Source organism: Amblyomma mixtum, chromosome 1 (assembly GCF_055824585.1).
Source record: "Amblyomma mixtum isolate Tamu chromosome 1, ASM5582458v1, whole genome shotgun sequence".
In the NCBI taxonomy this organism is placed as follows: Eukaryota; Metazoa; Arthropoda; class Arachnida; order Ixodida; family Ixodidae; genus Amblyomma; species Amblyomma mixtum.
In genome coordinates, this window is record NC_143012.1 from 303,370,261 (window position 1) to 303,514,439 (window position 144,179).

The following is a 144,179-nucleotide window of genomic DNA, read 5'->3' on the forward strand; positions in this document are numbered from 1 at the left end:
TTAATAGGAGTAAAAATGAAAAAAAAAAATAAGCAGACAATGATGTACAATTTTTTCACGCGTGTTTCTCGGCTATTGCGTTTTTCCGGCTGGCACTTTTTTTTTTTTCTTGCTGTCCCATGAAAAACGTAACCGCACGGTCCTACTGCATAAAGAATAAGAAGGAGATTAAAAATCTGAAATATTTAGGCATTCTGACCTCTAGTGAAATCGCCCGGCTTTCAGATGAGAAAATTTGAACTGTGTATGGCTGACAGTTAAAAAAAGTCCTTGCTGCAGAACACCTCCCTGAAGAACTCTTTGGTAGTCCATACAGTTAATTTTACACATTTTATTAGATGCCTTTGCAAAGAAGCATAGCTTTCAGCACTCGTTCAGAAGGCTCCCCGTTTCCCATTGGGAGTTCTTGTTTATGTGTAAGTGTTGAGAAGCTGAGTGATTTGACTTAATGATGACAACAACTGCAACACAAGTACATGACGAAGAAACTGTATTTATTTCCAAACAAGGTAAACATGTTAAAAATACATTTCTTTCTCTGTGATTCACAACACCGGCAACAGTGCTAATTACAGAAGGCCTCAGCACTCTTGTGTAAACAACAAATATGGACGGAATGTGTAGCTTCAGGTAAACACTTCAAAATTGCAAAGCTGTGCATGGAGGAATCAATATTGAAAGCTTGGTGATATCATCATGAAAGATATTTGTTTTTCATCAAACGTTTGAAGTAAAACATAGCCACATATATTTAAAACACAGATATTGCACCAAAATGTTCACCGAAAGATGCTGGTGCAATAGCTAATAAGTAACCTGAGATCGCTGTTTATCTCATAGTTCGCTTAAAAAGAACTAATATCATATCATGTTCAGAAAAGTCTCATGACAGGTTTGAGAAAAACAACATAAAAATTTGGTTCAACACGTGACAAACAAATACAAACAACTACTATACCTGCTTCTGTGTCTGACGTTAAAAGCAACGATTTGTACAAAAAATGTGATTACTTACTGGCTGCTCCTAAAGATGAAATGCTGAAGGTAATGCATGATACATAATGCAAGATATGTAAATAGTAAAATGTAGTATAGTCATGCCTCGTTAATACTACCACCATTGATATGGACGACTTGAATTATGGAAGTTCTTCCAGGGATAAAACTTTTTCAATGTACTATTTATGCCTCGTTAATATAGAAACTCACTGTTTGGACAATGGACAAGGTGAAAATGCACATAGCTCTTTCGGCCCACGTATTTATGACAAGTTAACAATGAGAACAAAACCTCAACTGCCCAAGCAGATTTTGCTTTCCTGCATTCTGAGTACAGGACACGAGTGGAACTTAGTGGGAAAACACCAATGCTTGAGTGATGGCTTTTTTTTTTCTCTTGGTGTGAGGCTTTACAGTTTCAAGATGACCGCTTACATGCCTTGCCATTTGCTGTATTGCATGAATAGTTGTGATGAAAACACTGAACCTTGCACTACATTGGAAGCTGCATTCAACAGCTGTCTGCCAACTGAGGACGTAAATGTACTACCGGCTCGTGGGATGTGAACAGTCGAAGACATGTCATCATGCGTCTCAAAGAACACTAGAGATTCGAAACTGCACCTCACTGTTTTAAAGATAATGGTGACCAGGATAATGCACTTGAAGATCCTAAGATTTTGCCTAATTGTCACTCCAGTGCCCACCATCATGAACACAGGCACACCAAGCTGGACCATAATTTTTTTTTTTTCCTGAGAATTTTTTTTCTCTTCATGATTTGCTATCATGGGCGAAAGTCTTTATGGACAGCTTTATGTGAAACCAAAGTGTCTATATCAACGAGGCATGACTGTAATGCAATATGGAACATAATGAAGTTTAAAACAAAGGCAAATCAAAAGAAAAATGCACATCAGAATCTGTTCTTGAAAATAATCAAGAAGTGAAAAAGAGCACCATTGCTATAGTGTCACCGAAACAGCTAGCAATTATATGTCCAGCTGCTCCTAAGAAAGCATGTACAAAAATAGATTTGTTTTACGTTCAGATAATAGTTCCCCAAAGCAGCTCAGACAGCACAAGTTCTTGCGACACTGTCTCCACACAACCCAACAAATGTAGAAAGCTCATACACTTTACAACACTTATTTAACAAGTTTACGGCGTTGTCGGTTATCAGTGGGTCAAATCACGTATGCGAGCTGTGCGGCCACCAATACTGAACCATGCGATGAAGCTGTGGGAGAGCTCAGTAAGTTTCAAACCGCCCAAGAAAAGCACACATACAAGGTTGCTATTGCCATCGGTTGGTGGCGCAAAGAAGCTGGTTTCTTCATCAGCAGGTCACATCGCACTCAAGGAAATTCAAGGGCGGCCCACCAGTGGGCCATGATGCACAGGGATTATGACACTGAAAATCGCTGCTGCAGTGAACATGTTAAAGGGACAGCCTACTGACTTCTACCAACTATATTCTTTTTGCATCAATCAAAGGCTCCTTGCCCGGACCAACAAATACCCTGCTCTGGTGCTGAGAAACACAGCAGAACAATTTAACTCCTGATAATTCCATCTGGCAGTTTCGTTTTCTCAATAACAGATGATGACTGCAAACCCTTACATGGAGAAAACCGATATTAAGTTAAATCAATATAACTGAGGCAACTCAATGTAATTATATGAATGTGGCAAGTGCCATACCTCCCAGGTAATGTGCACTGGCAGTAATGAGCAAAACATTAATCAAGATGGATAGATTTTGTTAAATCTACAGTTGAGAGCCCTCAAGTGGTTATAAAAATAGTATAAAAAAAAATAAAACAGACGACGTCTATCACAGGTACCAGCAACTGCTTTTGCCAGCAGCACAGCAACAACCTGCCTTTCTGAAAACATTAGTAGCGATGATGAGAAAGTACGGCTAAACCATGCAAGAAATGGTAAAAAGTTTCGTGAGAAAAAATTCCAGTGTCTGAAGTTTCCTCCAGCACAAATAACAAAAATAATGCAATGGAGCAAAAATAAAAATAATGCTGTGTATTGAGTTTGGTATAGTATACCAACACCAGGAGACATAGCCAGATTTACTCGGAGACTAGCTAAGTCTTAACACAGTGCTGTGCAGCCATCAGCTCTGGCCAGACTTTATTTGCCAATTTTACATTTCTCCTAAGACCTCCAGCTCTGCCAACACAATTGTCATTGCAGAGAAAAATTTACAAGAATATAGTAGGCTCCCTTTAAGACGAACTCCAAGGGACTATGAAGACTGTTCATCTTAACAGAAGTTAATCTAATTAGGAGTGCTTCTTAAAATGATGTTCGAGCATGCAGTGTGTGTCCAAATACTTCGTATATGTGAACAAAGCCATGAAATAGTCTTTTAGGAAAAAAATAATTGCAACATAAGCATTTATGCACTACTAGTGCAGTGCATCAGGCACTGTTGAGTGTTGCCCAGTCTGTTATCTTTTTTGTGTCTGTCGAGAAAATCGTCTGCTTGCTACAAGCGTAGGCATATCACTTAACCTTCCAAGATATCCTTCAGTGCCCTAGGGGAGGAGCAGCGACAGTTCTGCTTTCACAGAATCGCCCTTTCAACGGAGACGTAGTTAGGTCTCTGTGCCTCCCCGCGTCGCATGGATCGTCGGCGGTGCAAAAAAGCTTTCAATTTTTTAGCTTTTTTTTCTTCCCTTCCGCTGAAATACTGCTCGAATGGTCGAGTAAAGCTGCATGACTTGGGCACGGCTGGTCGTGAAAGTTCATCTTAACCAATTACCACGTGTGCAGTGTACATCTTAACCAGATTTTTTTTTGCATTGACTCTATGGGAAACCAAACAAATGACCACCACTGTTCATCTTAACCAAGGGTTCATCCTAAGCGAGTTCGTCTTAACAGGAGTCTACTTATTTCTATACTCGTCTCTGCCAGTAGACTGTCTCTTTGAGGGCACCAAGGTTGTGAAGCCTGCCAAAAAGAGGCACTTTAACTTGCAATGAGGACAGAAGAGGCATACCTTAACCTACAAGTTGATATCGTACACGTTGCTTTCCAGCAGTGGAACCAAATAGTACATGTACCACATTGCAGATCTACAAGCTTGTAGAGCAAGAAAATCAATCTGCATGCATTAATTGTGTGCTCTAGTGCAAAAGTAAAATTTCCCTGTCTGCAGCAAAAACATATTGACATAAACTACATAATAAATCTGCTCCAAATGACAGTATATAATGCACAAAAGATTAAATCATGGGACGCACAAGTTTTTTTCTTTCAATGTTAGAAAATACACTCGACCTTGGTTTCTGGAGCTCAACGTTCAATGAGTTCCATTAGCCTCCTCAGGCCTCTCCAAAAACTCAAAAGGATGTGGTGAGACGTAGACACACAACTCGTGCCAAAAAAGCACAAAAATGGCCTTGGAATGTTCAGAATAAAAAGCAAAGTATGAGAGATTGCTGCTCCACAGTTCACCATTGCTATTTTACCACTGCACTTTATGTACAAACAATGCGAGACATAAAAATAAACGCAAGCTGCTAAAAATCAGAAGAACACACCTGTGCAGCTGCAGGTCACCAGATGTTGCACGTGAGCATAACATATGCCTAAGCCCACACAGACAACAAAAATGAGATAGTGCCTCATACAATTATTTAAAAGAAATGCTCAAAACTTAGTGTTCCTACACTGCCTGAGAGCCTTTTGTGCCCTAAGATTATACAGAGACAGCATTCCACTATTTTGTTTAACAGCGTTTCGGTTATGTCTACCTCATTAGCAGCAAAAGATACAAAAACTTTCTACAACAAACGTACAGGAGGGTTGTGGCCCCTTTGGTATAACCAGTGGGGTACTTTATTCCTACACTATAGCTATAACAGCCGAATAACCTTGAAACAGGGACGGAACGCATTTGCTACACAACACACCTGTGATGTTTGACTGCAATTATTCCACAACAGCTGTAATTAGAAGGGCGGCACACAAGAAGAGTAACACAAGTCCAGTCTGCGCTACATCAAGCATGTCACGCCATACATTAGGGGTCTTCAAATAAGCGTTGTTCTTATGTCGGGGGAGGACTCAGTTTTAGTTAGAAGCATGCCAAAATAAAAAATGCAGAACACATGCAGCTGCAGTGGTGCATGCATGGCCACGTTGGCTTACAGTGGCCCTGAAAAACCCTGTGAGATTAGCAGGTCACTCCATTCATTGGGTAGACTGTGCCACCATGGGCCTCTCAGCCAAGTTACATAGTTAAGGTATACCATAGCCAAGTTATATACAGAGGACAAAGCTGCAGGGCCAGGACGACTGCTTCTTTACCTGCTAAGGTTTGAAATATTAGCCTTAATGGCCACACAGCTGTGCACAGTCAAATCACAACTTGCAGACTAAGGACCAAGCAACAATATACATGATAAAACCAGATGCTAGCTGCAAGCGCACACTGTCCAATGTATTCTGTCCAATGTATGTAATCTTGCATGCAATCTAGCCTTATGCTAGTATGTAATATATATAACACCAATAAGTGCTTCATTGCAAGTAATTTTGCTCACAAACACTTGCTGCAAGCCACACAAGTGTGCTCCAAGAACCCATGATTTAAAATAGCACTCCTTAACATGATTTGCCAATGATGCTATGCACTAAATGTACAGCTACACTATAATAAATGCACAGGCACACTTAGGACCACTTATGTAAAATGTTTGAGCATCCGGGACAAAGTAGTCTGTCTGTGCTGTGCTCAGTCCTATCTAGAATGCCTCAGGCTCACTGAAAATAAGGACATCCAAGAAGTTTCGAAAACATGTACTAATTCGCGGGAAATCCCGTCATTGTAGAAAGATTTCAAGCCATTAGTTACAAGGGCTGCCTTATGTCTTAGTCCGTACTAAGTTATAATGAGCGCCAGCCACAAAAACATGCAAACGGAAAGGTGTGTGTGCTCCAGAACTATTGCTTCCGTGGAACACAAGTTACCAAAAGAGGGTAATAATACTAATACAATATCAATGAAGATTTGAAACAGAGAATGCCATCTCTGCACAAATTTCGGCACAGCAGACCTGAGAGCCTCTGAAAATTAAAATTATCTAGGGTTTCCTAAACGGCTATCCAAGGCTCAGAGCATTAAAAAAATCATGAAACCCGCGTAATGCACGTATTCTAACGCAACATGGTCGTGATTAGGAGAAGGTAACAGTACAAAATGTTGAGCCTTCACAGAGGAGTTCTATCGTATGTAAAGTCACTGTCTACACCTCAAGTGCTAGTCAGGACAGCATATTTTTTTGTTTCTCTGTTGCAGTAACAAAAGCAAGCAGCCTGTGTTCAAATGAAAGCATAGTGTTTCTACATCTACTCATTCATTCCAGGCTGCACCATTACCAAAGCATAAGATGACACTTGTGTATCCACAGGTTCACAACGTGCTGGTGAAAAAACATGAACGCACCTAGTGCAACCCAGGATGAAATGAAAAAGGCGGGGGAACTGCTCTCAGGCTGAGGCAGTTGACAGTGAGCCCTTGGCACTTGTAGTCGACTGGAAACTGATGTTGTGAGGTGTCATGCTATGGGAGTTCTTCATGGAGTCGATGGAGTGATGAGAGACAGATCGTGATGCGTTCAGGCTGCTCAGAGTTCCGAGCTAAAAAGAAAGCAGAGAGTCCCCATTGAATATGGAAACAAAATTTCCAGTGACAAAGAAAACTGACGCTGAAAAGCTGGAGATTAATAATGACAGGAAAGCAGCAAGTACTTTTGTCTAACACAAGGTAGGCCCGCTCAGTGCCAGCGATAAACCACATCAGTGTGTTTCAGACACAAGCCATCAAGTCTCGCACACCTAACATTCAAACAGGCTAGGCCATGTTGCCCTCTTAGTAAATGCAAACTGTCCACTAGGCAAAGGCAACATTTCTGCTGCAATACAAACTTTTGTCTGTAAGTTAGCACCGGTTGTCTACTTCCAAGTACACTTCCGGTAACATCTGATGATGATGATGGTTTTTTTTTAACGATGCAAGGGCAACTTTGCCCAAAGAGCGGCCCATGAAACGAGGTATTTTCCGTTGCACAAGGTGGGGTCAGAGCGCTGTTTCCCATGCAAGTTTCAATTTCGCCTTCCGAGCTTCGCACCATCCCGCAGCGAAGACAGCTTGACCAGCCAACAACTACCAGCCAACCTAACCCAGCTAAGCACCGTTTCAGAAGCTGATTGGCGTATCGCTGGTGTCTTCCCTTCCCATTTCTCCTTCTCGCCGCTGAGCCATTGCCTTCACTTCCATCCGCATGGTTCCGTTCTTCCAGAGTGCTGAAACTCTGTGCTCATCACATGCTGTTTGTTGTTTGTGTGGAGAAGACTCTACACACGCATCAGTGCCAATTATGATTGGTGTAAAGCGGTAGCGGTACAGCTCCAGCACATCACACCATGAAGGATGCGGAATGCTCTGATGATTTTGGAGCAGTTCCGCAACGATGCTCCCGACAGTATGTACGCTATAAAGCACTAATGAAAACATGAAAGCTAGTCATTGCTGCACTGTATTCACCTCAAGTCAGGCAACCACTGCCTAGTTTTTCAACAAAAAAAATTTACCCCAATGCACGCAGTTCTTGTTTTTTTTAGACATTTAGTTAGACATTTAGGCTCATGAATGCAAAAGCAAGGATGACCTGAAATGACTTTTAAGTGTAGCTGCCAGGACTCCGTAGTAATAATAGCTGATCATCTGTGTGCTGATTGTGATGGCATGTCATTATGACAACAATGAAGTTATAGTGGATGCCAATGCGGGCAATAAATGCTAGCAAAGGACTTGAGAAAAGGAATTTCAAGTACCGTATATACTTGCATAATGATTGCACTTTTTTTTTTAAATTGATGCAAATTTAGGGGTGCAATCATTACGCGGGGAAATTTAAAAAAAAATTTTTGAGCACCGAAAACGCAAACAAGTCGCAGGCCCACTTCAAGAACATAGTTTCTTCGCACTAAATCACGTTCCAAGAGCAATGCATCAAAACAGGCAGTGTGTATAGTGCTGCGCGACGGCGCTTTTGTGCGGCCTTCGATCTCGTCCGATAGCGCGGCAACAGCGTACAACAGCAACGTCCCGCGGCGCTCAAGCTACGCATTTTACCGCCGTTACGCCGAAAAATGTTCGGTCCCTGCCGCATCGTTGATGTACTTAGGTGACACGCAACGCTCGGAGCACTGGATTCCGCGCGCTTACCGCAATGGTGCCGCCCGCGAGCGCAGCGGACGACGGCGCTCTGTACTCCCAAGTCATCGCTAGGCCTAACTTGTTTCGTATCAAAGCCACAGTGGACGGCGCTTTTGAATTGACCAACGCTATAATGAATGTTCTACTTACGGCGCTGCCTTACTGACAACCTCGTTGTTTCATATTAAAAGAAATATATACGATCGATTTCAGCGACGCCTTAGCAGCGGAACTGGCATGCATGTAGATCGGGTCACTCGCGCTGCAACGGCGGCAGCTGCTACGCAGCTGCAAACGTAAAACTAGCTTGTATCGCAGTTATTACTCCTACCAGCAACTCGGTACAGGCCCGCGATGCTCAAGGAGGATTCATTTTTGACGTTCCCGTATCCCAGGGCTTATTATTTACGAGAACAATAAAGTTTAGCCGGATCACCGCGTCACTTCGTTGCACCGCAACCCAGACGGTGGCGAGACTTGCGACAACGGCGAACCGTGATTCGAGATAACCGCAGTAAAGTTTGATATCCGCGGTTAAGCATAACCGCATTTAGACTGCCCGTGTGACCGCACGTGAACCAATAGGCGGCTGCCGCTGCAATACTGACAGAGCAAGATGGTAATCTGCACGCTCCATCTGTCAGACAGATAAGCAAGTACGATCATTGTTGGCTCGACTCGACATCGTCGACAAATTGCCGCGGCAAGTTCGGGGTGAGATCATTACCCGGGGAATAAAAAAGCCAACAAAATTCGGGGGTGCGATCATTACGCGAGTGCGATCATTATGCGAGTAAATACGGTATGTGTCTTCGCAAATAATTTACTCTCCTACTCATAACAGTCTCACACTATTCTGCAAGGATTGAGAGAGTACAACTAGATTTGACATTGTCAATAGGCTGCACACACAAAATGAAGCAAGATGTATTGAACTACTGGCCAAACTGTTACTATGTTCAGACATGCACCAGATGCACTTTCAATGTCATAAAATTTCACTGCTGGCTGGAAACGAACATGTGGAAATTGTATTGCGGGCGTGATTGGTTAAGTGGAGTGCGTGTCAAAGCGTGCATTGGCGAGCTTACGTAAAATGGGGGCTGCCTGGCTTTTACATACAGAGCGCATAAGCAAGCGCAAATACAACAACGATCATAGTGGCGAGCGCACCGCCAGTTGCGCCATCTGGCATAGTACGGGCGAGGCTGGCACGAGCGTCTGTGCTGCTTGGCAGCCTTCCAGGCCAGCCCACAGCTCTTGCTATCTCGCCGAAAATCAGCACCAAATACGAAGCGCTGCTTGTGCTCAAAGGCAGAGTGTCGCGTTTACAGATACCCAAAGCTTGGTAAGAGGCTGGAAGGGTCAGTGCCGCTGGCACACCGGTGAGCTGTGAAGCCCATGGCGCACTTCACAACTGACCTCGTTTCTCGCACCTCATTTCTCATCAAGACGATGTGCTTGTGTGCAAAAAGACACACATTTGCACTTAGGGTGGAAAACACGAGCAGTGGGGTGGGCCTGATTTCATTTCATTGGTTGGTGATTGAAGGACACTTCTTGCTCTCCCGGAACGGAGAAAAAAAGGAAAGTAAGAGGAACGGGAGCGAACAGACGCGGCATGGCCCACCGGGAGGCCATCATCGACAACCACGAGGTTGCAGCAGTGGCAGCAGCGGAGCGCATCGCCGTGTCAGCGGTGTGCTCAGGACATTTACAAGAGGATGATGATGACAGTAAAATTAAACCTCAAGACAAGCGCATCGTTCCCATTAACCATGAGGTGATTGGCACGACAGACATGCTGAGGTGGCTCGCGAGCTAGCAACATATGCAAGACGTATGTAACAACGCTGCTGTTGGCAAAGAAAGGGTAGAAGTAAAGGCACACATCCATCCAGTGAGTTATCTGCAGCGCATTTTTAGCGGATTCTTAGCATGCTAAGAGATGAATTTCGATACTGTGGAATTTCAGTACAGTCGAACCTCGTTATAACGAACACGGATACAACGAATTATCGGATATAACGAAGTGAAAGAAAAGTTTGGTTGGACATGCTTTATTTCTAAGGGAGTTCTATCTGTATAACGAAACGAAAAAATTCAAAATTTGACACTGTATCGGTTATAACGAAGCAGTTTTTGTATTCACGGGGCTCAAAATGCGCAAACAAGAAGGAAAAAATCTCAAAACACGCTAAATTTTGATCTTTTGAAGCGCGCACACCTAAAATGTGTTTGAATCACCCGCGCTTCCGCACGCGGCGCCATCTAGGGAGAGCGAATGAATCTAGCATCAACGGCTGCCTAGCACGTGACTGGCACGTGATCGAACCGACGCCCGCTCCGCTCCCCCGCTCCCCGGCCACCCCCGCCGTCGCAATTTCCGACCCGCGCCCCGCGCGCGCTATCTCTGCAGTTCAATCTGTAGACGCCGTAGCGGAACGCATCTTAACAAACAGCAGTTTCGCTTGAAACGAAGATAAAGATATTCAGGGCAGTTGACAGCGGGCGCAAGGAAAAGTCATTGCCGCGGACTTCGGTGTTGCGCCTAGCACTCTTATCTATCTAGATAAGATGGTTGTCCTGAGCGCAAGGCAGATTTCAAACGCCCACTCTGCAGGCGCTGTGAAGAATGACAGCAAGACAGGATGTTGAAGATGCCTTGTTTGCATGGTTCAAGGACGTTATAGCACGTAACCTGCCTGTGTCTGGTGCCGTCCTTCAAATGAAGGTGAGAAGTCTCACTTCCCTCTGAGGCCACAATGACTCTCATGCAAGCAGTGGCTGGCTGCAGCGATTTAATGACCGCCATCGGATTGTTTGCCACGTCTTGTCTGGCGAAGAAGCAGCCGTTGGCGCAGAGAACTGCGAGAAGTAGGCAGAAAGCTTCCGCATGCAACTGGGAGGCAAGCGGACAATTTCGGCGAGACGACATGGCGTCAGCTGGCGGTTCCGAACGTTACGTTCGAGGAATTCATCTGTGCAGACAACTTGGCTGTGGCGCCCGAACTGACCGACCAAGAAATTGCTGATCAGGTGGTTTCCGCAAATGATGCTAGAAACAGCGATGCATGTGAAGATGGCGAAGTGCGAGCTCTCAGCAGCACCGAGGCCGCTGACATGGCCAGGAAGTTCAGGGGGTACTTCGGGAACCTACCTGTGGCCAAATAAGCTGACATCGGGAAAGCGCTGCTCTGTGTTGATTTCGTCGAGAAATATAACCTGTCAAACAGTGTGAAGTGCCGCCAAACGAAGATTACGTCGTTTTTTAAATAAATTAGTTTTTGCACCTGGCCAGCAGCCCGATTTGTGAGTTTTCCTCTTGCTTTCCAGTACGAAATGCAAGGCGAGGTTTCATATGCTTATACCACGCGTTAAATTCAAAAATAGTGCATTTTTTCAACCCTGTGCTGTCCATCTTAAAGTACTCTTTACCTGGGTTTATTAGCGACCTTTTCTGTGGGAATATGAGTGCATACTTTTATAACAAATATTGGATATAACGAACGAATTTCCGCGCAAAATGCGACTTCGTTATAACGAGGTTGGACTGTATTACAAAGTAAACTGCTGATTTTAACGGGTTTGTTAAATCGAGGTTCAACTGTATACACACATTTCCAACTTAATCATGATTAAAATAACTTTAAAATGCTCTATCAGCCTGTCGGATTCTGGACAGTTCCCACCGGTCAATAATACGAGGCAGGGCGTACACAATCTTAGAACATATTACCGACACTTTTGATGAAACACCTCCCTGAAAGTTTCAATGAGCTTGCGCCAATTCATCATAAAATCCGGGTTATCGCATAAGTGGAGGTTGCATAATCGAGGTTCCATTGCATTGGGTTTTTCCAGCCTAGACAGAATTAATGCTGTCCCGAAAGGTACTCAATATAAATAGGCGACTGAAGCCGATGACATGAACATTGGACAGCAGGAAAAAACAATATTTGTAGCATCATGGCACTTTGTGGGCATGCTGTAGCCACTTTGAAGGGCAGCCTGTGAGGTTCTTCAAAGAGAGCACATCAAAATAATGCGTAGTGTAGGATATGTTTTGCACACCAAATCAAGCTCAGCCAATCTAACAAAAGTGGCACTTCTTCTTCTGTGCGCTCCCTTACCTTGAGTTTTGCCATGTCCTCAAGCCTGGTGATGTCTGTCAACTCCTGATAGTTAGAGTACACGATGAGCCATGCAAATACCTGAATGGAAGAGAAATTGAAGGAAGAAACATTCAGGTAGTGAATAAGGCCGCAGAAAATGACGGATGTACTCCGTGTAATAGGAGGAATTTACTTCTGGCCCAACACCAATTTCTCTATGTTCATGGAAAATGTAGAAACTCTCCTCAGGCACTACAGTGTTCCTTGAATGAAATCTGTTGCATGTCAACCTTTTTGATGAACCCCTTTATGCTCTGTAAGCACTGCAATCAGGCTCCCAAACCATTTCTGGTTTGAAGTCGGGCGCAACAAGTGGGCATAGTGGCATCTTCCAGGTGAAGTGCTTGCTGTACAAAATGCAGTTGAATCTAGACTATTGCAGTGATGGCAAATATGGAATTAAGGGTGATACGAATTTGTAAAATGTTCTGGCCGGAGTGCATTGAATACAACACGCAGAATTTCGGAAGTTCCGAACCCTCTCCCGGGCCACCACAAATAACGCATGCTGCCCCCGCATTGCTGATGTCACAGTCTAGAGTCTTGCGGTACCCACTGCTACTAACGAGAGGCAGCGCACGGCTGTACATTTTTCCCATCGGTCGTTAACATATCTGCATGAATGCATTTTCCATGCTTCTACATATGGATTTTGTTCGTCATGATACGAATATTTTTCGTGACCCCATGAAATTCGAGTCATCGAGATTTTACTGTACAGAGGTCTCTGGTGCACCATTCCGTTCAATGGCTAGTTTTTGGCAAGACGACGGTACAAATGTTCCACAGACTGGATTAAAAATACATGCTGCATTTGCTTCTCTGTCTAGCGATAAAACCACGCTGTATGAATGCAGGATGTGTTTTGCATAAGAAAAACATACCTACTGATGTAATGCTACTGATTTTTGTTATTGTATCTTATATGCACATCTAGGCGTTGCAGTTTCAGTTGATTATGGCGGAGGGCTAATCATTGGCGAATCCAACATGTAGTGCTCGCAAAGGGCAGAAGTGTGGGCTAGTGTGTTGTTCATGTTGCAAAACAACTGAAATGGCATGCATGAAGACGCAAGGTCCACAGCCCAGACTCAGCTAAGCCCACTGAAAAGACAAAGTTAGACTTGCACCTGCTGATTGCCGCTTGCAGAATAAATGCGGCCTGTGAGGCTACAGCTGTGCCTTCTGCGCGATTGGCAGCAATGCTCGCACTCTCAGCAAAAGCCAGAACTGGTTCCTCACTACTATGTCTTGCCTGTAGTGATTTGCACAGTGGAAGATTCCAGGCCCGTTTGCAGTCCAGCTGCCACACCTGGACTTTGCTGTCTGTCTCTTTGAATATTCACCTGATGTTTCAAGCAGGTAATGAACGCCGAAACAAAAAGATGCCACCAATGCTTTTGCATCTGCACCGGCATCAAATCAAACACCGAGCCGACTACTGCAGAAGTTCTTCCACCGGAAATGTTTTGGGAGGCCCCTATTTTCATCATCCGCCTGGTTTGTCTTAAAAGAAAAGGCTATGCTCTACCAGCTGACAAAAGCACGGCAAAATATGCCCTCAATTCCTTGTAAGGCATTCCATGTTTTACCTCTTAGAAAATCATGCAACAGGTGAAATATACCAACTCTGCCATGGGAAAATCAAATTATGCTGTGTCAACCAGCAGTGCCCATAACTATGGCTCAATTTGTGCCCTACTAATCAATAGCAGTTGATTTGCTTTTCAACGTTCTTTGTCCCTCGCAACCATCACGTGGACTTATATCCCTTTGCTTACCACCTGGGATAGAACCAGACTTCATTGAAGAGACTGTGATCGCAACGCTCTCTGTGATGTTTGAGACTTTTTGGTGCTTTTCGTACTTTATTTTGAACGTCCTTTGTCCCCTTTAAAATGAGCGTGCACAAGAGCGGTGCTTATTCTGATCCTCATTGAGTGCGGAGCACATTTGCTGCTATCAAAGCCACTGAGCTCAATTTCTTTTGATGGCAAAAGTTCGGCCAAATAAACAAGTTCAACTTTAAGTACATCAGAGCAGTCACCAACGCATCTGCCATTTATTTCACTGCATGCTGCATCCACTGCAGATTTCCCACAAGCCTCTCATAAACAAGACAAGAAGGCAAATTTAAGCTTACACTACAAGAGAGTGCCACTTGAGCAGTTGGCAACAAACCTGACTGCCCTGTAAATTCATATGTGTATACATATGCATACAGCACCACATTCACAAATCAGTTGTCAAACAGCCTATGAACGGATTGTGTATCGGATGAACACTCAGCTTATGTTGAAGCAATCCTAGTTAGTATGAACAGGGGGGAAAAAAAAATTAGCAAGCTTGACATTTATGTTCCCATGTCAAGTCAGCACATTTGTTTGAAGTGAATTTTTGTTAAACTTTAAAGACTAAGACCAAATATTCCATTCTGTAATCTTCCACAATAAAAGAAAGCTTGCATCAGTGAAACAGTCATTCAGTTACACCTGCATCAAAACACAGTATAGGATCTCGAAGCAAATCTCACACGGTTGCAAAAAGTATTTGTACCCCTAAAAATTCACATCTAAAAAAATCTGCATGCAGAAGTAATAGAAATGCATTCACGTGCATCTCCTTATGGCTGATAGGATTTATTTACAGCTATGCACCATTGCTAAGTGCTCGTGGTGCCTGCCATACGACTGCCGATCATGGTGTCAGCAATGTGAGGGCAGCGCTTAGTGCTCGCAGATGCGGTCGGGGCTCCCGCATTTGCATCATCAGTAGTGGTGCAGGAGGGTGTTCGGAACATCCGAAGTTCTGTCCACAGCACACAATGCACTTTGGCCAGGGAACTTTATGAATTCGCATTATTCCAAAATTCGTTCGGCCGTGATCGTGTCATAGAGGCTGTACTGTATAAAAGGGGTATAGACGCAAAGTTTCGAACGCAATCAAACAATATGATTAGTTTCACGGGCATAAGGAAATTACTTCTAGCAGGCATTGTGTGGAACATAATTGGATACGGTTTTGAATGTTATCTGAGGAGCCACCTGGCATCTCCACCCACATCGAGTGACGCCAAAATATGCTTTCCAAAATTTTTACGACGTCAATGAATGACGGCTCTTCACAGGAACAACCAGTGCCTGCCGGCGACGTCGACATTATGAAGAATGTGGTGGTCTAGGCTGGCTGGTCGTCCATGACAACATGGTGCACTTCAGTGCAGGCGCTGACCGAGACCAAAACCACCAGTACAACATCATTTGTAATCAATTATTAATGCTGCTCATCTCATCTTTACAGTTACTAGGCCCCACAGATCACTTTTAAGGTGAAGAAATGGACACCGAAAAGCTTTGTATCTGTGCCCCTTTAAGCATTTTGCACAGAAAGCATGCGCAAATGCATCCTGCTATGTTACTCCAAAGAAGAAAAGGATTCAGTGACGATCTATATTAAAATATGCGAACGGCTATTAGCAAATCGTTACCAAGTCCATCGGTGTGATCCGACACATTCAAATTCTTTTAGCGAACAGAATTAATGATTAAGATATAAAGATGTGGAAAGCATAAGTTAGAAACTTACATTGGCTGCAATAAGGAGAATCCAGATAATCAGGACAGCCTGATGGTACGAGTAGTAGAGGTCCTGTGAAAAGAAAAGCTAGATCAGAGGCATACGGAACAGTCTGTAATATACCGCAGAGTTGATGAGCCCTTCACTACAGCCTGAGTCGCTTTGGGACGTTAAACCTCCATAAACCAACCAACTGCAGAGTTGAACCTCGATGAGCCCACTTCAAAGGCATGCTGCCAGGATCAGACCAGCAAGTTTTACTCGTGCCCAAACTGGACATAATCGCCATTTACTAGTACCGTATTTACTCGCATAATGATCGCACTTTTTTTCTAAACAAAACTGATGCAAATTTAGGGGTGTCATCATTAACCCCTTCACCGTTTTGTTATGTCAACGAATTTCTTAACAAAACTGCTTATTTTTTTTATTCCTGATTTCGATTAATATTGCAATAAAAACCATGCATTCGATCTTTAAAAAAATATTTGAAGCAAACATGAAGTCAAATTAGCATATTGAAGTTTATTATTCCTCGCAATACAGAAAACCAACTTCCTGCAGGTAATAAGCGATAAATATATTCAAGCAAGTCATCAGGTGAGCTTATAGTGGTCTAACCGGGAGCTGCGAAAAAAGGAAACCGAGGGGGTCGCGTAGGGATATTGCTGACGTTGATCTACATCTACTGTCGTGCGCTCGCGATGTTGCATCAGAGCTGTCCTCTTCTTCATCTGAAGAGCTGATCAGCACAGCGTCATCACTATCGTCCTCGCTCCCTGAAACAATGTACACTTCGGTGTCTGAATCATCATCGTTTGAAGAAGGTGACGAGGAAGAAAAGCGTCTTTTCCGAGAAGACGGCTCAACAAAACACGCATCGCCTCCGCCGGACGCCATTTTTAAAACCCAGGTTGCCATACGAAAAAAATGTTTATGCGGTAGAAGAAAACGAAATTATCAGGTCAGTGCTGCCATCTGTCAACTAAAATGCCCTCTAAGCCCCACACGAGCGCTGCTCGTCCGAAATGCTGAAAGGAAGAACCTATTCGGCGAGGACGAGCTACAGTCGTCCAAAACGGTTTGGGGACGGCTTGGCAAGGACGAGCGCAGCTCGTCCAAAACGGTTAAGGGGTTAAGCGGGGTAAATTTTCTACACAAAATTCTTGAGCCCCGAAAACGCAAACAAGTAGCAGGTCAGACTACCCTTGTCACACGGGCGCGCTACCCGCATTTACGCATTACGCCGCTAAACGCTGTTATCACGAACCGAGCTTGGCGACCTCTGTTTCCGTCGTTAACTGAGAAGGTAGAGTGCGAAAAGTGCACGAGCTGGCCCGCTTCAAGAATACACTTTTTTTGCACTAAATCATGTTCCAAGAGCAATGCATCAGAATGGGCAGTGTGTACAGTGCCGCGCGACGGCGCTTTTATGGAGCCTTCGATCTCGTCCGAAGGCGCAGCAACCGCGTACTGCAGCAACGTCCCAACACGCTCAAGCTATGCATTTTATCCCCGTTACACCGAAAAATGTCCAGTGCCTGCCGCAGTGTTAAATTAAGTGACACGGTCGCAACGTTCGCAGCACCAGATTCCGCGCGCTTAACGCAATGGTGCCGCCCGCGAGCGTGGCGGACGACGGCGCTCTGGTGTGCGACTCCCTAGTCGTTGCTAGGCCTTACTAGTTTCGTATCGAAGCCACTGTGGACGGCGCTTTTGAATTGACCAACGCTATACTAAATGGTCTACTTATGGCGCTGCCTTACTGACAACCTAGTTGTTTCATATCAAAAGAAATATATACGACCGATTTCAGCGACGCCTTAGCAGCGCAGCTGGCGGGTCAGTCGCACTGCAACAGCAACAGCTGCTATGTGGCTGTGAACATAAAACTAGCTTGTATCGCAGTTATTACTCCTACCAGCAACTCAGTACAGGTCAGTGATCCTCAAGGAGGATTCATATTGACATTCCCGTATCCCAGGGCTTAGTATTAAGCGATGTATTCGGCTGTGGAGGCAGTGCGGCAACCGAACTGCGCCGTCGGATGCCACTCTCAACACTGCGCCAACTGCGATGCAAGATATTCGCAAATGTCACTTCGCTCCGGATCACTGCGTCACTTCATTCGTTGCACCGCAACCCAGAACGGTGGCGAGCCTAGTGACAACCGTGATTCGAGATAACCACAATTAAGTTTGGTATCAGCGGTTAAGCATAACTGCGTTTAGACTGCCCGTGTGACTGCAGCTCAGCCAACCGACAGTTGCCGCTGCAATGCTGACAGAGCAAGATGGTCATCTGCACTCTGCACGTGCCATCTGTCAAGAAAGATAGCAAGCACAATCATCGTCGGCTAGATCTGGCACACGACAAATTGCAGCAGCAAGTTCGGGGTGCGATCATTACGCGGGGAATAAAAAACTTGAATTTTACCAGCAAAATTCAGGGGTGCCATCAATACGCGAGTGTGATCATTATGTGAGTAAATACGGTATTAACGCATTACCGTTACCAAGAAGACAGGAACTGAAACAAGACTATCTGAGAGACCACTGCATGTCACAATAAAAGATGGTATGTTGCCAAAGCATACAGATAACCAAACGCTTGTGCATCCAGATCCCAACTCGGTGCTGCTGTCCACCTATACCAAGTTCAAGAACTTGAGATATTGAAATCAAGCCTTAGAGGAAGTCTGTGTTTTGCAATTATACCATTCTAACTGACGTATCACATATGAGACATTTGTGTATGCATTGCTCAAAAGAAAACAGTGGATACCTTTACTCCCTTAGAGAGTGGTTCTCAAGAGCAAATTGGCACAGGCATTCTCAGGGTCCAAAAGCCCTTGCTTCCTGTGTTTTGACACCACAACACTGGAATGTGGGCTAGGTGCCAAGCTACACTTCACCTAGGCGAAAGAACTGCTCTCCCATGTGCTATGTCCTGGTGCAGCCAACTCAGTCACTTACTGCTACGATGCAGTCTCCACGTTCATGATTACTGAGTAAGAAGCAAAGGAGGTTGAAATTCGATGAATGATTATTCTATTTTTATACGAGCACTAGCGTATAAGGCACAGTGGCCCTGGATTGATTTAGCCCGTGTAGGGTCTTTTACTACACATCAGTATCACAGTGCGCAGAATCACAGTGCGCGGAATCAAAGCACATGGAACCTCAGCTGTTGCACAATGATATTAAAATCAAATAAAGTCCCGCCTTCCCGTTTCACTGTAAAAAAAAATACAAAAATCTCTTTAGCTGTTAAAAAGAAAAAAATCTGCTTTTTTTGTTTTTAAATAGGCAAATTCATTTCATTGCACACAGTCAACCATCCCATTCTTGGACTAAAAACATCCTGCAACCCTACCCTGCACACCTTTCCAAAGCATGGGGTCCCTATATCCTTAGCGGGCCCACAATCGATTTTCGGGATGCACTCAGTTCCAAACTACTGCATTAGAACATACAGCAGTACCGTTCTGATACAGTAGCTGCACTCACTACAACCCCATTACTGAACAATACACACTGCAAAGCTGTCAACTGCCACTGCTTGCCTAGCCAAATTGCGAAGTGAGAAAAAAAAAAAAGACTGCACCCAAACAATTACAAAAATTCAACTAGTATTCCTCCACTGCAGTCAACACCATTGCCGCCAGCTATACTACATCTACTGCAAGAATAAAGTCTCTCCGATGATCTTCCATCAACCTTATCCTCTACCACTCACGACCATCCCATTCAGGTATTTCCAAAACTAATCTCCCCATGTGACTTTCGGCTGCTTCAAGCTGTTTTCATTCCCTTGGTATCACAACCAGACTCCGTCATTCTTTCTTGACGAGCACAAATACTACTATGAGCATTCGGGTAAGTATTAGTTACAATTAAGAATACTTACATTGCAAATAGAGCGGAAAATAATTGCAAAGAATCTCCATGCAGTGAATGTGAACATTATGAACAGCCAGGGACGGAACTTGGCCTCTTTCTCCTGAAAAAAATTCAATCATTTATTTACTTCAATGAACTCTTCAGCACACAGCACTTCACATGCTTGGACATAAAAAAGAATGTGCTCTTCACACGGCGAAGGCATTTTAAGACAAGATTAAAGGGGAACACTAATAGCGTCTTTGGTTGACAGCACTTGTGGAGTTTACTACACACTCGTGCAGTGCCACATGTTACTATGGCCACCATTTGTGCAGTGTTGTAAGTCTGGCTGGAATGAGCACGACACACAAGTGGGTGGCACTGTGCTGCCATGGTGACCGATAATGGAGTGCGCTGCAAGCAATCCTGTCGCGCAGCATGCGGTAGCAGATGCCGCGAGCAGACAACACTGATGGCGCAGCGAATTTCGATCAGTGATGACCAAATGCAAGCTTCGCCAAAGAGCAGTGCAGCGTTGTGTTTCATGGCACATAAGCAACTAAAGCTATCATGTGCAAAGCACAGGTTAAAGTGTCTTTCTGTTCGACAAAGCGGAGGCGAACCATCTTAAGTCGGCATATTTTAAAGAAATGTCGAAAATGACAGTAATTTGAATGCACTTATTTGTGCTGCACTCATGCACCCACTGGCTGATGACCTATGTGCCTTCCCCTACCACAGCTCATGCAGCGGACGGCTGAGAGATGTCTGTTATCACACTGTACATTCTGAAAATGTATACACATGTGCAAAGATATCCATAAAGCAATGGTGTGGAGAGCTGAGATCACACTGAGAACTGTGAACAGATCATTTCGGCACTTGCTCTAGCTGAAGCTCGACAACATATGCATCAAAAGCAGTAAGCATGACGCCATGGGGTGGCGTGTCGACAATCCTGCACTACCATAATCACAGTAGTATTTTGCAAGCGTGCAAGCGTGCACACGTCCTGCATTGCCCACTGATTCTGTAAATGCTGAACTGTTAAGCATAGCTCCTTGTGCTGTTTTTCCTCATTAAAATCTGCAGCCTTACTGGCTTTCACATTATTGAAGTGCTTCCTGCTAATTGTACAAATCCCTAGCCACAGTCGTCAACATCGCCCACTATCAGAAAGGCCTCTGAGATATGCGAGGGCCTCGGAGGTGAAGGTGAACAGAGGAAACAAAAAGCAATGGCACTCTGCAAGCTTTTCACAGGTTAGAATGAGGCATAAAGGAACACCCTAATAGTGCCATGTTTGATGTCAGTTTCTGCGCACCGGCGCAGAGGCAGTGCATCTCACCCAAAGAGACCATAAGGCAACCTAGATTGAGAGATTGCAATTATATTGTACTGGGAACACTTAAGTCAGAAAATTACATAAAACTTAAGACATGTGACTACGCTTCTCTCGAATTCAAGTGACTACACCTCACCACCTGCATTCCTCACCTGCCAAAACTGATGAAGTGTGACTTCATCAAGTAACACTAATTAAGAAGCAAGTACCATCAACAAAAGCAGGACGGTGAGTACTGCACAAGTCCTCGTCATTCGCACTCCTGCCAAATGGCGAGCCATCATGTCCTGAGAGCACAGCACTTGCACTAAATACACTTTCAGTTCTAAATGTGCATTCCTCTCCAGCCACACAGAAGTTACAAATGGCGCACCACACTAGTCTAATTTAGTTTTCAGCACTGTCACAGTGAACGTATCATCCCCCTCTTAATTTCCATTCAACCCCTGCCCCCTGATGCAGCACCACCAAAGCCGGAAACAATACTGCAGGGAGCATTTACATGCTCCGTTTCCAAGGAAGAAAAAAAAAGGAGCACAGCATGTGACTACACTGCACCTGAGATGAAGCAGACAAATTTAACAAATACTGTTCTTTAATGAATGTGCTGCTAAACTTTGATGAACCAGTACCACTTTCAATTATTTCAATTTCAATTTCAGTGCCACTCACTCCTCTTGCGTACTTAAAGGCAATGAGTAAGTCATTAGCCCTCTTGCATGCTTGTCTGTTTCCAAGGCTATGCAGCGCCATCAAAGGCCTCTCTGCAATGTGAATAATGATTAGACAGGCTCACTGAACAGCCGACATGTGCAATAGCCCCTTTGAACAAGTCAAAACAAACTGCACACAATGACATGAATTTCTGGGGTCCAGAATGACAATCAAGCCATGGTATGAATAAACTGCAACCATCTGACTTTGACCTCACATATGCTGATGGTAATAAGCGAAACTCCTAATTAATACATAACAAAGTCCTTACCTTTCTCAAGGCCATAACCATCATGATAGAGGTTACCAGGAATGCAACGCTTATTGCAAATGATATCACAGAAACTGTAATCAGCAGGTTTCGAACTGGAAATGTAAATAATGACACAATAAAGAGTCCATAAATCACCATGAAGTAAACTGTACCTGGTACACTGGAATGCAGGACAAAAGATTAGCAATGGCACAAGGCTAGCTATTGAACCATGAAAAAAAAAGTATGCCATGAAGTTAAAGGGAAGTTCCAGGGGGTTTTTCAAACATTCTGAATTGATAGCCAAATCAAAGTGCTTAAAGTCCCTCTCTCCACCATAACAATCTTTTTTGCAAAATACCGAGTGGAACCATTTTTAAAACAGCAAAAACAGCAAACTGAAACTCGATGTGGCCAGGGACGATGTTTTATGAGGTGCAGCGATGACATCATGAACATAACCAAAAAACATTCGTACTGTCGAATAGCTGAAAATGACGAGTACTTTCATAAAATGCCCGAGACGACCTAATACAATCCTCAAGTTTTTTTTAGTGGAGCGAGGAGTGGGTAAATGGCCCAAGAAATGCTTGTGACATCAAAAATGCAGTGCTGCCCATAGAATTAATCTAACTGAGACCACAGAAATGGCAAACTTTAAAATTGATTTGCCTCAGAATTAAGCGTCAAATGGCTGCCTAGCATGGTGGAAGTAATCAGGAAAGAGCGAAAAATATGTTTAATCACAATATGGCAACCAAGAAAAAACCCTGGAGTTGCCCTTTAAACCTACCTTGTATTATGAGACATACAATGGCAGTTACTGAACAGAGGTCCTCTCTCAAGCAAGAATAACATGCTGTTACAACTATGCAAAGTGTTTGGGTCTATTCTAAGGCAGGGCAGCTGTACAGCCAGCCCCATAAAAAGCAAGGCATTGCGTGTCAACATGGTCAGCTGTTTTCTTTACAGTACTCCCACTTCTGGGCACCTTTAACAATGCTCGATACAGCAATGAAACCAAGCTGCAGGATATGCAAAAGTTGTGACGCTAGGAGTGCATCTGGTTCCACTGTGTACTATGTAACATTTATACTTTCCGCTTGCAACTTGCAAGAACATGACAAAAAAGATATAACCTTTAAATCTGACATGGCAGCAATGTGAGGTTAGGTTGTAGCCATATCTGGACAAGTAGTGGTCAAAAACTAGTTGTTAAAGGTGCACTAAAGAGGAATCTGAACTCTTCTTTTTACCCCGAGAACTTGATCTACACATTCCGAGCATTCTTAGAAACTTCGAATTACTGTCCTGTGCGGCCGATTTCTAATATTTAAATCGGATTAAACGCCCCGGCTCCCGCCCTTTTTTGAACTCATCGCAGACGGTAGGAGGAGTCAACTAACGTGTGGAATGCCTTTCAGACAGTTGCGTGGTGGCTTTGCTTTCGCTTTTATTTTGTTTTTTAGGTTTCCATGAATAAATAGATCCAGTCAGAGGCAACATAGCCACAAATCAGGCCCACGGAAATAAAAATACGCGTGGACTCTTTGCTTTCGCTGACCACTACGCACCACTCTGCCGATGGCAGAGCAGCAAGCTGCCAAGGGACTGGCTGAAAGGTTGGTTGACTACTCCTATTGTCTGCAGTGAGTTCAACAAGAGGCGGGAGCCAAGACATTTACTCCAATTAAAATTGGGGAAATCGGCCGCACAGGACAATAATTCGAAGTTTCTAAGAATGCTTGGAACGTGTAGACTGAGTTTCCGCGGTAAAGAGACGAGTTCAGATTCCTCTTTAGTACACCTTTAAGCTGCAGTTGCAACATAACAGCAACCTATCAAGTCATGGTTAAGAGCTGTCCTGTAATAGGTTACTGTAACAGAGAACTTTTCTTTTACTTGATATGTGGTGGGTAAAATCACTGCAGTTTTAGGCCTGGTAGAAAATACCTGTGAGGATCAAGGTCACAATCTGCTTGTGTACTGCTCTTTGAAATGCGTAGAGTCTAACTGTCAGAATTTTACTATTACTGACAACACTGACATGACTGATCCACAAGGATCTACACCTGTAGCTACTCTAAGCAACATTCAAAAGCTATTCACAAAAACCTTGCCATTAACAGTGCAAAAGCAATATATTTTCAATAAAGGTGACTGTTTTTATCAGTTATCACAATTAGCCTTTATGGCTATTGCTTCAATATCAAATTTATAAGTGCTACTCCACCTATGAATAACATACAAGGTAAGATGCACGGAATATTTGTGTATGCCACACCTGCATGCTTAGACTACATACATCTACCAGTTTGCACACATATGGAAAAAACAAGCCTCTAAAACTCTGGGCGGTGTCATTACGCTTTACTAAATGTAGCGAAGTGTTGAGAGCCGTCAGGTGAATATTACATATTACTGACAGTTGCCACCTAAAAATAAAGAACACACAAAAGATACACACGTTGCCGGGTCTTGTGCTTTAGGCAGCTACAACCTTCTACAGCGCTAAGAAGCAGCCCGACTGAGGCTATATATATTCACATTTCAGCGCGTGAAACGCCTTTGCTTCCTTCACATTTTCTACGAGCCATTTATTCCTAGTGCTGCTCATCTTGAAAGCACTTACCATGCTGGTTGCCACTGTACACAAACAAAAAGCTGAACCCAAAGTAGCGGTAATGTGTCGAGCCAGGTGACGCCTCGGCGAGGCAGTATACATCAAAGACTGCCAGTGTGATCATGAAGAAGCTCTCGACCTGAACAAAAGAAAACAGTTCAAAGAATGTCAATCGAGCCAGTAACGTGTATGCCGCACACGACTTTCGGAAGCTTCAACTCTAGATGTTCAGCAAGTATTACGCATACTATCGTTCACATTTAAAACTATTCATTTGCTTCGACACATTCGACACTTTCGCTGTAGGCATGTAATGCAAATCGAGGTGTGATCAGGATGCGTCGCTGATGTCACTCAGAAACTATGTCACGTTGTGGACGAATATGGGTCCTTGTGACCCAATTTACAACGGCCAACAGCATCATAGCTCAGAGTAACCTAATCACCGCAAGACATCTCGTATGACATAAATGTAGACCTTCGCAAAACGGAACAAGTGAGACGATGGCTGCATAGCAGCTCGGAACGCTTGAGCGACCACTGACTTGAACACACCCAAAGCGCATTGACTGACTGACGATCAACTTACGATAGAAAATATTCCAGCGATGTAACTGCCATACTGCAAGTCAGTAAAGTACGCTGTTCTTAGTAGCGGACGCCGATGATACCACTTCTGCCGGGATCTGTCTAGCACTGACGGCATTATGTTGAAATTCCAACAGAGATATTTCAAACCGCAAACGCGTCCCTGCTTCACGGAAAGGCAACCGAAGTTGTTGTTGATCACGAAGCGGATGTGACGTAGAGGATGCGTCTATTGCTAGGCGTCGCTCGCATAGCATACCTACAAGAACCACACAGCCCTGCAGTGGTTCCGGAGGTTACAGAGCATCTCTTCTAGTTCACTTTTTCGTCGACAGGGTGAAAATGTTGAGAGAGGCAGCAGGTGCGGAGATCGAGGCGCTCTGCCACATTTTAACGCAACGCCGATACCTGAGCCGAAATTGTTTTTGCTTGCAACCAAATTTCAGTTATTATATGGCATGCCCAAGCATTAATCAAATCTCAAGATTGTATGCACGTTCACAAACCAATCAGAAAATAGTAGTGTTTTGAACATCACGCACTTTATGTTCGTCACAAAATTTCAAAATAACGCAAGAACAATCAAATAAAATAGTGCTTCAAGATCACAAAAACTAAGAAGAACAGGGGCCCTCTAACGGCGGCATTAGTGACGCACTCAGCTCCTTCCAAAATCTCGATCTGTACAGGTCTGTACCCGACCAAGCGGTCTTCTCGATTCTGGCCAGGTGCCTCGCTAGCCTCGCGTCGGTGTTTGTGTTTCCTCAGTGCGTCGTTTCGTTGAGGTTGAAACCCGCTGAGAAACGAGTTTTACTCGTCCTGGATCCCAGGGTAGCAACGCATGAAATGCTGAAGCAAGCACGTCACAGTAGCGTTGACTATGTCCGTGTCTCTTGTGACCCTCAAGTTGGAAGTGGCCAGTGACTTCCCGATTTTGCCTCACATCAACTACATCTCGGCGAGAGCTCGAAGACTCGAGTATTGCGCGATTGCTCCATTTCAGAGAGGCGAGTGGCATTCAAGCAAGCTTGAGGAGATCAGGAAGGAAAGCCGTGGATGCCGTAAACCGCACGACATTGTGATTGAAACAGTCACAGTAGAAACGGATGAAATGGCCTCGAAGCAAGCTGCGCGGTGTCAACGGAAGGGGGACCCGCTAGGTGACCGTGCAAGTGCCGAGTCATCTGCTCCCAAAGAGAGCGATCAGAAGCAGTGCGCAGATTCTGAAGGAAACGCAGATGTGGGAAGTGGATGCGCGGCAGAAAGGTTCAAGCCACCGGCACTGAGCCAAATTCCCTTCTTCAGTGGTAATCATAACGTGGAAGTGACGAAAGGAATACTGCATCTTTTCAAAGAAAATCAGCAGACCTCGTTGGGTGAGACAGAGCGGAGCGAAATGCTATGCATGTTAGCTGTGCCAGCGCTCATGACTCTGCATGACTTGTTGCAGTTTATCGCGCCTGTCAGCGCGCACGTTGAAAGCATTCGCGTCATTCGCGATTCCAAGCCGAACCTTTACATGGTGCTGCTGAAGTTCCGCGACCAAAAGTGGGCTGACGAGTTCTACCAGAATTTTAACGGAGAACGCTTCAATTCCATCGAACCAGAAGTCTGTCACTTGGCGTATGTTTCCCAGGTGCAGATGGTTAAAGAAGGCGAGGGCGACGCAGTGCCTGGTCATACTGAGCTCCCAACCTGCCCTGTGTGTCTGGAACGCATGGACGAATCTGTGGAAGGCATCCTGACTATCCTGTGTAACCATACCTTCCATGACGGTTGCTTGGCCAAGTGGGGCGACACCAGCTGTCCTGTGTGCCGATACTGCCAGACGCCTGAACCGGTCCCGGACAATCGTTGCTTCAGCTGTGGTTCACAGGAAAATCTATGGATCTGCCTCATTTGTGGCCACATAGGCTGTGGACGCTATGTTGAAGCTCACGCTTACAACCATTATGCACGCACGGACCACACATTTGCAATGCAATTGGGTAACAACAGCGTCTGGGACTACGCGGGCGACAACTACGTTCATCGCCTTGTGCAGAACAAGACTGATGGGAAGCTAGTGGAGCTTGAAACCTCACGCACAGACAGTGACGAGAAGCTTGACTCTGTGCAGCTAGAATATACCTACTTGCTGACCAGTCAGCTTGAAAAGCAGCGCCGGTACTTTGAAGACTGCATGGAAATGTTTCAGAAAGACAACAACCGGCAGATAAATGAACTTAAGGAGAAGACGCAAATCGCAGTAGAAGAACGCAAAGAGCTGGAGCAAAAACTTAGGCAGGTGGGTGCCATTCTGGTGGTAGCATGTTCCGAGTATGTCTGCTGGGGCGCACTGCCATGGTTGATCTTCACAAAATTTAAAAGTGAAAACATTTATCCCCATGTTAGCCACAGTGCTCATATTTGCGGTTTGCGGGGCTTGCACAGGCCTTCATTTGAAAGCATCTCTTTTTAATTGTGTTTACATTTTCTAGCAATATGAGTAATTGAAACAATTGCAGTGCTCTGCAATTGGTCTATGGATTTTAGTATACTTTAACAGACTTAGTACGTATATTTCAATATGTAGTGCATGTGCTGCCACTTGAGGGGGTCATAGTGCATCAAGATTTTTACTGCCATAGTTGCGTAAGGAACTTCCTCCAGGTCACTGTCGTCACCACTAGTCATAATCGAAATGATCAGCAGTCGCGGACTAAGGAATGGACGCTCTTAAGATAAGGAATGGACGCTCATCTGTGGATGAGTGGACCACGTTGGCTTGTGAGTGGAAAGGCTTGTGGGGGCTAGTGGGGTCTTTGGCACTGGCAAAGCCATGTACGGATTGTGCATAGTCCTGACTGTGTGAGATGTATTACAGTCGGTCAGATTAGTTATCATTTCTTTCAAGCACTTGCTTTACTTGCAGGATGCTGGGCGTAAGGCTCAATGCATGCCTGGATGTTACATTGTTTGCAGATAAGAGATTTACGTCACGGATTTTGTTTTGCTCAATAAAATTTAGTATTACCTCATTGCTATAGTAGACGAAATGTTATTTTGGGCTTTTTGCTCTGCAGCCTCATGAAAACTCCTCAGTAGCTGCCCAGTTAAGATACCATTAATGACCAGGCATGCCACTCAGCTAAAGAATAAGGTGAGGCAGCACATTGTTCCACTGCACATTTTACAAGGTAATCTGAAAGTTGCCCTTGAGGAGTTTTCTATTGAGAGAAAGCTTTGATTATATTTCGCGCATGTTAATTATATATTATATGAAGTTATTACTTTCAAATATGTAGCATCACATAAGCACAGGCCTTTGTCAATTAAATAAAATTTTGGGGGGTTCCTTACCAATGAAAATATATTGGTGTGCTCACTACAACTTGATATGTGCAAGCGGTGACTGGAGGAATGTGCAAAGTGAGCGCGTGGCAACAACATGCTACATAGTTTCGTGCCTCTTCAAAGAGTTCCGGGTTATCTCATGATCACTGTGTGCAGTTACTGTTGTTTTTAAGCATGTTATTTTCTCTTTCAGGTGACCAAAGACCGAGAATCCATGCGTCGCAAGTCTGAGCAGCTGTCTCAGCAGCTGACCAAGACAAAAGCAGAGCTCCAGGAAGAGAAAGAGATTAACAAGTGCCTGCGGGAGAACCAAGTTGTGTGGCAGTCAAAGCTGAAAGACGTCGAAACTAGGCTTCTTGAACTTCAAGAAACAAAGGACAAGGAAATTAAGGACCTACAGGAGCAAATAAGGGATTTGATGTTCTATCTCGATGCAAAAGAAAAGATTGGTTCCAGCTCAGCCGAGATGCAACTCCAACTACAAGAGGGCACTATCGTTGTCGGAAATCCTGGACCTTCAGGCACACCTACGCAGAAGCAGCGCAGGCGGAAAAATCGCTGATTGTGACTATGTTTGAGTGAATGAGTGGTGACATTTTGTTGAAAGGTGTGAAATGGTTTAGAAAGGACACAGACGAACAGAAAAGCATGCTGTGCACACTGCATTGTTCTTTATCTCAGTGCAATATGGAGAGTGCACTATTTTCAAAGGTGTACCTTTGTGTGTTTTTCTCGAACATGACCCTGTTGTAAGCTTCATGCTTGCGTTACTTGTCAAATGGCCCAAGAGTTTGTGCCTTTAGCAGAGCTTATGGAGCGGCTATCACTGAGGGGAAGCATTGTGCAGTATGCATGAAGCACTGAACATCTCAAAGGTTTGTTCTTGACTTTAAGGATGCAACATTTAGGCTACAAACTTTCATTAGTTGAATTACTGAATAGCAAAAATTTTGGGCTGAATTTGAGGCACCATTGTCAAGCATTGGGATTAATTTGATATAATTCAGTATGTTGGTGGTGTCATAGCATTGAAAATTAAATTTTAAATGACTGTACTTATCTCAAAATTTATAAGTTGTCTCCTCTTGATGGCCTTTCAAGTAAACGCCTTTGATCACCTGGTTAATTGGCTGATAATAAAATTTCTGCTTCTGGCAAGTAATGCACTTCATTGAGGAAAAGGGCTAGCCTTGAATAACTTCTGTAATAGTCCAGTAAGAAACATGGGTATAAGTCAGATGCCGCTGTGTTTGTTTTCCTTTTGTCCTGTAGTTATGCTGTTTGGAATTTCGTTGCAGTTGTGAGTGCTTATGACGCCAGCGAAGGAGCTGGCACTAGGCTTTTTAACTGATTTTATTACTTTGGTTAAGTTTTGCTGATTATGGAAGGAGGAGCCTAAGCAGTTTGTTGAACCGGAGTTGTGCGAGAATTGTATAAATGACATGGGTGGCAGTAAAATCTAATAGCCTTGTGCAATTACATGAAGCACTCTGTACACTGCGTGAACTCAGTCTTGCTACATTTTGCAGCTTAAGCCTTGCCTCCAGTGAGTTACAGCACTGAGCTGGCATCATTTCACTTAGGAGGAAAAGGCGCAGACTTTTCTGGCCTTGTGTATAATGTTAAATCATATGCATCGCTGTTTTTATAATTGCTTTAATTTTTGTGATCGAACTGTATCTTTTTCTCTGTGGTCACTGGCATTGTAAAACTCACTGGGAAACTTGCAATGATGTGCACATTTATTGTGTGTTGCTTAGAAATATATCCGTAGGTATTGTGAACAGGGTTGCTGCTCTTATGCAAAGATATAACGCACTGCTCTTGGGCACACACAAGATTGTAAGTTAAACAGTAGCCTGTATGTTAAATGGATCTGAACGAGTGCTTCTGTTATCGAGTGTTAGGTGCATAATCTGTTACACCAGTAGACTTCTGTTATCAGCCTTAAGTGTTGAAAATAAATAACTTGCACTTTCACATGGTCATTGTGCTCATTTGCATTAAGAGAAAAAAAAAAAAAATGTGGGGGCACTTAAAGGGCAACTGCAGCACTTTTTTGAGAATTTCTCGGTATTCATGGATTCCAATCTATCTAAGCTGTAGGTAAAGCATGCCAAGTGTTTTTGCACTAGCACTTAAAATAGTGACGTAATCGACGATTGAATTTCGCGCTTCTCCTCAATGCACCGGAGGAGTGCAGAGAAACTCATCGTGACGTCACGGAAGGTATAATTTCAAATTAGCCCTGTCGACAGCCACACCCTGCCCTGACTCGTTAGACCCTGCCAAACAACTCTCGGCAGGGTTTGCCTTCGGTGGCGTTGGTTTTTTTTCCTTCAAAGCAGGCGTTTGTGCGTTGGAAATGTACCGATACCTTCGACGACGTCATCATGCGTCCCCCCACTTGGCGTTGTGCGCTGCGGAGAAAATTAACGGCGTCCGGATTTTAATCGGTGATTACTTCAGTATTTCAAGTGCTAGCCCAAAAAGACTTCGCATGCTTTACCTGAAAGTTTCACACATTCCACCCTCTTAAGCTCGTTGATTTCTAAAACCTATGCAGTTTGCCTTTAAAGGGTAACGAAGAAGCCTTAGAATTCGATGAGTTTAAATGAGCCGAACATGTTAAACTTGCAGGTAAGGCCTTGCGAAATCATTTTGCTCTAACATTTGAATTGGTGACGTAATCGCTGACTAAAGCTGCGTTGGCATTCAGGCTTCTCTGCAAAGCACAGCGACAGGCAGAGGCCGCAACGGTGACGTCACGTATGGCGCTGCTAAGTTTACAGCGAAGAAGCTGTTGTTTCAAGGAAGAAAACAAATGCTGTCGAAGTTGAAGCTCACAAAGCATTGCTTGGCGGCATCAGATGACGCACGGCAGCGTGTAGACAACAAAGACAGTGGACATCTGAAATTTCAGCAACAATGATGTCACCACGAGTTTCCCCGCACTCCTCCATCGCACTGAGGAGAAGCATGAACATCATCACGGTTTTAATCGGTGAGTACGTCACCATTTTAAATGTTAGCGTAAAATTAATTTGCATGTTTTACGCTTTACCTATAACCTTCACAGATTCGAATTCTTGAATAACCTCTAATTCTCAGAAACCATTTCACCTTCCAGTAAGGGAGTAATTACTCATTCGCATCCACCCGAGCGCAGCCATACGGCTACAAAGGAAAACTGTACAGCTTCCTCAGAAACTTCGTAGTTAAGCTTTCCTTTGTAGCCGTATGGCTGCGCTCGGGTGGATGCCAATGAGTAATTACTCCCTTATTACAAATCTACTCCACCTTGGGGGATTCCCCTAAACATTTGACCATTTCACCTTCCGCTAAGCAGTTCTTATGATGAGTAAATGCGAAAGCAATCATACTTGTCGCTGAATGTGCAGCTGAGTTGTCGAGGTCTTGAAAAGTGAACATTGTTTCGCTTTCTGATCGTCTCATACTTTGTCGGCAATGGACTGCTGCTTCCAGCCACGCTTTTTTGCCTGATGTGATGTAGACGCGAGTGATTCAGTTTCGGGTGAAGACTCCAAAGCTGCAGTTGTATGAAACTAGGTATTTCCTAGCGTATCTCAGAGAACCGACACACCACTGTGTGCACATGTAACACATCAAGTCTGTTGGGACGGTGACCCTTACCCAATGCATGCAAGGGATGGGTTCCGCCGCTTCTTATTGATCGTAGTTTGCTTTGTTATCAAGTTTAGAGGGCACTGTAGAGCACCGCAGGGAGGGCGAGGGACGCCTCCAAACTTGTTTCCAATGGCCGCGAAAGTTGACTTGCCTTTCTCGATCTACCCTTGTCTTGTGATGACCTATTAATCTAGGAGGGCTGCTGACGTCATTTGCGGGGCGCGTTTCTGCTACGGCCTTCTGATGAAGGCGAGGTTTTCGCTCAACGAGCGAATTAATGCGCATCAAAAATCATATATGAAAATGACGCGTCTGCATTCATTAGGGCGAAGTTGCTAAATGTCTTCTTTTTGACAATGTGGTACTGCTTCAAGATGAAGTCGTTTCGACCAGGCAGGCAGCCCAGGCTTCCCATGTAGGTATGTTGCACTGGAATGATGTACTGAGGTGCAGCCAGGAACTTTCCGAGAAGGAACAGGCAGCTGGCAGTGTTTTCTAACTTAAGGGCAGCACGGTGAAAAGGAAATAGGTCCGTTTTGCATAGGTTATCCTTGTCTACGCCAACGGGCAATAAGAGAAAAAAAATTTCTTTATTCTGTAACAAAGGGCGTCTGCAGCACAAGTAGCAAGATTTATGTAACCAGTAATTTCCCAGCACATTCTTTATGTGCATGAAGAAGGCTCTGCCCAGATATGTCACTTCTAATAGCACTAGGTGTTACAGTAAAACGTTTTGTTAATTCGACCCCCATTACTTCGAATAGTTCAGACTGGCGCCGGAATCCTGTTAATTGCCCCTGTAAGTCTATGGCGTCGGAAGCTGGTTAGTTCGGACGCCCCGGGGCTGGATTGATCAATTCGGACCGGCTCCCGAAGCGGCCGTCCAAATATTCGTATTCGGGCCTCAGCTGCAGTTTTTCCGCGCCCCTCTGAGGTGCCCGCTACGACAGGTGGGTTGTTGACTTTTGGCACGTCCCGTCAGTAGTCCGGCCCCGAAGTTTCGTATTCGGGGGATGCCGCCGGCCTGCAGTCACCGCACCGCAGCCACTGAGGCCATGACCACAGCGCATCCAGTCGAGCCACACGCAAGGGCGTCCGCAGAATTTTTTGCAGGGGGGGGGCCCCATTGGTTGGTGGCGCCGGAGGGGGGGGGGGGGGGGGGCATGTTCGTAGCAAAAAGGAACTATTTGCGGTATGAATTTATTTATTTATATATAAATAAAAAATAAGTGAAATACACACATGAAATAAAAATTACAAACAGCAAATTAAAGTGTGGCTAGGAGAGATACATTGCAGTTTATCAACGAAGAAACAATTAAAATTAATAAAAAATCCAAAAATATACTGTCACTTCGTGGAGAAGAGTGCGCAGTATTGCTGCATACGGGTTCTCGACTCACCCGGATTGATGACCAGCACACAGCACAATATGGTCACAAACACGCAACTACAGTCACTCAGTCAGTCTTCCTTGAACAGCAACTGTAGACTCCACGGATTTTTCTGGGCGAATTGCGTGATTACAAGGGTGATAAATTCATTTCTGTGCTTCATTACACGCTCTCGGTGCACACTCGTCACACACATTGATTGGAAAAACGGTTGAACGCGTACGTTGAAAACAAAAGATGTCTATACATACAACGAAAACTTATTTACAAGATAAATGCACGCTCGCAGCTTCATACACCTCGCTCCATCTTGCTCGCGCATCCGCACAGTCGAGCAACCGCACGCACACTGCTCGCCGCTCGTAGTTTTCTCGTCCACTGTCTTGGTTGTTCTCAGATTCGTTGACAAACGGCCACTAAAAACCCCGAAGCACAAATACAGAGGCGCGCACACGTGCAAGGGCTTACTTCCGTGCGAGTTCCAAGGGGAAGGGACACTCGCCACTCCGGTAGGAAAATTTGTTTTGTGTGTTTTTATGGGGTTCAGAGCCCCAAAACGACTCAGGTTATGAGGAACGGAGTAGTACAGAGCTCCGGATAATGTCGACCACCTGGGTCTCTTTACCGGGCACTGACCTCGCACAGTACACGGGCGCTGTTGTCATTTGAGTCCCAGCCAGAGGTGACAGGCGAGCCAGGCAGGCGCCATCGGGCTGCGTTGACCAAAGGCGCTGGTTTTCGGAGAAGACGCAAGGGACGCTAGTGTGGGGGCGCCTCTGGAGACTGCGTCGCCGTGAACAAAAGATGCTAATCTCCTTTGCCGAAGATTCTGATAGCGGCGCTTCTACCGCACTGCGCTCTCCCGTGGATCGGAGGCACAGCGAGCGGCGGCGGCGCCAACTGATCGCCCGCTTGCTCATGAGCAGCCCGACAAAGCGGGGGTGGACACGGCTGATTTGTCTTTCCCTCCTGAAGAATTCATCGGTGGCCGGCATAACGAAGGCGAAAACAAGATGCACTGTGCACTGTCTGCCTCCGTGTCGCTATCTGTCTAGAGATCAAAGAAACAGGCACCCATTTCAAGACGGCTTGAAACACATGCTCGCCGGTGCCGCTGTATGTCTGCAACAGGTCGGCCTTCAACAGAGCTAACGATGGCGTGGTTTGAAAACGGCATAAAGACGCGTGCCCGGACGCGGCATTTCGCAGATGTGACCCAAAGCGTGGAAGCGGGGCTGCTTTTACCCTTTTGGCTGAGTCCACCACGGCCCCTGGCGTGCGGCCATCACTCACGGTTCGAGGGAGTGATTTTCCAGGGGGGTGCAGCCGCCCCCCCTTGCCCCCCCCCCCCCCCCCCCCCTCCGGACGCCCATGGCCACACGCCATTTAGTACGACTGCCTGGTCGCTCACCTTTTTTGTGTGTGTAGTTGTTTATCGAAGAGTGCATGCCGTTCCTGCGCCAGGACGCACTTCCGTCCGCGTGGTAATTCCGTTCTTCCAGCGTGCCGAAACTCCTCACTCATTTGTTCGTCATTTGTGCGGTCAAACCTGATGTGCGACGCCACATGCGAAGGAGCTACAGAGGTGCCGCGTAGCCACTGAAAAAGGCCGCGGAGACCATGACCTCTACCCCTTACCATCATGGAGCAGCTTTGCTTCCGGTCGACACTCCCGATTGCTTACAGGCTTACACGCTTACACGAATTTCACGGAACTGCGGAAAACCGCTGGTGTCGCGCAGTTTTCGTCTTAAAATGAGATTACCATTGCCCACGTTTCCACCAAATAAATGAATACGAGGTATGTTAGAAAAGTATCCGACCTTAATTTTTTATTATTTTTTTTTGCGAACACCTTATGGAATGAAACTGACATCAGCCGACCTTGAACCTTCGTGCGCATGCTCGATTTTTTTCCCGCCTGCCGATAGCGTCAGTCGCTGGGACGCAGCGTTTGAGTGCGGCAGTGCGCAGTGCTCTCGTCGGTTTTTTATTGCGAGGAAAATGGCGGCGTGACAGGAGCAGCGCTATTGCAAAAAATTTTGCCATAAACTGGGTGACAGCCAAGTGGAAACCATTTGGAATATTCAGACGGCTTTCGGTGACGATGCTATTAGCAGCACACAGATTAAGCAGTGGTACAACTGGTTTAAAGACGGTTTTTATCGATGGAGAGCGAGCCACGCTCCGGTCGGCCATCAACATGCCGAAATGACCAGGACCCCGAGGTTCGAGCTGGGTGCAGTCGCTTCCCACCCCGCAGTCGTTGGCTGAGCTGTTCGATTTCAGGATTTTGGCGGCATGCCCACACTATACGTATAGATCCGACTTCTTCCCGCAGAGCTGGCATTCTTTACTGAAAGATGCTGGATCCATGGCATATTGTAAAGGTAAAACAGCATTCATGGTGTTCTGCAAATTCCAGTTGGTTCCTAATATTCAAAATGGCATCATCTCGCCCATAAAGATCATAGTACTGGTCCTCAATTGATTCCACTCGGACTGCATAACAGTCTGGAGTTGGGCTGGTCGGTGAATCATAGACATGGTAGAAAGCAGCGCATGGACACTGGACAAGAGACAACACACGCGACATTCCACTGGTTTTTAAGATTCCAAGTGGAACGCCGGTGTTCCAGTCTAGAATAAAAATGGGGCTAAAATTGGACAAGGTAAGCTGTTGGGCGAGTCGGTTCCGATATTCCATGACTACAGCGCAACGAACGGGACAAGAAGGACACAGGCAGGGACACAACCTTTTGTTGCGCTGTAGTCATGGAAGCTAAAATTGGACTTTCCAACTGGAAAAATCAAACTGTGTATATGGAAACATTTGGAAGCTGCTACTGGAATGTCAAGTTGGAGTCACCCGGGTGTTACAAATGAGCCAAACAGAAGGCCCAATTAGGCTTTTCAGTTGGTTCTAAATACATTAGCGCAAAATTTGGGTATTGCTTTCTACACAGAACAGTGAACTAATTACAAGTTCTTGTGAAAGAGATATTTACAGCTTAATCTGCTGAATTCTGTTCACAATTTTGATCATATCGAGCGTAATTAAATAACTTCGTTCAATGGACATGCGCCACTTGCGCCAGCAGGAGGGCCCATATTACGAAGAAGACGAAGCTGGCAGTGGCGCGGAACGGAGCGCTCGCGCTAGGCCAGCGGCCATTAAATAATCTCTTATGTGTCATTAAGCCTGAGGACATCATCATCATCCTCTCTTGTCCATCGTTCATCACGCTTCATTGTTCGGATGGCCCCACGTAACATTTGGTGTGAGGTGCGGGGGTCCCTTCATCCCCATCCTGGTCCCGAAGCTTCGGCGTCCTGTGCCTGCCGTGGACGTCGGCCGTGAGTACCTAGTCCGCCCCGCCCGGCCATGCTCTAGCCAGCGCGACCTGAACCGACCTCGCCGCTCACCCCAGCCCCGTCCCCCGCCCGGACCACAAGACACGACGAGCTGACGACGTTATCGCGACCAGAATGACCCGACCGACCCAAGACCCTGTCCACACATGAGGACACCGCCCCCCTGCCCCTGCCGTTCGGTGCGTCCAAGGACCTCGGCCGTCAGTTCCTGGCACCCTACGGCCCGGATGCTTCGTGGACCGGGACTCATTCGCCTATCATCTCATCCACCGTGGCGGCCAGCACTTCATCACCTTGCCACTTCTTTTCTGCCCCGGAAGCCATCACCGTATCGCGCATCCCTTCGTCGATGTCTTCTTCTATTTACGATCGGGACGATCGCTCGGTGGCCCCGGGTAATGTTACGAAGAAGACGAAGCTGGCAGTGGCGCGGGACGGAGCGCTCGCGCTAGGCCAGCGGCCATTAAATCATCTCTTGTCCATCGTTCATCACGCTTCATTCTTCGGCTGGCCACCACGTAACAATACATAGAGCATAAGCAAAAGTATGCTCTGTTGATATTAAAAGGAGCTTATGTTAGCAATGTTTTCAGCTTGATTTCATTGACATAAAAGCGTGGGGTTCTCATAATTTCAGTTTCCTTGCAAGAATGTTGCCGCAGGGCAGAGCGTCCTCCTGCGGTCCTGTGCGAAAACCGAATTGGTTCCAGATGAAATAATTTGATTTTTGGACACTACTGGAATGAATTGAATATGAAACTATTTGACTCTTGTTGCTTTTAAAACTCAACTGGATCCAGTGGCACCCAAAAATTCATTGGTTCTGATTATAATTCCCAATGGTATTGTTTTTGTTCGCCTTCCTTTTTCTACGCAACCAACGCCTCCTCCGTTTCCATACCATCCATATCACCCGCTTCACAACGGGACCTGTTTCATCGTTTAGAACTGGTGTGTGTGCAAGACATATGCATGTAGAAGACGTACTGTGTGTGCTACACGTCGTCTACTCGAGATGAGTTCCACTCAGTGTGTCCTAACTCCTCTGTTGGTTAATAAAGTTTTGATGGTGATGATGCCACCGAGTGTATGCGTAGTCTCCGCTGTAACCAAGACCACCCCAAGAAATTCACTGTATTGTAACACCATCACCTTCCATTAGCACCGTCACTCTCCTTTTACTTTCTCTTTCCCCCTTCCCCTGTCACCTTACCGCCGGCCGACCTCTCCACCTTTTCCTTTCATTAAATTGTTTTCTCTCTCTGTGTGTGTGTCACGCTGCCTTTGTCTCTGACGAAGCTTCACTGCCAGGCTCGAATGAGCACAAACGTGAGGGGCTAAATGATCAGATCACAGCGAGAAGAACGTCGTTTCGGCACGCTCAACAACGCTGCAGATACGCGAATACGCCAGGAGATGTCAAATCAGATCAACATTTACGGACCTGGAAAGGACTTGGAGTCAAATTCAGTTTACTCAAGTGTATACATAGTCCAGAGGTGAGCAGAAATGGTGCACGCGTGCACGCGATGCGTCAAGGTTCGATGGCCCCGTTCACTTCTGTCTGTGCGGGGGCCGCTCAAGCTCGCAAAAGCTCTTGACGCTCCCAAGGGCTTCGAAGGTCGCAGCTCGCGGGCATTATGCGCGAATCGATGTCGCTATAAAATTTCGAAATGCATTCGACTACGTCGCGTACGTCTCAAGTGGCTTTCAAGTTGCCGATACTGGGGTGAACCGCCATCCCTTTCCTCCCAGCTACAACAGCAACAGCAAAGTAAGGCACCGCCTTATACTTGGCTACGCCGTTTGCCACTCTTTATTCAGTGCACAGTGCTTTTATCTTCCCACAAATACGCCGCGGTTTTTCTTTGCCCTATATAGAATGTGGTTCGTCTTCATGTATACCAAGAAGATGGAATGCAAGGAGTACCTATAAGCTTTTGCTGTTCGTCATTTGCTACCAAAGATGATCAAGGAATATACAGTCGCCGGTGCGCTGATTTCAAACGTGCTCCAAGCACTTGTTTGTTTGTTCTTTTGTTCGTACATCCACCCGATTCCTCCCGAAACCGTCGACATTTTTTCGCTATAAAGCATGTACCTACTACACATGGCCGCTGGAAGCATGGCTTGCAGTTTAAATTTATGTGTATATGAGGGTCAAGTTATTGCAGAAAAATATTTTTCGTTGCAGCTTATTATGCATGGTGCACGTTGAGTATTGCAGGAGAAGAGAAAAATGAGGGTGTACTTATTCACGAAGGGAGAAACTGCAGTTGTGATTGTAGCTGACGAGAGTGACTGGAGACACGGCTGCACAACACTGAAAAATATAAAAGAAATTGAGTCCAGGGCCATGATAACGGTATTAAAGGGTTTTTTCTTGGTCATTTGCTTCAAAAGAACACCAGGTTAATAAGTAAGGCAAGATGAGTTGACAGAAAGTGCAAGACTGCAGAAAGTATATATGATGCACAGTAGCGCATTGATTGCTGGGGGAGCTAATTAGCATGTTATCAATGGCTACTCGGGGTCGGTAGTTACAAAATCTTCGGAAACAGCGGAAGAGGCGGCTGTGGCGCTAGCCATAGCTAGCACTGACGCGGAAACGATCTTCTCGGATTCCAAATTGGCCGTCCGTAGTTTTGCGGGGGGCAGAATCTCGAATGCGGCACAGCGAATACTGAAACTGACGAGGGAACCTTACAAAGAAATTGAGGTGATATGGGTGCCGGCTCACTTGGGGAATCTGGAAAACGAGGCGGCCCACAACATGGCTCGAGGTTTCGTCAAACGAGTCGGTGGGTCGTCCGTATCCATGGATTACTCCAAGGAGGCGCTGGCATCTTTTCATGATATTACAACTCATTACAAATTGGAAAGACACAAATTTCCACCACCTGACAAAACGTTGGATAAGGCACAAGAGACCACCTGAAGGAGACTCCAAACGAGGTCCTTTCTTACCCCCTATATCTATTATCAAAAATGTACCCGGATGACTATATCCCCTAGTGCAGGTTCTGTGGCGAAACAGCCACGTATGACCACATACTATGGCAATGTAAAAAAGAGCCTCCACCGGAGGATCTAGTCAGTGGCGGTCCCAGAGAGTGGTTTTAGGGGAGGGGGGGGGGCATGGGTGGGGGGGGGGGGGAGCGGACAGACTTCTGTATACCAAGAAAGAAAAAAAATAGGAACAATGACTTTTTATTTCTTGTGTTTACACAAAAAATTTTGTGCGCTTTGTTGTTGAACAATAAATAGCGAACGATATATGTGTTATACCATTACTCATTTTTAAGCATGAAATGCTTTTAGCTGCCGTTGTCGGCAGTGTGGTGACGTCACGCCGAGACCGAGAGCCATCATCCGGGCACTGAAATCCACTCATCCGGGCACCGAATTCCAGTCATCCGGGCTCTGAAACGAGAACATCCGGGCACCGTACGAGACTTAACGAGATTTGTTGTTGTTGTTGTGACTGAGAGAAGGATGAAGAGGAAATTGCACGGGCCTGCTACTGGCTCGAGCCAAGCCACCACCGCTGCCACGAGCAGATAGAGGAGAGTTAAAAGATCAGAGGAAAGAGAAAAGGAAAGGAAAGACGCGCGTCGCAGCAACAACTGCGTCCGCCGGAGCGGACGCTGCTCAAAAAGAAGCGGCCGAAGCCGCGCTCGCCGAAGCGAGAACAGATACTCCACCAACTGCCTTTAACGAGATTTAACGAGACTCTCTTAGCCCTCCTACGCGACCGGCATGCACTCTCTAAGCCCTCCTACGCGACCGGCATGCAAGCGCCGGTTGGTCTCCAAACGAGACAAAAAATAACTGCTGCCAGTGCCTTCCCAATGTTTATCAAGATATCAGTGGAGCTGTGGGTTTGATAATGCACGGAATTATAATTTCCGATTTCTAATAACGCGTGCAAAAAGCACATAAATGCCACGTTACACTTCGTTGTCATACGTAATCTCTTAGGGGCTTCGCGCATCGAAGCAAAGCCGCGCAGGCGCACAGGGGCCCGGGGGAGGAGCGCTGCGTTCAAAGGGCAAGGCATCGCGCCGAATGGGTGGTGGCGTTCCTCCCTTCCTTTACGGTGCGGTTCGGGTGTCCACCGAGATGGCAGAGAATTACTGCGCCATTTCCTTTCCTCAAAAAACCTTGCGTTCAAATGGCAAGGCATCGCGCTGAACGGGTGGTGGCGTTCCTCCCTTCCTGTACGGTGCGGTTCGGGTGTCCACCGAGATGACATTAGGCCCGTAAACATTTCATGCTTACTCTACTCTCGGTTACGGGAGAGGCAGAGATTTTTTTTCAATGTTAACGTTTACGCGAGCAATATTCATTTCGATACCTGGGGAAACAAGTCGACGGCTGAGATATCCCGCCACGGCATGTCCACGAAGGTCAAAGCACCTGCCCCGACATTTCACCAGTGGGATTAGCGGCCTTCGTTACTCAGTTCTGGGAAGTGGCTTTGTTCCGCCCTCAGTTCCCTTCTTCAAGGCGGCTGGTCGGCGCTCCTTGTCAAGCCAAAAAGGGATGATCCCCTCGCTGGCGTCGCTGTGTCCCATGGGGGGGATAATGACATGAATGGGTGGCTCCTTTCCGCCTCGTCGAGGTTGCTGGCCACCGCAACCGCAGGTGAATGGCACGGCTATCGCCGTGGTCGCCGCGCCGGAGGCATGGCAAGAAAACGGTGGGGGCACGCAAGCAACACGATAGCTCAACAACCACTACAAATTGTGCTTGGTATAATTACCAACGTGTAGAACGTGGAATTATGTGAAATAAGACAGCCGCTAACACGGTGAACGTACAAAGTAGGGGACTACTTGACACATCGCAGGCAAAAAAAGCTTTCCAGTTCTGCGTCAAAAATTACCTGTCGCTCTATGAGAGCCCGAAAACGGACGTTCGGGAGAATCGAATCTGGAAAGGCTGTTGGCGGAGGGGGGCGGGGGGGGCGACCCCCCCCCCCCCCCCCCCCCCCCGATTTGGGACCGTCACTGAATCTAGTACGAATTCCTTCTGTTGAGCGATGGGAGGCCGTGCTGGTCAGCTCGGACCCGGGCATTCAAGCCTCGGCCACCGAGTGGGCCGCTCTGGTCGCCGCCAGCCATGGTTGGTGGCCATCTAGCGTGGACCGTCTGCATCTGCATTTTTAGACGGAATAAATGTTTTCCAATCCAATTTTCGCTTAAAAAAAAAAAGAACAAGATACGCGTGTTATGCATGTTTTCAGCGCGTCGTTTTTCCCGGCTTATTTGCAAGATTCCCTCTGCCCTTGCAAACAAACAAACAAACGAACGAACGAACGAACAAAACAAACAAACAAACAAACAAACAAACAAACAAACAAACAAACAAACGTTTTTGTGTTTGAGTCAAGTGCGGAGGCGAATGAGTATTCCGAACACCTCTTATAGCAAATGACAAACAGGAACAGCATAAATAGTCATCGCAATCAGTCTTCTTGTCATAAGTTAGCAGCTACCGAGTTCTGGGTAGCGCCAAGAAAAATTAATGCTTATAGGTTGAAACACTAACGCTATGTACTGAAAATAAAGGGTGGCAAATGGCGTAGCCAAACACATATTAAGGCAGAAGCCTTTAATGCCTCATCGTTGTAAGCAGTTGTTGTCGACAGAAATGTCACGCTTTTCAATTTGTCAAAATGGTCGTGACGTCACAGCGCGCGAATTTCAAACGGGGCCAATTGTACTTTGGCTAGTAACCATGATGAGTGGGCCCTACCTTTTGCAAAATCTTACAAAAAATCTCCAATACCCGCAAGGTCACATTGATCTGGGTCCCCGCCCATTCGGACCATCCTGGAAACGAGGCGGCGCACCAATTTGCCCGAGGATTCGTGGTTAACCGGGAGGTGCGCTACCCCGAGCTCAGGTCGGCCAAGGAGCGGGTGACAACCTACAGAGAGATTACTGCCCACTTCAAGAAAGAAAGACCAATCTTCCCAGAACCAAATAAATCTCTGAGTAAAACACAACAAGTCAGTTGGCGGCAGCTCCAAACAGACACTTTCTTTAATCTGTACATGTACTCCATATGGTTCCCGGAGCAATACAGCCCCGTCTGTTCTCATCGGTGCGGGCAGGGCATTTTTTCTTATTTCTTTTTAAGCCCAAACTAATATCTGTGGGCACCAAAAGGCAGACACACCGCACATCCTATACTCATGTAATCAAGAAAAGCCATCGCAGAGTCTACAGCTCTCTACCCAATCTCAGTGGGAGGCCGCGCTGCTCAGCTCGGACCCGGAGGTTCAACTTCGAGTCACAGAGCGAGCCGAAGAGGTCGCCGAACGACATCGTCGGACGGCCACCTGGCGTCCGGCCTAGAAGAGGAGCCCACCGCGGGGAGGGGAACATCACCCCAATCCGCGCATAAAACCTCTTCTTTAATAAAGTTTACCTCCTCCTCCTCCTAGTAAGCATGCAACCAATTAAAGGGATCGTATAGTGATGCTTCATGTAAGTGTGACTGAGTTTAGTTAATTGCTCACTTAACCAATTACCCCAATTAGCCTTTCTACTCAGACCAGATAAATAAATAAATCCGAGTAGGAAATTGGTCGAGTTGGGGAAACGAATCAGGGTCTCTGGAGTGCGAGACGAGCACGCTAGCGACTCCGCCATGCCTGCTCGCTGGTTTGGAATGAACAAAGGCGCGTCTAGTGTTGCGCCATTTCCTTACCTCAAAAACCAATTTACCAATCTAGTGAATACAGTGTCTTCCTTCAATCCCATCTTCCTTCCCTCCCGTTACGGTGAGGTTCAGATGTCCACCGAGGTATGCGAGACAGACACATTTCCTTTCCTCAAAAACCAAATTACCGACGAGTGGCATAGAGCCGAACGGGCGATGGCGTTCGGTGGACTCCCTGGCAGCGTTGCAAGACGCTGCCGCGTTCCACTCGAAGCTTAACATCTTAACCACACTTCAGTGACACAAGCAGCAACACCGCGCTTAAGGCTTTCGCCTCACCGCACTTTAAGTCAACAAGCGCCCCCCTGAATTTTTTTCGAGAAGGGCCTTACCTTGCAGTTGTGGGCAGAAGGAAAGAGAAGACGGTGAAAGAATGGGCTGCACAGCGGAAGGGAAGGGGGTGTTGTGTTTATCGATTAAAACTTTGCGATGCGTTCTGACCTCTGCACAACATTTATACTTTTTTTTAATCTACACAATCCCTCGCTGTGCCATCGATGTTGGTTGTGTGCGAGACAGTCAACAAACTAAATGTGTTTGCACGAAGTAGACCCCCGCAAACTAAAAGCGATCCGGTTTACCTTGAATGCATGCTCCAGTGCCCACAGCAGTAGCTGTGGGTTTCTGTATGCTGTAAAGAACAAATATTTTCCGATGTCTCTGACACCTCAGTGATGCGGTTTAAGCTCCACTTCGACGAGCGGATGCGCCACTCGACTACATGCCATAGGCAACGCGTGGCAGGTGAAGCGTGTGTGTGTGTGTGTGTGTGTGTGTGTGTGTGTGTGTGGGTGTGGGTGTGTGTGTGTGTGTGCGTGCGTGCGTGTGTGTGTGTGCGTGCGTGCGTGCGTGTGTGTGTGTGTGCGTGTGCGTGTGCGTGTGTGTGTGTGTGTGTGTGTGTGTGTGTGTGTGTGTGTGTGTGTGTGTGTGTGTGTGTGTGTGGGGTGGTGTTCCGTTATTTGACGATCTCGATCATACCCGCCACACGTCCGTGAGCTTGAGCTGCCATGCTTGTCTCAGGCAGGGCAAGAAACTAGCAGGTAAAAAAACGCGTATACAAGAAGTGACCAACACAACAGGTACGACGCTGGAGTTTACCTGAATTTAATCATTGAGGAAAGAAAGCTATTAAGACGCATAATGCATTATATTTCATATTTTTCGCAGCTTCTGTTGCAACTTCTCTGTGGGTTTGTGTCAGTTTCTTTGTAATTACCGGCCCGTCAACCGCTATATTCGGACTGCTAGCTGTAGTAGCAGGTATCCGCTATGCTGTGACGGTACGAACGTTTGCATATTTCGCATATTCTTCCTTTTTGATTTCGATTTTATATTTAGGTTGCTGTCCAGAAAGCAGGTTGATCACAACCCGATGGGCAGGTTGAATGACGTCACAAGGTTATGTCACCTCTCTCGACCAATCAATAAATTAATTGCCACTGTGGGCAGGTTGACCACAATCCGGTGGCAGGCTGTCACCTGCCAGGTTGGGCAGGTTGTGATAATGTCACAATTTCACGTGAGCTTAGATGAATCAGCGAATTTCATGACACCAAACATCGGCGGGGTTGACAACTCCAGGTTGCCACTTACCACTATGGACAGATTTTGATGATGTCACAAGGTCACTTGACCTCTAGCGACCAGTCACAGGGCCCAGCAGGTTTTGATGACGTCACAAGGCCAAGTGACCTATATCGACCAATCAGCGAATTTCCATGGGGTTTGGCGCGACAACTTTAATGCCGTCGCATTAACACTGTTCTTTATGTTCTTACCCAGACAAGGGCGTCAAGCTGCTATGTGGGAAGCTTTGATCAATAATGCGATAGCACTAGGACGGCCATGAAGGCGAAAATTGTTCGGCGTCGGCGTCTGTGTGAAGACTTCATCTGCCAACCGTCTGCAAATACCGGCCCTTATTCCCTTTTCTTTCTTTTCACTTATAGGCAAATGACGTAACAAAAATGAAAGTGAGTAAGAATGACTCAGCAAAAATGAATAAACGAATGATCGTGAATAGAAATGAAATAAGAATAGAATCAGAATTTGAATAGAATTAGAATTGGAGTAGAATCAGAATTGGAATATAATCAGAAATGGAATAGATTGGCGAGTGAACGAAAAATGCTATCGTATTTCTTCCACTTAAATCCAATGGTTAATCCCTAATTTTTTTTTTATGGACAAGGTATACCGAATGGCTAATCGAGCCTCGGTGTTTTTAACCACTCCAGGCATGCAGCCGATGTACAGCCTGGGCGAGCGGTCCATCGGCTCGTGGAGTTTGGCCTTTAGGCGTGGAGTCGGTGATCAAACTTAGTTTTCTTTGAACATCGAAGTTCAGCTTCATTCATGTTGCGGCATTGGCGCGTGTTAATGATGTTGTGGTTACGCATTACAAATACAGCCCCGATTTTACCCGATTCTTGCACCCCGAAGACATTTCTTAAGAATCGGGTTAAACCAGATTTCTCCCTGAAAGTGCCGCTTCTATAGTCGGATACAACTTAAAGGGAAGCTGAAGAGATTTTCGAATTCATTAAGATGCTCACGTATGGATGTGGGAACCTTAAAAATCATGCGGGTGAAATTTTTTTGCAGATTAATCACTTAGGAGCGACGTAATCGCCGTTTAAAATTGCGCGGTAGCTCCGCCCCCCGCTGTCCGCCGAGCGCTGCTGATGACCCTGACGATGCGAGCCGAAACCGGAAACCGTGGGGTGGTGACGTAAACATTGGTGTTCCGTTGCCACGCAGCCTCCGCGACCGTGCTTGTTTCTGCGTGCGTGCCATCGTAAGCTGCTTCGATCTGCCGTGTGTTCCTGTATTTGTGCTTTTTTATGTTTGCGGTGACGTACAGAAACGTGGGCAGCATCGAGTGAAGCGGTGGACCATAATGCCGGCGTCTGCGCAGCCTTCGGCTGCACTAACACCGGCGGCCGCGACGATGTGGTCTTTCATAATTTCCCGCAAAATAAGAAGCTTTCCGCGAGGTGGGTCGCTGCTGTGAAGCGAAGGGATTTCAAACCCTCAAAGACTGCAGTGCTATGCTCTGACCACTTTCGTGATGAAGATTATAACCATAGCCTGTCGATAATGCGTTCATTGGGCCTGTCAACAAAGTCAGCTGGACTGAAACCCGGAGCAATACCGCCTGTCTTCGCGCACAGGAGCTCGTCACCGCCACCGAGGCCAGCTTTCGCGAAAAGGAGGAAGCTCGAGGTAAGAATTTGTGTATTAACTCTATGAGAATTTGACTGCGCGAACCGGTGTTCTGTGTAGTGTATGGCGCGTAATTTCGTGGATGCAAGACTTCCGGTAGTAGTGAGATGAACGGCGCTGGAATGAGAATGTCAGGACGGCAGCAAACTGCAGCTTACAAAATAAGTGCTTAGCTGTTATGCTTGCAGGCATGCATCATGCATCTCGTACAGCATTACTCATATCAGAACTCGGCCCTAAATTTTTTGGCTGAGTAAAAATCGTTAAACTGATATTAATACTGCAAGAGGTGGAGCGACGCGAAGTGCGCCTCACAACCAGAGACTGCGCGCCGCGCGTGAGCAGAGAACTTCGTTCGGTAAGCGAGCACGTGAAAAGACGTTATATGCAGACTCTTTACTCAATTATGTTGGAGCTCAGATATTCTAGGATTCATGCGTAGCCCTCAGTGGCGAGAACATAGGGAGTAGTACGCGGCACATTTTTCTTCGTGGTCGGAGCGCCGAGAAAACTGTTTGCACATGTTTCTGGTATACGGGCGCGCGGCGTTTCGTTTTGAATTTGGTTTCGCCTGGGGCCTGGCTGATAGCAGCCTCGTCAGCGCCCAATGTGCGCAGTCATGGCGCTTGCAGTCCGGCCCCAAAGCGCACACTTTTTTTTTTTTTGAGTGATCTACGTCGGACGCGGCCGCTGATTCTGTGTTAGCGCTTGAAGTTGCCTGTCAGGGTTTTTAAAGTGATCTTTTTTGCTTGGCTATAGTATTTGCAGGAGGTGCTCCAAATCTGCAAATACAACATAATATGAAATACAACATAATATGAAAATAAAAATTTAATTAAGATATCCATTTTAGTGAGCTAATGGAAGCCTTCTGCCTATTACTAGTGTCTGCCGTATCCCCCAATATAGCCCCAGGTATAAAATTAATACAAGGTTAGTTACCAATTTTTTAAAATAAATTTTGGACCTCCTAAAGGAACACCTGGTATATAATAAATGATCTCACTTCGCACGGAGCTCGCCAATCAACAAAATGGTTTATGAAATAAACCAGCAGATTTTACTCATACTGAAGCACACTTTTGTTCTGTTTGCAACACTAACATCATGTGGCTTATGCCTTTCAGTTTCTTGCTGAACTGCTGCAAGATCAAGACTGCGCACCAGACGAGAGTGCAAATGAAGAGTGCATGGAAAATGACATCACACCTGGAGGCTGCACACCACCAGGCAGTCAAGAATCCACACCAAACGGCAATACAAATCAGGACTGTGCAACAAGTCGAATGCCACTGGCAGATGCTGCTGAGGACCCTGCCATCGAACTTTTCTAAAAGTGATGACAAGGCTGATAAGTCTGTTCAAGTTCTAATGCAGCCAATACCAGTAAAGTGTTCTGCCAGGAATACGTTTATAATAACACATGTAGTCGTAAAAAATTGCCGAGTGCAGCATGGCTTCATACATTAATAATAATATTATATAATTGTGCGTCACGTGTGCTACAGCCAGCCTTGCGATTCGGCCTGCTTGGTTGCAGCACAAGGCCATCGAGAACAGCGCGATCAAGGCGGCCGCAAACGGATGGAGATATTCCTACAAGGGCTTGCAGTATGAAGCAACTCGCCTAAACAAGGATTTCAATTTACTGCCAGATCCCATCTTGGCACGCAGAACGGAAGGCGCACGTTTGTCACCTCGACGAGTTCTGCCGCAAAGCGCCGCGAACTTCTGTCTTTCGTGTGTGTTATGAACCGAGCCGGCACGCAGCGACCATGAAGCGATGTCAGCATAAAATTTGCGTTCAAAAAGAGCCTGATAACTTCTTGCGCTTGTTAATGGTCTGTGTGGATTACAAGCAGATTTGCGGCAGCACCGACAAGCGGCAAGACAAGAATGCCGACGATCGCATCCCGCTTACATTGCATTAGGAAAATTTCGTGGAGCAGTGCTATACTACATTTGCTCGCTTCAAAATTAATTTATTGTATCTCTGAATGAAGTTTGGCTAGAAAAGTATGCTTACCAATGGACATTTCCAACACGTGGAGATGCTGACGCTTCGCTTTCGTTCAAGCCAAAAGCACCGCTTGCGCCAGCATCGTTGCTTCCTTGGAGCGGTTTGCTCTTTGCGATTGGTTCGTACATGTAGGGGATGACGCCAAGATCCTCCTGGTAATCTTCGATGTGTTCCATCGTGATATAAGCATCAAACCAACAACCGGAACACCGCGCGCCGCGCTTCGTGTACTACATCGGCGGCGACCGAGCCGGGCTCACCGAGCCAACGCCAGTGTTTACGTCACGAGGCGCCCAGCCAATCACAGGCGGCAACGAGGCGCGCGAGCTGGCTCGAGGCTGCTGCGGCACTTTTCGCCAAAATAAAATAGGTTTGCGCTTTCTTTTGCCTAATTTCGATGAGAAATTCGAATTCCGAGGGTGGAAAACTGTAAAGTGTATATCTTCACTGAATTTATTGGGGAAACCTTTCAGCATCCCTTTAAGAAGGCAGCGGCTTTTCCCTGTCAAAGTACGCCTCTCCAGCCAAAGGCGTCGGCCGATTCTCATTGCCCTGCTAGGGTGACAATGCAGGGAGTGGCAGATGAAAGGGGATAGCCCGCTCCCTCCATAGTCGGGGATAGACCCCTCTCTCCATTGTGGCACCGCTCCCTGCATTGTCACCCTAGCAGGGTCATGAGAATCGGCCTACGCCATTGGCTTGAAGAGGTCCCTTTGACCGGGAAAAGCCGCTGCCTTCTTAAGTTGTATCCGACTATAGAGAACACACAAGGGGAATGGAATGAGGGACTCGTCAGTATATACCTATACATGGTGTTTCACTTAAGACTTTACACAATTTTTAAAAATAGGCTTTTTTTTTCACTTTGCACTGAAGCAGAATACAAAATATAGCCTGACTTCCTTCATACAATAGCCAGCGCCATTTTTTTTTGTCGTCTCGTTTTATAGTGCCTCGGAAATATCTTAAATAATTTTTTTTTCCGCGAGAACTGTGATTTCAGTGTTGTTGTGGCATACTAAGAAAAAATTAGGGCATTATAGCAAAAAACAGTGCTCATAGTAAATTGTCGTTTGCTGCAAAAAAAAAAAACTCCGAAAAACTCTAGTTACGGATATGTTTCTTAAATAGCCCTATTTGTACCCGAATTTAAACTAAAAAAATACCGCCCTGTTTTAACCCCTCTAATTGAGGAAAATATAAAACCCGGAAACGAATTGCGGGCCCCACTTATAAACTGTATCTGAATTGATTATCAGCATAGATAGGCGCACAACTGACAGTGCCGATCGCTCCTTCAGGAGACGGAAGTTGGTCTGTTTCGAGATGAACTGCATTATTTATTAATTATATATAAAGAAGCCTAATCTCTGTCAACATTTGATGGCAGCTCTTGTTTTTCAACGTCTTTGCAATAAACGACACAAGTGATACGCGTATAAAAAAAAACGCTTGAAACAAGAAGGCAACAAGAAACAATACACGAATGCATACTTTTGGCGTGGTCTATGCGGGACGTCTGCGCTTAGGGGAATCAAACCGATGTTAGCAAGTAATGAGCACAGACTTACATAAGTAATAAGCGACTAATTACTCATTGACATCCAACCAAGCGCAGCCATACGGCTACATAGCTTTCCTACCCATAGCTTTTCTTTGTAGCCGTGAGGCAGCGCTTGGGTGGATGTCAATGAGTAATTACTCCCTTAATACAAATCTACTCCACTCCACCTTGGGGGTTTCCCCTAAAACATTTGACCACACTTACATAAGAGCACTAAGGAAAACATCACACCACGATTTAATGATAGTGGAATATCGGCTACTGACATAGTATCAGTGAAGTCCACGACAACCTTTAGAAGCCCTCACACCGTATTCAACGCTTTGCGCGTGTCTGCCTAGTGCGCAGTGAGAGCGCACGCTGACCAAGGCCTGAGGATACATACTATGTCATTAATTTAAGCGCAACAAAAACATTTCTATGTGACACAGGTGGTGTGGAAAGAACAAACTTCGTGGTCGTTTTGTTGCGAAAGCAGCACTACGCGAGTCGCCGAGCCATTTCGTGGAGCTGACGAAATGCCATACTGCGCATGCGCGAGGAGCAGTGACGTCACACGGCGCACAGCTGTCGCGCCGCCGCCGTTGCTGCGCGGCTGACTCAGAGGTGCCGCCGCCGCGCTCGCCAGTTGCGCATGCGCAGTAGCGGCGCATAGCTAGCGTGCCGGGGCCGCCGCCGCTGCCGTGCGCTCTCCATCGCCTCGCTCTCTCTCCACGTTGCTTTCGCAATCCTTCAGGTTTAACCAGAGCTAAATCACTGTAAATATTTTTACTACAATTTACAAAAGTTCCAGCAAGAGGAAGAAGCAGTCGCCAACCGCTGAAAGACGACGGGTTGTTGTACGTGCCCAGTCTTTCACACCATGCCGTCGCGCTTATCTTTATATCTTGGGTATATAATGTTCGTATTCACCAAATAATTTGAGGCCTCGTAGAAAACCCGGAGCTGGCTTCACCCAGAAAGTGGCGGCATTTACAAAACTCGCGATTGGTCGAAGCAGTGTGACGTAATCAAAGGCAAGCAAATATGAATGTTAACCATTAACCGACAGTATTAGTGCTTACAACTGCAGCACAAAGGAATAGAATAGAATTAGAATAGAATTATAAAATAATTAGAATAAAATTGGAACATAATTAGAATGTAATTGTAATCCAATTGCAATACTTTCGCACCACTCGAGCGTGAGTTCCTTAAGTGCTGCCGGTAATTTTTGTTTAATGCGATATAGCACTAATATACTGCGTTTTTCCGAAAAGTGTTCGCTCATCAGACTCCTTGCATCACGTACGATATAATCTCCCCTCGTGATTGAATGCTATATTTTGCCGGTTGATGTCTTGCAATAAGGCAACCCATTTTTTTTTACCGGAAAGCCCCCAAACATAGGCATCACTGCCCGTAAAATGCTGTGATATCTAATCATGCTTCAGTCAGCATCTTTTTTATTGTTCATTTTTATAACATAGGACGGAAGGAAAACTATGAAATAGCCATAAAAAATTGATAACATCGGTGACCCAACCCTTTAGCGCCATTTTACTCGTAGATAACGAGGGATGAAGGAACAAAATAATCTTCAGAATCATTTATCTTCATTTTCGATGGTAGTTCGCTCAAATTCAGTTATGAGCAGCGTTGATTATGCACTTTGTTCAAGTCGAACAATGTGACTTTCTTGAGGCCGCTTTTTTTCCCTCCGCATGCGCGAATGCTTGCTTTACGCCGATGATATATGCAGGCTCACTTTCACTGTGTGGCAAAGCTTTCTGAGCCCATGGTGATATTGTCTTTCTCAGTCTAACGTCGTGCCAATAAAACGATGCAGCGTTGTTCAATCTACAGCTGAAGTCAAGAAAATCAAAGAAGCGAAGCACGAAACTTGAGGCACTGTCTCGAACAGTTATACACAAGCACACAATAAAATAAGATGCTGCATTGCTTATGCACATTTCCAGGCTTCTCGGGACACCTGCGACTCAAAGGGCGTTACTTGACGCCATTCATGTGTTTCCACGCGGCTGTTTTTACGCTTTTTCAATTTGAATTTAATAACCCCTTTTTGTATCCATTCACAGAGGAAGGATAGGGAACCCGAGCCAGCGTTTGATAACATTCCACTAAATTTTATTTTCACTTTTCTCACCTCTTGCTTTCGGTTTTTCAATTGTGTCGGAGCAGTTTAGCCATCTCTAAAGAAATCAGCTAGCAGAAAATGTGTCGGCTTAAGTTTTTGTGCGAACTGCTGGGCGTGACGTTCTCGAGTTGCTTGCACGAACCCAACAGAAACAGTTGTCTTCAGGTCAAAAACTGCGCTTTCTCCTTGTTTTTGCTGTAGGTTACATCTTTTCCCTTTTTTCTTATGCGGTCGAGTCTCCTCAATGCAGCTGCTAGCGCATTCTTGTAACGCTGTTGACGTTAAAAGTGCACTGTAACTGACCTAATCGTTCTTGCTCTTTATATGCCTTTGCTTTCTTTTAGCTTTAATGCCTGTGCTGCTTTCTGCGCCTCATTTCCACAGCAAACTATTCCCGATGTCGTGATCAAGCAATGCAAGCGCAACTTTATGTGTGCTCTAACGGAAAGATATACACCAAATTTTTGTTGCGTGTTTTCTTCTATCAAATGAAACATTAGACATTAGTATACATGGCTCACTCTGTGGCCCCCGTGGCATTCGCCTAAGGCCGCTCAATAATTTATGACTGGATTTCTTCTTGATTGTATTTTAGTTTCGGTTTAATCATCCGATCAACGGCTGTGACATGTAGTTGGGGTTCAGGTCAAGCGAGGCGTGGCAGAAATGGCATTAAAACTGCTGATACGCCGTTTCTTTTCACTCCAGCTCTTCAAGCGGACTGGCTTAAGTGCTGTGGTGAATTATAACTCCGTATCAGCGATTAGATTGCAGTTCTTTTTGTGCCTCACCTGACCTAAACACCAACTACACGTCTCAGCCGACGTTCGGTTGAAGAAACTGAAACCGAAAGAGCATCAAGAAGAAATTCAATTTTAAATTACTGAGTGTTAGTAAAGGAATATCACGCAGTCATCCATGTACTCTCATGAAAAAAAATGTGCAATTAAATTTAGGGCTGTCTGCTTCTTTAATGACACGTTCGGTTGTCCGCAGACAGATCACCAGTTCATTCTTTATTAATTTAATTTTTTATAAACACTTGTTAATATTTTCTGTCTTTTCCTAAAGTTTCACAATCTAGGCCAAGCCGACGACATCGTTCTTTTTCTTGTTCAATGTGTCAATGAGTAAACTGCGCTCCTCTTCCCTGAGCCGTTTTATTCTCCCATCCTCACCCTTGGACTTCTGCGTTGAGATGAGCGCGTAGTGATTGCGTAACCTTTCAGTGATGGAGCTCGTAAGTAAGTCAAGCGTTCATCCTCTACTTTCACTCAATGGCTCCATGGGTCAATGCAGGCTCGATCGCGACCGTGTAAGCCGCACAGGCGAAATAAAAACATGCCACAGCAGTATTAATTCGTACCAACTCGCCCAATTCTCAACCCTTTTGATCAAAACATGCCCTTGTGCTGAAATTTTTGTGCGAATTAAAAAACATCGGGTGGCGTAAACGAACCCGGTGCCCTCCACTACGGCGTGGCTCACAGCCCATAGTGCAGCTTTGGCCCATGACAATCCAATCATCGTACACTGAAGCGCTCAAACGTCGTCTTTAGTTTTGCTCTGCTCGTAGCGGACGTCAGTGCCACTCGTGACATGGAGCAGCGGCCGGCTGTCCAGGAAAGGGCTGGCGGAGTCCGGACTGACGCTGCTGTGGTCCTGGGCCCTTTCCGTCGTGGTCTTCATCGCTTCACACTGGATGCGCAGCTTGCTGTCTAGCTCCTCCAGCTGCGCAGCGCCCGAGCTCGTGTCAAGAACCTGGGAGGTGTTAGAAAAGCGCGATGAATGATGCTACTCTGGGAGGGGCAAAATCTGAGGCCACTTATGAATAATACTAAAACGGCAGGTGCAAAATCTCAGGCCGTTTATTGTAACAGTTTTTTTAATATATTGCTTTGTGTGTTTCCCATTGGTCAGTGCCATCTTTACTAACTGATCCCACGACCAACGTTTTTTTTATTTTATTAAGCGTTGGCTCTGACGTCACAGCCAAACGCGAAAAATGGCAGTGTGGCGGAGCATTCAACAAGAAAAAGAAATACAAAATAATTCACGCGTAGTCGCTTTCTTTATCGGCAGGAAGGCAAGCTTATTCGACATAAAAGTGCTCCCAACAACAAGCCAAACAACGGTGTAGCGAGATACAGCAGAGACGGCAAGTGGGCTGTAGCGTGCTGTTCAAACCATGCTGTCATAAATTTGCGTCAGTGACGTTGTAGACGTGTCCATCGATTTTGTTCCTGTTTCATATGTGCAAGGCTGAGGATTGTATTTTTTGTCTCCAGTGTTGAAGCTTCGTGGTAGAAATTTTGATTAGTGCCCGCTGATTTTACTCGTGTGTGTTTGAAGGCCACATTGGAAGCATTTAGTAGAGAGTCCATGGAAACAATTACGCATTTCAGTGTGCATAATAAGGTTGTTCTTTCACTACGTCTATTTATGTGTGTTGATAAAGAATTAAAAACTTACTTCGTTTTACTTTTCTTTTCTCAGTGTATTGAAATATGTCACCGTGTAACAAATTGTGCTCTTCCAAAAGCGCCCACACACTGCTGTGTACTCAGCGCACCACCAAACTCGCGCGTAAGTTTGCGCCTAGCTTGCACAGAAAGCCGGGTGCACCCATGGATTATTCATGTAATGCCTGTTGTGCCCAGCCATAGAGGTTTAGTGTGTGGATCCACTCACTCACTCACTCACTCACTCACTCACTCACTCACTCACTCACTCACTCACTCACTCACTCACTCACTCACTCACTCACTCACTCACTCACTCACTCACTCACTCACTCACTCACTCGCTCGCTCGCTCGCTCCCTCCCTCCCCCCTCCCTCCCTCCCTCCCTCTCTCACTCACTCACTCACTCACTCACTCACTCGCTCGCTCGCTCGCTCGCTCGCTCGCTCCCTCCCCCCTCCCTCCCTCCCTCCCTCCCTCCCTCCCTCTCTCACTCACTCACTCACTCACTCACTCACTCGCTCGCTCGCTCGCTCGCTCACTCACTCACTCACTCACTCACTCACTCACTCACTCACTCACTCACTCGCTCACTCACTCACTCACTCACTCACTCACTCACTCACTCACTCACTCACTCGCTCGCTCGCTCGCTCGCTCACTCACTCACTCACTCACTCACTCACTCACTCACTCACTCACTCGCTCGCTCGCTCGCTCGCTCACTCACTCACTCACCCACTCACTCACTCACTCACTCGCTCGCTCGCTCGCTCGCTCCCTCCCCCCTCCCTCCCTCCCTCCCTCCCTCCCTCCCTCCCTCCCTCCCTCCCTCCCTCCCTCTCTCACTCACTCACTCACTCACTCACTCACTCACTCACTCACTCACACATGTGCCTGTCTGTTACTGCCTCTATTGCAGTAGCCGCAGGAAAAGTCCTCGTCGCCTCAAGTCTCTGGCGATTTATAGAGTACGTGACCACTAAAATAAGAGATCTAGAAAATTCAATTTCTGCCTTGGCGTCCATATGCAAGGATTTCATTCTTTTACTTCCTGCGTCATTCTAAGCCCTTAATATTTAAAAAAAAAATTAAAAAAATCACAGGCCTCTGGCAGCTTTCCCAGGAGATTTGATTCGAGCTCTGCATATAGAGTGCCCAGGCGTAAAAGAACCAGCTGCAAATACGAATATTTTATTCTCTATCTCTAGAATGTGGGAAACAAAATTTGCTACACTTCTCAGCTGGGCCACTAGGCAGTACCAAATTCAATTACGATGTGGCGTGAATCCCCACGAACAAAGCACACGCATGCTTACTTGTCAGCGACGGGCGCCACGACAAAAAGACAGCAAGTATTCTCCCAGAAATGGCGTCTCCCGACGCACTCAGCCTTCACCGAAAGCATAAACTGCCACTTGCCTGCTGAGCGGAGGAGACGCCGGATTATGTTGCGGTTTCATACGACACTTTTGGGGTCCCAAATTCCTGGAGATTTGATGGAGCGATCCTTGTTTACTTCGAGAGCTTGAGAGCGTCTGGGCTTCTGCGGAAGCTCAATAGCACGTCGAGGCCCTAGTGTCGCTCTTACTCGCCGTGAGCTACTATACTTTGGAGCTCGCAGCCGGGACGGAGCTGGAGATAGAGCTGCCGCAATGCTGGTGACGTCGTGCTTTTTCAAGGCAGATAGGATATTGCAGTTCTTCAAAGGAAAAGAAGGAACAGGCAAGAGTCGTGCAGACGCGTACCCGAGTTAAATCTTTGCGAAAATATGCATTTGTTGCCACCTTGGAAATCTGTTCTGTACTTTCGTCAGAGGCTGCTTTGTCGAAACCCCTGAGTAACAGAATGAAGCCTCGCGTTAGGCGAAGAATCACACAGCAACTCTTTTCTTTTTGTGTAGCGTTAAATATTGTTTTTTTTTAGGCGTTGGTGGTCACAATATACTCAGGCAATGCAAGGGATGCATTCTTTTGTTATTAGTTGTCTCGAATAATATTTTGATACTAGTGAATTGTGGTACGTTAAGTTCAATGCGGTCGTCGTTTACTCTAAAGCTTGTTGACCAACTGTGTAGTCAGCTTCATGCAAAGAAGCACAATTGCTATTATAAGTGGTGCCTTTCAAAAGCACTGAAACCTCAAAATCATGCCGCTTATGGAAGGGAAGACGTGAAATCATGACCTGTCCAGCATTGTAAAGTCCAGCACCGCACAAAGCAAATAGAAACTGACAACAAGCAGCGAAAGGATAATGGGAACAGGATTGTTTAGAAAGTGGAACATGATGCGCAAGATATTCGCAGTGTGTGACGCGGCGGGCAATACTTCGACGAAACAGGACTTTTTTTTCTACAAGCAGCGCATTTCAGCGGCTCCAGCGCATCTTATTTATCCATCATTCCAACGCATCTCACCAGTTCGCTGAGGTTCCCTCCCATCTCGGTTTCCTCTGCCGAAGGCTGGAGAGATGTTTCCGCCGTAGACAAGTGAAGGCCGCTTGAGATATCGTCTTGGCTGTAGCCGAACATGTGTGGAGCTTCTGGCATGAGGAGGTTCTCCCTGGCGATGTGAGTCACGCCATTCGCGGCTTTGCCTGAGGAAAGATGAAAATGCAATAACATATAGCGACAGATCAGGCCATTTGGTGATCCATATGTAACTGCAAGCGCAGTTGTGTGCGTAGGACGTAGGGAACGCGAGAAACGAGCGCTTATTTGCAATTGCGTTCATTGTAAATTACGGGAGGAACACTTAGGACAAATTGAAATTGGCCTTTATCGACAAATTGCCGCGTTCTGGTCACTCCTCTCAAGGAAAACGGCGCTCTCATATAAGCTAGAAAAAAACAACAGGATGCAATACAGGTATCGGCGCCATCGGCCGTTTTCGAAAGCAAGCTATACGGTGATGTCAAGACTGGTTTTTATAGCAGATTCCTGAGGCCAGGTTGCACAACCATTCACTTCTAGTTGGTGATCACGGAGTTCTTTTCGGTCTTCACGTCATGAGCTTGAACCGAGTGGTGCAAGAAAAAGTTCAATTTTTAAATCCAAACTTCTCAGTAACAAATGTGTATTTCGCTGTCGAACTAACAATAAATTAGCAAGAAAGAATGAAGGAATCGGTTTTTGCTAAGAACGAAAATTGAATGGAATTGTCCTCGGCAAGCAACAAACACTTCGAGATAATAACCTCGAGAACATGAAAGGAGCACAAGCGAAACATGTGCTAAAACCTGCTTAGAATTCACGCATATGGCGAGAGAACGGTTTTGCTCGCGCAGGAACTTGGTGCGCTGTGCAGCATATATACTAAGTCGCGGTTCATGTCTCACCGGGATAAATTTTCGCTGCGGGATTATTGTTCTGCACTTTCAATAACAATTTGCTATTGTATAACGCTTATATTTGTTGAAGGCTTATGGTTAACAAGCAGAACAGAGCTAAATGCATGAAATTCTTAACAGCTGTGCAATATGGCGCACGGCTGGCAACATTGCAGGCGATTTCCCGCGCGGCCTATTACAACAACCCAAGGCAATTCGACGAGACCAAAGATGCAAGAAGCGAGCGTGCGGTGTATAACCATTTGCAGCTTGATTTGCATCGGCAATTTGGCGACGTTCGCTTCGTAGTTCGTGACTGGAACGATTTGTTCGCAATGCTTGGAGAAGAAATCAGCGCTAACAGCTACGAAGAGACCATAGCAGCGCGACCCATTTCCCGAGCGTCGAATGGTGGTAACGCGTGGTCGATGTGAATACTGTGTGTCGAAGACGGGCTTGTACGGGCGAACAGTACGAAAAATAAGCACTGAAAGATGGTGGATAATGGGAGGGGAAAGAGCGGTCGTCGAGGGGAATGATGATGAATGATTCCTTACGGCATCGCAAATAAGGCGGGATGAATCCCGAAACGATGGGGCTTGCCAGTATCGAAAAAGGAAGCGGCACACAGACGCGACGGCATCATCTCTTCGGTTCCAAGCGCTCAGTCATATGGAAGCTTTTTTTTTTTTTTTTGAGGAAAAATGTCCGTGAGGTTTAAGAACCATTGGCGCTGAATGTCGTGTGGAGAGAAATACAAGAGCCCCAGAATGTTCCATATCCGACAGCCCAGCCGTATACTCTCGCCCAGTGCGCCAGCTGCCTGTCTCGAATCCGTTTTGAAACCGAAGCTAATGTGCCGTAACGCCTCGCCACTTTCCTATCTGGCCTTTGCAACACTGGTGTACCTGTTTTCGTAGATACATCATGGCTGCAACCCTTTACGAATTTTTAGTCTCCCATCCTCTCGGGCACATTTTAGTGCCGGATCGTGAAGGCGGAGCGCTGGTGATCAAGCTGACGGTGAGTTGGTCGATCAGCAGTTTTAATAGAGGAGCATTTCTTTCACAATCTTTTCGACTTTCTTATTTTGCTGACACATTAAGCTTAGTTTTTTTTTTTTTTGCTTCTTGCGTGCCGGTGCATTGCTCGCTTCGAACGATCTTTGCTTCTATCAAGCACGCGATTTCTTGGCTTCAGTAATGGCGTACATATTTCTATGTCTTCACAAAGAATTTCTCCGCATGTTACGATAGCAGTACTGGGATAATCTGTGGCGCGATTTTTTGTTTTTGATGCTCCTCGCGCAACCGCTGCTGCAAAAAGAAGAAAGGAGAGAGGGGTGAGAGGGAGGCTAGAGGAAAGCAACAGAGAAAGTAACCGAAATTTCTAAAGCTCCTATCTCTGCGGCAAAGTGAGGGAATCACGGGGCATGTTATTACGGGCGCTATGGTGCAGCATTGAATTTACGAATTGAAGCACGAATGAATTTACTTTGCTGCACTGTTAGAGTTCGGCGTCTCCAATTTCTCGGAACATCTTGGGATGGAAAGTTTTTGCCAGCGAGCGAAAAAAGTAGGCTAGGGCGCGCAAATTAAGAAACAAGAAAAAAAAAGGCCATTCCTTATTTAGCACAGTTTTTGGTTGGAACACTGCAGCGGGTTAGTGTATGAAATTTCAGCCGCCTCGTGCCTCTCTAGTTTTGCTCTTCAAGTAAGCGAGAAATCGTCTTCACCTGTTAAGAGGATAGATTAAGCGGAAACGAGGGTAGTAAGGTTAATCCATTAAAAATGAAGATAGTGACTCAAGTGACTAGACGATGGCCTGAAAAAGCGTCATATTTCGCGCTTCAGGGTCTTGGGAGGCCTGTAGCTTAATCAAGAAAGCCCAGAATATGAACCTCAGTGTGCTTTCTGTAACTTCGCTTACGGGCCGAAATTACTGAAAATTTCTCGATATTTCCTCAGTTTGCTTAAGCGAGGACTGCGCACTGTGCAGAACGTGGCATGGTGACATCATTCGAAAAGCTGAAAGTAGCTTCAAAAGAAAAACATTCAAACACACAAAGGACGACAAAGGAGCGGACACACGACGAATGTAGACTGGCGACTGGGATTTACTGAACTAAATATTCCCCCAGCTAGAATGAATTGTGCGCAGCGCAACCAACAGCAATCAACCGACAATGACAACGCAGACATAGACGACAAATTGGGTCGCGTTCATGTGAAGCATGTTTCATCTGTACTCGAAGCTTAAAGGTGACCAGAAGGGTAGCGGATCGGGCTAGTTGGTGCAGATTTGACATTTTCAGAAGCGCTAAAACAACAAGGACGCAGAGCGCTCGTCCCTGTCTGTTCCCTCTGCGTCCTTGTTGTTTTAGCGCTTCTGAAAATGTCAAATGTTAAAGGTGACATCACTCTGTTAGCTGACAAAGTTTCCGACCATGTTTGGGAGATGTTTGGGAGATGTTTGGAAGACGACGAAGAAAAAGACGTCGATGTGCCAGCAACGCGCGACTTTTTCTTTTTTTCCCCGCCAATAAAACCAACTTACTGAAGCGGAGTAGTCTCTCTCGTTCTAACACTCAATGTAATGAAGTGTACAGGTTGAGAGGGTCTGGGGAGCAATACCGAAACGCCTAAAAAATAGCACAGAAACACCAAATTGCAACAACGCGGATCTCTGGTGCTATCGCATCCCACTCTTAAGGTGCTTAAAGTGTCTCCCAATATTTTTTCCCCTTTAAATCAATCTAACGAGGACAGCAAACTGTTTCAAGTAGAACCCTATGTCTCTTTATGTGAATATTTATGTCAGTTACGTTGTTAGTGTCAATGAAAATTAAATTCAACAAGTTGGCCTCCCACGACCCTGACGCAACCAATCAAAGTATAAAATTTCCAGATTCAGCTATAGCACCGAACAAAGTATTGTTACAAACAAACAAACAAACAAACAAACAAACAAACAAACAAACAAACAAACAAACAAACAAACAAACAAACAAACAAACAAACAAACAAACAAACAAACAAACAAACAAACAAACAAACAAACAAACAAACAAACTTGCAAGACAATAGACAGTATTAGTTCATGGGCGCCGTTCTCAATCGCAAATGCTTGAAAGTTAAAAGCCATAACCCCGTTTCCCTGCCATTCCTTCGCTGTTTGTCCTAGAGGAACAAGTGTTTGCAAAGCTGTACCAAGTACGGCATCCGGGCTTGCACTGCTCACTCAAAGGAGCCTATCCCGAAGCTTCCGGGCACTTTCGTTGTTCGTGGCTGCCGGTCTATCGGTCAAGTGTTTCCTGGTGCCTTATCTCTATAGCATTGTATTCCACTTCCGCTTTCGTAGTTATATTTAACTATCCGCGCTCGCTGAACATAAAACCGGGAGTCTGTTGTTGAAGCAGTTGCGAGACGGGGTTAATTGGCTGCGCCCCGCGGGCTCGTAGCTTTTGTGAGCGTCTTCAGCGTGGGTCCTTATTGCACCCGAAACGAACTACAAGCGCTGCGGAGTTCTCAGTGCCTGCGTTAAGTTTTCCGTCGCACCACTGCTTCCAGACGTCGGCTGCTATACATAGTATACACCATTTCGTAACTGCGCTTGCTTCTGTGAGCCGGCTTCGGACTTTTCGCCTGTTGAGAAAAGAAAGAGCCCATCCAGTCACGTGACAGAGAAGAACCGGTCAACAGCTAGGGGTGCTCTTGATCTTCCGACGTTCTTGCATGCAACGAATTCACGTGGCACAGGTGTAACGTAGTCGAATTTTCTGACGTACACGACCCCCAAAATACGCACAGACTTCCTTAATTTTTGAGGCTAATGAAAACAAGCGAAAAAAGTTAATATTGCTATAAAACTTCGGCTTGGTCACGTTTTCAGTGAGCTTGATTTAAGGCACCGGAGAGGTTCCGCACATATTTGTGGCTTTTACACGTGTCTTGCATTTAAACACCGTTCAAATGTCTAGATTAAAAACTGAACGTTTGAAAGGATTTCGAGCATGGAACGCTCTAAGGAGAGTGAATAAATAGGCTTTTCAGTGCAAGTCAGTATGCTGAAAGTTTGAAGTCGAGAAAGCAATTAGTCACCCAATACAGTCATCCTCGCAGTCGTGTTTTGTTTGAGTAAGTCCTAACCAGGCGCACATAACACAGCGAACAAAATTTTTTAGAGCGCCAAGTTGCGATTGTTTGGAAAAATTGAGTACGAGGGTAGGAATAGCCCTATATTCGCTGTAACAGCAAGACTTCGCATTTACTAGGGGCAAGTTAAAACAGAACGAGTAAAACTGCGCAAAAAGAACAGGACGAAAGGCACACATAAGCACAAAAAAAAAGGCGCAGACAAGGAAAGGAAACATGTGGGAGAGAGCAGGCGGAGGCAGTAAAACAGCTACCGTAGTTACATCTTAAAACCAGCCGGAAGACACAACACACGGGGAGAGATGAGCACAAGACGAGGCTGGACTAACAACCGAAATTTTATTGACGGAAAGTGGTAAAAGAAGACTCGTCTTGTGCTCTTCTCTTCTCCTGTGTTGTGTCTTCCGGCTGGTTTTAAGACGAATTGGTACCAACTCGCCCAGTCGTCAGCCCTGTATCGTAGTTAGTTGTTCGCTTCTGGGGAGGGCAACATGTTTTTAAACGTTTCATTTTTTTACTTGATGTTTACGATAGGCTTGTTTTCTATTTATTTTCAGCTGTGTGATGTTTTGAATCTCCCCTTTGCAATCCAACCCAATCGTGGGCTGGCGACACTTATTTAAGGCCGCAATACCAACAACATCAACTTCCCTCATCAGTGTCACACGCTTTAGCGACAAATAACCCGGTCAGCTCCGCTAGAGCTGCCGAGGGCCTGCGAAGACCTTCCCCTCGCACGAGGAAGCAGCCGTGATGAATGGAAGCGCGCGTTCGGGAGACAGCAGTCACCTGGGGCTATGGAAGCCGTCGTCGATGCCGCAGCGTCGGCGGAGGGTGCCGCCTCCGCGGCCACAGCGATGCTGCACGTGGGTACGCGTGCGCCTTGCGGCAAAGCCTGCTTGCGAGAGATGCGCCGACTGGGCCACGAAGCGATGCGACTGAGCGTCGAGCGATCACCTCCACCGCGGCGGCTGCTGCTGTTGTTGCGATTGCTGTTGTACGCGGATACAACAGGCAGCTGCGAGAATAGAGAGAGCGAGTGCTGTACTTGCGGGCAATCGGAAATGTTGGGGATTAATGAAAATGCAAAAAATTATGTACAATTGTAAGAATGTTTTCATTATCGTTTCCCACCCCTTATGTAATACCCCAGTCATGGGGTCTTTAAGGAAATAAAATGAAATGAAATGCTTACATGAACGAACGAGGCAGTTAGACAGTATTATTAATACTTACTTGGTCAGTCATTTGTCATTAATAAAAATAAAAACCCACAGAGTATATCTGGCGTTTGAAAATGTCAGAGGTGTGGTTGTTACACGGGAGAGAATGCGCAGAAAATTTTGACAGTCAAAATAGAGGGTGCGTTCATTTGCGAGTAAAAGCGGTATTCCCCATAATATGTGCAAAGAATTACCATAGACGCATAGCACAGGATGGTGAATGTGAACCCTATGACCTTACTGGAGAACGGAGTGAAAAATAATTGTGTTTCCTTTTGGAACACTTCGCAAAATTTTAAACACCCAGCATTTTAAAATGCTTCCTCTCATTAAGCCTCTCCTCTCTACCGCGCTCTGTCTGTTGCATATATCTGGGCAGTCGTCTTGCGTTTGATCCGCTCGTTTGCGCAATTCGTATTTATTTCCTTAGCAGCTGCATCCAAGAACTAAGTAACGGCACTTTGCCTTGCCATCGAAGAGATATATTCAGACTAAATTAGATAGCCCACAATGTATAAATAAAAAAAAAGGAAATGCGCATTGACATAAAAATACTGAGTGTCAGCATTCAGGCACAGCTTCACTGTTAGTAAGAAAACACTAGCAGTGCTCTTAGCACCGTTAATGGCAGTGTAAACATGTCAATTCTTGCTGGTTCAGTAACAGCGAGCAGTAATCAGTTGTTGAGGAATCTGGGATATGTCGGAAAAGCAGGTGCAAAGTAACGGGGCAAGCAAGGCAAAAAAAATATTATGTCCGCTCTCAGGGTCTACATGCGTAGTTGTGAAGCTGTCAGTTGTGTTCACGAAGGGTAAAGCGCAAAGACTACAAAATATCTGAAAAAAGATGGAGTGCGTGTGCGTTTATTACAGTTAAAGCAAAAAGAAAAAGTTTAGGAATGCGACACTGGAGGTCTGGCCACAATAATGCGCATTCAAGGAAGTATCATATCATCACTCCTTTAGGCGATTTAAGAAAACTTGATGCTGGGCTAGGTGGTTTTGGTTCATACTTAAAGGCGCCAAAGAGACAGGACAGAACGAGAAGAGAAACGACAAGACGGAAACGACTGTTAGCAGTTTTTCGCAGAAATAACTAATTATTACAACCCAAGCCTTTGACATAGTCCACGTTGAAGTGACAGGCTCCCCATATTATTCAGTAACCAGGTTGACTGAATACAGCAATCCCGTCAAGTCGTTCTGTAGCTCTATTAGGGCAGTTTTTAGTAACAGGCGAGATCACTGCAAATTAGCCACAAAAAAATGCACATGAAATTCATTAGCCGTGGATGAAAACAAACTCAACCACCAGTTCATGGCCATGCAACTCGCGCCGAAAATGCGTTACTCACATGATTAGCAATAAGGGAGTAATTACTCATTGGCATCCACCCAAGCGCAGCCATACGGCTACAAAGGAAAGCTATACAGCTTTCTCAAAAACTTCGTAGTTAAAGAAAAATTCGTTTTGACCAACACTGTTCCCACTTCGAGTTATTGATCAATTCGCTCTCGCCCTACCATAAGCTTGCCGTCCCGGTTAGCTCATTTGGAGGAAAGGGTTTCTTCTTTCGCGGAGAAACATGAAGCGCATGACCGCTCAGTTGGTAGAGCGACTGCTCCGGTGAAGCGGTGGTCCCGGGTTCGAACCCCGGACCAGGACGAATTTTTCTTTAACTACGAAGTTTCTGAGAAAGCTGTATAGCTTTCCTTTGTAGCCGTATGGCTGCGCTTGGGTGGATGCCAATGAGTAATTACTCCCTTATTACAAATTTACTCCACCTTGGGGGATTCCCCTAAACATTTGACCAACATGATTAGCGAGAGAAGAAAAAAAAACTATCTTTTTGTGTAAGCGCGCAGCCTTAAATATAAACATGTAGCTGAGACTTTGTTGGGAAAACGCAGTAGGTATACTTTTAAGGCTTATTTAGACCGCAAGGATCTGTAGGTTTTTCGCAATTCCTGTTTTTCCATAAACTTCCCGCCGTGAGCCTACGCAGGCAGAAAACAAGGTGCGTTCAAATGCAGGAACTTGTCCATGATGCGTTCAGAACGCTTCTGATCGCACTCACAATGGGAGCCTAGATTCTTGCAAAGCATTAGCGCAGGCCGTGCGCTCTATGCTGCACCAGTTCAGACCGAACAGTTTAAAGAAGCTAACCTGTAGCCCTGCTCACTTACACCGCGCTTGTAGCACGAAAGAAGTTTACTAGCAACAGATCCATATTCAACTGCATGCACTTACCGGTGCCCTGCATGTCTGACCTATGCCTCTTCTTCCGACGGCATATTCTTGGTACTGGGACAACACGCACATTATGCAGTAGATCTGAAACAAAAAGAAAAGTGAAATTATGCCCGTACTGCCACACAGCTTACCGTTGAAACACAGCGCTTTAATGTTCGTCATGGGGCTTGCAGGGAGGCGAAACCAAGACTCGACGACGGTTACGCGCACTGCGGTTCTGGGAGGACGAGCAGAGTTCCACACCCCATCGCGGGAAACGCGAAAGTGACCGCGGCCCGTGTTCCGCTCGAGACGCAAACAAAATGAGCGACCTTCGTTCATTTCTTACGACGTTTTGTAGCGTTTCTCTTGCGATGCACCTTTACATGTACCTCTAATAGCAGCGTGTAAAGTCACTCCTGCAGCGCCCCCCCCCCCCCCCCCCCCCCCCCCACCGCCCACCGGCTCTTGCGAATGGTCACACTGGACTTCGCTCTGATCAGAGCTTCTGACGTGTGCTGTCCTTCCTCGGGTAGTCTCTATGTCTGATCCTACTCTCCAAAAGATAGGTAGATTTTAATGACTATTCGGGGCTGTTTTTTCCTTCTCTCTTTCTCAGGCTAGAAGAGTGCTGTTGAGCTTCACGATCGTGCCAAAAGACCCAGAGTTTTCCCGCAAATGCTATCGAAAATTTTGAGGGCCTCAGTGCTGAGCTCAACAAATTTCTTTTTCCTTCTGCTGCATTCAAAAGGCACGCACTCTCACAGTACATCGTTCAGACTCTGGTCTGAAACATAAAGCCAGTTCATTTAACATGAAAGCGTAAAACATATCCATCTCGACAATCCGATTCAAGACACCTCAAACCGTTGGTTTACTATTTCGCATACTGCTGAGTTAGTCAAAAGCGAAGATATCTGGTGTTGGCGTTACCGAATTCAATGTTTGGCCGCGTTGAGTGGCTATAATTCCTTTCGAGGCGTTCCAAACATATGCAGTGCTGTTGCACCAGGCAATCTCTGTAGAGCTTTGAAGCCACTGGAGTGGTACGGGTACCATCCTCCGTCATGGCTGCAACGCGGTCTGTATTTTCGACAAAGGCCTGCACCACACGTCAAGTATAAGCGCAACACCACTCTCTCCGTTTCGCGCTAAAACGGGCAACTCTCGCGGTGCGCGCCGTGCCACGAGCGATAAACGCCATGTTACGGCCAACAAGGAGAAAAACGCGCCGCGCTCGTGATTCATGAGGTATACGTAAGTCGGCGTTGAGAAAGACCACTGTGCCGCCTCAGTTACACTCGAGGGGCTAAAATCGTGCTCGCGCACTCTGCTCGAAAGAAAAAAAAAAGGAACGTTTCTCGTAGGTTTCCTGTGTCTTGGACGTCTAAAAATCGCCTTACTTTACGGCGGCGCCCGACGGTTATATTGCGCAGAAAACTTGGCCATCTCGCTTTTCGCAACGGTGTGAGTGTGCTTGCCATTCTCTCACAATGTGGGCACAGCCCGTGGACAGGCATAGAGGCGTGGCCAGCGTTAAAAAAAAAAGAGGGAAAAGGCGTAAACCTTTGTGCATAGGGAGCTGGAATCGCCGTTAGAAATAAAAAAAAAAGAAAGAAGCAAATTTTGAACTTCAGGCAGCCTCGAATAAAGCGCCTTCTTATGCTTTCGACTGTCGTCACATAGAAACCGCACAATAAAGGCGCCTAGCGTGAACAAAAAAGCGAGCGCTGTGCTTACAGTTATTGATTATTGTAAAAAAGAATAAACGAGCTTTCTTCTATAGTCGCTGTGATATTTCAGCCAGCCGTCGTGTATATAACCGCTCTGAAGATTTAACTTAGGGCAAGGGTAAAGGGCCCTCGGTTTTATTCCTGCATCGGGCGTGCAGGTAATGTTCGGCTAAATAGAAGATTGGAAAGTTGGTAACAGTAAACGCACAAGTGAGGGGTATCTGATGTGGCCTGATTCCTACTAAGAGTCTTTTAGAGCAGCGAGAAGATAATTGAGAAGAAACGAAGAGACCGCTCGCGTTTAAACTTCGTTCTCCTTCCTAATGACAGGCGAAACGATTTCAGATTACACAGTTTCCTGTCTATCATAATGCGTATGCTTTACCTTCAGTATCAGGACTTGATTTCGTTAAATGTATTGAGTTTCCGAAAAGTAGAAGTTTCTCTAGAACACAAATAAAAAAAAATGGGTACAACTTTTGACTTCAACATCGAACGACTCCAAAGAACAATAAACTTCACAAGAGTGAACGCTTGGGCTATTTGGTGATCCGTGATCGACGAAAAACGAGCGCGATAAGAGGCAAGGACAGAAGAAAAATGGCAGGAGTTTCAAGCCAGTACAGTGTTATGTGTCGCCTGTCTTTTTCTTCTTTTGCGAATAAAGGTTTTGTTCTGCACGTGTTGCAAAAAAGCGATGGTCTTGTGCGCAGACGCTAACAGCCCGATGCAACTATTCTACTGTTCATACACTTTTTTTACATTTCTCAGTGCCAGTCGAAATAGCACTGCTGCTGTCGTCGAGAGAGGACTTACTCTCGGGCGATGACAAAATTTGCGATGACGCGACTGAGGCGTTTCTGTTGTGACGACAAGAGCGTGCAACGTTACAGTGCATGCTGTCGTTACGACAAAAACTTCTTTCATTTTGACAGATTTGTGTCCGGAAGCACTTCAAGAATTGCAGTTGTTGTGGCAACAAAATTTGTGACGGTGATGATGAAATTTTATGGCGCAAGGGCAGCTTTGGCCAAAGAGTGCTATTACACAAGGTATTTTTGTCTGCATAAGGAGGTGGGAGGGACGCAATATTTCAAGCATTCACCCTAGGTAGGCCTACCACTAGGTCAGGTGGAAACTATATCCATGGTATCACCGGTGGGTATACCCGGATGACGCGGGGATCGAACCCCGCACCTCCTGCATGCGAAGCAGATGCTCAAACCACTAGGACACCGCTGTGGGGAACAAAAACTTGTTTTTCTCAATTGGGTAGCGCTTGAAGATGCGACAGAGAGATCAGGGTACTTGGGAAAGCTTTTATATTGGAACTTTTCATAATATTTCATAGCAGCACACAAACACACACTCCCTCAGATGCACATGAAGCCGCACTCACACACAATATGTTTGCTTGTGTGCGTGCCTTTTTAACCAGTACATGTATAAATATACTGACGCATCTCTGCCTTCCCGTTACATTCCGCATACGATACGAACTAGTTCAACCTTCGAGACCAAAACAGCACCTTTTTCATACTGTCCCAGAACACTGTGCTAGTGTTGAACGCGAATGCGCCTCGAAGCACCTGGCAGAGCTAATTTTTCACGAGGTCAACGTTATAAGGTTTGGTTTGGTTTATGGGGTTTAACGTCCCAAAGCGACTAAGGCTATGAGAGACGCCGTAGTGAAGGGCTCCGGAAATTTCGACCACCTGGGGTTCTTTAACGTGCACTGACATCGCACAGTACACGGGCCTCTAGAATTTCTCCTCCAAAGAAATTCAACCGCCGCGGCCGGGATCGAACCCGCGTCTTTCGGGTCAGCAGCCGAGCACCATAACCACTGAGCCACCGCGGCGGCCAACGTTATAAGGGACGTGCTGCATTTAAAACGATTAAAGAGTAGACAGGAGACTCTGGAAGCACTTAGAGTAGATTAGCCGGCTCGCAAATAAAAATAGTTGAAGTTGGAGGTTGCACTATTGAAGCTATTAATAAAGCCGGCCATTTTATAGCTTTGGCGAGCTGGTTACGGAGTTATAGCCATGTTGGATAACATGCCGGCAAAGAAAGCAACAAAGTGAACACCAGCGAAAAAAAAGAGAAAAAGTTGGGAAGTAGAGCTTCATGAGTGCAAAGCGATAGGAATAATCTGTTTTTAGTTAAGCTGCGCACTAAATTCTTACTGAGATAAAACTGAGTTTCACCGAGCAAGAAGAGCATAGTGGCCGGCAAAAGGATAAAGTTTGAAGAAAATAAGGAAAAAAAGAAGAGAGAAAAAAGGCAGAAGAAATAAAGCAGGGAGAGAGAGAGCGAGAGGAAGGATTAAATGGGAAAGAAACGCAAAAAGAAGGCAAAATAACAAAGTTGTAAACATTTCGCATTAGTGAGCAGCTGTACTGTAAGTAGCAGCGATAGGCTCTTTGTCAAATAATAGTATATTACGAACTACTCGAATAACTTCCTAGCATAGAACGGAAATGCTGCGGCCTATGTCTCCTATTTGGATTAGAGTTAAATGATAAAACAACAAACAAGCAAGCAGGTGACGTAGGCTACAGTTGGAAGTAAGAAAGACGTTTCGCAGCGAAAGAGTTAAAATTACATAAGAACGAACTTTGGCATCAAAACAAGTGAGTAGTTGGCTGCTTTTTTTTCTTTTTTCACCCGTGTATACTGACTCGCCATTTGGCCGTGTCGACGATGCCATAACCAGAATCGTCTGAAAGACCGCTTTTTCTTGATAATTAATACTTTGCGTAAAGCAAGCTTTATAAGATGAACGTTTCAGTCGAGGGTAGTTCCTCCGGAAGTAACCAAATCGAAAATCTTTGACACAAGCGTAAACCGATGTGTTCGCCGACTATTTACTAACGGTTTGCACGGACCGCACTGGCACTGAGCGCTGTGTGGTGCCACAGAACTTGCGGTGTTCGATGGGTGGGTATTATTGTTTCTTCGCTGAATTTGTTTTTTGGTAGCACACGCGTGCAACAGCAGCCGGTGCCTAGAAGCTTGAAAAGGGCAAAAGCAATCGTTTTTGCTTCAGCCCATTTAGCTGCTACTCGAGCTGTCCGGTTAGAGCGCGTCGCTGCTCCAGTGAAATACTCCAGCTCAGTATTTGCTTTTGCTCGGCAGGCATGAAGCAAAGTGAACAAGAGGCTATCTCCAAGTTGTCGCTTTAATTATAGTGTATTTCGTACTCCTGATGAAAGACACTGCCCTCTCTTGACCGCACCATTACCTACGCTTCAGTTCCTTTTTACCCCGTTTGCTTGCTCCTCCCTTGCAGCTTTCGAGCCGTGTTCGATAGGCAATCTTCGGAGTGCTGTTCTCCGCTTTCGATAAGAGAAGGGTTCTAGTATGTCGCGCCGTGTCCGTGTTTGGACAGCAAACAAGAGGGCGAATGGCAAGCGTGACACTACCGTGGTCACTCGCGCAAATAGTTGAAACCTAATTACGTGTTGTTGGTGCCACGAATTACCCTCTTTCGGACCGCTCCAGACGTACACCCTTCTTGTGGGCTTAACAGGGCTGTGTTTATGCTGTGAATGACTATGGTGACGTTGAGAACCAGTGTAGCTCTGATACTTTTGTTGTTGTTGTTTTTTATTGCAACAGCATGATTCTGTGTTATAGTGCACGGCCATCACTGAGGAAGAGAGAAAAACTATGGTAAAGTTCTCACATATTTGAACGGTCGTCGAGTCGTGGTTCATCGTTATATTTGGCTAGGTTTTTTATTTTTGGTATTACAAATTTAGGAACCTCTAGCAATTCAGGAAATTTGGCGTCGCGGCACTGTAATTGCTATATGAAGTGAATCAACATTCACAGGATACCTTTCAAGGGTGTCAGATATGCAGCTATAACCGAAAACACGCGCACTAGCTCCTGGGTCGCCGACGCGTTTTATGCTTTTGGAGATCCATATTCCTAGCATTGTAACTCCGAGGGCACTCACATTTTTTTCTAATTTGGTCACTTATAATGGGTGAACCGATGGGCTGCTACAATTTGATAGATACAACAAGATTCCCAATTGCCCTAGTTAAAATGGTTATTGGTAGATTATAGTTATATAATACAAATTAGTCCATCTAATCCTTTTTATGTGTCCAATATTATTGCCTCCAGTGCCGTGAAAAAATGATAATTTTAACTGAAATAACCTTTCTTTGAAATTTACTTAAGGTCTATCCCGCGCACACTCTGTATACTCTACTTTGGACATCAATTTTTCCGGAATATCCACACTCAGAAAGCGGCGCTAGTACTTTACTTACTGGAAGGGATCTCTTCAGACTGATGTATTAGTAACAGGCTGCCAAGTGCGAAAACCACGGAGACGGTGAAAAAAAAGCCGCAGTAGTCTCGTCATACTCGGTCGGTCCAGTTATAGCGTATGCCTTGGTGACGTCATTCTTGACGCCGGGGGTTCAATCATCATGTCGCGAAATACGAATTCGTTCGTTCAGTTGTGAGTTTCTCGGATATAAAGTAAAAAAAAATCTTTGCCAATTCGGCCGCAATAGCACAGTGGTAGTGAAGTGCGCAAGAGTAGGGTTTTACAGTTATTGACCTTTCAAGTGAATACAGAGCTTTCCTCGTCGGCCAATAGTTTGTTAACGCAAGGCTCCTTTTCTCATGGACGCAACATCAACGGTACCCTATCTGAGACACTGTGCTACGCCTGCTTGTACTGGATCCTATACAATTAAGTGAGAACGCTGAGAGTGAACAACACAAAGTACATTTTTTTTTTCAGGTTAACTTTTGGAACTGCCTTCAACATTCTCAAGTAACTTCTTTTCTGGTTGCACAGCTAAGGCTAAGCCAGCCGTCCTTTTCAAACAATTTGCTGTGCATTCTAGCCGGGAGCTCCTTTTTTGTGATTTCTTGGAGATCGAACGTATAGATTTTGCACCCACAAGTGTTCTGAATTTTGCAATGCCAATAATCTCCTGATATTTTTGCCGCTAAATATACTTGCTAGAAATTTGGTTCAGTGCAAAAACTAAAAAATGCTTTAAAAAACTTTCCCATCACTTAGATTCAATGCGATGTTTCTGTAAGGCAGCGTTAGCGACTGCATTGGTTTATTTTGCAACCTATATCATTGTCACACGGTGCTTTTACTCCAAACTTTTTTGAGGCAGTATGTTTTGTTATTAAAGGCTTTTTCAGAAAGAATTTGCACTCTGTATTTTTTTATGATGCTACATCACCACAACATGTAAGTTGGTCGCATAAAAGAAGGCAAATAATTTTAAAGAGCACCCAGAAACTCCTGGCTGCAAGTAAACCAAGTGTCTTTTGGTATCATGTTGGTTTTATTATTTGTCACCTCTTCATATCCTTCATCATTCATATCTATAAACGGCACTTAACCGCGGCTCCTCGACATACAGCAGCAAGATAAAGACAGGAGAGTTAAATCAAACCCTCTATTTCTATTGACCATTTTTGGAGACGAGACCGGCCGGGAAAGTCTCAGTAAATATTTATCGGTTAACCCATCCAAAATTTAAATAAAGTTACTATTACTGTACCTTGATTTTTTCGCCTCATTTCAGAAAATATTTCTTTGGTTTTGACATCAGCAGGTTTGTGCCATCTCTCTTTTCGTTTAAAAGTCGTGAAGTTCTTCTGGAGGTAAAAGTTAAAAATATTTGCCCAATTGAAAGGAAAGGATATCTAGGCAGAAGCGCAGCTAACGAAGGCAACACATTTGGTTCCTCAAGTGAGTTTCTCACGACTTTGCCTCGGTTTGCGCAATGGCGAACTTCCAGCTATCAACCGAGGCATTCTGTCTTGTTGAACGCCGTGCGTACACTACATTGAGGAGACGCATTGGCAAGAGAAACAGTGTTCTCATTAAGCCCGGCAGAAATGAACACAAAGAATAATGCGCGGATTACTGAACCCTACTTTTGCAAGTGGTCTCAAGGACTCGTTAGCCGAAATCCGCCGGGATCTTACTGTCAGATCCCTGCCGGAAGCTTCAGGCTCTCTCGGCCAAATTAAGCTGGTGTGATCTGATTGCTCTCGTAGAAAAAAAAAAAAAAAAGATGAGGGGAGACCAGATTAGGCAACTAGTTCAAGGTTCTCACTTAATGCAGGCGTGTTGCGAAAGAGGCATTTCCGACCAAGAGACTGGCATTTCAGTCGGAAGGCCATGGGGCTCCGCGCGGATAAATAACTAATAGAAAAGAACGCTATCTACTGCGAGCAACACGGAGCCTTTGCCATATTCGCACCGTGATTCCTTATTGCGATACGGGATTCTTAGGGATACCGAACCCGGAACGGCGTAGTGCTTCCGAAGGAAAGGAAGATTGCATCACAGTTTTCTCTGTGCTGCAGTATGGAGACTGCCATTTTATTTGAGCACTCAGCGAGCGGTTTATTAAAGAACACGAATGAAAAAAACGCTATCTACGGTGGCCAACACGCAGCTTTCGTTTGCTTCACACTTACTGCGTCCGCGCCTGATTCCCATTTGCGATACCGCATTCAGAGGGATACTGTACCGGACTGGCGGGGATATAGACTACATGGAGGAAGAGAGTGCAGTAAACCTTTCATCACTTTCTTCTTACGATGATGCAATGGTGGAGTCTTCTGAAAGCGCAATCGACTTTCTAGATTTCTTCAAAATGGCGCAACGCGCAAGCTAAGTGTGTATCCGCGAATCGAAGCCCGAAGCGCCTGCTTCGAAACTGCGAAGCTTGGAGAGGATTAGCAAAAGCGTAACTCCCTTCGTGTAGCGCTGAAAAGGAGAAGGTAGCGCTGTCGTGAGCGAGCCTCGGCCGGTTTTCGGGCAAACTTCTTTGTTTTTTTTTCCCCCGTTCGACGATTAACGCTGAAGTTCCTACCCAGCTATATAAAGCAGTGTTATAGATTAAATAATTTTTCAGTTAACTTTTGGATTTACGTGGGAGTAAGAGGCTGGTTATGCTTGGTTTAATTAGGGTCTTCCATATATGCTGTCGTGTTCAGCGAACATGGCGGCAGTGTGACAGCGATTCCAGCTCATTTGTCGAGGTGGTTTGCATTGCGAACATCGGCGCCAAGTAGTTCATTAAATTATGCGTCGAAAGCTCAATTCATGGCGAAAACAAAATAAAATAAATAAAAGGTAAAAAATTCTAGCAGAATAAAGAATAACGTGTGTGCTCAGAGCAACAAAACTAACAGTGAAGACGGGGTTGAGTTGTACGGTGTCAGGCTCAGCACATCACATAACGCCGAAATGCACTTCGAACTTCGATTGTCACTCATATTAAAGAGGTAGAGTTGAATGTCCCGCGTCACAAAAAAGTGGTGGGAATCGAAACCAGGACCTTCGGATTGCGGGGTGGGCTCGCTACTCATAGGCCACGAATTCTTTTTTTATTGCCTTTGTTTCACAGGGCAAAATGCATACTGGACGAATCGGAAAAGGTGAGCCTGTTTACAGACAACTGGTCTCACTATGAATGATTCAAGTTTGTGGGCCGTGAAGGCTCGTTGGTTCAAACTGAATAAAGGTGAAACTAGTGGATGAATTGTGGTCTTCAACTAAGTGAAGCGTCTTAGAGACTTGTACTGAGGCGTAAATGAGTAATTATGAGCGTGCTAATTATGTATTATGCAATCGAGTTGGCGATGCGAACGGGACCAGATAACGCTATCATGTTCTACTCTTAAGGGAACTCTTAAGCGTCCTTCAATCTTTTATCAGTGAAATATGCTTATGTGCCTGACAAAAATGAAACAAATTGCCTCCCACCTCTACCACTCCCATATAAACAATAATTATTCAGTGTAATTATTAGCGTGGCCAGTGACAAGGACAAATCAATACGACCATAGCGTACTGTAACTGCAGCAGGGATACCATGATCGCGATTAAAAAAAGTCCATAACTGGAAATCCACATGCGCCTATCATTATTAACTAACTTGCACTGCAACTTTTAGGTAAACAGGACAAGGGTAGACAAAAAAAATATGCATAACCTCCATAACGTGAAGTGAACACCAGGTGCGCGCTGCTTGCCCCAGATAATCTTGAGTAACTATTATCGAAAACTTGACGCCTTGATGAATGTTTTCAGACATACAACTTTATTGAAGCGACAAACATTGAGCGATAAACGCTGAGCATTATATCCTCAGGGCCCGCTTCTGCGAAGCTGTTCTATGACCGCGCACAGAACTGCGAATCTTTTTTCCAGACAGACGCAAAGCAATCAAGCTTCCGTGCCAAATTAACGATGCCATTTGTTAACAGCAGCTTGTTATGGGAATTGAATTTGCCCCCGCTTTGATCATGCAATAGTGCATGCGTGATACGGACGCCTAGAGCGTCGTCTGGCGAAATGCAGCGCTTGTATGACAAAAGGGAGCGGTGCTGCCATCTTGTGCAAACGTGTCTTTGGTACTTACGTTCACCGAACACAAAGTGTAGTCGACCACGTACATGGCGATGACAAAACCGTCGACTTTCTGAAAAGAAATGTGAAGGTTAACAGCAAGATAACGGATGATGCCCGGCTGCTTTCTAGCCAAGAAGAAAAAACAGCGCAAAAAGATGGCTCTACAGGAAAAAATAAAAGTTTTGAGCATATCAAAGGGCTTTCAGAGATCGCGAACGTGGCCACTGATCAGATAATTGAAGCAGGACCTTTTCGTAATACCGTCAAAGGACTCTCTTAGTAGCCACTTTAAGGCCTTGTGCAAAAAAACTTGCTTTTTTTTTCCCTGCCTTGTTCTGAACCACTTCGAACTGAACGCAGGCGAAGAGAACTCTAAGCGTCTGTTTCTCAAGAAATTGCTGCTTAAAATATAAAACAAAACTTCTATGAGAACAGCCCTTTGTGAACCGCAGACGCCTTTTGCGTAAACGTAAATTAGTTCACCCGAATTTGTCGTAACTGTGGCTTGGCACGGAGGAGTGGGGTTTGAAGAAAAAAAAATGGAACATAATTCAAAGTAATTTTTAAAGCGAACTTTCACGCGAGGCTCTAAAAAGATAGTTGGCAATGAAATCCGCGCATGTTTAGCAATTAGACAAGGTGCCATAGATGAAGTATGCCTACCAGTAAGATGCGCAGAAGCCCTTTAAACTTAGAGACACCAGGGCAGTTACAGCGAGAGGCGTGAGGCCAAGCGTGAGAAGAGAACAGAGCACGACCGGTTACTTACGAGGTCAGTGATGAAGTAGAACGAGAGAGCTATGTCGAGCAACGTTGTCATGGACACCATGGCCAGCCACGGTATGAGCAGGAGCCGGTTGTTCTGCGGAAACGACGGGGGTCCAAACGAACGCGTTCAGTGTTCAGGCGTAGAAGCTGTCACGACGTCGTTATTCCCTCTAAGCTCCAACAAACCTTCTTTCCCGTGGTGCTCTGTATGTGTGATGTCTTATTTGAGTGTAAGGATCAGTGTAGGGATGAGTGTAGGGAGTGTAGGGATTTGTATTATTACAGTTCAAATAGGTTATTTTCATTTTCTTTCTACAGAGAGATTATAGTGTAACCTAAGACGGTGTGTTTCTTTCTGTGTTCTTTATTGATGTGTCATACTTAGGTCTGCGTATGATGTATAATCATTTGTACACTTGTGCTGCCTATGCTGTCAGGGGGGCATAGCCTAGCCAGGCCCCATCCGGGCCTTTTGCTACTGCTTCCTGAGCCAATTTGTAGCATATTGCCTCAAATAAAAAAGAAAAAAAGAAAGAAACTGAACACTCCCAAAATTAAATGCACGAGATGTAGGCTTTGCTTTTCACGAAACCATCGTACATATCTGCGATCATTTTTCACGGTACTTAAGCGTAGTCAAACTTACGTCGTTCAAAAAAGTTAAAAGCAAAAGTAATATCACCTTTGAAATGAGATAGAGAGCCAGTCACTCTAACCTGATAGAAATATCCGGTGCTACTTAGTTCTCTTGGCAATTGCAAATCTGAACAGTCCTTTTTTGTTGTCTCGAGAGAGACGATTTACAAAGAGCCCAATTTTGAAAACCTGCATTTAACGTTGTCTGCTCGAGCGATCGTTAATGTCTGCTGCACGACAAGTGTGCCTGCCTATGTAGAAGTGGTAGGACGAAGAACTGGAAGAGTTGAGGCAATTTCGGCATCAACCTAACTTAACGTACAAGTTGTGGAATTCGCCCTCATGTGCAAGTCCTGGTTGGTCGAGTTCCGCTGTGATTATTATAATTATAATTCTTATTATAATCATGGATCTTGCTAGATCGGGTAACTAAAGTTAATGTTCTGGGCTTAATAGCACCATGCTCTATTAGAACGAGTCGCTAAAGTTTCTGTTTTGGGATTAATACCATCGTGCTATGCACCCCTCCTGTTCCTACCATCTTCACGCGTACAGTAACAACGAAAGAAAGCAGAGCCAAAATAAAAAAAAAATGTTTTTGTGCAGCTCTAAAAGTCGTTGTTTCTTATGAGGAGTTTTGCAATAGTTTCTTAAAAACTCTTAAGTTATTTATTTATTTTTTATTTATTTGTATTTAGTGCACAGGTATTCTGCGTTGCATTTTGTGTATACTGTCCTTGCGCTCTTATACCACACCACTGTTTTGTTTGCAATAAGCGTCGAGTAGCGGTAGGACTAATGGCGTGTGTGTGGAGGGCTGCGTCTGTGTTGTATTAACTCAAGGCAGGTGCGTATAACAAAACTTGGTCTGGTCACTTTTTTGGCGCGGAAGAAGTATATGCCAGTTATATGCATCTGCAGATAACTTCTCCGAACTTTTTTATTAATCAGAGAATGTAAATTTATTAACAGAAATCTTTGGTGAAAGAAATGCTAGCCATCAGCTTCGCAACCGAATGTTTACCTTGTTAACATCAGTCGACCGCTACAGCGGCAGGAACTCTAGAAGGTATATGAGCAATGGTCCTTATTATTGAGGATGCGCGTCTAGTAAAGTGATAAGCAGTAAAGTCATTGGATTTTCATCGTCTTCAGGTTATTATCACATTCACTACACACATGACCCATAAATGCGTAAGTCAATAAATTATATAATAAAGGAAACAACAAGGTCTTACTACCTTTTCGACTGGCCATCAGTTTTGTATCACCGCAGCATCAAGCGTAGATCACCGTTGCAGGCCACTATTTAAGGGCAGTATGAAGAAGTTGCTGCAGCGGACATCAGTTCAGACCCAATCAAAAATTTCGACCACAGGCGTACACAAATACAATGCGTGCAGCAAAAAAATTTCTTGGACGCAATCAGTTTTTCAGAAATACGTTGACCTATGATTGCAGCAGTCACCTGAAAGGTTATTCTATACGCTCGCGATTCACTGCTTTTTATGAAGGAAGGAGGCTTTTCAGAGAAAAAATAACAATATTTCAGACATAAAAGCATAGAATATGGCTGTGCAGAAAAGAAACAACCTTGCCGCTGGCTGTTTTTAGTTAATTACTGTGAAGGAATCATTCAGCTTGCTGTGTTCATAAACAAAAGTGGAACTTAAAAATACCGCCGACATATCTGTTGCACACGCGTAACTGAAAGAACTCCTGTATGCACCACCTGGTCGGTCAGAACACTGCACAAAACAAAATTATCTGAGCTGGTACAGCTTGCTCAATGTTTTCAAAACTAACCCCAGAAATAAAAAAAAAAGATACACAGGGCTTAGCGCTGAAGTACCAGCACACAGTCCTAGCTAAGAGGACGTAATTTAACAAGAAGCGGCAAAAAAAGGACACTAGTTTCGCCCATTACGATGACGATGTTAATCCAAACTGAATTGACGCATGCGTGTTGCGACCGCATTCCGAACCGTAGCGGTGGCTCATAGTTCTAGCTTCCTCGTACTTAGTCTAAGGTCGGAGGTTTGATTCTCGCTCAAATGGTCAGATTAGATCAGGAGCCCATGATCATCATCAGCCTGACTACGCCCACTGCCGGGCAAATGCCCCTTTCATGTCTCTGTCCTTTAACCCTGTCCTTCGACAGCTGCGGCCACCGTATCCCCACAAACTTCTTAATCTCTTCCGCCAACTAAGTTTTGGCCGCCCCCTGCAACGCTTCCCTTCTCTTGGAATCCGCTCCGTTACCCTTAAGGACCAGCGGTTATCTTGCCCTCGCATTGCATGCCCTGCCCAAGCCCAAGAGGAGCCCTTCACTGCACAGCAATTCCTAGGCCGTGATGTCGTTATTGGGACATATGTAAGCACACTAATGCTAGCGTATCAGGGCCTGAAAACCTCTGTCTGTGGCGTGATGCAGGCCGCTGTCTGCAAAAATGCTTGCTAAGGAACATTATCAGAGTGTTTAATGTGCGCTAGATGGCGCAAGCTCCTCCTGTCTCGGTCTGGTATTTAAACTACGAGCAGCACACGCCTACATTGGTTCGCCAAAGAGGAAGTTTAGAGAGTTGGCCCAGTGATTTGCGAAACAAAGCCGTTAGCGTGAGCACACTCGAAAGCGCTAATGAGGGCCTCTGCGCTCTCTGCAAAGTTTGCACCGCGCGTGAACCGCAGACCTCGACTCACTACGCACAGGAGTGGCCGTTTCGCCGCGGCCTCGAGCCGCACAAATGATGACCAGTGTGTTGGCGACTTGCGCAAAGCGTTGCTAATGAAATGCTGCGGGCGTTGACCATGGCTGGACATTACTAAATAACAGCGCGAAGCTCCCATTGTCTCCGGGCTACAGCATCCTTGTTCGTTTTTTGCGCCGATATTCCGTGGAGGGCAGGAAAAGAAGAGGTGTGGAGCTTATCCAGGCTAGCCTGGTCGGCTACCCGAAAACGGCAAAAATGATAGATAAGGTAGCAAAGCGCAGATTAAGAGCATACGCTGAGTGTGCATAGAAACTGCACACATAAAGCCTACATGTGTGTGTATATAGAGGGTATTCCAACTAGTTTCACCTAAGACTTTCTGCAATTTTTAAGAATAGGCTTTTTGAGTTAAAACAGTGCTATTTTCGGCAAAGTGTTGTCAGTGGTGTAGTACGTCAGAATCCAGCTAAGACATGCTAATAAGCAGGCTGGTCAACTAATATTGAATAATTAGCTATTACTCTTAGGCTCTTTAATCATTTGATGCGTGTAGCCCACCGTAAGCCATATCCGTATCAGTTAACGTATCGGCTAAATGCAACGAAGCTTTTAAAAAAGAAGCATCCTACCCCGATGAAATCAACTGAGTGTTGTACAGAGTTGCTTGGCCTAGTCTGAAGTATTTTTCGTTCTTCACAGCTAATTTACTAGTTAACCTTTGTTACCTAACCTTTTAATTAATGACTTGAGGAACAAGGTGTAAATAAAAAAGTTGATCTTCTTGAAAAACCGCTAGCAGCGCTGTTCTTATCAAGGTACGATTTATGTGGCTTTATTTATTGGCGTTCAGAGAAAGCTCCCTCCCAGTGTTCACTCAAAGGCGCACCGGAGATAGCACTCCATAAAAAGAAAAACCGATATTGTTCTCTGAGACGGTCTCGGGACTTTCAAGGGGCACTGTTGACACATGGAAGCTTTTTATTGCGTGAATTGTGGGTTAAGGTGGGTAAAAGAACTACTTTACGTAAACCGTACCTTGATACGTTTCACTTAGCGTCTTTTTAGAGCGATCTACAATTTCTCTCTCTCTGTGTGTGTGTGTGTGTGTGTGTGTGTGTGTATATATATATATATATATATATATATATATATATATATATATTCTACAGGGCAAGAAATTCATTGTTCAGTTGTTCAACGCGTTGTTCAAACAACGCGTTCATTGTTTGTCGCACATCGTAATGAAATAAATGAGATGTAGCGTCACCGACCATTAGGCTACTCGCTTTGGTTCAAGTTTTCTCATGGCCGATGGGTACGAATCATAAAAAGAAATGGAAGCTCAGAATTGTGGACAGATAACTTTCGAGGTTCGAACGGAGTGCTTGCCTACTCTAATAATTGTCACGCGCCCAAAGGGAGAAATAAGCACGAAAGAAGACGCTGACGAGGTTAGTTGAAGCCCCAGCAGGGAACGAAACTTACGAAAAACAATCCCAGGAGCAGAACTACGGAGAAGATGACGCACAGCCCCGAGAAGGACAGAAGCAGCAGGATCAGAGTGAACCCAACTGAAAATGAGATATTAAACTCATTTTAGAACTATGTTCATGATGAATATGAATAAAAAAAAAGAGCAGGAGGAAAACACGTGTTCCCAGAGCTTCTATTAGAAGCAGCAGAATCGCTTTTAATCACCTATCTCGTGCAAACATATATACTACGTGGCTAATTCTTAACACAGAAAGAAATTCAAGAAAACAGGCCGCAGTAACAAAAAACACTGCAAGAGTGGCGACTCAAAGAAAATCCAACAATACGACACTGAGAACGTTTTGTCAGGTCATGTGCCTGCAAAGATTCTTTGTCTCGGTGTTGAAACGAGTCTCGTATAAACGGAATTCGAGTTTAGGAATGGCTGTGTCAAGTATCATTTTGACCGATATCGCTGTCGTAGCAGAAGCGGGCAAACGCCCTGCCAAGTCGTGTAACTAATTATATGAGCTAGATTGAAAGGCGGCAACTTGAGAAAGATATTTTGTTACTCCTAGCTTCTTATCGCTTTGAAGCGAGATGTTGGATCAAAGAACCGATAGTTGAACATATATTGAGCAACTGGACGAAGTGCTTGTGCCTGAGGATGTCTTCATGTTACTGGTTCAGGGCTATCTCGTGTTTACGGGCGCGCCGCGTATGCAGATTTATGGCATTTATCGATTTGAGTTCTGATACTGGAGACGGCTGTTGTCACAGAACCAAAAAAATTGTCTTTAATTTTTCTTCTTCTCGAGCTAGTATGCTAATTTTCTGCACGCACTGTTCTGCAGTTCTGTCCCCAAGCATTCAGCAGCAAATCAAATACTCGTATCACTAACCTTCCCACATTTTATTTATTTTTTTATTCTCCTTTATTTCTTGTCCTCTCCACAGATGTACTTTTGTTTTTCTCTGCCAATCCTCTCATTTATTCTCAGCTCGGCGCTCAGTAAATCTAACCATCAATTTTTTTTTAGAGACTTCATTGCTTCATGCGTCTCTGTGTTTGCCCCTTTTCATTTGGAGCTCGGAAATCTTCCGCTGTTTTTGAGCGTCTGCTATTGTTTCTCTATCGTGGATGCAGTCACTGCAAATTTTATCTTCGTGTTCGCAATTTGGTCTCTCTCATTTCGCCCTCATACGCAAGCTACGCGTATAGGACATAAAAGTACACTGCACTGCGAGAAACTCTGAAAGAAAGGTTAGCTAAGATCTCATATTTAGCTGTCTGGAAAAAATTCTAGAGTTGATTTATATAGCAGTCCCACCACCCCCCTAGAAAAAAGAATTTTTAGATTTCCTTGCTTTCTGCATGCCCTTTTGTTCTATTGTCCTCTACGTTGCTTCTGAATTTACTATGGAGCCCCAAGAAATAAATGCGTAACTCTTTGTTTACCCAGCATCAAAACTGCGTAGGTATCATAAACACATAAATAGGTTTAAAAAACTATCGTTATTCATCGCTTCTCGTTCATACGCTAAAACGATTCTTGAGAATGAATCTTTTTTTTTTTATCTTACCTCGCTTTCACTGTGAACCTGCCTGACTCCTGAATAGGCATTATCGTGTTGAAAACTGCATCGCACTTCCTTTCCTACAGAACGACTGCATAGATTGTTTCCGCAGTTTAAGTTCCGTATTAAAGTGTCTCCTATTTCTGTTGCTCTAAAATAGTTTTGTGCCAGCATAGAAGTTGATGCGTTCGTGCACATATACAGGAAAATCCGGTAGTTGACCTTTAAAGAGCAAACAGGCGCCATCGGGCTAATTCAGCTAGCTGAACCTCTCGCACCAGAAAAGAGAGAATGTAAGAAATAGAGGAAAGTGCGAACAGAAGCAACACTAAGGAGACCTCTAACCACGGATTTCTGGACACTTTTCGCCTTGAATCGCACGGAGCGAATAGTTGTTAACTTCGAGCATTAAATATTTTCAGGTCGAATGAACAATTCTCAGATCGTCTCATACCACTAAGCCAAGGCGAAAATTGACCAATCAACCGATCAACCAGTCACCACAACAGGCAATTTAATAATATTCTGCGACACTGTTTGATGTTTCTTTTCTGCGCTCTGCACTTTTCGGTACAAGGTATGCTGACACTTTCAAACATTCGTTGTTTTGAATGCAGGCTAGAAGCACACTAAAACAAGGACTACGTGAATAGTGCTTTCATTTTTTGTAAAAAAAAAAAAAAAATGGTGTACGTTAGAATTAAGTAGTTTTTTGTCAAATATAAAGAGGACAGAAGACTGTATTCTAAAACGTGTAATAAGAGTCTTGTAGTGTCCGTGGAAGACCAACTCTCGGAGGGGAGTGTACGAGAGTTCCTCTTACTTTCAACAAGTTCGGAACGATGGCAATGAATAACGACTTAAACCACAAAGCCCGGAAGCAAATGCGTTGGGCTATAAATTTCTGCAGTCTGTACATATGGCATTATGTTTGGAATCCTCATGAGCAATTTCTTATTGAGGAACGAGAGAAACCATTTCGTTCGTCATCAAGGTTGTTGGTGCGTATGATTTCATTGCTTGCTACCGTAACTAATGAAGGAAATGCGGTGAGCGCGTTGTGCCGGAAAAATGCATGATTAAGACTTCAGTGCTCGACAAGAAAAAACGAAAATTAATGGAATGGCGGTGCTTCTATTACAAAAAGTACTGCTTTTCAGCGTAAAAACGCTATCCATAAACGCATGTTTAACAGTTCGATCATATTGTTGTTTGTTTAAGTCTGTCGTCTTTCACACTTAAGTGGTAAACACAAGAAGATAATGTAAGCTTTGGAAAAATTATGTTCACTTTGAAGTCCTAGGTACGCCACATGTCTGCGCAGCAAGATTCGAGGCCATAAACACGAAAAAAATTAATTGTTTGCTTACCCGGTGAGTGGAGTGCAGAGTTGACGTGGCACACGCCCGTTGCAACCAGCATGGTATAGAAAATCTGCGATAACGTGAAAAGGGCTTTTATTTGTGACAGGTTGGATAGCAACAGCTGGCATTTCTTTGTATCACCCACGCTTCAAACAAAGGCTTAACAAGACAGAGTCTTTACGGTGAAGAATAGCAATGTATACTGAAGCACATAAATTCAAGCCAGCACGGAGCAGCAAAAAACGTTGCCAGGACAGAAATTGGCGACACATTTCTGGTTAATTGCTTATCCAACAACTTTAATTACTGTGGCTTGATGAACGTACATACCAAACGTTTCTGGGCAAATGAATTTTTGAGCGAGAAACCGCTGATGAACGCATTTTGTTTCCCATAATGCAAGATTTCTCTATAACAATCAATATATCTGCGGATCACCTGACGACAGTCTTGAATTTTTTTTGTTTTATTAACGTTTTTGCTATCGCCAAAAGCATTCCCTATCGGTTTTCTGTGGCAGTCTTAACTGTTCGATGCGATCGATGGAAACACTTGAAAACAATTATTTTACTACATACCTCAAGAATGGACCATTACGTAAATCTTCAATATTTCCATAACAGTTTCTCACAATTTTTCAATTTTGAAAATTTTTGTCCCAGAATGTTGGACACGAGACACTGATGGAATGCTCAGCTTGCTCTGGCAGTCCTAGCCCAACGAACCCCTCTAGAAGTTAAATGTTCAATATAAAGATAAAGAGCACGTTGCATTAGAAGCGTTTCAACTTGTGAACACTTGTTAAATGTGGAAGCTCGGCAAGTTTCTATGGCTTTCTCCATCCCCATCTCTCTCTTTCTATTGTTCTCGAGATCGTTCCTGGTAGGCTGTTTTCTTTTTCCGCTCTTCTGCTCAGTGCCGCTTTATCTGTAAAGTATTTTCTATTTCGCTGGATGCCCAAATAAGGCTTCAAGGCCTGAAACCACCTGTTTGTGCGCAGGAATGCACTGTACGTGGGAACCATTATGTAGTTGCGTAACTAGCGCAACGTAAAGTCTATTTTATTATAGGCTTATCCATTTCACTAATGCCTCATCCTCTGCTACCTTTATGCTTTGGGATAACTTATTTCATGGGACACTCACCCACTAATCAAGCCCTAAATCACGACCGATCGATCGATCGATCGATCAATCAATCAATCAATCAATCAATCAATCAATCAATCAATCAATCAATCAATCAATCAATCAATCAATCAATCAATCAATCAATCAATCATACTTTCGTGTCGAATGTTGACGCAGACAGGCGCGGAATGTGCCGCGGCAGTTGTGGCAGTGAAGCCCTGTAACAACGCGCCCCACGCTCGCCTTTGTGCGCGGAGAACAAAGGCCCCCGCTCGGTTCCGGGTAGCTGACGTCAAACGCGACGCCTTCCGGCTGTTTTGCTCTGTGGCCACGATGGCGCAGTAACACGTCAAGCTTGTCCAGACTTGGTCTCCAGTAAACGTCATTATTTGCTGGTCATACAAGCAGTGGCAAGTATACAATTTTTTTCCTCCCCCTCTCCCCCCCCCCCAAAAAAAAGAAAAAAATACCACGGGATATGAGAGACGCTGTAGCTTGGGCTCAATCCATAACCACTTCTCTAACCACTAACCACTTTCAGAGTCCCGCTACCAATTGTAAATTCCTGTTTCCTTGCGAGACTGTTCACCGTTACCTTGGTTTTCTTCATAATTTTAGACCCACTGTTCTGCTCTGCCTGTCTAAGCAGTCGACCCTGCTTTTCAATTCATCCCGACTTAGCAAGGCAATGTCATCAGCGAATCGCAGATTACTAAGGTAACCTCCATTTACTCTTATCTCCAACTATTCCCTATCCAAGCCTCTTAATATAGCCTCTGATGGCTATAACTAACACTAAATAAATGTTTTAGTGCAGTGCCACTAGTAGGCGCATTTTCCGATTTCGGGCATACGTATGTGCGTCCCTAAAGCCTGCTTTGAGGCAGAAGGCTCACCTGTTCTTCAGGTTGTGGACAACCTGCCAGGTGGCAGGCCTTCACGTGAAGGCCTGGATGAAGGCCTCCAAGTTAAAGACCTTTAGATCAAATGCTTTTGTGGTATAGGCCTTTAGGTCAAATTCCTTAAGGTACACGCCTTTAGGATGAATGCCTTCATGATAAATGCTTTCCGGGTAAAGACCTTTAAGTGAAGACCTGTAGGACAAATTTCTTTAGCACATATGAACCTTATCTGCCCACCGTAGCTGGTGCTACTGCACGATATTCCGCTCTAAGTCATGCTAAACTATCTGCTATTATTTGACTGCCCCCTGCCACCACTATAAGCGCTACTACTGACTGTTTATTCAGGCTGTCGTACAGAGGATATATATAGGACACGAGAGCATTCGCAGAGAGAAGCTAGATAGTTATTTAGAGTGAGTTCTGCTAGAGGCTTATTACATATAAAGGGTTTTCTCTGGTTGTCTGAGTGATACCTATTCATACCTGTATTCTGGCGAATGTGCGCTTTTAAATTCTTTTTGGTAAAAACCGGAGTCGCCTGTTACGTGCGCCTCAACAGCCCCTTTCTGCACATGTTCATCTTCAGCCCTATATACGTATTGTATGACAGTTGATTTAAACAGTTTGTAGTAGGGCTGATGAGTCTTGTCTGTCTTTTCTTCTTTTCCGCTCCTAGTTTTCGCGCCAACTACTTCACAACAACCACAAGAAAAAAAAAACGTTATGTGTAGTGTGAAAATGTGAAAACCTGAATTCAATCTGTTTCTCGTTCAAATACACACCAACCTTGGGTGTATTGACATCTCTGCTGCCTTGATCGTTCACCTAACTCAACTCCATCGTGTAGAAGGAGTGAAAAATAGACGGTGCAGCCGGGCAAGACCACAGCGAATGCTCTAAGCAAGTTTCATGCGCTCTAGGTGCGAAACAAGTTCATCTCATTACCAAACCAGTTACAAGCGACTGGCGTGATTCACGCTCTGAATTGCGAAGTTTTCGTTGTGAGGATGCAACGTATGTTGAGATTCTGCTTCTTCCGGCCATACGTCTGGCTCCAGCCTCTGAAGCGCGCATTCGGTCGTTCCGACATCGCGCTTCACGGCTTTCCACCTCTCTCGACGGTAACGACTACGTCCATCACAGCGGCCGCCGTGGCTCCGCGTCCTGGGAAACGTATTAACATTTCAAGCACCGCTGCTATGTGGGCAGAGCGGCGCGTGGCCGGGCTGTGGAATTCTAAGTATTCAGCCACCGGCCAACCTAGCATCTGGGCCCAGTTTTTCGTCTGTTTGTTCGCGCAGCCATCATCACGTAACAAACGACGGAGTGAGACTGGGATGACTTTTTCTCATAAAGTCTGGACAAACGATTTTAGTTTGAGCGGCTGCACTCATGTGTCGCTCGGGGTGAAAATTACCACAGGAATCCGGAAAGCTTCGTGCATCCCATCGATTCTCTATGGTCTTCAGAATTAGTCGGTGCGAGCGCAAGACCCATTTTAGAAGCGTGAGTTCTCAGCCCGCAGGTAGAGCAGGCTATCACCATTAACAAGCTCGCGCAGCAACTTATCACGTGCTATTGTTATCTAACAATTACTAGTGAAAATATCCCCGTTAAACTCCGTAGTGTTCGCTACTGGTCCGCGACAGATGGCGCTACTTGGTGGTTATCATTAGGGTGCCTCGATGCCAGCGAAAAGCAGCGCTGGCATCGAGGCACCCTAGTTATCATCATTAGCTTGAAAAGCTGGGCTCGTCTGCGCAGATTTGCGCGAAAGATTCTCAATTTTTCTGAGTGGCCTAAGTAAAGGTGCAATCGGTGTAGAGCTGGCGATTGCACCTTTGTATCGTGCAGATTAAAAAGCAATGTTCACCGAAGTATATATTTATTTCAACCCGCAGAGCTGAGAACTGGGCTCATTGCTGAATTTAAAGTTCACTATGTAGAACCTTCGTTTCAAACTCTAGAAATAGAGGTAGAAGATGTAATTTTTGAAGCACAAACTTGAACAAGCGGAAAGGAGGAATGCACAATGCGTTGATCAACGTTTCTACAAAACTTGTTTTCGTTTCTTTCTCGAAACGCTGGTCAATGATCTCAAACTTCTCTTCCTCGTCGTAGTGAAGTTTTTTCATTTTGCTTCGTAACTTAATGCACTTTTTGTTTTAAATTTGCACTGCGTCCTTTGGTGAAAGCAGTAGTGAAATACTCAGGGACTTAACTCTGTAATTACAGCCAATGAAAATGCAGAGCAAAAGTTCTGAGTTGCCAGAATTTCTTTGTTGCTCGCAACAACATCGCTGAGAAAAGACTGGTGAATGTGTGCATAAAAATATTATTATCGCATGCATACTATTAGCTTTCTAGGATAACTGTTTAGTGGTCTAAACAAACAAACTGTGCCCACACATCTTAGAGGGCAAAAATTGTAAATTATTACATTACCTGCTTGTGTGTAGAAACACTGCTGCTGAAATTTATAGATTTTTCTCCGGGTTTGGGTGAAAGACAATCTGCATGCCGTCTGCAGTTAAGGCACCCGTAATTGCAATTTGCTTCGAGAAGTTCGTTTATAAATGTTGAGAGAGATGGTTGCTTGGATACTAAGAGATTTTGACATCTTTTTGCCAGAGAGGGAAAATCTACTGACATATTTATACTTCGTATTTTTAGTGATAATCGTGGCGTTACAGGTCTAATTTTCGGACACCTGATGTTCTATCATGCATTCCGAAAGCTCGGCGCATTTCGCATTTCGGTCGCATTTAAATACGACCGCTAGGGAAAGGTTTCGAACCCGGGACCTCGTACTCAGCAGCAAAAAAATAGAAAAAAGCTAGACTGCCATTGGAATGGTTTGGTAGCTCATGTAGCATGAAATTTGCTCCATGAAAACACGGATCTAAAGAAGAAATGTGTATAACGTGACGGCGCAAGCGTGCGAGTGAAAGCTGGACCAGGTGATGTGGTGACGTCACATCCTCTCGATGTCATTATTCCCTTTGTTACGTATGTCATCAATAATGAAAAGCCGCCCCGACACAAGTTGTATCAGCCTCCGCGGTGGCTCAGTGGTTATGGTGCTCGGCTGCTGACCCGAAAGACGCGGGTTCGATCCCGGCCGCGGCGGTTGAATTTCTTTGGAGGCGAAATTCTAGAGGCCCGTGTACTGTGCGATGTCAGTGCACGTTAAAGAACCCCAGGTGGTCGAAATTTCCGGAGCCCTTCACTACGGCGTCTCTCATAACCTGAGTCGCTTTGGGACGTTAAACCCCATAAACCAAACCAACAAGTTGTATCATTAAACTAAAGGGGAGGGGTCGCAAGGTAAGATAAAAAAATGGGGAATCATAAAAGGACACTGGACAAACTGATGTTGGCCTCTATCGGTCAACTGCCACATTCTGAGGACAAAAATTCACAGGGAGACCTAATTACATTACATGTTGGCAATACGATAGCAATAGATGCTGTTGATGCGTTCACATCGTGGTTTGTGACCCCTACACGTCTGTCTTCACACAACACATCTCTTCGGGTTGTCTAGCTGGTGGCTAGATAATACCACGAAGAACTCTAGAAGTGGCGACACCGACGCAATGAAAATACATCGCAGCGTAAAGTTGTTACATCCGGTCTGGTGACGTCACTTCCGGTCCTGGGAATTACGTGGCCGATTTCGCAATTAGGCATCTTTAGCTATCACATTAAAAATGGTACTTTCAATGAAAACAGACCTTTTAGAAGCTATAAACGGCCCAAAAAGAAATACTGGTGCTGCCACCCCCGGCCGATTTCGCAAGTAAACAGTGGTGCGTCGACTCAATTTTCGTCACAGATCTCAGAGGCTAAGCTACACCACCACTGGTATCGAACCGATCATCACGAAATCCTTTTCGGTGTAAGCATCACAATAGAGGCGAAATTTTTCAGTCCAGTTTTCTCAGCAAGAAATGTACCTTTCGTGGCCGCGCAAACATCAAGATACCCAGAAAGAACCAAAGAATCAATTTTTATCATGAACAAAGAATGAATTGAGTTGTCCTCAGTGCATTTTAAAACGTCAGCAAGACGCTATACAAAAGCGTAAACAACGTTCATGCATCAGGGAGCTTGGGGAAGAATCTACGGCATGCGATAACAATATGCGGATTGTTTCGTGCTACGTGCCAGCCCGACAACAAAACCCATCTACTTCGCTTAGCTGCGCATGAACCCCGCATTCATGGCCAGTGCTTCGAGACGCGCCTTATTTCCTCCTGGATTCTGTTCCAACTCCGTGGTGTGGAGTCTAACTGGAAACAACGGTCTTACCGAAGCTTGCATGCAAGAATACGCGCGTGTTTGGGCAGGTGCTGAGAAGCTTCCGCGTTGTATCCTCGTCCGGAGCCCCCGCGCTCGCCTGCAAGGCGTGAAGTTTCGTCGAAAACTTATCGATCACCGCAGCGAAGACGGCGGTGGAAGCTCAGATTTAAAGGCGCTGCATTTCAAAGGCTGAGAAAATATCAGATTCTGGCGAAGTGAAGTATCCCCCCCCCCCCCCCCCCCCTTTTCTAACTTTTTCGGGATTCCATTAAATCCGAAACACCGCTGCGGCCATGATGTTTGAGGGGCGGCGTGCGGTTCCCAGAGATACGTGCTCGTTTTTTCCATACCTGTTTGTTGATTCCAGAGCTCAAAGGTGAACAAAAAAAAAACAGGAACCAAAAGTATGTATGATGGATGAACAATGAATAGGATCTAGAGCGACACGCAAAAAATGAACAAAAGACAAAAGAAAGAAAGGAAGGAAGAAAGATGGAAAGAAAGAGAAAGAAAGGAAGGAAGGAAGGAAGGAAGGAAGGAAGGAAGAAAGAAAGAAAGAAAGAAAGAGAGAAAGAAAGAAAGAAAGGAAGAAAGAAATGAAGAAAGAAAGAAGGAAAGAAGGTAAGAGAGGAACAAATAGACAAAGAAAGAAGGAAAGACAGAAAGAAAGAAGGAAAGAAAGAAATAAAGAAGGAAGGAAGGAAAGAAAGAAAGAGATAAAGAAAGAAGGAAAGAGAGAAAGAAAGAAGGAAAGAGAGAAAGAAAGAAGGAAAGAGAGAAAGAAAGAAAGCAAGCAAGAAAGAAAGAACAGAAGAAAGAAAGAACGTAAGAAAGAAAGAAAGGAAGAAAGAAAGAAAGAAAGAAAGGAAGAAAGAAAGAAAGAAGGAAAGAAAGAAAGAAGGAAAGGAAGAAAGAAAGAAAGAAGGAAAGAAAGAAAGAGAGAAAGAAAGAAAGGAAGAAGGAAAGAAAGAAAGAAAGAAAGAAAGGAAGAAAGAAAGAAAGAAAGAAAGAAAGAAAGAAAGAAAGAAAGAAAGAAAGAAAGAAAGAAAGAAAGAAAGAAAGAAAGAAAGAAAGAAAGAAAGAAAGAAAGAAAGAAAGAAAGAAAGAAAGAAAGAAAGAAAGAAGCAGTAAGGCCGCCAGCCGTTTCTTCTCTTCCCGTCTTTTCACGTTGTTAACGTGCAAATCGTGCGCCGAGACCGTCTTGCTTTATTTCCGCTATGACTGCAGTGTGTTCGTTGCCGCTGGGCGCTAAGCATGATAGACGTCTAAGAAACAGTTCTCTGATGCTTTGGTTTGGAAAGAAACAGCGCACTTTTATGGATTCACCTGCTTATATAGGCATTTGCTTTTGAAGTCAAATGAATTACTATAGGAGATATCTTGGCATTCAGCGAACTGATACGACACCTGAGTGAGAAATCACACTGGCTTTTGCGGGCTGAGACAGCTAAGGAAAAAGCAGAGACGTGGGATCGGAGAATCGCATTAGCAAGCAGATCGCCTGAGTATGCGACAGATGATATGCGACGTACTGTATATCGGGCGCATACATTTATAGGTCGTAGGAAAAAGAATCAGAAGCAGGAACAGTTACTTTCACCTAGCACATCTTTTTCGCACTGGCTAACGTGCAGTTCATCTTGATGAAAATATACGCCTACTTTTGCGTGTCATAAAGCCAGTGGGAGGAATGTAAACACATAAATTGCATCTAGGTAAACATCCAGACTTCCCATGATCACCTCGTATTGCTTTCCAGTAACGACGTGGCCGCGATACATGCTTGGGAATGACGTCAATTCCTTTCAACGAAACGGAAAGAATCTTTGTGCAGTTAACTTTTTCTTTTGTCATTTTCAATATATCAGGGGAATAAGTTAGTTTACTGCATGAATTTAAAGTGCACCTAAAGCGGAACAAGAAGCCATTAATTCAAGATAAATTTAAATTTTAAGATGTCTGCACTGAGAGCGTCTAATATTAGCTCTAATAAAAACACGCTGAGTTTTGCGGCCGTCATTTTTTTATGTTCCCCTAAAGGAATTGAACGAAAACCCACAAAGGCAATGAGCCGCCGCGGTGGCTCGTGGTTATGGCGCTCGGCTGCTGTCCGGAAAGACGCGTGTTCGATCCCGGCCGCGGCAGTTGGATTTCAATGGAGGTGAAATTCTAGAGGTCTGTGTACTACGCGATGTGAGTGCACGTTAAAAAACCCCAGGTCGTCGAAATTTCCTGAGCCCTTCACTGCGGCGTCCCTCATAGTCTGAGTCACCTTGGGACGTTAAACCCCCATAAACCAAACCAAACCAACAAAGGCAATGAATTCTTTGTAAACAACTGCATCTGTCTGGTGTAAGCACGGAGTTTGTATATTCTAATCTTCATAACAACATGCGCAGCAAATATGTGAGAGCTGCCTGAATACTGGCGCACAATTTTTGCAGCCCATGTTGGGAAGTTAATTGACAGCACTTCAAAGAGCACTTTTCAGTTAATCTATACGGCACAACTTAAATTATGTGAGGATCGCCGCTCACACTTACACCTCGTGCACTCGGCTTCAAGCGGGGAACTTGAGAGGTGCTGCATAAGCAGGTGAACCATAAACAGATACTTAAACAGCCAAGACACGTTCCATAGTTTCTTTTCTTGGTTTAATGCAAAACTGCAGCCCCTCGGGATATGATTTCGATAGAAAGGCTATCATGTTTAGATTGATACAAAGAAGGGCCATCTTTGGTTTTCTTCAGTCTGTCGGCCAGCTTCGGGATGCTTGGTTTACGTCTTTTCTCTCCCTGATTCTCTACATATTCCAAAGTTCCTAGCGAAGTCAGTTTTCCCCCAAAAGCATCCGAAGTTTATTGTACGCTCCTCAGACTTTCCACCATACCCAGGACTCACTGTATACGCTGCTCACAGTGGGTAACAGCTTTGTAAATAATGTGGTTTGAGAAAATGGATACTGGAAACTGTACTGATGTACATTTTAAGAGCTTCCATTCATCCGATGGGCCGCCAGCTTGAAGGCACGTTGGGCACTCCCTGCATTACGTGTAACAACTGAAGTTGTTCCGCGTCCTCGCCGAATGCCGGCGACCATTGAAAGCAGCATGTTTACGCTCTCCACCAATGCAGCGTTAGGTAGCTTGACTCTGTTTTTCTTGTGGCCAGCACCCTCGCGTCCTTATCTCCAAGTGAGAGTTTCGCTTTGTCGCCTACATTCAGTGCGTCGGAACAAAAAGAAGAGTCACAGAAAAAAATTCGCCTACGGCAAATGTGACCGTAAACAGAGCACTCCTGATTCGAGGCCCTCATTGTGGTAGGCGAGGCCGCTTCCTTTGAAGGCGCACATGATATTTGACTTCCGGGAGCTCGTTAAGGTGGCAACGCCTGGAAAACTTTCACGAGCGCTCCGAGACTTACTCGAGGATTGGCGATAATCTGGAGGCACCTGGCGCGCTTCGCTCTAAGTGCTCCTCACTTGCTGCTTTTTCGACTTAAAAGGCGCTTCAATCTCTCTTTTCGAGAACACGAAAAGGGGCTGTCGTCATCTCTTGGCGCTGCTTTCAGGCTGCGACATATACTCAGAAATGCGCCAAGGTATATACTGACCCATTAGGATTTAAGAAGAGTAAGAAGAGAATAATAAGAGAGCTCTAAATTTTGGCGCTTCAGATGAGAAAGAACGTCGTCCTGTTTCATTGTCTGTTCTTTAACGGGAGGAGATGATATAGGGGGCAAATGTAAGCATTGGTAGCAAATAATGATCATTTGTCGACATGGATTAATCCTAGCAAACCGGTCCATAGGGCAAATGAGGTAGAGGCGCAGGTTTTATTGTGATATTTTAACGTATCATTTGTTACGGTAATCATAATGAGCTACCTGCTTGTTATGGAGTGTGTGGGTGGTACAGCGCGAAACAGACGACAGAACAAAAGAAAGAGGCACCTTTTGTTCTCCTTCTTTTGTTATTTCGTCTGTTTCGCTCTGTACCACCCACAATGAACTGTTACCAACTCGCCCAGCTATCCATCCTTCTTCAGTGCATTTGTTATTGAGTACCCAAGCAATGGCATACTTTACTGTTTGGACTACATAATGTCAAGGTGCCCTTTAGATGGAGAAAAATAACAACACAAGCGCTCACAACAGTGTTCCAGCGGGGAAGGCAGTACAAGAACAGTTACGAATGCCAACATATCTACAACTGTGTCTCAAATGCGCAGAAAATCACAATGTTAAGGAAAATCCTGTAAAGCTAGATTTTAACAGATAAGCTGTCTTGTGTCCAGAAAAGAGGTAAACAGAGACGACGTACAACTGGCGACAGGTGAAACTGTTTCATATGCAAGGTACACAGGCCTAAAAATTTTGATTGCCTTCACAACGACGGCAATGCGTTCATTCACTGCTGCTGATAAATTTGTATTATGCGGAACCTGCCGGACAGCAATAACTAACTAGACAAGATTTTTTCTCAACTTTTGCTCCCAGTTCTTTCGGTTTAGAAAATTAGTGCAGTGTAAATTTGCTCAGAATTGCAGTCTTCCAGGTGGGGAGCTCCCCTGAACTCGGCAAGTAAAACTTCCGGCCAGCTATTTCTTTCTATATTTTTTTGTTTTCACATAGTTTAACAATCGCGAGTAGTCTGAGCAATGTTCGGTAGAAACATTTACTAAACTGGGTAACCATTGGCGGTGAGGGAGAGCCCTTCTCAGTAATTTGATTGGCAGGCAGCTCAGTGCCTACATACACGCTCTTTAAGGATCACCACACAAAGGATGTCGTGAGCGTGTCTCGCAAATCATGGCCAATATGAACGCGTCGGCCTCGGTCACCACGGCCACCGCCCCTTACGCATTCTTTCCCGAATGCAGAGTCACGGAGAATCAACGACGCGTGGCACTGGTTGCCAGGGCAACGCCTTCTCCGGCCAAAGGGGCAGGGGAGAAGGAAGCCGACACTTATACCGCCCTCCGATGAGGCATAAAAACTGGGCCGCCCGACAGCGATGGAAACGCGATTTGTGCCTCGGCTACGGGGGGTAGTTTCGGGCACGGCATCTCCCTACGTCGTCCCCAGGGCCCCGTGGTTGCCGGCGCCTAAATAGAGTTTATGGACACGCTCCAAGTCCGATGTATTCCGGAATAAGGAATGCGTCGTTCGATGTGACCGACTGCGTGGCAAAGCGCACGCGCTGAAGGTCTTTTGTCCTCGCTTCGCTGGAAAGTAGTCGTTAGTTTATTCACTTTTTCTCTCTCTTATTCTTCTATTTACTGGGTGTTGCACGGAATATTATTCCACGATTCAGAGGTTTGACAACTCAAATGAAAAAAGAGACGCCGACAGTCTTCTCTGGAGGGAGCATAAGTGAACAAAATGTATTAAAAGGGCTAGACGAAAAATCTTCGTGTTATCTTCAAGCGTTTGTGGCATCATTCGCTTGCTCTCAGCTGCTTTACTGAAATGTATTCGAACGACACGAGACACTAAGCTGCGACAGAAAAACGCGGTGAAAGACGTACTGGAGGTTACTCGACAACCTGTTACCTTTGCGCTGGTCAGTTACCGGCCAGCATGAAATTGCTGTAACGAGTGCTTTGCAGAATTTTTATTTTGTTTCCTTGCTGGTGAGTGTGAGTGCGAGCGCATTGATTTGTGCTGTACCGCCAACAAACAAAACACGATAGAAACATTTCATGTGTTTTCTAGGGTCGGCGCCTTGTTGGCGTTTACAAAGAAAAAAAACACTCATTTCATTCTGTATGGTGATAGCGATGCCCTTATAATTGGGCCTGTGCATTATGTGTAGACACGAAAGACTCTCTCCGACGTGCGTAGGTGCCAAAGCATTCGCGTTGGTAGCGCGCAGGCTTAAATGGGCATAATGCTGTGCTCGGCTCCACAAATGATATTGGTTCGCAATCCTTTGACCTATACGTGTTTTATTACATTAGAGAACAGTAAGGAAATAAACTGGAAGGGGCAGTTAAGCTCCGTCTGAAAGGGCCTCTGAAAGAGGTTCTCAATATACTTGTGGTGTGCCTGGCATGTTAAAGCAGGCCGGTTCACGAATATCTTCCCGCAATAATTTTTTTAATAGGCTTTGTAGAAGCTGAGTTATCTGTAGCTAAATTCGAATTTCAGCTTCTTCACGCCTTTTCCTTTCCTTTCTTCACTCTTTCCACCCACTCGACCCCTCTCTCGGCTGTACTGACATCGGACAGCACACGGACGCCCTTTTAGGCTAAACGCAAAAGGCACCCGTGTGCAGTGCGATGTCAGTGCACGTTAAAGATCTCCAAGTGGTCGAAATTATTCCGGAGCCATCTGCTACGGCACCTGCTTTCCTCTCTTTCGCTCCCGTCTTCATCCCTTCCCTTACGGCGCGGTTGAGAAGTTCATCGAGAAGTGAGGCAGTTGTTGTGCCTTTCATTTCAAGATAACCGAAAAGTGGACCGGTATGGTAGCGGTAACGGCATGGCTAATTCCCATATACGCAGAAGGTCATTTCCTACTTTACGTTCATAGATCTCTGGCAGTCTTCATAAACTTCCTCGCACACTGATGCAGCGGTGGTTAAGCGATGGGCCACTGCCCTCCGATGGCAGGTGCTGTCACTGGTGGGGCTTGTGAGACACAGGTTGCTCTTACAGAGTAATTCTCGCGACCGGTGATAAATCTAACTGCTACCTACCACGGTGGCAAGTATGCTCACAATCCGGTGGGGAAGTTGTGATAACGTCACCTGCCACTTAGGTAGCCTGTCTAGGGATTTCTCGTGGATTTCCTCACGGCCAATGACGACGCCGGCTTTCCTGCGACACGGGGCCCTTGACGCTATCCGTTAATATCAGGGACGCCATTAGTGTTAACGCCGCATGGAAAAGGTGTTACCACTAACCCAGCGCTCCAAAGCTCATGAAAGTAAGAGGACCTCTGGTCATCTCGCCTCCGAAAGTTACGACTTCCAAGGGGCTAAAGAGCTCCACTAAAGTGCCTGGAAGCAAACTCCTGAGCTGTAGACTTTCCATAATATGTATGTATGTATGTATGTATGTATGTATGTATGTATGTATGTATGTATGTATGTATGTATGTATGTATGTATGTATGTATGTATGTATGTATGTATGTATGTATGTATGTATGTATGTATGTATGTATGTATGTATGTATGTATGTATGTATGTATGTATGTATGTATGTATGTATGTATGTATGTATGTATGTATGTATGTATGTATGTATGTATGTATGTATGTATGTATGTATGTATGTATGTATGTATGTATGTATGTATGTATGTATGTATGTATGTATGTATGTATGTATGTATGTATGTATGTATGTATGTATGTATGTATGTATGTGCGCATGTATATGAGCGTATGTGTGTCCAATTTATAGGTACTACCTAACAATTAATCCTTCTAAAAGGAGACCAAATTCCGTTTACTTCTACTCAATCGCAGTTTTAATTTTTATCTTGTATCTTCGTGTCACTGTTCTGCTGGTAAGCCACCCATCTTCCAAAGGCAGCATGCTAACATCGAAACATTATTGTCTTAATTCTTTGCCGCCTTTCATCCTTTCTGTAGCCTTTTCTACGCGGCGTGCTTAACTGAATGTAACTCACAGTCTCTTTAAGCAAACAAAGAATCGAGGAAGTAAAAATAATGAATAAATATTTTTGGCGTGGCGTAAAGGGAATTTGTGCTTCTCCATCACCAGTTACGTCGAATTCACGCTAATCTAGGCACAAACGTTTTTTACACTGTCTCTTCCTTCTGGGGTTTATATGGCTTCCAGTGAGGAGAATTAAAATGTGAGTAAACCGCCTCTCATTCAGAGCGGCTCAGAACGCATTCAGAACGCTGCCACGGCTGCATGTGCCAAAAATTTGCTGAGGCGTTACAGAGATAATTAAATTTCTCTAAATTAAAAGGAATCACTCTTACTTTAACGCTAAACATCAAAATGTTTCAAGTTTTCCTCTTTATAAAACTATTCAGTGAAATACTTTTTGTCAACGATTATTGGAGCAGAAATCTTATTTAATTAAAAATAAGCCGCGCGGGTCGATACGGCAAAGCGGCCTTCAATTGGCGACAGAAACATGAAAAAAACATATGAACAAAGTTTGAGACTGTTTTTATTTTTTTCCGCTATCATCTCCAACGTTCTTTCTGCAATTATTTCTTGTTTTTCGGAAAAGTAATTACAGCTGTAATATCTTGTCGAAGCTGCTCAATACAAAGCGCCAGGTGCAAGGCTTCGCGCTTTTTTTTTTCGGTGCTTGGGGAGGAGTAACGATATTGCTGATTAGCAAAAACGGCATTCTCATTTTGGTCGTTTTTTTCTCCGCTTCCTCTACTTTTCTTATTTTTTTTCATTATGGGACACAACATAAAAGAAAAGGTCACAGGCTCACGTAACGTAGGGCCACGCTCGTTATATTGCGCCGTCCGGTTGCAAAAGACCGCACTTCGAGACCCTAAACTGGCGGCCGTTACGCAGACTATGTCCATTCCCTATCTCCTGCCTCACGAGGCCTTGGCGCACGATACAGTAAGGAGATGCTGATCAATTTCTCCCTTTCCATACGACGCGTGCTTAGGCACAATGCCAACGTTAACAGAAAGATAACGGAAAAAAGAAACTTTCATAGTTTCGATGCGATAAGAATGAAAATAAAACACATCTATTCAGCGTCACTCTACGTATGATCAGTATGTTTATTTCCTACTATTTCTCTTCTTTATTAATTTCATGTTCCCTCCCTACTGCGTGGGCAAGAAAGTCTCCGATCGCTGGCGGAGAAATGACGGCGTACAACAGGAAGAGAAAGATATATGAGGCACCTAATGACATTTGAGATTGCTATTAGCATCGCGACCCGGATAAGCGGATGTCACTGATTGCATATTCCTCTGTACCAAAGCAGATTTAAATGCTGTCTGAGCCGTGACTCGCTCGAATCGTATTTCGCATTAGGGCAGAATACGTCGTAAAATGAAAGCAACTAAGGAGCTTCACAGGGTACTTTTGCTTTCTAAGAAAAACGAATGACGCGATCGAACAAAGGGAAGACGAATGAAGTGAACTTCAGTTCTATTCCTGTCAGGGGCTTCTCGTCAGAGATTGAGATGGAAGATGCTGTGTGCGACGGGTCCCAAAGTCGTGTAAGCCCATTTACCAGTTTCTGTCCTTTCACTTGTAGATATTATTTGGTCAAGCGAACTAATAGAGACTTCGTACGAGAGTGTCACCTTATCTTATGGCTGTATCGTTAATGACTCGTTGAGATTTGAATGAGGATTTAGTAAAAACATGCTCAACTCTCGGTATAACACATTTTCCTCTTTTATCGTCTGAGGGGTCCAGGATTCTAAAGGACATAAAACACAACAGGAGTTTTTTCTGTTCTGTGCAGTATATGCGCAAAAGCGCCCTAGTTGTTGAGACAACGAGATATGCATTTGTGCTGTCTTTTGTAAAATATCTGTCGTGGCTTTCTCATATTCCCCTTCATTATCTGGATATTACGAGTTCTTGCCGCTTTAAGTGCTAATGCTTCTTTCTTCAAATGCTTTCTGATTCGTTGTTTCAGAAAAGCTTTCTGTCGCAAAGAAACCGCAAGGGTTGTGAAGACACAAGACTGGTAGAGTTGAGTTTATTTTAAACAAACTGGAAAAGAACGTGTGCAACAAATTGAAGGAGGGCGTTGCTTAACATAAGTCGACATTTGGTGGCCGCATATTAAAAACTGGAATCCATAGCTTTTCTTGTCTCTTGTAGCTTTTGTGTTGATATTAGTTTCTGTTTTGCAGTGCGAAGTGCATATCGGAAGGTGGGCTGTGCATATCGGAAGTGCATATCGGAAGGTGGAAGGTGGGCTGGAAGGTGGGCGTCTGGCGCTGACGTCACAAGGTCACAGCGTGCGTGGGGAAGCGGTTTGTGGCACCTCGCTCGTGAGTGCTTCGTCCCTGAGTACTTCACTGCTCTGGCAGGGAAGGTGGGTCGTCCAGAGCAGTACTCTAAAGAAGTTCGTGGACGCCGCCGCGGACGTCGTTGCGAACGCTGCGGTGAACGCGACCACACGCGACTACTGTGGGGAGATCTGGAGTTGCATGCCCATGAAACGGAGTGAGAGCTTCAACGGTGATAGACTCATGCCGTGCGAGCTCGTGTAATGCCTGCAGTACAGCGCCCTGCTGTGCTCCGTACTCTGCTGGGAGTAAATACTTTGTAAATACACACTTCTAGGTTAGTTAGCTCAACATACCTGGAAACAACAGCGTACACGCACGCACGCACGCACGCGCGCGCGCGCGCGCACACACACACACACACGCACGCGCGCGCGCGCAGATAGCGTTTATTAAAACTTCTCGATGGCGAACCTCTAGTATGGCCCATGCAATACTATGAGGCTAGCGACCATTTATTAGGCAATAATTCCGGATCTAGAGTACCGAATACTTTATGCGAGCGCTGAAAGATACATAGAGCGGTATTATATTTGTTTAAATTTGTCGATTTCTTCAATTTTATAATTTATAACTTTATAAATTTTATATATTATTACTATTATTACTAAAAATTGCTCATTTTTGCAATAAAATTGGAATGACCAAATGCTTCCACAATACGATGCCCTTACTTTGCAGTCGTCTTTCTCTAAAGTATATGCGAAGGTGGATGGAGAAAGGTCGATGCTGCTCAAGTCCCAGATTAAGCAAGGCTTATTATAGCTGGGAGTTAATTTGCTGTTAACCTTAACTTGTCCGTTCGAACTCACATCGGTCTTAGTCGCTCTATTTCGACGTCATATCCTTTTTGTCAAGTAACTAATCCTGAGATTTCTGCAGTTAACCAAATTTTTGGTCTTTATTCCTTTTAATCGCGGGCGTATTCCTAAACTGACTGTAAACTGACCTCTACTGAGCGCTTTTAAGAGGCCCATCAAAAGCAAAGCACCGGTTTCGAATAAGCGTTTAATCTACCATTTTTAGGAGTGCTTAATAAATCTGCCCGTTGAATGGGATGCCAGCATTGTTCCTGAAGGCCATGGCAGCAATAAAGTTATGACGTTTGGTGTTCGTATTTTTTTAGAGTATGTGTTGCCAAGGGGCACGCTTGTCATGTGCACTGGAAACAAGCGTAGATAATGAGGTCTGTGTAAAATCCCATCACTTTGCGCCGTCAGAATTTCGCGCGCATAATAACTAGAACTGTTTCTCAAGCTACAGCTTACGTCAAGCCTAAATAAAGTGTGGCGCAATATTGATTACAGGAGCACGTGCCATGTTCTGGCCTCCGTAATCACGCTTGTGCGGTTTTGAAAAAAAAAATACCGAAGCTCATTTAAGAATGTGGGTATTTTGTCTCCGGTGGCCTGTAAATCACGGAGACTACAAAGCAGATTACATATTTTTATTTTCCATCTTTAGCAGCTGCATCTCGTATTTATTACGCGTGTTCGTCGCCCAAGCACTAGTTGAAATTCAACTAAGCATTGCACTTCATTTTGCCGACATCTGAGGGCTCAGCTAAAGATATCATTTCGTAAGGTTTGGATTTAATATTGTCCACGTTCCTTTCAACTGGAACAATTTCCCGTCACAGGAGTTAGCAACTTTACAGTTCTTTTGTCGAAGTATCTGATGCTCATCACGTCACATGAGCAGAAAGAAAATTTTGCACAATAGCTAATTTTAAAACATCTGTGGTGAAACGATAAACCATTCATTCATGTTAGCGGCGGCCATGAACCTACAATATCGAACTATTGTGTATAGCGTGAAGCTTACTTTTCAGGTCGTTTAAACTGCATGAAGAACTACAGCCCTAGTTCAGAGTACAAATTACTTATGCCAGTTTAAAATGAGTACATTATGACATGATAGATGATATGCATAAAATTTTGTCAGTATCTACTCTTTAAAACTTACGCTGGCGCAGAAATATGGCTGCTGTCAGAGGATCAAGTACAACACGAATTCGCAGCACAGTACTAATAAAGCAAGTATAAAACGCATAAGATCACTACTTTCAGCCTTCTCTTTTTTTATTCAAAAAAAAGTTTTAAAGGTTAATGCAGTGCCGACTCCTCCATATAAGTTATTTTACTCACTTCAACAGCTGCCTATCTTCATCAGCTATGAAAGGAGTCCGATTGGCGTTTGCTAATGCAATCTGGTCCATCGTAAGAACTATCGGGCACTTTCTTGCGTTTCTGCCGTCGTATTTTCTTCCACGGCGAATATGTTTCACCAGACATTAGTATACTTTCTAAAGTCACAATAAAGTAGGACAGGGTGCTTATGTACCAAGCAGTGTAAAGGCCACTATGATGACGGGAAGGGGGCAGGGGTCATATTTAAGAAAGTTCTGGACATGTGTTGTGCAAATAAGTCCCCCCCTCCCCGTCTAATCTCCTCTAATCTCCTCTAATCCCTAATCCCTCTAATCCCCTCCTTCCTGAGTTTCCTGAAAATCCGCCCCTGCGCTGATCGCGTCGTGCTACTCTGTTTGAACGTCCATGTCGCGAAGATGGTTAGGCATTAGAGCTCTCACACGTGCAACAGTTGTGTTGTGGAAAAAAAAAAACAAGCCACATAGACAACACAGATTAAAAAAAAGTTACTTAAAGAAAAACGCTATCACCACACACACCAATCACAACAAGTGCACCGGATCTTGCGTCGCTCGGGTAATTGAATTGCTTCGTAAGCGTCAGGCGTTGTACTCACGAGCGTGTAGACTCCGGAGGCGAAGCTCCCCTTGCGTAGGGAGAGCCAGCAGCAGCAAGACCGGAGCAGTGCCATTCCGGGAGAGGAGGAGAAGGACTGCCGAATTGCATGACGCGCACTCGCCCTGACGCGCACACCTAACGCACGCGAGTGCCGGCTGCGGTGTGGGCACGCTGCGCTGGCGACGACCGAACCCCTCGGAGTTCGCGCGCCGCTCTGCCGACTACGGCTGCTCCGCCCATCGAGCGGTGGCAGCCGCTACCGCGCGGGTGGGGGAGGGAGCACTTTTCTGCCGGTAGTGTCGCGCTCGTCGCACCACCCGCTTAGTGCGCTCTCCTACGCTCCCTTCGGCTTCCTGTTTACCGCTCGCCCATGCACTCCCCCTCTTTTTTTTTAAGAAGATTTTTTTATTGGGTACATATTGGCTACATAAATTCAGTGTACAGGTGAGGGTCCCAAAGTCAAGCGACTGTCACGGGACCCACGGTAGATTATTACTAGCTTGAATAAAAAACAAGCAGCATCACGAACAGGTGCAATTAGCAGTAATAACAATGGTAATTTAAATAAAGAATATTCATATAATGGAAATGAAATAGAAGATGAGCAGGGCGAAAAACAAACAGACATGCAAAACAAGAATAGCAAACCACAATAAATAAAATTGTACAAAATGCAGCGTTGTGCCAATGCGCTGAGTAGTGATCACTGTTGCGTATATGATGTGCGTAAACAGGAAAGTAATTAATTGGTTCATGCTGGCGTGAATTGGCTTTACGCCTGGGGCACAAAGCGTACCATAGCTGAACGCCGAATTCTAAACTTCAACCATGCGGGCTTTTTTAACGAGCGCGGAAATCTCACAACAATGACGCTTTGCGTTTTAAATTTGCGAAAACCCACGGCCTTGTTTTCAGTGAGTGACCGTCGTAGGCACTGAGCTACCAGGAAGTTTCGCGGGAAAGACAAAGAGAGAATGCTAGTTGACACTATATCAAAGAGCTGGAGAATAGAGCTTGGAATGTTTTCTCGGAGCTGCATGGGCACATTTTTCATCAGAAGCCGAGACATCGAGATCAGTACCAAGGTACAGCAGCTGCTTTGCCCGCTGCAAGTCGGGATAAAGGAAAATTCGCGACTACTCGTACAAACTGCTGTCGCATTCGCTCGATTAACCACAGCCGACGTAGCTGCTTGCTTTCTTGCTCTGAGTGAGATACAAGCTGTTAGCCGAAGCAATGTGCTGAGTACCGCAAGCGCTTTGGAAAATTCCGACAAGTTTGCTCAGCAAGCCGTGGTTAGTTCACCAATCTGCTGACCGACCACTTTTTCACGTCAGACCAGCCACGCCTTGAAGACAGCTGGGCTCTGGCAGGCGCACTTCGAAGAAGGATACGACACAAGGGTGTTTTGTGTACTGTGTCAAATTTACGCTTCAAAAAATAACAAAGATGAGACTTCTGGCGCTGGGTGCACTCTGCATCGATAAACGCTGCATTTCACTCGTACACATGGTCGCTCCAGTTTGCAGCAACAGAATGCGCAGTGACCATGTGTTTCGATTCGCTTATTGGTTGTAGTAGTAAAGTGCGTTCCTGCACTGATAGTGTCAATAAACTCTAGACTTAATCCTCTCACAAATGGGACAGAAAGAAACTCGAACAATTTATGTCAAGCGAAATTTAGAGTATGGTGTCTTTCTGCTATCCAACGCGTTAACCAACCTGCTTGATTTATGCTTTGACGTGACGGGTTATTCTTTCTTTAAGGTCGAGCAACATCGAAGTTTACTCACCTGCTTCACCGGCGTCCCTGCTTCTGCGTACATCGGCTAGCCCGTAAACAACAGAATGAGTCATGTGTACAAATGATGCGATAGCACAGAACACTCACCGAAGCAAAAACCCGGCGCCATCTGCCATTGTCGACAAAAATCCTGCTTGAATGGTGAACAATTACGTCATCACTGACGTAACCAAAACAAAGAAATTTCATTGGCTGGAGGGACGCGAAGTTACCAGCCCGGCAGTGACATCACCAGACTGGAGAATGCCCACTGGCTGTACAGAAGTTACGTCTCCAAACCGGATGTGAGGTCACCAGACCTGGTCCGTCTGTATGAAGCCTCCACTTGCCAACCGTGGCAGGTGATGCACGGAAATAACTCAAGAAGAGCAACCTGGGTCTCACAGGCCGCAACAGTCACTTCTGGCCAAGAAATCAACAGCTTCGAATGTTATCGCATTGCCAGTACACAATTAAATTAGGTGTCCTTGAGTTTTTCACCGCAATCTATTAATCCAATCACTCAGAGCATCAGAAAACGCCAACGTTGACATTTCACCCGTGCGATGGTTCTCCTTTTCTGCAATGCATCTTTTCCTCATCCCGCTGTAGTCGTCCAGCACAATCGCTCAAGAAAGCAACGGGGAGGAAAATGATAAAAAAATTCTACGCAGAAATAGGACAAAGGACTTTTTGCGCTTTCCTGAATCGATTACGCGAAGAGAGAAAGATGGCTCTTCTTCTGAAAGCCATCTCTCACAAGCGGACGCATCTGGGCAAGATCGGGACGGTTTAAAAAGAGATCAAGCCTAGAAGGGCAAGTTTCCGCGCAAAAGGGAGACTTCAGCATTCGACTGCGAGGTCGGGGACACAGGGACCGAAGGACCTTCACGAGAACGAAGTTATTTAAGACCACACACACAAAAAAAATCTGTATTTAAGTCGCGTGTGCAACACACTGACGGCGTCTGCAACGTACCGCACCCGAACGCATCACGCATGCTCTGTCGCACTGCTGTCGGATCACGAACGCGAACAAAGGGGCTGATATATTCCCAAATACGGGCCTGTGCACAATAGCCCTGAACAGATGTGTACGGGCGAAATAGTGGCCACTGTGACATGTTCAGATTGCATCAGAATGCGTCAAAATGATGAAAAAGTGCGATCCGAGATGCAAAACAGCAGAATGAGAAACGTCCTAAGAGACAGAGCCTGAAGCAAGGATTTCTTGCGGAGAGTGTCTGAAGGACAGGGGCAGTGTCTGGAGTCATGTCATTGAAAGCATAGACGCTCGAAAGAAAGGTACAAAAAACGATAAGTGTAGTAAGCTCGAAACAAACGCAGTAGAAATTATTTGCAAAACAGCATGAATACTTCCTAAACGTGTAGTTTTGTGAACGTGTTTCTCCTGGGCAGCACTGCTTTAATTCTGTCTGAATATGCTTAGGCAGCTAATTACTTCCCCTCATGGTAATGACCGACGTTAGAAGGTTGGCAGTGCAAAAAAAGAGCTAAACTTTCAACTTTTGCCACAGTGTGCTTCAGGACTGTTGTAATAAAAATAAAAGAAAGAGTAACCGTTAATAGAGACCCAGTGGAACGAAGGCAGATATTAACATTTAAAAAAAAAAGCAAGAGAAAAGTTCTCAGGACTTCAGCCATAGAACCATGGTTCTTCACACGCCAGGGTGAGGAAAGTAAACTTTGCAGTCAAAGGCAGACTCGAGCAGCACAGTATTCTTGACGATGGCAGGTAGGCGGGGTGGGGGGGGGGGTCGGGAGAGCAGTGGAACGATGGGCGACATTAGTGTCAGAAAGAGTGCGTCCTTATGCTGCTAAAAAGTCGTCGCGCTGAAGATACGCAAGAAGCGACGTTATTTTGTAACCGACACGAAGCACTCTTTGTTTGACTCTTCTTTCTATTACTCTAGTCGGGTCAGTTTCCGAAATCGCTTTTTAAGGGGTTCGGTAAGAAAAAAAGAAATAGAGGTTGAGTTTATGCGTTGGTCGTTTCACTCGTTCACTATACCGCATTGAGCAAATTAAACTGGCGGGAGCAGCACGCTTATGGCTTATTTATTTTATCCCCCATAAAATTTTGTACTGTTCCCAAACCTTTATATTGAGTTCTGTTTCCTCTGTTCAGAGTATTTGGTCCTTTTTCTTTCCTGAAACAGGTGGTTATGTTAGCTTTGGCAAAAAAAGTAAAATAGTATCATCGTCAGCCTGGCGATTCTGGATTTCGCATTCTTTTTGCATTTTCTTAATTTCGAAAAGTTTATCTGCTTTTTGTAAGACTCGAGCAGGACATTGAAGCAAACCAACATGTAATGCGAACTGAACAGCGATAAAAGCATCGCAGTACAAGAATTGAATGACACATCGCATTTCATAATTATATTTTGACTCAAAAGCAACAACAATCAACGGCGCAGCTAAAAGCAGCAAGGTATCGTTGTCACACCTCCTAGTAATTTCTGGTATTGTTTGATTTTGTGGGTTCCACGGAATACTTTACCATATTTTGTTCTGCAGAACATAACGGCTGCAACACAGACGAGTTAACAGAGAGATCTTTTTGACGACAAAATAAAATATTTAGCGTTCAACAAGGGCTTGTGGACAACGGCCAAGAAAAAAATTGGTCAGCATTTCAGGAATCGAATCCACGACTAAGTTAAGCCGCTAAGATCTCGATTAAACAGTAATACAGGCTTTTGATTAAGTAGATCATATTTATTTTTATTTTCGTTCTTGAATGAAACCTCTCTCAGCAGTGCCCCGCGCATGAAAGGACACCACACACACGGGCGCTAAGGGCAACGGGGTTAATTCATTAAAAAGGAGCCAGCAGTATCTATTGACTGTTATGCACGCATGCTTATAAGGTGCGCGATGTATTTGATAAAGATCTACATATACATATTGATTCGAATTCATGGTATGCTGCTACGTGCCCGTGCATTGCTTTGGTGTGGCATGTATGATTTCCACTTTATTAAATATGTCGTGGGCCCTCTTGACGCATGCGTTGGAGCCAACGTACGGTAGTAGTAAATCACTTGTGAGTAGCGTTTGTGCGTATCTTATCTTGTGTGTTTTTCTACTAGTTTCTATTAAGGGAGTAATTACTCATTGGCATCCACCCGAGCGCATCCATACGGCTACAAAGGAAAGCTATACAGCTTTCTCAGAAACTTCGTAGTTAAAGAAAAATTCGTCCTGGTCCGGGGTTCGAACCCAGTACCACCGCTTCACCGGAGCAGTCGCTCTACCAATTGAGCTAACCAGGACGGCAAGCTTATGGTAGGGCGAGAGCGAATTGATCAATAACTCGAAGTGGGAACTGTGTTGGTAAAATGTTTAGGGGAATTCCCCAAGGTGGAGTAGATTTGTATTAAGGGAGTAATTACTCATTGGCATCCACCCGAGCGCAGCCATACGGCTACAAAGGAAAGCTATAAAGCTTTCTCAGAAACTTCGTAGTTAAAGAAAAATTCGTCCTGGTCCGGGGTTCGAACCCAGGACCACCGCTTCACCGGAGCAGTCGCTCTACCAATTGAGCTAACCAGGACGGCAAGCTTATGGTATGGCGAGAGCGAATTGATCAATAACTCGAAGTGGGAACTGTGTTGGTAAAATGTTTAGGGGAATCCCCCAAGGTGGAGTAGATTTGTATTAAGGGAGTAATTACTCATTGGCATCCACCCGAGCGCAGCCATACGGCTACAAAGGAAAGCTATAGCAATATTCGAGTTATTGATCAATTCGCTCTCGCCCTACCATAAGCTTGCCGTCCTGGTTAGCTCAATTGGTAGAGCGACTGCTCCGGTGAAGCGGTGGTCCTGGGTTCGAACCCCGGACCAGGACGAATTTTTCTTTAACTACGAAGTTTCTGAGAAAGTTGTATAGCTTTCCTTTGTAGCCGTATGGCTGCGCTCGGGTGGATGCCAATGAGTAATTACTCCCTTAATACAAATCTACTCCACCTTGGGGGATTCCCCTAAACATTTTACCATCTACTAGTTTCTTTTAAGGAAAAATAAATAAATACCAAGAGCACTATGTCGGCAGTAAGAACAAACGCTACAGACTCCTCGTTCTTCCTTTTACGCCGATTTTCTTATTCAGAGCAGTTATTTTCAGAAACGTATGAGCGTCGGTTAAATCACGCGCATCATACTGCAGGAATATTTTTTTTGCTTGTGTTGCCGATGAAAATGTTTACTGAGCAAAATAAGTATGAACCCCGTGGTTGGAGCCCCTATTTCATGATTCCACTGGTAGAAGCTGCCCCAGCGTCCCTGTTTACGAGCCACTTCTGGCCCTCAGGACCTGCTTTGAGAAGGGCAGCCTCCAAATGTTTTTCGCGCCAGCTGGCTCTTGTCAAGAATTAAAGCGCAACAAGACGGCACAGAGCAGGAGAAAAAACGACAGGACAGGCGCTAAGTCTTGTCAAGTTTTGACCCTAACGCAAGGAAAAGGGAGAAGAGGTCAAGAACACTCCCCTACGTCATCTAAGGCTACGATGCAAAAACCTTGCAGGGCGGTTATTACCGCTAATGCGATTTGCAGCGTAAGCTTGGGCAGAAAGCGACCTCGTCTTTTTTGTAGATGTTGGGGACCTGTAGCACATTTAGATCTTTGTATATGCGGGTTCCTGTAGTGGCGTGCGTTTGCAGCCAGCTCTCCAAGCACGCTCGTTTTCGATTCCAGCCTCCGCGCTTAAGCGAGCTGTTGCCTCCCGAACACGACGCTCCCTTTTGGCCGCATCCATGGCCGCCTAGCGCTGACGTTTGCGCATCAAAACTCCCATTCAAGTTGTGGTGTGAATGTCAGCGCAGAATAGCTGTGCGGGCTGCGGTTAAACGTGTGCATTATCCTCAGTGCAGTTAACATCTCGGGCGTTTCGCCTACCACCACAGCTGCTTCACAAACACGGGAATACGCACTGAGCAATGCACGGCCCCGTTCCGCCTCGTCGTCGATGTGTGTGGATGATCCAGCTATGCCGCTGACCGTGGTGGGCACTTCTGAACGCTCTACTGCTCCTCTCGTCACACATCACACCCCCATAGGTCTAGACACGGCGGCGGCGCACTCTCGTACAGTCCGGCCGGGACCACCTTCGCTTCAGCCCTCGCAACTTTCATCCTCTCCCCTCAGTCTCCTCCTCTCCGCTCTGCTCCTCGCACTTATTCACCACCGCTCACTCCTCCGTGCGGACGCCGTTACGACGACAAGATTTCGGATAAGGGGCCATTACCAGCTGTAGCTGTACAAAGGGAACCGGCTAGCTTGTGACTGCTAGCCATGCCGTAGCGTTGGCGGAAAGAAGCGACCATAAGGCGATTACTGAAGATGTCGCTGGGTCGTGTGCAGCGGGCATAGAGGAAAAAAAAAAATCTAGGAGGGAGCGTGACGTCATAATCTTGAAGCCCAGTCATAAAAACTGTAATGTAAAGCATCATGGGAAATGGGCCCTCACGTGACAAGCCCGCGGTAGCTCACAGGCCGATTTTGGTCTCGGTTTCGCTTTCTCGCTGTGTGGCGCTGCGCTTTTGCGCTACATCGGAGCACGGAAGTTCACTAAAAAGCACCGCGATCCAAGCTGGTTGGCTGTCTGGTAACCATGGAGGGCCTATTTCCCAAGAGTCCATGCGCAAAAGGGCCCTGGGCAGGGGCGTCAGAGGACGATGGCATACAGAGGCTGAGCACGTGACGTCACGCTCCCTCCTAGTTTTTTTTTTTTTTTCCTCCATGGCAGCGGGTCGTATATGGCACTACAGTCCCCGAACTTCGCAGGTTGCGCTGGACTGCACCATGCCGCTTTATTCTTTTCCTTTTTTTTCTCCATTTTACTTTTATAAAGTATTTTGACAGCCGAATTTTAACATAATGCGCGTTACATTAGGTCTTGGTAATTAAACTGCTCCGTCCTTTCGCTGCCATCCTATTTTTATTCCTGTTCACTCGCACAGACCGATGATAGAAATCACAGTTAGCTAGCTCTGGTAGCGCGTTAGTGAAATAATCAGAGTGCACAAAAACAAAGCTAATGACATAAATACAGAGTTCGCCATTAACGATACAAGCCACTCAATATAAAACAGTAGCAAAGCGAAACGATCACTTCCTCAACTCGTATGTTTGTTCAGTGCACGAAGCCAAATAAGCAATAGGACACTTCAATTCTCATCGTTTGTGCGAGCCGTCACTCCGTGAAATTTTAAGGCCACAGCTACGTAGCAACTAGAACGCACTGAGCGCTCTCGCAAACTCTAAAACATGCGAGATGAAATACCGCCATAAAGGTACAACATTAATTAAACAGCTGCGCTTTCTTCACGCACCTCTCAAAGGAAAGATATTTTAATTAACGCTGCAGCACCGAGGCTCCTTGAGAATTTACATTCTAGAAGTGAGCTCGTATCGCCTGCTTACAGGCATCCCCCGCGACGTTCACGTGTCCTGTCGCATTTGCCAAGAACTGCGCTTTTTTCACCATCGTGCTTCAGGTAAACCACGTTCGTTTTCTTGGTACACACTTCACACTCGCCTCTCGAAGTCAACGCCCGGGTCTACTCAATAGGGTGCGGTCCCATCCAAAATACTGGTGTCCTTACACAGGCTGTGAAGGAAACACGGCCCTTCATTTAGCGGCATGAATGGCGACGATTTGCTCTCGCAATGACAGGATGCACGACGCGGTATAGTGTAATCCGTCCGCTCGGCACACGCGTCCTGCGATAAACAGGGAGACGGAGAGAGATGGGAACGCTTCGTGCACTGATCACCAGAGGATGATACCCTTTTCATGGCATGTTTGCGTATGTGCCCTTATGCAAGTCTCTGCCAACAGCAGAGGCCGTTTAAAGCCTGCAACGCCCGTGGGCGGAGTCAGCCGGTGTTTATTCAACATATCGAAAATATCTCGCAAATCTGGCAGCCTGCACCACTGGTCCGTGACTGCTTCCTTAGATTATGACTACATCCCTTTGTGAACGACTGGTGGGCTCCCGATTGAGCATAGAGACCATCACTGCAGGATGCACTTGAAAAATTCAGAGGCACTTTGGCTCCCTAAAGTGCTGCAAGGCGAAAGCCTTTCGTGCGCAGTTTGTAATTGATTGCTTTATTTTAATTATCTTTTATTTTTTGTTGTTAACTTTTTATTTACTTTGATGTTTTATTTTAATTTTTACCTTTGCTTTTTATTTCTATCTTTATGTTATTATTTCTTTATTTTTCTCTTTAATTTTTCTTTCTGTATTTATTTATTTTGATTTTGACTTTTTTCCTTTCTATTTTTATTTTTATGTGTTTATTATTATTTTATTTTACTGCGAATCCGCGCACTTTGACGTCATAACCATTTCAACGAACCGAAAAGCGTGACATCTCTCCTGACAAGCTTCTGCTGACAACCTTCTGTCGGCAACGATGAGGCATTAAAGGTTTTCGCCGTAATATCCAAAGCTGCCAGCGTATCATGCGGTGGATATCGAAAGATGACAAGTTCTCAGACTTCGCAGAGGGAGGAAGGATTGGGACGGCGATGAGCATGCTATGTATAAGCATAAACATGTTGATCTTTCCTGTGCTTTTGGCCCATACCTTCTTAGTTCAAATTTTTGCGACTGTAGGGACTGAAATCTTTCATTACTTGATTTTAATTTGCTTTCTCCCTGAAGCTTATTAATTGTTTGATTGTTCAGCGGAGCAGTGTATAAATTAAATAACAAATCAGTCGATTAATCTATCCATCAGTCGGTCGGTCGGTCGGTCGGTCGGTCGGTCGGTCGGTCGGTCGGTCGGTCGGTCGGTCGGTCGGTCGGTCGGTCGGTCGGTCGGTCGGTCGGTCGGTCGGTCGGTCGGTCGGTCGGTCGGTCGGTCGGTCGGTCGGTCAAAAATCCTCCAGATCAAGCCATCTTTTCTTTGTGCGGCGTCCATTTTCGCGACCGAGCTCGGTAAACGAGTATTGCGAAGTGACCTTGGCTTCGTGGCGTCCTTGAACACCACAAACTTGTTTGCTTGTTTGTTTGTGTGCGCGTGCAATATCCCTCAGGTTGCCTGACGCACACACGTTGTTCCACCGCGTTATACAACCGCTGGTCTTGTCCATCTACGAATAGGTCGTTACGTCAGGAAAGTCCTTTGTGTTCCCGCTATACGAAATGCCACGGCCATTGTCGACCGCCTGCATGCTCCCCAGGGGTGCACTTGGCCTGGCGCCAGAAATGGTTCTTCCCTTCTTCCACATCTTTCAGCGCTCGTCCTTCTATCTGTCTCTCTCGTGGCTTTCTCCGCCGGGATGTCTGTCAGCAATTTCTCCCCACGCTACTGCTCTGCGCCGTTGTCATTGAGGTCTAAACGAGCTGAGTCTATGAATGAATAAAGACGCAGGGGCAAGCGCCCAGAGGCAGTGGGATGGTTTGTTTACAAGGAAGAGAAATAGCCTTCCCGTAATAAGTAAGCTGATTTAAAGCTTGATTTCACACCCGCCTCACAAAGCGCTGGGTTCGTTTCCAGCATCGGTATGAATACACAGCTCACAACAGCTACTACAAAATGAATTTTGTGCAAAAGGTTATTTACGAACAAATTTCGTTGGTTGTGTTGCGTGCAGTCTTCGCATGAATTCTGAATGAGCATTTCGCTCCTAGTTTTCAACCCCACCCTGGTGATCACTACCTTATAAAGAAAAATGACTCTCACCAATCCCGCTAAAGTGCTGACTGTGTGTGGTCGCTTTATTGTTACGCTTGCTAGCTATATTGGGCGCTCTGTTGCCTATTGTAGACTCGGTCGGAATAAGAGATTCGCCGGACGCTTACCCTTGCGGTAACGCAAATTTAGCCGCAACTGAACTGCAAAATGTTGATGCCAATCGAAGTGTTTGCAGCTCCGGATAAAGTATGCAGGATGCTCTTCGCGTTTTTGCCACTGCACGCATTTTCTCCATCCATGAGATCTATTGAATGCTTTTTGCTGAGAGCGTTGGAGCAGCCGTGCCCAGTGGTCACTCAAGGAGCATTGGGGGTAGAGGGTTGTTGTGTAGGGTAGGCGTGTGTGACGCACGCTTACTCCTCCATCCATATAAGGTGGGCGATTGGCGTCACAGGCGCAGCGAGGAGTAGAGGGAGAGGGCACGGATGGAATGACGCCCTGCGGTGTCCCTTGACGTTCTTGCGACGTCACTGGGGGCGTCACTGTATTCTGACCAATTAGTGTGGCGCGTTGCACCTCTTTCTCTCTTTCTTTTCGCCCTCTCACACCTTTGTATTATGCCGACACTGATGCCGCGTAACTGGGAAGTGTGTCTTGTAAAACGTCGACTGCTACGGAGGATACGAGCTGCGCTGGTTGTGAGTCCTGCGATTGTACTTGACCTGACTTTGAAGACATATTAACCAGCCCTGGAAAAACTGTGTGCCTCTGGCAAGAACTAGAACTGCTAGGACATCTAACATCGGTCGTAAGTAGAGGCATGAACGCCTGATAAAAACCTTGAATAATTTGCGAAATAAAAAGTGTCTTTCGCTATTTTTCATTACGCAGAAGAAGGAAAGAATGCAAAAAAATTTCCAAACAGTTTTTTTTTTCATGCACAGAATTATCTCACTGCACGCTATAAAAGTTGGTTTAAATTATCTTTTTCTTGTCAAGAATTTGGAACAGTCCCTGCGGTGGCAAGGTTTTTCTAGAAACCAACCGCTGACGTCAGTCGCATGTCGTCTACTCCGAACTGCCCCATCGCCTGCGTCATGTAAAAGAGACTACGGGCATACGAAGCGGCACAACAAGTTTGCGGGAGGGCGTAGAAAAGGGAGAGTATGTGCAATTGAACCTCAACATGGCAAAAGGCGCACAAGCAAGCATATTACTACCAAGAAAAGACGAGTCAGGCTGTGGCGTTGATTATATTGTATGTAATATATCACCGCCTTTTCCAAAAAAATGCTTTGCAGCATCTTTGTTTTGATACAAAAAAATCTCTTGACTTCTTTTCTGAGTTACAAATTAAATGTGCTCAAATAATGCGCTCTCGTTTATTTCCAAAATTACGTATCTTTTTAGAAAAAAAACACGAAGAGAGCGCATTTGTTTAAATGCACTTTCATTAAATTTTACATCTCTATTTGTAAGTCTGGCTTGCTCTGGAGCGGGAGGGGATACGATTCCTGGCAGCAATTAGTCTCTTACTGGACAGCGCAGAAGCTTGTGATGCTTGGACAACGGAGACCACCGCCGGTCCTTGCCGGATTTCATTCATTCCCCAAAAGCCACTCCCCACATGTACACAGTCCATGCATTTTATCCCTTGAGACAATAACAGTCGAGCAAAAAAGAAAAAAAGAAACAGATACCCTTGAGTGATTATGTTAGGAAGGTCGCTGTGTTTCCTTTAAACTTGACGCTAAGCTTCCCTACAAAAACAAGAAATCTGCCCGAGCTGAAGAATACTAAGATGGCCTTGTAATACCCTGAAGGAACTCTGTTTTGCATTTTTTAACTCTCAGAGCTACACAGCAAAAGGCACGCTTTAAGAAGTGACAGCTGCAAGAATGTTTTGCTTGCCTGTCACGTAGAGTAAACAGCCCTATTAGGGGGTGTCGCATGTTGCAAGGTTGAAGCGTAAAACAACGTACGAAGAACGTACGAGGCAAGTGCTTGTCCTCTCGTTTCTTTTTCACCGTTCTGCAATGTTTTTTTTCTTCAGTTTCGCTCTTCTCTGTATTACATTGTTTTCCTCGCCATTGTTTCAGATTATCATGTACGCTCCTATGTAATGTAAGAACCAAGCTTGTTTGTACAGTGTGCAATTTCTTCGCCGATTCAAACAGCTCCACTACTTTTTTCTCCTGCTTTTAACTAGCGCAATAAAGTTGGAATTTAGAATAGCGGTGCTTCCAAAAAAGAAACCAATTTGCCTTTTGTCTTTAAATATCCTTCTAAACGCTGCCGAATATTAGAGCCAAGCTTTACATTGTGTCTCCTGCTTGCCGCAGGTGTTGCGTGTGTAAGTTATGGTATTTTTGGCATGTGCGTTTCCTTGAACAAATGGCAAGCCCAGGCAACGGACGCATGCATATATGCCGTAAATGTGTCCTGTTACCACTGCACATCAGACAACTGTGTCCACTAGGCGTGTTGCCCGCTAGCGCCTTATGGCGCCGTTTATAGTGGAGGCCTAGAATAAAAATGGCATTCTGAATGGAATTCCGAAAGAAATTATAAAAAAAAGGCATTCTGAAGCTGCGTTTACTAAGACGCACCAAACATTTGATGCATGTAAAATGAAACAGACAACAGCGCTGAAACAATTAGGTCACAGCAGAGAGAGTGAAACTGGTTTTATGATTTGTGCACTGGTGCGGGTCTTATGACTGCGCAGTGGTCCTCTACTACTTTTTTAAGGCGAAAGCCTTTAATGGCTCATACTGTCACCAGTTAGCAGAGGGCGTCACACCCTTGGCAGCCTTTAGCTCGTGTTAACTCGGGAACTAAAAAAGATTAAAAAAACGAATTCTTGCTTCAGATAGGGAGGAAAGAATAAACCTATAAGCCAAGTTTGATGACTCTAGATTAATTAGTTAATTAATTATAGGCAAAAATGTTGAAATTGCGTCGAAACAGCGCGGACGTCGATATAGCCAGGGGAACGGTGTGACGTCACATTCACCGGAAGTCGTCACGGCATAGTGAAACTTTTCACAGAATGGTCAGAAAAACGCCGGATTTGTGTGAAATTAGATGGATAAATGTGTAATTAAGCGTAATTAACACAAGATCTCTGAAAGATGTATAATTTGGGTATCGATATAGCCACGGGAACGGTGTGACGTCACATCCACCGGAAGTCGTCACGACATAGAGTCCTCGGATTTCGCCTCTCAACACTTTAGTTGCCAAAGTGTCCTCGCAATTTTTTTTCCTGCCATGTAGCCCTCCCTTATAAAACGCATGCATCAGCATTAAACAAGCTCATGTAAACCGATGTTAATTTCTTTCTCTAAAGCCAACTAACGCTTTCATGAACAGTTTGCGAACGTATCGCGAGCCTTGGTTTTTTTTTAATTACATCTGCATGCAGCTTACCTCAGTGCGCACTATTTGTCGTGAGACGCATAGCGCAGTGAGGGCCTTTATGGTGTGGCTGAGGAAGTGCCAATGCCAAGGGCCTGCTGTTGCCGCTCGGTGAAGAGAAGGTTGCAGCGACTTTAACCAGTTGAACCTGCATGGGCTGTTTTTACACCATGGTGGAGGTTTATGAACAGCGGTAGCTTTTCGGGACCTTTTTGTTTCCTGCGTAACTTGCACCGCGTATGTTAGGCAAGTACGAACATGAGACTAACACACCTTCCTACTTTGGTTTTAGTTTGCTTTAGAGCTGTGTTCCCCGTTTTCTGGGGACATTTCTTAACAACGGATTGCTCAAGCGAATCTACTGCAGGACGCTAGACAAGCTAAGCATAACCCTAACTTAGACATCCGTGAGATCTCTTGGCATTCCCCACGCTTAACTGCCCCGAGACAAAGAGGCTTGCATTGAAACCAATAGCCGAGAACCAAGCGGGAAGCTAGAAAGCATCTTCGGTAGATTGCAGCCCAGAGCCTCATATGGGGAAGGCAGCGCCGCTCACAGAGCGCACAGAGCCGGATGCGACGCAACTGCGGGAGCGCCGTCGAAGATATCCGCGCATATTGGCTGCCGCACCGTCCGAAATGCCAATATCGCTGGCCCGTCGCAGAGACGCTGGCTCCTGCTGGCTCGGCGAACTCCGCTGCCCGAGGCCGATGAAGGATGCGCTCTGCGAATGCTGACCCCGCCTTTGCGCGCGCTGCTCAGTTCACCGACCGCACGTCAAGGAGCTAGGACGGGCCGGCCAACGGGTCATCCTCCGTGACCAGCCGTTCTTGTAGTTCATAGCGTTGGATTTCACTTTTTTCTTTGCTCAGGATCTTTTGTTTACACTGGGCTCTGTTCGCCCGCATTTAAGATGCTGCGCCGGATACTGCGCTAATTGCTTTCTCTTTCACTTGTGCACGCATTCATTCAATCAATCAATCAATCAATCAATCAATCAATCAATCAATCAATCAATCAATCAATCAATCAATCAATCAATCATCAGCAATGTTTCTCCCTACTCCAGCAGCTGAGCGACGAAAGGCATGATTCCTCCGTTCGACTGGGAGAGTTAGCCTTGAATTATTTTGAATTCATTGAGTTCAGCGGAGAAAGGCTATCCCCCAGACGAACGGAAGAAGCATGGCCCCCTTTTCAATGTCGGCTGTATGTAATTTCTTGGTTGCAACTTTTACTTGCTATTTGGGTGCTCTTAAACAAGTAAATGTTAACAAAGGCAACAAATGTTCACAAAGTAAATGTTAACAAAACGCTCTAGAGTGCCATTATGGGCTCATCCCCTAGCAGAATAGAGTCACTCTATGAAGAGGCCAACGCCATCTCCACAGTAACGGCGGCCATCGCACTCCCCACGCTTCACTGCTGCAGGTTGGGAGAGACGCACGCGCGCGGCCTTTTATGGGATGGTTGCCTCTGTGTTATGTTCCCTTTGCAAGAAACACGAGCGACATGGCTGAAGAATGCCTCGCTTTTTGAGACAAAGCAAATGAGCGCTGCTCTGGCTGGTAGAAAATCGATGGGAACAAGTGGCAGCCCACGACCAGGCAGTGTGTGTGCATTGCGAGTAATAGCACTTCTGCGTAAGCCAAGTTCGTGATTCATTGGAGTGCACATTGTCACTGCATCCACATCGCATTGATTGCATATGTCGCGTATATATTGTCTTGCTCTTAATCGCTTGTTGTATACTGGGAGCGCTTGCGCGTGGATATAAATGCTATGAAGTCATTGTCGCCACGTTTTCAGGCGCTTTGTTCTTGCTTGCGCTTAAAGCAGCACGGGCACAATGCAGTTCTCTGAACCAATAGCTCGAAGCTTGCTTTTCTCTTCCACTCGATGTGCTGCGATTGTACAGGGAACTTCGATTGGTTTTGTCCTAAGAGATAATAGATGAAAATGTATGACGATGAATTGACGCGTACTGTACCTCAGAAGAGCACACCTTTCTCAGAGGCTTCATACGACTAGGGAAAATGGAAAAGTCGCTTTGAGGACTTCCCAAGACAAAGAAGAAATCCCTGCGAAAAAGTGGAAGCGACAGTAGCTTTGTTGAGCACATATGGCGTAAAAGGCTGCCCCTTTGTATGTATGTATGTATGTATGTATGTATGTATGTATGTATGTATGTATGTATGTATGTATGTATGTATGTATGTATGTATGTATGTATGTATGTATGTATGTATGTATGTATGTATGTATGTATGTATGTATGTATGTATGTATGTATGTATGTATGTATGTATGTATGTATGTATGTATGTATGTATGTATGTATGTATGTATGTATGTATGTATGTATGTATGTATGTATGTATGTATGTATGTATGTATGTATGTATGTATGTATGTATGTATGTATGTATGTATGTATGTATGTATGTATGTATGTATGTATGTATGTATGTATGTATGCATGCATGCATGCATGCATGCATGTATGTATGTATGTATGTATGTGTGTATGTATGTATGTATGTACGTATGTACGTATGTATGTATGTATGTGTATGTATGTGTATGCATGTGTATGTATGCATGTATGCATGAGTGTGTATGTATTCTTTATTTTATTTTTTATGCTTCAGAAATGTTTGTCATCATGACTTCCTTTTTCTTGCTGTTTAATTTTATTCTTACATTTTCATACTCTGCATAAATATATTTTTTTCGTTACGGTCTGGGTTCCAAGAGAAGGCAAGCGTATCAATGGACGGCAAAAAGTTAGGTGGGCGGATGAGATTAAGAAGTTTGCGGGGGTACGGTGGCCGCCGTTGGCAGAGGACAGGGTTAATTGGAGAGATATGGGAGAGGCTTTTGCCCTGCAGTAGGCGTAGTCAGGCTGATGACGACGATGATGATGAATGGCGAGCGCACTGGGTTCGTGCTGTATTATACTGTCCGTGTCACCCTTGCGTAGAGCGCTCGAGCGGCGCACATTCCCACATAAAAACCGATACCTTGTTGCAGCTTCTACTGTTTAGAAGAAGCGCTTGGGCACAAGTAGAGGTCCATAGACTTGCAAGCAAGAATATGAAGAGGACTTTGCTCGGAAACCATGGGCTGCTTTCCAATTTTAGTTTTTATTGCTGGGAACACACTGCTCGATCGCTATATCCAATAGTGACGCAGACTGTACACTCTTCTTTTTCTGGAGTAGTGAAGACGTCTTCTTCAATTGTTCATTTCTTTTTCTCTTATTCTTTCATACCTTTTTTATTAAATTCAATTCATTCTACCGTTTTTCCTTATGCATTTTATTTGCCCCCTTCCCCATCTCCAGTCGTTTTTGCACCTTATTTTAGTGTAACTGGTTCATCGGCAAATAGTTTTTAATCCCACAGTGCCGTAGGGCGACTTACATGCTCGCTTTTCCTCGTCATTCTTACGTTCTAATCATTCCCTTCACCAAATTAAGACTTACTTTTCGTCTCTGAAGTCAAGGTTTTTTGTTTAGTCATTCTGTTTTTCGTTTCCCTTTTTTTGCTTGCTTAGTATCTATGTCGTTTTCTTTTTGTTTCATTTTACCTTCCTGTAGTACCTCACCCCTCAATATGTAGCGTCTACATATCTGCCGTCTTGTCTTTTCGATTCGTTTCTCCTACCCTTTTTATACTGACTCTTTTCCCTTCTTTCCCTCTCTCTCGCTGCCATTTCCTTACTGTTCTCCTGCGCTGCTTCTTAATTAGCCTAATGCATATCTACACTAACGTTCTTTATAAGCCAACATTTTTTCTCCTTATTTTACTTTTGTACTATTCTCTCTGTTCTTGGATTCATTTGCCCCTGTTTAGTTTTTTCCTTTTAAGATTTCTGGCTGCTGCCTCCCGGGCTTTCTGCGCCACCTGCTTTCCTTGCCTGGGGTTCCCCGTCCTTCTTGCTGTGTTTCATCGTTTATTCTTATTTTCCCCAAAATTGCGACGTGCCGCTTTTACCCTGAGGCGAACCTTTTTTTCTTTTCCTCAAAATTTTTTTCCTTCAAATTTAATTTTGACCGCTTAGCAGTTCTTTTTGTTTAAACGGGCTTTAAACCCGGCAGCACTCTGCTTTCCGGGGCTCCGTCTCTCTTTCATTTCTTTTTTTTTTCTTAATCTCTTTTCGGAGGAAAGGTTCGGGGGCTCGATAGGTGAATAACGAAAAACTCATGATCCTCTTCCTGTATTTTAACGATGCGGGTAGCTTCCCACTCCTGTCAAAACTTGTTTGCAGAAACGGTGAAGCTGGATTAAAGCATGATTGCGCCAGACAGAAAAAGAAAGCAAACTTTCCACCACTGGCCGTAGCGAAGAAAGGCCAAACGCTGTGCTGTCTCTCTCTTCATTCAGGGGCCTCCAAACTTCGAAACTGAGCCCAGCGCATGCTTTATTATTATTGCATGCTTCGAAAACCGGTGAAAGCGCAAAAAAAAAAGCTAATTGAGAATAGCAGAAAAAGTAAAATTTAAATAGCGATTACACCGCTTGTAACGCTGGTCGTTATCGTGATTTTGCAGTTATTGCATTTGCTTTGCATGCAGCTTCCACATATGAGTGTATGGTGATTGTGTATCACTTTTTGGGAGGGCTACAATGAGGGCCTTATGATGTGAGAAATGTGTTGGGCGTCATGGCGTCTCAGATGAGCAGCTTTGGGGCGCCATTCTTGCCTTGAATGCTTAGATGAGTGCGAAATTCCCTGCGTTACTTCGGCCTCTGTGCAACACACAGTCATTCTTCGCCTCGCGATTATTTCGCCATCAGATGAGACGGAGTTTACGCGAAGCGCGAGGCACGGATCATATGCGCACAGGGTAGCCGTGCTATCCCGTAACAATCTCGTGATCACGCGATCAGGTGAACGCGTCGTAGCAGTCGTTGTTGTGACCATCCGGCGACTCTGGATTGTGAAAACGGCGACAACTGAGCTGAGGCCGGAAACCTTCGCTAAAAGAGAAAGCGCTGTAAAAATTGACAGCTGCTCAGATAGTCGGATGCGATTGAGTGCGTAAGCCGAATGCCTTTTAGGATGACGTTTTTATATTTGACACTTTACACTTTTACCGCATCCCGCTGCCTGAAAGTTACGCCAATTAATTTCGCTTTTCTTTGGCTGGCTTGTATCGTTCGCTATTGGTTTTATGCTTTATATTTGCTGCATTTGCACCCACTCCGCCTCGCATTCGGGAGGTGCTGGGTTCGATACCCGGTGCCGCCGGGTACCCAACGGTTTTCTAATGGGTACAAGATTTCCTCCGAATAGGTGCTCGTCTTTTCTTGAGTGAAATGCTTGGGAAAAGGGTCCTGGACCAAACCGTTGCGTTGGCGGACCAGTGATTCGTTCCGCCGTCAAACAACCATAAATCCGCCCCGTGCGGTATAGGAGGTATTCACATGACGTCATCCGCAAGGGGCGCTAGCGGCCGGCGCGGCATTCGCCATGTTGGTGGTCGCGCGCGCGGCCGCCGCAGCCAGCCGCTGCGTTTGAGTAGCTGGTGATGGGTGAAATGTGAGTGTATTTCGCGTCTCGCCGAACGTAATTTCTGTCCGACGCGCGCCGCCGCGTGACTGAGTGAATACTCCGTGAACTGTGCGAAGCAGAAAAGAGCGGGCACTCTCAGAAGGTCCTACTTTGTGAAAAGGTCGACCCCCCGTAGGAATGCGGAGGCACCGGCATGGTGTGCGACGTATACAAGACTGCTGCCGCGCGTTGAATTCACCGGTATCGAGGCCCACCTTGTGCACGGCTTAAGTTTGCTGGCAGGACAAGGAATTAAAGGATATAAACCTATGAGAGGGTGCAATTACTTGACAAGCGGGTGAGTCTAAGAGCCGTGCTGTGGGTGCCGACGTCCGCGGTGCCGACGGCCGAAGTGCCGTTTTTGAAGAGGTGAGTAATTCGAAGGGTCTGTTCACTTAGCTGTGGCTTAACTTGTCATCTCTACCTGCTGAAAGTGACGTGTTACAACTGAATCTAGCGGAATGGCTGCACACTGCCGTTGCTGCGAAAACGGTGTTGTGCATACGAATCAGCGCTACGTAGCTACAATCGAAACTGCAAAACATTCTCGCTGTGTCTGCCGTTCGTGCTGCGAGCGCATGGCAGTATTTGTTTGGCCGTTCTGTCGGGTAAATAAGGCAGCTATGACGCTTTGCCTTTCTGCTGAAAGACCGTACGTCTGAGAAGCGTCAGCAGTTCGCGGACTACAGCTAGGCACTTGAATTATCAATTTCTGCGGTGGCAGTTCTGGAATTTCGGTAATTAATCGTGCTGTTTATCCACGATGTGCCCTGCATGACTAGCTGACAGTTATCAACTGATATTAAAAGCTGCAAGTCGTGTACGTTCTTGCGTGCAGCGCAGCCAGCCAGTTTTGCTGCCGAGTTGAGGCAGCTCGGTTATATCACGGCGCAGAATTCTGCTGCAAACTTCATGCACAATACGCGCTCCACAAAGATAAGTGGTCGCTGACGCATTCAACAGCGTACAAATATGTTACGGATCACTAACAGTTCAGGCCGGGTACCTCACGGCGTACCGTGTTCACTGCGCGAGCTGGCCTGAAACGACCGCAAACATGGCGCGCCTGCCGCGACGACGCTCGCGCCGTCTGGTAGCGCGGCCTCAGTGAATACCTCCTATAAGCCTACTTGTGGCTTATACCGCATGTTTGATGTGGCTCGCTAACTATTTTTTATGTTTTTGCATTTGTTGCCTTATACACATTTTCGCCTTCACACCCTGCGTTGGTTCAGCCGATTAGGCGCTCGCTTTCGGCGCCGCTTCCCCTCTCTCCACATTCGCGGCTCGCTTGGGGCTGCCTTTGCTTTCTCTCTCTGACTAGGTTCAGCAGTAGTTAAACCGCAGCCATTTTTTGCCTACGGGAACACATATTGCTTACGCAGTAAAACTCACCTTCGGGACGAATAAGAACACCCGCGGGACAAATAAGGGACAATGACAACTATAACGCAACAATGGTGCCAAGCTGCAAGTGACACCAACGCCATTATAATTCTGCACGTCAACGACAGGACCGCCCAGCAGAAGGAAATCCGTGACAGTATCACGAGAAGACAAACGCCTCTTCCTGTAATACTGAATACAGGAGCTGCAGCTTTCTGAATAATGAAGACCACTGACTAAGTGCCTTGCTGCCATTTACTCATTATGCAGGCCTGCCATCACGCTGCAATGCACGAAAGCCAAAAATAAAATTGTCAGTTGCTTCCTTACTGAAATTAATTACAACAGAACCCCAGCCAGCGCACTTTTATCCATCACAACGAAATGCCCGCCCTCACCCGAACTCGAAGCTACCTGAAAACTGGGCATTATCATCGTCGGCTCAGCGTTGGGCTGGCGCCACCTCAGGTGAGTTCCCGCCCTCTGAGCCCCAGGCTCAGCTTTCACTCGTTTTAGCGAAGGCGCTTGAGTTTGTAAAAAACTCCGTTTACCCCATCCGTCGTCACTCGTTCGTGGGGCCGGTCGCAGATAAAATACGGCGCCTACCCGATCATGTTTCCGCGGAGCAGTACCGCCGACAACCGGATGGGATAAGTTAGCCCGGGACCACGTCGGCACGTATGTCACTGACCGCCGTCGTCTGCAAGAAGGATGGCTAGCTGTGGCTGCAAAAGGATCTGCGTGAGCTGTGATCGTGGGCGCGTTTCCTCTTCCACATGAGAAGGGACACCGACGTTATTATGTGTCGGAGCGCAAAGGAGACGAGGCATAGAGAAACGAGAAGCACGACCTCATGCTGCTTGGCTTTGTGGCGTGTAATAAATTCTGTGCCGCCAAGATTTCGGCTGTTACGTCAGATGGAAAGTGGAGTTTCGGGGTAAAAGGGAAATGTTTTAGGGAACGGGGAATAAAACGACTTTTCCGCTAATTTTGACCTCAAGGTGTTCACTGAAGACAAAGACTGATTACCCGGTGCTTTTATTCCATTTCTTTTATCTCTGAATAAAAGGGGGGGGGGGGGGGGGCTAAGTATGTTATGATTATTCACCACTTTGATCCACTGCATTTCCTTTTACTTTTGCAGCTTAAAGTGCGCATATCAACACATTGAGAAGATTCATTCCTCCGTACGAGGCGGATGTGTTTCTTCACAACAGGCTAACGGTGCGGTTGAACAACAGGCTGGCATCGGTACTATATTTCAAACTAAATGCGCTTTACTACAGCATACCGCATGTAAATATTCTCGAAGCCTTACAGGAGCAGGGAATTACTACTTTCATGTGCTTGGAAATAAGGACTTTTCGAAATAATGAAATAACGAAGTTTTCTAACTTCAAAAATTAAAACCTAGTGAGCCGTTTTTAATTAACCATCAACGTATGGACCTCCTCAAAGCTACATGAAATGGTGGCACTGAACTTAGGTGGATTAGTAATATCTTCAGTATTTGGGTGGGCCCCGGCAAACTGCATACGGTCTTGTTAATGTGCTTCTTAAGATGAAGGACAGAGGAAGTAATGAGAAAGTAGACGAAAATTCTACTCATTATACTAGGCTCAGAGTGTGCTCGGAAAAAGTATGCACAATATATTAATTTATGCAGAGTGATGTAAATATTTATCGTTAATCGTATTAGGAAAACGTCAATAGTCGTGACTAAGTACATAGAACCGAAAAAGGGGGAACACAGGAACATTCAGTAGTTGACTAAACCCAGCGTCTTTTATTCGCAAGCAGATCACGTAATAAACCTGAAGATGTAAGTAAAACACCGGCTACCAAATAATGCTTGATGTTTCGGTTTCCGTGTAGGAGTTGAAACGTCAGCAACATTTCTTCATGCAGAGATTAGTATTTCACCTTCATCGTCACACCCATCCTTTAGCCGACGTGTTTCAGTAAATACTTCTACTTCACGTAATAAACATCCGTAACCTTGTTTACAAAGAGCTACTCTTCACATAGACAACGTAATGTAGAGCCATAAACTAAAAAAAGGTATACCCTAACTGCAAGGTTACTGTAGAGTACCCTATAAAAAACACCTCGGAATATCCCAAAGTGCGCTCTTCCCTTTTTTGTTATTTGGCGGATTTCTACACATAACGAATTACTTCAAAGACGCTCTCTCAAGGCTACAGGCGCTACTATGCATTAAAAGAGCAGCGTTCTTAGACTTAAAAAAAGTCACCCAGCGATCCCTGATACAATGAACGCCGTAACGTTCGAGCAACAGCAATGGTACTGACGTACGCAGGGCGTGGGTTGCTTTTTTTTTTTTTTCAGGGATAAACACACACGTGCCTTACTGCTATCACTCTCCTGACGAACGCCTAACCGTTCGGAAGGAGTAGCGCACTTATCGCGACCTTCGTCTCAAGAAGTCTGAACACGATCATTTGTCTTCATGTGGGTTTCCCTATGTACCAATTCTGTGAAATGCCCTTGCGCACAGAGAACAAAAGAAACGTTGCTGCGCTCTCTTTATTTTTCTCTTTAGCCTTCGTTTCTTTACCAGTAAAGTGTAAAAACAATCACATAAAGCCACCGTGAGATCCAAGAAGATGCCTCCAGACATCACCTTGACTCCCGCAATTTCGATCTGAAGTAATCTACTGCTTCAGTCTTCCTGATCTCGTGTCCTTGCAGTCGAATCCGGTCTGCAGATTAACTGGCTTCGGAGAGAAATGCTCCTCTTCTGGGTAAGGAAAGCTTTTCCGGCATTGCTACGCACGTGGGATAGCGCGTAAGCTCCGGAAGCGTAGGTTTGTATACGGTTTCGTTAACGTCATGAAAGCGAATAAAGGTTTAATTTAGGTGGTTTCTGGCAAGAATTTCATCTGTAAAAAGGTAATGGATGGCTTCGCAAAAACGCGGCAGTGAACGTCCTCTGTGAGGCATGTTAGCTTTTATGCAATCGGGGCACGTCTCTACTCTTCTCGCTTGAAATATTCATAAAAATAAATGACTCGTTAGCCAAAGAAATGAACACTGTTTCGCAAATGCCGCTCAGTCAATTACTGAAATTAGTCGTCTGCGTAAGGTGTTGTGAAATCTGCTAGGCTTATCATCCCTGTTAAGCGGAAAAGGCTCGCTTCACCGCTTTGAAGCTTTACCAGGATGCTCGCACTCGACTTGACAGGAGCTCTTTTAAACCTTCAGAATTTTTTTTGTTTTGCTCTTCGTTCAACTGCGGTTCAGGAAAAGTGCAACTTCGGGTACTATGACAGGTATTCTTTGGTGTACCCCCTCCCCCCCCCCCCCCCCTTTCTTTTTGCACTCAGCGCATAATGCATGAATGAGCTAATTAACTAGCAGATCTAGGGCTTTTGCTTGTTTTTTGTCTAGTTAACAATGGAAGCGTTATACGCTTGGTTTTTAAAAACTAAGGCCTGCAATGAAGATTTATTATGCCGCCTTTCCACACTATGCCTGTCGCGTTATCGTTAATAATAGGTTTAAATTCGAGCGTTAGATAGTTAATTAATGTTTGTATGAGAATAAAACAAATGAGAAGAGAAAACACACGTTCCCTGGCAACTGTGGGTGTTTTCACACTTTGCCACTAATCGACGAAACCCTTGTGCACATGTCTGGTGCATCTTTCGCTTTCATTTAACAAAGAAGAATAGTCAAACTGTCCAGAATGAGTGTGAGCTGCTCGGAAGCAATGGAAACATACTAAAAACGGCTGGTGTGACCGCGAAGTGGAACTCCAGTCTACTAAATGATGGAACAATGACTTTCATGTTACGCAATAAATTCAATAATTATCGATAACCCCTAAGGAAAACATATCAAAAAGGTAGGATACAGCACTGTAAATTGAAAAAAGGAACGGACTGACTATGAAAGTAGAAAATAGGCACCAGTGTTGAAACACTGGAGGTGCCGCAAATCTTAGCAATATTACTAATTTGTCTAGCGATGTCTGACGACCCAGGAAGTTTTTGATATTCGAAGTTCACATTTTTGCAATACATATAATTTATAACTTTTGTCATATTTTATGAAACGGTGTCACGAATGCGTAAAGCCAGCGTTTCGGGGACTGCGTTTACATCGCTGATCCGGAACTGAAGGTTTATGTAATATTTTTGTGCTTTGTTTCCCTAACTGCAGGGAAGATCGGGAAAGTAGTGTTTTTTGCTGGGATGCTCGAAAGCTAAAAAAAAAAGAACAAATTTCTGAGCAGAAACATATTGTACGACAATTGACCTTCAGGCCATATACTTTTTTTATATTCGTGGGTCATGGGAAAACTCGTTTTTAGCTTCTTCTGAATAAATATGTGGAGACTTAGCAGCGTTTTCATTCGTACGGTCCACTGGTCCTCGACAAGCAAGCCGACTACAGTATGGTCAGCGAACTTTGTCCTTAACCACACTGAGAGTGGTATAACTGTTTGCTTCCCAACTTGATCTCACATTCAGGTGCGTTATTTTTGAACGTAGGAACCCCCCACAAAGCCATGTGTTGACTTCAGTAGCCCTTCACTCTCAACATGCTGGTATTGTTCTTCCCCAGCGAACACTCTTGTTTGGCATATCTCTGGATGCGTTTCTGTGTCCGCCTGTGAGCGTGGATTAGAACAGACTCCACGAAAACAGAACCATTCCCCCTCCCCCCGAACAACCCGTCTTCTACTTCTTGCAAAAAGAAAAAATAATTAAATAATAAACTGCGTTACGGAGTCGTCGATGCCTTGCTCAGCAGATACAAGAATAGACGTCGTAAATGCGTAACTTCCGAACGTCTCGCGAGCGCCTTTGGGGAGAATCGAAACCCGGGACAGTAATCTCGGAGCTCACCCGAAGGACACGCTCAGGCTGATGGCTAAAGGAAGCAGGCTTCTCGTGGAGAATGCGGATCGGCTCTCCGCGTATAACGATGCAGTCTCCGGGCTATCAGGCTCAAGTCGGTGTCTTCCGGACAGGGATCCCGAAAGCAGGCACTCAGCTTGACCTCGTTTCGCAAGGAAATGCAGGCAGAGTCCTGTCGAGATAACGAGAGGATGTACTCGATGCCTTTCACTTACAAGAGCCGAGTTGTTCTGTTCTCGTCGCGTTTGGAAGCCCACATGCTTCCCAAGCGCTTGACACTTAGCATCGCCTGTGCAGGAACTGAGAAGTCTGCTGCCTCGTCTTACCTCGGAGCTCCCACACCTATTGTGAAATCTTAGAATAAAATTTCTCGCATTGCTTCTGTTTTACAAGTTTGCTAACAGTTCCCTTAACTACTCCGGGAAGAAAAATAAAACAAAACATGTGGATTTACAAAGCAATAACAGATCGCGTGTGATCCAAATGACCGCATAAAAAAACATTAACAAAAATTTAAAAAACGCTGCTGACGAGAGGGAATGTGTCTGAGTGCGATTTGGTGCGGCGATGAGCTTAGTGCGGTTTCCTTATAGAACTATAGGTGCACCAGAATATAGACGTCTGGATAGAAGTCTTAAAATACGCGTCAAACACGAGGCAGTATTTGCTTGGGTATTCTATACGTATGTATTTCTCTAAATGAGTGCGTCTCTCCGCAGCGCCCGCATTCCGAATACGTTCTCGATATCTTTTCAATGTTTTTGCTTTTTTTTTCAGCACTAGATCGTTCGCTGTTTCTTTTAACATCTCTATGAACGCTCTTTAGAAAGGTAACCCTGCCCCCGGCGATATTTTGAAGAGTACGTATTTTACGTCTTTTATTTTTATCCCTCTGAAATAAATCCATTCCATATCTAGGCCAATGGATTCTGCATACGGCCTTTTGTCGAGGCAGGGGACAAGACTTGCCTGGAGCTTTTCGAAATGTTTATACAAGGTGATAGATGCTTATGCTTTCAGCATCTAACCCTCCATTCCGCCATCCCGTACGCACGCACAGGAACACACACACACATACGAGCACACACGTTTCATTGTAAAGGAAGGACTAGGAGAGAGAGCAGGGCTGCGTGTTGCGTTTTGCTCTCTCAGGCTACGCCGGCATTCAGGCTATAGTTGTTGTGAGTCTGTAGTGCATATAAAAGCGCTACTAGACACAAGAGCACAGCAACAAGAGAAGCACGGACATGACAAGTAATTTTAAATTTGAATAGCAAATAGGGCTATCCGATTGTGTACTCTGCGAGGCTGTCATTCCGTTTTGCATTGGAATTGGTTATTACAATGGTCAAATAAATCTCGGAAACCCCAGATCGCGGGAAAAGGATGTGTTTTTGGCTTCGACATCGACAATGCACGAGGTGATTGAAGCTATTTTCCAGCATCCGGATACATCGCAGGGGCATATGTCGCCGACATGCTTCATGATCTGAGTACGAAGAGAAGGTTCAAACAAACACGATGCGCTTAGATGACGCATGTGCTGGAATATACCCGCAGTAACTTTAGAAAAAAAAATGTCTTTTGTTCAGTTGTAGTCAGTTTGCTCTCAATCCGGTGGGCAGGTTGCGATGAATGACTTTGCGCCTGCTGCAAGTCATTCCTATTCAAGTTACGTAAAATGTGCCTATAGTCTAATTAACATTACTGGGACAAAATGGCAGCACCGTTTTCATGCACTGCATCTGTAGTTCATTCCATCTCATTTGTGCGTACCTATTTTCTCATCATGGACTAGGCATGACCCTTCACTTCCAAACATAAAGCACATCAGCGTCACCGGTGGAGCAACCTAGAAATGCAATGCGAAGCACGCTCTATGTAAACATTTTCAGAGTCCCAATCTTTGTCGGCAGAATGCCACACAAGAATTAAGGCCCCGTTCAGCAGAAAATCCGTCGTCGTACTCGTCGGTAGCGGCGTCGTTGTGAGCGAAAATGCAGGTGCCCCGCCTGCTATTTAGGTCACGTGACCTTGCGATGTCATCAAAACCTGATACCGTGCCAGGTGGCAACCTGCCTATCGGACTGTGAGCAAACTGCTCACTGAGGCAGTGGCACTTAAATTATGGGTCTCGAGAGGTTGCTCGTGAAGAGCAAGCTGGGCTTCACAAGCCCACCGCTGACTGCGCTTGAGACAGCCACCTGCCAGGGCAGTAACGCATCGCTTAACCGCTGCACCACTGCGCCAGGAGTAGTATGCGTGTAAAGGAGATAAAGACCTATTCCGCACATATGGTCATTAACACATTAAGCTTCGCGTCCGACACTTAAAGCAAACCCTAAGCATGCCCTCCAGTCTGCTTTACAGGTTCTTGCCTACCGTCTAGTCGAAAGACCGCTTCGTAAAGTTGAGTGGACGCGTGGACGTTATGTTATGCAAAAATATTAGGCAACAGTTGTCGCTCATACGCGGACAAACAAAAAGAAGTCTGTATTTCTTTCGTATCGTGACAGCACCTTTGCATTAAAATTTCATGCCAGCGTTCCTGTAAGGCAGTAAAAAACTGAAAACAACCACGGCTTCAGTTTTACATAGGGAGTGCCTGTTTGGGGCTAGTGGAGTCCGAAAGTTTGAAAGTCATTTTGTTTCTTAATAAGAACACGAACGAAGGTTTTCGCTGCAGCAGTTACACTCAAGTGCAAAGCAAAGACTCATACTGTTCTTAACGAAACAGATTGCTTCATTTTCATTTGTACGTACCCATCATATGTGTTACTGAGGCAGCTTCGCTGACAGCATTAAAAGTTGTTGGTTCAACAGGTGCTAATGATACTGCCTAGCCTTATGCTCCGCAATTTATAAAGATGTATTTATCCCCTATTTTCTTTCCATCAGGACAGGCTAGCAAAACTTTGCCTTCTTCTGGTTAAGCTCCAGCCTTCCCTTCTTCCTCGCTTCCTCTAGGCTCATGAGTGAGTCAATAACTTTTAATTCCGAAAGAGATGGCGGTTTGACTACTCCCAATACAACCGTCAGCGTCACTGCACAAATCACGTTACACATTGATAAGTTGTTCTTACTTTATTTCGCTTTAACAGCACTCTGATATAAGCCTAAAAAGTTCACTTACAACGCTGTCCGAATACCGATATAAACGAAATCTCCAAGCCTCTTTGACTACTGACGCAAATAGTCACTAAGCTATATCCTCGAGCTAATATTTAATTCCTGGCCACTCTTGTCATGATCGATGCAAAAGAATTACAGAGCACAGAGAATCTCGTTCTAGAAGTGCATGCACAGTTTTTTTTTTCTTTAACAGCATCTCACCGCGCAGATAAGAAATTCAGCCAGAGCAAAACACAAGTCCATTTTTTTCTGCGTTTCATTTCTGCAGGCTCTAGACTGAAATAAGGACCATATGTGATTGTACGGTTTGCCGCAAGGACCAACCGAGACAAATTCCTTGCTGCTGCAAAAAAGACACGACTAAACGCATCAATGCTTGGGTTTGAAGGAACTGATCCTATATTCGTCAATGAACACTTGTGTCCAGAAAATAAGATACTGCTGGGGAAAGCAATCCAAACCAAACGCGATGTCGGCTGGAAGTTTGCTTGGGTGTCTGAAGGGAAAATATTGATGAGGAAAGCAGAAAAATCGAAGGTGGTTCATGTGACCTGCGAAGCAGATCTAGAAAGAATAACTCGGGCCCATGGGACACAAGCACAAAGTGATAATCACCCTGACTTGAGCTCATAATGGCTTCCAGAACAAACATATCTATACTTCATAGTAATGTTCGCAGTCTCAACAAAAACCTGAGCCCCCTACTTTCGTTTATCGTTGAACAGGGGGAGTCTTTTGAAATCATAGCGACCACGGAAACGTGGCTGAAAAAGAACGAAAACATAACAATTCCTGGTTACACGACATTATCACAGCCACGGAACTCGCAGTTTCGTGGTGGCGGTGTGGCGATGTTTGTTGCTGATAGCCTGCATTACACTATCTTATCATCACTTTCATCTTGTTCGCCTGAACTTGAAGCACTATTTCTGAAACTGGAATGGGGACTAGTAGTGGGCGTAGTTTACCGACCCCCGAGCTCAAGTCTTTCCATGTTTTTTGACAAATTGGAAATTATCTTGTCATCTTTAGCCAAGAACTACAAAAATGAAGTTATAATCGTTGGAGATGTTAATATTGACACACTTTCTACGAACACCATGGATTATACATATCTACTTCAGTCATACAACTTTCGCAATTTGATTAATTCTCCGACGCGCATAACCACTTTTTCGGCAACATCTATCGATCATGCACTGACAAATATTGACACAGGCGCACAAGCAGGCGTATATCAAACCCCAATTTCGGATCACTTGCCGATTTTCGTTAACGTAGACACACCTCCTGCAATAAAAGAGAATAAATCGCGAACTGACGCAAAGCTAGATTATGAATCATTCCGCAAAAAGTTGTTATTCCTCAATACTGACCTAATCTATCATGAAGATGTTAATATAGAGTTCTCTAACCTGATTACCACCCTTGTGGATCTAATAAAAAACAGTAGCCGAAGTACAACAGCCACGAGGCGTTACAAGCCAATTTGTCCGTGGATGACAGAAGAAATTTTGAACGTGTTAAAGAAGAAGGACTATTGGTATCACAAATGGCTACATCATAGAACTAACCAGTATTACTTGTACCAGTTCAAATGCGAACGTAATAAATCAGTGTCGTTAATGAGAGCCCGCAAAAAGGAATATTTTGCACGCCGAATTAAAGCCGCCACTGGCAATTCAAAGGAAATGTGGCAAATTGTAAATGAGGTGACACATAACTTTAAAAAACGTTCCATACTTCCCTCCAATGTGACTGAGCAGACAGTTGAAGAATTTAATACATTTTTCACCAAGGTTGGCCCTGATCTAGCATCGAAACTTCCTGATATAAGTACTAGCAGTGATCTTCCGCGGCCAGTTTTAAATTCTTTCGTTCTGCACGAAGTTGAATTAAATGAAGTGATGTGTGTCGTTATGGATTTAGCAACAAACAAGGCGGCAGGCTACGATGGCATTCCTGTGAAGCTAATTAAAGAAAATATTGATGTTCTAGGACCCATATTATGCCATTTATTCAACCATTCAATACTCAACAGCACATACCCATCATCCCTAAAGATAGCACGTGTTACTCCTGTATTCAAGGACGGCGACTCCTCTGACCCTTCTAGTTACAGACCTATCTCTGTACTTAGTGTTATTAATACCATATTCGAAAAAATTCTTTACAAACGTATTCATCAGTTTCTTGAGAAATATAACATTATATGCCCAGAGCAGCACGGATTTCGCCCACAGTACTCCACCAGCTCAGCAGTCATCACTCTTACCCAGGCAATTAATGATGCTTTACACAATAACAGACTCGCAGCAATTATCTTTCTGGACATTAAGAAAGCCTTCGACACAGTTAACCATGACATTATGCTAAATAAACTAAAAACATATGGATTTCGCGATAAGGTGCTTGACTTTTTCTCTAGCTACCTCACAAACCGCCAACAAATTGTTTCAATGAAATCTTTCTCGTCATCCCTTCAGCGCCTACACACAGGGGTTCCCCAGGGGTCTACTCTTGGTCCGCTGCTCTTTTTACTGTACGTAAATGATCTGCCCAAGGTATTAGCTTCATCCAAAGCCATCATGTATGCTGATGACACTGCCATTGTAGTTACTGCTCATCATACGGTCGAACTTGAAAGCATAGCAAATATAGAACTGGAAAAAATCTCTGACTGGTTTCTCACAAACAAATTAACAATCAATGCTAAGAAAACTAAATACATACTGTTCCACTCAAAGAAAAAATCAATTCTTTCAACTGATATTACATTAACTATTAACCAGTCCCAGCTTGAGTCAACAAATAATTTTACATATCTTGGAGTCACACTGGATAAACATTTACACTGGCAACATCATATTGAGGCGACTTGCACTAAGATGGCTTCCGGTTGTTATGCTCTTCTCCAGACGCGCGAATACTTTGACATCAATATCCTCCGTGTCCTATACTTCACATTAATACATACTCACCTTTCATATTGCATCGAGTCGTGGGGCTGGACGTATAGCACATACCTAGAGCCTATTAAAAAGTTACAGAAGCGAGCACTTAGGATAATTTCATTTTCTAGTTACACTGTACGCAGTAAGGCACTATTTACTAAACTACGCGTATTACCCCTCAATTTACTTCGTGAGAAAAGAACTGCTGAATGTGTCCATAAAATAATAACAAACAACCTCCCGTTTGACATATCAATATTTAACATCCCGCCACTTCCAACACGGAGCCGCACGTACGGCAATTTTAACTTGCCAGTGAAAAGAAATGTATATGGAGAGCGTCTCCTAGAGTTTACGGGCGTAAAAGTTTGGAATAATCTACCACATGACCTAAAGACTGCCTACAACTTCTCCATTAGAATAAAAAATTATTACCTTAAAAAGAATGACACACTTTGAGTTCATACTTTCATTTTTTAATAGTCGTCTTAGATATTTGCCAGATATTATTTGCATGTAGCCGAATCCTGATACCTTGATTTATTTACAGATTTGTACATTTGCGTCTATTCTAAGGATGTTTGTGATTAAAAAGTGTGCACTGAAATCATTTTATCCTGTTCTTGTGTGTTGTACCCTTGTGATGCTTTGTAAATACTTAACAGCTATTTTCCCTTCGCTTTTTGTGATGCCTTAATTTTTGTATAAGTTCTACGCGTTTTGTTTGATCTAAGTTTCTTAGTTTATATAATCTGTAATATATGTATTTCTTTTGTTGATGCTCTTACAAGTGTTGAGAGTGATGTATAGCATTCTTTATACTAACTTACTGTCTTTATTTTGGTACATTGTTGCCTGCATGTTTGTATACCTTTTTTTCCATTGGACCCGTTACTAGCCGTTGGCTATGGGTCCGGGCAGTGTTTGCGTACATTTTTTGCAACAACAAAGACCAATATGGCACAACGACGGGAAAAGGTTTCGCACTACACCGAAGGAAACGATAGAACCAACTGCTGCAACGATGCAGCGGGGTGCAAGTCTTGCCGAGTTCCTTAGTAGGTAGCGCTGGCGCAGGCCAGAAGCGTATTTGCATGCCTCGTTCTCGCTTCAATAAAGCAGTTGTCAGTAGCGCCAAAAAAAAAAAAAAAAAAAAAAACTTCTTTTCGAAAGAGTAAAAAAATACTACCCAAAATAAAATCCATTTACCGTTTCGATGGCGTGCACAAAGTGATTTCGCCAGTCATGGCCAAGTTTAGCTCCGCCCGACCTCGAATGCTGTACGGCCTCAAGAAGCCAGGGAGAAGGGATCCCGCCTCACTGGTGAGCTTACTTGAAAGTCCGCACGCTATATGCTTGAGACGCTCATCCCATACTTTCTCTAGTGTTTACCATGTTCCACGCTTTGGCATGCGCTAAAAGCAATCGTCTATAGTGCAGAGTCTGCAGAGGATTTTGAGAAGACCCGCAACTGATGTGGTTGTAGGATGCTTAATAACCAGTTGTAGCTTGCATTTTTTTTTTTTTTCAGGAGTCGCGAAAATGTAAAGTTCGGCAAGAAAGGTAAAAATTTGGCCCGGATATATCGAACTTTTTCAGCTCATAAAAACAAAGTTCGCTTTGACGCGCCACCTCACAATAAAAAAAAAGGAAACAGTGAAGATGATCAATTTTGCAGGGAGCCACAAAACTTTAAGCCCGTCTTGCTTCGTGGAGAAAATCCCTCCCCTCCCTCAATCTTTTCTCGTCTTTTTTTTCTTAGTCGCTTCTCTTCGCATGCAAAGCTGGATGCTTTGTAGGGTGTTAAGACTGTGTACTCGAGAAGCTGGGTTAAAGCAGAGAATAAGAGGTTTCCCGACTGCACCTTCAAGAAGGAGTACAAAGCAGCTTTTGCAAGAAAGACCGTGAAAAGACGTGCTAGATTGAAAGTATGATTAAGCTGTAAATCAGGCTTAAGGGACACAACGGACTCTTCCCTGTTATGTCGAGAAATGTGTGGCGTCAAAGCTAGTGAAATCCATTATTGCGAGAAAGGTTCAGCGCTCAGAATACTAACTAACATAAAGCACCTGCTTTTAACGTGATTTTAAGTGGAGGCTGGTGGTAGTGGTGGTGGTGGTGGTGGTGGTAGTAACTTTATAACTTTCGCGTGAGTGGTGTCCGCTGTCTAAGAGCCGTAGTGGAGAGAGGGTCCGGAAAATTTCGACCAGCTGGGCAACTGTGCCCGTATGCTGTGCGATGTCAGTGCATGCTAAATATCCCCAGGGGGTCGATATTATACCGCGGAGCCCTCCACTACGGCACCTCTTCCGCCGTGCCAAGTGACCTAGTCGGGAGCGCATAACGAGCAACACTACAAGTAAGGTGCGCGTTTCGCAAAATTTAAATGTGGGCGTTTTTATTTTTGGTACCAAAATTCTTACAGGCATGATGTGGGGCTATACCAGTTCGGGAGCATGTCGTGCGGATGTGCTGACATATGACAGTTATCGAAATTATCGACTCAGAAATTTTAAAAACTGAGACATTGTACGGCGTTTAGTGCTTTCAATTCCAATATATAATATTGTGGTGCTAAAACAAAACAAAAATAAAAAATAATTAAACATTAGTCAACAAATCGTCTTTTAACAACCTACTACTGCAGACATAACGTTTGCCATAACGTAGAATACACCTGCACAGGCCGCATTGTCGTATCTTTCCCGGATTTTGAAAAAGAAGAATCTCATAAAATTTTATTCACCCACTCTACATATCAAATAAAAGAAAACATTTGGTACACAAAAAATAAAGATTAGGCGAAAAGGTCATGTTCCGCTGTGGTAGTGTCACGTACTTGTTGGAGAGGGGCTATTTAATACTTTGGTCCACGCAAGAGGCGTCGGCAATGGCGGCCTATAAGAAAGAGCGTGAGCCTCTTCCAGTTCAGCTATGCGCCACCGGGCAGTAATAAGTGGCAATATAAAAGGAATTATATCCTTCATGCTCAAAATCACAAATTATACTCTGTGTGTCGAAAACTGATGGTAGTCTTCAAATTCCGCAGGAAAGAAAAAAAAGCTACGACTAATGCAAGCAGGGATAAAGGAAAGGCCAGAATTTAAATTATGAAAACAGCACAAAACTGCTGGCGTCTACGTGCAACGCTTTGTTAATGCCGGCGTGTGATAGTACTGTTTACCAAATTATTATGGCATTAAAAGCAATTTTAATGGAATGTACTTAGCCTTCTTGCTCGCTCATAATGGATGATAACAACATGCAGCGCTGAAAAAAAATATACGAGCCACCGTGTTTGACTGTATTTTTATTCCTACAGGCTACGTCGCCATTTTCTTGTTAAGCCGATTAGTAATCAAAGCACTTTCGCGATGCACAATTATTTTCTCTTTGTCAGCTTTAGCCTCCAAGACAACGCTTTACATATGTGGAAGCGATCATATATGTTGCTATGTATGCGTTGCACTTCTTTAATTTTTAATAAAGAGATTATTAGAAGCAGAGTGCTCAAAACAAAGCTTAGCGATATATGCATGATTGAACAGAATTTTAGTGATGCATCGTGTTCGTGAGGTTGCTTTAATTGTAAATTATGAAAGTTATATGCACTTAACTAATACAAATCTATAAGAAACATAACAAATCCGTATGACTAATTTAGACCACTTTGCCAATATAAGTGGCAGAAACGTATATACATAGTAAATTAGCGCGTATCTTGTTTTTTTTTATTATACTGACGCACATCCCTTACGATAAGTAAACAAAATACAAAGGCAGAATACAGACGCAGAAAATGAACAGTACTATCGATATAAATGGGCAGCTGCACCAGATTAAGTATACGTTCTGACATGTGTAGCCGCTTAAAGGCTGGCAATAAAAGAACTTCATAGAAGAGGCAAAATAATAACTGGAATGTTTTATTCGTACTTAGCTTCGCAAAACATTTTTTTTATCATCGGCAAAGCGCACAATTTGCAAGTCGGAGACACTGCGTTAGCTATAACAAACAATATTTTTACAATGCTTATCAATGCACGATATGCTACCGCATTTATCTAAGCAACTGCTCTCATACCACAATAATGCCCGGAGATTTATTAAGATGTGTAGTGCGTAAGTGTAAGCATACGGAGAATGTCTAAAAGTTGAGAGATAGTAATAATAAAATGTCGTGTTCACTCTGAAATAACATGACAGATAATTCCTCCACGCTCATAAAATTTCATGCCAGTGTGCTTTAAAGGAAGGCAGGCGCTGACGGCGAGTACAAGGTACCCACGAGAAATGCACTGACACGGGCCCAATATGAGTATAGACTCACCCTGAAGTTCCGCTTAAGATACAAAACAAAGAAGATTGTAAAAAAAGAGACTTTCGCTTGTTGCCTATAGCGAGCGCTTATGTTTCGCGTTTTTCTTGCATGCGCCATTTGGACGGTAGGGGGTTGCGCAGGGCAGGTTTATTGTTTGTCTCGAAGACAAGGCGCTGCTAAACACTTGGCTTCATTCACTTGATGTTCATAACCTTTCCCTACCTGATTGTCAATACTGTTTATTGTTATCACATTTTTCTTCGTGCTTAGCTTTTTTTACTTAGGTCAAAAATTGATGCCTGTTTATGACACGCTGCAAAGAAAAACATTGCATCCCGTTTACAGACTTCGGGTAAGAAGAATCTCACAGGCGCTTGCAAGGCATCTGTTAGGGTTCGTAAGCTGGTCGATATGAATGTATGTGGCCTGAAATGCCCAGACTCTGGTGCATTAGAGAAACCATCAAGTAATATAGCTCATTCCACTGCCCGCAGGGGCCGTTAATCAGAAGATCACCAGCGCTGACATCCTATTTATTCCACGCACCTCCTGTATATACTAACTTCTTTTCAGCACACGTACCATGGTTATGTCATTTAAAAAACTGACGCTTATTTAGGTGTGCATGCTTTTGCTTGCGAGATGCACAACACTCATTTTGCTCATGACATACCGTACACCGGATCGATATTCTTTGGCAGCGATTATTGTATGTGAATGGCTCTGACCATTCTGCGGAGGACTTTTTTGTCCACCGTCGTTGTAGCCGTGGTAGTGGTGAGCACTGGAGTGTTCCCTTCTTAGTGATTAGTAAGTGGTTAAGTTATTCAAGACTGGTTCCGTTAGTGATTTTTATGTAACGACAGACATGCCGCCAATGTTATTAAACACTCGCGTGGCCGCAAACACCATCTCTTACATAGCTACTGTTTTAAAATGGCTTTGCTAAGCAGTACACAGCCAGATTCCATTTTCAAACAGTGCGGCTTCTTCGTCATATTCGTTCGCCGAGTTAAGATCCCTGCAGGCTGTCTCCAACAGCTCCCACTGCCACTGTCTTGTGCCGGCCAGTGCCACCTAATGCCAGCAAACCTACTAACTTTGTATTAAGTTAATAGCTACATCACTTCACGAGAAGCTGTGTTATCTTCGATTACGTCTACTTTTGCCTGATGTCATGTGCAGTCTACAACTGTCACGAGGTCACCGGTAGTCTGTTCTGCATAATGCGTGCCTTGCCGAAGTTAATTTATTTTTATCCGTGATTTAAGCTTGAAAGTCACCAAGCCATCAACAGTACAGTGCAGGCTATTCAACTTTAGAAGAGAACAATCATGGCCAGTTCCGACTTAAACCTGGTAAGGCATCGGCCCTCGCCTCCTATAAAATAAGAGTTAGAGATGACGCGCCGTGCGCGAGAACCTCCTGCTGATAATTTTCAACAAAATCTACGCAACTTAAGCTGCGTGAACTGAAGTGAGATAATCTATCATCAGACATTGCAAACAGCCGGCAGCATAGTAACATGCTGCAGGTCGTGCACATTGTAACAAATTTCTTTCTTAGAGAAGGGCAGCAAGGTTCTGATATTTGGGTGATGGACGTCAAAGACGTCAAGCTAATCACAGGTGCCTAATGGTCCACTGCAAAGCATGATCAATCAGTTAGACAGGCAGAGCAGAACGGTGGGGCTAAGAATTAACATGCAGAAAACCAAAGTAATGTTCAACAGCCTAGCAAGGGAACAGCAGTTCGCAGTTGGTAGCGAGGTGCTGGAAGTAGTAAGAGAATATGTCTACTTAGGGCAGGTAGTGACCGCAGATCCGGATCATGAGAGGGAAATAACTAGAAGAATAAGAATGGGGTGGAGCGCATATGGCAGGTTCTCTCAGATCATGAATGGTAGCTTACCAATATCCCTGAAGAGATAAGTATACAACAGCTGTATCCTACCGGTACTCACCTATGGGGCAGAAACGTGGAGGCTAACAAAGAGGGTTCAGCTTAAGTTAAGAACAACGCAGCGAGCTATTGAAAGGAAAATGATAGGTGTAACGTTAAGAGATCGGAAGAGGGCGGAGTGGGTGAGGGAACAAACGCGGATTAATGACTTCTTAGTTGAAATCAAGAGGAAGAAATGGGCTTGGGCAGGGCATGTAATGCGAAGGCAAGATAACCGCTGGTCCTTAAGGGTAACGGAGTGGATTCCAAGAGAAAGCAAATGTAGCAGGGGACGGAAGAAAGTTAGGTGGGCGGATGAGAATAAGAAGTTTGTGGGGATACAGTGGCGGCAACTGACAAAAGACAGGGTTAATTGGAGAGACATGGGAGAGGCCTTTGCCCTGCAGTGGGTGTAGTCAGGCTGATGATGATGATGATGATGATGAATGGTCCACTTACCTCAGAATTTAACTTTCATGAGAGGTGAACAAATAAGCCCACTGCGCTGAGCTCCTCTGGGTGTAATGATCGTAAAACGGAAGATTGTTGCCTAGAACTCGGCCGCAGCTCTGCACAAGCTCCAGCATCGAACTCCGCATTTGTGGTTGATCAAATGTTTACTTTCGTGTTATCTCCCCGACGCGAACCTCTGTCATACGACACAACGCACGAAAAAAAGCTTGTCTCGCGACACAAAATTGTGTCGCGCGACAGGTGTGCGACAGAAATTTCTGTCGTGCGTTTTGATTGGGCTCTGTAGGAAACGGGGTGGGATACGAAGAAAGGTGCAAAAGCCTGCGCCTCAGGGCCCGAAGCTGCAGCTTTCAGACACACTTCGCAGGTAATTTCTGGCAAGAGAAATATGTTTCAACCCGCGACTGAAGTACCGGAACCAAGAAGTCGTTAGAAACTCCCAGAGACAAAACTCATGAGAGGTGCGCAAACTGTGAAGTGTCAGTGTAAATGCCTCGGTATAGAAGCAAATTTCTCGCGAGATTACTGCAAAAACCGCAATATCTCGCTTTTTTTTTTGTTGCAATTTCCAAGCTTCATTCGAAGAAAGGAACATAAGGTGACAGTTCTCGCGCTAGCGCAAATCGATATTTCCTTACATAGCCTTGATCGACTTCCGGGCTTTAACCAAATCGACCAACGCTGAGATCGAAACCTCAAATGTCTCGGAGATAATAAACTTAGAGGTAATCGAAAGTGAGTTCGAAAATTAACCGTGACTGGTAGCTAGGCGCTAGGTCCTACCGTCAAGAATCGTGTCCGAAATATCTTTAAATAAATAGCGCAAAAGAAACGAAGCTCTGAGAGGATGGGCGCTTTCTGAGCGTGGTTATTATCTATACAGCTACGATGGAGTACCAGATTCTGACCCCCCGTAAGTATTGCCTACGTGGTTGGAGCAAATGCAGGTGCTGAGGTGAGCGATCAACATTGAGCCATGGGAAGAAAGGGAGAGCATTGTTTGTACTTAAAATGAAGGCATGTCTGCTTCTTGACACTCCTGAAGAAGGAGCAGAGCCGACTACGAAACATCCGTTTTTTTTTTTTTTCGAATTAAAAAAAATTTTATTCGAAGTTATGTTTGCCTCTTTTGCCTTTAAACTATGTCACAACCAGACGACAGATTTATCAAAATTTTTCCTCTTTCTTCCTAAACCATGAAAGCATTTTTGCACCACGACGACCGAAAAATAACTGCAAAGTCTGTCTACTGAAGAAAAATGAAGCGACATGCGCGTGTTATTGTCTAATTCACTGCATTACGAAGACGTCGAGCATCTTGCTGCCCTATAAGTTTTTCTCATCTACAGCCACGTTCCCAAACATGCTACGAGGTTATAGCATCTTATGTTTCCGTTTTGATTACGACGAAACAAAACTAGCCGCTGAAGTTGGCGGCACCAACAGCGTTACTCAAGCTTCTAAGCTGCAGGCTAAGAAGAATAGGAACAATAAACGGTTATGATAAGAAATTTTGGCCGGAATAAAAGCGAAAAGAAGAGCCGGAATTCCTCTTTCTATTCTTGTAGGTTCGCCTGTCAGATCAGTTCTCAAATTTTGTGGACGACTCCTTGGGAAACTGC

General features: G+C 44.9%; 3 protein-coding genes across 3 annotated transcripts; 1 reads left to right on the forward strand and 2 right to left on the reverse strand.

Annotated features, from left to right (window-relative positions):
- Positions 1 to 473: 473 nt before the first annotated feature.
- LOC149372239 (uncharacterized) lies at positions 474 to 25,609 on the reverse strand. The gene is made up of 7 exons (XM_089566658.1): positions 25,408 to 25,609; positions 24,828 to 24,957; positions 22,214 to 22,308; positions 19,909 to 20,001; positions 16,009 to 16,071; positions 12,382 to 12,462; positions 474 to 6,666 (listed from the first exon to the last, which is right to left on the reverse strand). Exons 1-7 carry the CDS (start codon positions 25,522 to 25,524, stop codon positions 6,517 to 6,519), a joined length of 729 nt encoding a protein of 242 aa, XP_089422784.1. The 5' UTR covers positions 25,525 to 25,609; the 3' UTR covers positions 474 to 6,516.
- Positions 25,610 to 25,766: 157 nt separating this feature from the next.
- LOC149372240 (BRCA1-associated protein) lies at positions 25,767 to 30,722 on the forward strand. Its single transcript, XM_089566659.1, has 2 exons — positions 25,767 to 27,693; positions 28,936 to 30,722. Exons 1-2 carry the CDS (start codon positions 26,287 to 26,289, stop codon positions 29,302 to 29,304), a joined length of 1,776 nt encoding a protein of 591 aa, XP_089422785.1. The 5' UTR covers positions 25,767 to 26,286; the 3' UTR covers positions 29,305 to 30,722.
- Positions 30,723 to 52,664: 21,942 nt separating this feature from the next.
- LOC149372241 (uncharacterized) lies at positions 52,665 to 104,219 on the reverse strand. Its single transcript, XM_089586013.1, has 9 exons — positions 104,026 to 104,219; positions 84,931 to 84,994; positions 81,995 to 82,080; positions 77,164 to 77,256; positions 76,405 to 76,464; positions 66,255 to 66,338; positions 63,571 to 63,799; positions 57,717 to 57,895; positions 52,665 to 54,598 (listed from the first exon to the last, which is right to left on the reverse strand). The coding sequence occupies exons 1-9, from the start codon at positions 104,098 to 104,100 to the stop codon at positions 54,380 to 54,382; spliced, it is 1,089 nt and encodes a 362-aa protein (XP_089442139.1). The 5' UTR covers positions 104,101 to 104,219; the 3' UTR covers positions 52,665 to 54,379.
- Positions 104,220 to 144,179: the final 39,960 nt, after the last annotated feature.

Coding starts and splice junctions, on each gene's coding strand:
- LOC149372239 (XM_089566658.1), bottom strand. CDS start 25,524: ATGCCGTCAGTGCTAGACAGATCCCGGCAGAAGTGGTATCATCGGCGT. Junction 24,958..25,407: donor TCGCTGGAATATTTTCTATC/GTAAGTTGATCG, acceptor TCTTTTGTTCAG/GTCGAGAGCTTCTTCATGAT. Junction 20,002..22,213: donor TGGTTATGGCCTTGAGAAAG/GTAAGGACTTTG, acceptor AATTTTTTTCAG/GAGAAAGAGGCCAAGTTCCG.
- LOC149372240 (XM_089566659.1), top strand. CDS start 26,287: ATGTCCGTGTCTCTTGTGACCCTCAAGTTGGAAGTGGCCAGTGACTTC. Junction 27,694..28,935: donor TGGAGCAAAAACTTAGGCAG/GTGGGTGCCATT, acceptor TTTCTCTTTCAG/GTGACCAAAGACCGAGAATC.
- LOC149372241 (XM_089586013.1), bottom strand. CDS start 104,100: ATGGCACTGCTCCGGTCTTGCTGCTGCTGGCTCTCCCTACGCAAGGGG. Junction 84,995..104,025: donor CCTCCGGAGTCTACACGCTC/GTGAGTACAACG, acceptor ACGTTATCGCAG/ATTTTCTATACCATGCTGGT. Junction 82,081..84,930: donor CTCTGCACTCCACTCACCGG/GTAAGCAAACAA, acceptor TCTCATTTTCAG/TTGGGTTCACTCTGATCCTG.